Source organism: Lepisma saccharinum, chromosome 13, assembly GCF_977018435.1.
Source record: "Lepisma saccharinum chromosome 13, izLepSacc3.1, whole genome shotgun sequence".
Lineage (NCBI taxonomy): Eukaryota > Metazoa > Arthropoda > Insecta > Zygentoma > Lepismatidae > Lepisma > Lepisma saccharinum.
Window position 1 is genome coordinate 16424389 of NC_139241.1, and position 144179 is coordinate 16568567.

At 38.7% G+C, this 144179-nt stretch overlaps 1 protein-coding gene and 10 non-coding genes across 11 annotated transcripts; 8 read left to right on the forward strand and 3 right to left on the reverse strand.

The window, feature by feature from the left end:
* Nucleotides 1-25144: 25144 nt before the first annotated feature.
* TRNAK-UUU (transfer RNA lysine (anticodon UUU)) lies at nucleotides 25145-25217 on the reverse strand. The gene has a single exon. It is a non-coding gene; the product is annotated as a tRNA-Lys (tRNA).
* Nucleotides 25218-29785: 4568 nt separating this feature from the next.
* Nucleotides 29786-33652, forward strand: LOC145996705 (uncharacterized). The gene has a single exon (XM_083133225.1). It carries the CDS (start codon nucleotides 29786-29788, stop codon nucleotides 33650-33652), a length of 3867 nt encoding a protein of 1288 aa, XP_082989351.1.
* Nucleotides 33653-55078: 21426 nt separating this feature from the next.
* On the forward strand, nucleotides 55079-55193 carry TRNAL-CAA (transfer RNA leucine (anticodon CAA)). Its single transcript has 2 exons — nucleotides 55079-55116; nucleotides 55148-55193. It is a non-coding gene; the product is annotated as a tRNA-Leu (tRNA).
* Nucleotides 55194-56602: 1409 nt separating this feature from the next.
* Nucleotides 56603-56717, forward strand: TRNAL-CAA (transfer RNA leucine (anticodon CAA)). Its single transcript has 2 exons — nucleotides 56603-56640; nucleotides 56672-56717. It is a non-coding gene; the product is annotated as a tRNA-Leu (tRNA).
* Nucleotides 56718-58128: 1411 nt separating this feature from the next.
* Nucleotides 58129-58243, forward strand: TRNAL-CAA (transfer RNA leucine (anticodon CAA)). The gene is made up of 2 exons: nucleotides 58129-58166; nucleotides 58198-58243. It is a non-coding gene; the product is annotated as a tRNA-Leu (tRNA).
* A 1410-nt stretch (nucleotides 58244-59653) lies between these two features.
* TRNAL-CAA (transfer RNA leucine (anticodon CAA)) lies at nucleotides 59654-59768 on the forward strand. Its single transcript has 2 exons — nucleotides 59654-59691; nucleotides 59723-59768. It is a non-coding gene; the product is annotated as a tRNA-Leu (tRNA).
* Nucleotides 59769-61165: 1397 nt separating this feature from the next.
* On the forward strand, nucleotides 61166-61280 carry TRNAL-CAA (transfer RNA leucine (anticodon CAA)). Its single transcript has 2 exons — nucleotides 61166-61203; nucleotides 61235-61280. It is a non-coding gene; the product is annotated as a tRNA-Leu (tRNA).
* A 1410-nt stretch (nucleotides 61281-62690) lies between these two features.
* Nucleotides 62691-62805, forward strand: TRNAL-CAA (transfer RNA leucine (anticodon CAA)). Its single transcript has 2 exons — nucleotides 62691-62728; nucleotides 62760-62805. It is a non-coding gene; the product is annotated as a tRNA-Leu (tRNA).
* Nucleotides 62806-64202: 1397 nt separating this feature from the next.
* TRNAL-CAA (transfer RNA leucine (anticodon CAA)) lies at nucleotides 64203-64317 on the forward strand. The gene is made up of 2 exons: nucleotides 64203-64240; nucleotides 64272-64317. It is a non-coding gene; the product is annotated as a tRNA-Leu (tRNA).
* An 8379-nt stretch (nucleotides 64318-72696) lies between these two features.
* Nucleotides 72697-72769, reverse strand: TRNAF-GAA (transfer RNA phenylalanine (anticodon GAA)). The gene has a single exon. It is a non-coding gene; the product is annotated as a tRNA-Phe (tRNA).
* A 39992-nt stretch (nucleotides 72770-112761) lies between these two features.
* Nucleotides 112762-112834, reverse strand: TRNAT-CGU (transfer RNA threonine (anticodon CGU)). Its single transcript has one exon. It is a non-coding gene; the product is annotated as a tRNA-Thr (tRNA).
* Nucleotides 112835-144179: the final 31345 nt, after the last annotated feature.

The window sequence follows — 144179 nt, forward strand, 5'->3', positions numbered from 1 at the left end:
CTAGCAGGGTAGGCACAAAAGTGCGATAATTTCCATTAGTTGCTTAAATCTGTAAAAGGAAAGGGGGGGCATGTCATGGAGAGTGGTTCGATGTCTCTCCAGGCCGCTTCTTTACTTGCCAGTGGCGTGACGTTTTCAAAAGCGTTGTTACCGGCCATCAGTACGATAATTATGTCTTAGACGTTCTCCTCCCGTCCAAAAAATGTCATGCATGGATCTAGATTTTTTATTTTTGTTCATTTCGGGTTTTTTATTTGTTTGTATTTTTTCAACCCCTGATTTATGCACACCCCTCCAGAAAGAACTACCAATCATGAGACATCGCGAAAATCCAACGAAGAGTGCTCGAGCTCTGTTGTCAATTCTTCATCACTTTTTACTAAATTTATTTATTTATTTTGCAATTGAGGTGAAAAGGGCTAGAAGAACCTCATAAATTTCGGGTCAGTCTGACGTTTGTGCCGTGAGCAGGCGACAGAATTCCGCACTTTCAGCGACTGTCAGTTTGATACGTTCTACTGCTGCAAACATAGTTTTTTTTAGCAATACTTCCTCGCACCGAGAAAATCACCATTGTTATCTGTTGTTTAACTAAAGGAATGGTTGTAGTTAATTCCAGTCTTGCCTTCATAGATAAATGAATTTCTGACACCTGTATGTGCAAGTAAACATAATTAAAATTTTGAATATTTTCGTCTCATTTGTTCTACTCTATGCTAATCGTGACGATGAGAATGTATGGAGAATGAGTTAAAAGATGTTCAGGGAAACATTTACATGACCACAATTAGGTCACCTGGCTTTGTAACGTGTTAGGATGAACACTACGGGGCTTTCAAAAACCAGTAGCAAAGCGTCCTATGAGGCTAGGAGGCCGGGCTTACCCACGCCATTGCTCTTCTAAAGGTGTATTTACTTATTTCGTCAAAACATATGTATTGTAATGGAAAAGTTTGGAATTTTCATTTATGATAATTACAAAAAAATTCTAACCCTGTCCAGTATACGAATTTTCCACGGAGTGAGGCACATTTGCTGGGGACTCTTCTCTTCACATTCCGTCGTACGGTCGTATATGCGGGAATCCTAATCTTACGAGTACCGCACGTATGCTTATAACGTGCTCGTAAGGCCGGCCTCGAGGTGTTACCCACTAGGACGAACAGAATACGAGCAACACTGCATTTCCGCCAGGGTTGGAAGTTTGTGGTGTACCAGCATTTTTTATAAACATTAGTCTGTGTTCGTGCAGAGAGATTTCTATTTCATTGTACATTCTCCATATTTTGTACGAAACTTAGGTTTTCCTTCCTTTCATCGACAAGTGTAAGTGAAATTGAAAATTTCGGAGTACTGTAGTTCTGACTTCGTTTTCTGGTCAGAGTGCTGATGGTCTTGTCGATTCACCCAACACCGTAACGTAAACAGAAAGTCTAAAGAACTTATATTTGTAAAGTTAGTCTTCATACCAAATTATGTAAATTAAAATGCTAGTTACGCCTTATATTTACAAAGTAGTTTTACTTTAACTGGAAATAGAATAATTTATTTTTATCGTTAACGGGGATTCCCTCGCTTGTTCCCTCTCTGTGAAAACTTGCCTCCTGTTCAGGACGCTAGAGTCCAGCGCAGACATTTCTGCCGTGCGATGCGCGATAGAACTAAAGAAGCAGTGTTGCTAATGGAGCAGATAGAAAAATCGCTGCAGTTCGCCGATGCACAGCTGTTACGTACAACAAGGAAATTATAGAATTTAGGTCTATCTAACGTTGAGTTTTAAACCCCATGCATTATACCAGGACTAGGATTAATATGTACTAACAAGTGGCTTTGTATGTAGCTACATACATATGGACTAAAAATTCGAAAAATATGAACTAACACATACGTAAAATTACCAAAAATGCTGCAAAGAAGACTTCTTCACACGATTCCTTATTTGAGTGATTTCAATCAAAATAAAAAAAATATTATTTTTCATTGCATCAATGCACTGGTGGCGTTCTAGCTGTTCACTCCCAAAACCTGTATACACTGGTACGGAACTGCAACGGCAGATAACAACATGCCAACGTGTTAAACCGCGACAATTGGACCACAACACTCCTCCTCAAGCAGTATTATTATTTCCTCTCTGTGATCGGCGAAAGTCGGTTGCCTTTGTTCTACATTTACAAACGATGCCGGTTTCCACAACAATATCAAGTACATATACTGCCACTAGACGATAAGCTGTGCGGCTTTTTTTTTTTTTTTTTTTTGCTATGAACCAGGGCTGGCGCTAGTCATTTTGCCTCCCTGGGCGGAGGCGGCAGATGCCGCTCCATTTCGACCCCCCCCCCCCGCCATTACGCAGCAACGGGAAATTAAAAATCAATATATTTCTAAGTAAAACATCAAAATATAAAATAAATAATCAGACTTCTTATGCTATTTTAATACTATTAAGCGCAAAAGAATATCTCGCTCGACCACAGTTTTCAATATTCTTATTTTCTTCTTCTCTTCAAATTTTGCCGCCCTGGCCGGTGGCACGGTTCGCCCTCCCCTTCCGCCGGCCCTGCTATGAACTTGGTCACCCATCAAAGAATGGTAATTTTAACACAGAAAACAATATGCATCGCATTAAGCAGCACAAATGACAGCCTCGTCTTCCTTCACCTAAATCCCATCTTTCGCAGCAAACGTCGCAAACTCTCTTTACTTCCCGCAAAATGTATGTCCGCCTGTAATTTGACATGCAATTTTTTCAATGTCGGCACTTCATTTTCACGCAGAGCGTAGTCGTATATGCGCCTACGGATATCGTTTTCATCGAAAGCGTCCACTGACGATTTGGTCGCTGGTCTTTGTCGTTCTTTCCCGGGAGTGTGGAATGATGTGGAGGGGCCTTCTGACATCTCAAGAGATTGTGTTTCGTTCATGATAGCCCTGATTGTTCGTTAAGGAACTCCAGTCGCAGCCGCTGCTCTCTTGCCAAAATGCTGTATTGGGATGCTAACACCTTCACTGGCTTCCTCCTTCATGAACTCGTGCACGTTGCTTAGAATTTCCCGAGCTTGGCTATGTAAGGTTTTTTATTTCAACTTTGACAGAACTGGAGGTATTATGGAATTTAACCTTCATTAACAAACACAAACTTTCACATACACACGCAATACACGCACACAACGTCAAACCGGTAAAATACTTAGTATGAAATAAAAATATGGTGCTTCCAATCCAACAAAACTCACCGTCATTTTACCTGCCTCTCCCCTTCCGTGACAGAAATAGTGCTTCATTATTCCAGTTGGCAACACTAGTTACTAGCTAGCCAATGAACATGCACTGCCTAAAAAAAGCAACCACTACGCCGTGCTATATTGCCACATTACCGTCCCTGCCGAACGGTGTGAACCGCGAGCTGGAGCGCTATTCGATTGTTTTCAATTATGTTTGCTCGAGTGCGTCCAGGAATGGAATGACAATATGGCAACAATAGCGAAGGTTTTCCAGCAGGGTAGAACACGTGATACTAAGAGAGAGGGAGACGAAACGAAAATTGGTATCTACGCAACGGCAAATTTATGTGTGTTGTACTCTACAAGGAAGCGTGGCTCGGAGCGCGAGGTTCGTGATGGTAGAGCTTTTTTGTTTGTGATTCGTGTCATGTGCAGCGATCAGATTTATGCAAGAAGTGCTGGACTGAGATGCAAAAACAACAAGAACAATCGAGTTCTTAATTGAGTGTAGATGTAATCATCGGTAAGGTAGGACCCAGTTTTAGTCTTTCATGTTTTCTTCTTATAACAATCATTTCTAAAATGTATTCAACTATATTTTCCTGCAATATTTAAACAAAAAAGTTGTTGAAACGTTATTTAATGCGTTAACACTGTCGTCGAATAGATATTACAAGCAGACATTTTTTATGCAGCCGACACAAGCCAAGAGGTTATGGGGTTATTGAGCGGGCCATGTCTGTTTCAGGTCTGGCGGAACAGGCCAGTGTTGTCACATTAGTTTGGCAGAAAAGAGCTAAATTGCGCCTAAAAATTTAGATTCTATTCTCTCAAGCAACTACATTTACTATAACCTGTTTAAATGTTACATAGTAACCTGTCGTGTTGCCGGATCCCAAACAAGAATCCTATGTTCTATTATCACGTAAAGGTGTCTACTAACACAAGGAGTAGAACAAACTAGGATGCGAAGTATACACACTGAATGAAAGAGGTCACTTTTAATTATGTTTTTTTCTTGAAAGTCCTGTAGTGGTCATCCTAACACGTGTGAAAGCGTCGGCCCCCCTATCCTTCGTTTCTATCGGGCCCTCTGGATTACTTTCTGTCTTAATCCCTCAATCTCTCATTTCACCTCACCCTGGGTGCCAATTAAGCAGATTATATTTGCTCCGGAATTACAAAAGGGGGTTTCACATAACAATTTATATTTTTATGTCCCTGGTTCGTTTACACATATACAGCAAGTGAATATACAACTGGTTAAATGGACAGTACCGTTGTTCTTGAAATCATAACATTCTCGTAGGATATATTGGTTTATTATACGTAGTTATATATATACATATTTTACAGAGCGTTTCCATGAGTGTCTTGCATAGACCAAATTACCAAATCTCTAAATCAATATAATTGCGCACCTATGCCATAACCATCGGCACTTCCCTTACCACCGAGTTAGCATAACTATCTCGGTGGGCCTATCCTCAGTTTAAATGATATTCCGTTCATTTCAAATGCGTTTCCTTACGCCTTCACTCCTTCCTTTGGGCATCAATTATTCAATACGGAAATATCCACATAATTAAAGATTTTTCTAAAAGGGGACTTGGGACAGCAACAGGGGCTGGCATAACCAGATGCTACAGTATTATATCCAGTCTAGCCACCATAAGTGGACTCAACTTGAGGAGACGTTCCTCTTTCGTCGATCAATGGGGAAACACTGATTTGTTAAAGCCCACTGGCTCTTTTTATAGTCGGAGTAAACGTCCTTGGACGTGGACCCCGTAGCGTTGGAAAATTCCACTGCCAACGGTCTTTTGTAAGACAGCTAGCTCCCCCAACCGGGGAGGTAAAAAACAGGGGAATCTAACATCCAGCAAAGCACAATCCAATAAGCATATACACTTATATGCAATAATAACATAAAAGTACACTCATGGAAACATATTACTTAACCCTACACCTTGTAGCTGCAAGCAATTAATTATTACAATATACCAAAACCAGTAATGGTCAATCCGACCGTTACATAGTTCCCCCCTTCACGAGGAACAAGAAAAAACAATACACTCAAAGCAAGGTTACCATATTTACAAAGTCGTCCAACACAATTACACAACACACACTAAAGATATTCAACTGTTCTCAGAGTATCTGAAAAATGAAATAGTCACTAGTTCATTCACCAAATCACATTGTCCACAATGTTCACAGATTCACCAAAGTAGTATAAAATACAATATTATAAACTCAAGAAAGTATGAACCCCCCTCAAGCAGAATTGTCTATACTTAAAACTAGCTCAACATGCCCATATGAGTTTTTTGCTCAAGTGTGGAACCCTGTCTAATCCAAGATTTTTGTAAAAAAGCCCTCATGGATTCCATGAGAAAGTATGAACCCCCTCAGATTGATGTGCCTATACTTACAAAAGGCACTTCTGTGAGATTGCTGTCCATAAACTTGTCAAAAATATGCCCCTCTTGATGGCCACACTTAAAACTAGGCCAAAACACACACACACACACACACCAAATTAGAATAAACAAAATTTAACAAGACAGGACACAATATTACAGGTTAGGACCAGTCCAAACAAAATTCAACAAGACAGGACAGGAATAAACAAGATTCAACAAGACAGGACAAGAATAAACAAAATTCAACAAGACAGGACACAATATTACAGGTTAGAACCAGTCCAAACAAAATTCAACAAGACAGGACAAGAATAAACAAAATTCAACAAGACAGGACACAATATTACAGGTTAGAACTAGTCCAAACAAAATTCAACAAGACAGGACAAGAATAAACAAAATTTAACAAGACAGGACACAATATTACAGGCTAGAACCAGTCCAAACAAAATTCAACAAGACAGGACAAGAATAAACAAAATTCAACAAGACAGGACACAATATTACAGGTTAGAACCAGTCCAAACAAAATTCAACAAGACAGGACACAATATTACAGGTTAGAACTAGTCCAAAACAAAATTCAACAAGACAGGACAAGAATAGACAAGATTCAACAAGACAGGACAAGAGTAAACAAAATTCAACAAGACAGGACACAATATTATAGGTTAGAACCAGTCCAAACAAAATTCAACAAGACAGGACAAGAATAAACAAGATTGGACAATTAATAAACAGAAATTTTGAAAGCAAGGTTTTGATTGGTCCGACAAAACTATAAAAGCCAGGGCACAGTGCAGATTCTTCACCATTGCTGGATCGGCAGTGGAACCCACAAGTGGGGGGCAGAACCTGAACAGACTCCATCAAAGTATAGGAGACTTGAAGCATATAATTTGGCGGAATAACCCAAGTAAGGTCATAGAAACAATATACACTAATACAATAAAAGCCAATTTTTGGCAAAAAGGGGGAAAAGGGGGAAAAAAGAGCCTGTGGCACGGCCAGTTCCTCTGCACGGATCAATACTCGGGGCAGTTTCTCAGATTCTCGCACCGAGGAGCTGCGGCACGGACAGTTCCTCTGCACGGATCAATACTCGGTGCAGTTTCTCAGATTCCTGCGCCGTGGAGTTGTGGGATCAATATTCCCCGCCCGGGCAGTTCTATTCTCGCGTCGCGGAGTTGTGGGATCAATATTCGGGGCAGTTTCTCAGATTCTTGCCCCGCAGAGCTGTGGGATTAATATTCCTCGCCCGGGAATCAAGAACTAATTGACATAGAGCTATGCAGTTTTTTTGTCTGTACTGAACCCAACTGATATTTTTTATCCAGTATAGTGATTTGATTTGAACCCCAAGAAATTGTATATAAATACCAAAGCCAAAAATATTAACACACATATACACATACACATACACACATACACACACACAAAGCACAGTGCTGAACCCAACTGATATTTTTATCCAGCATAGAATTTTGAATTGAAGCCCAGGAAATTGTATATAATAAACAAGAACAAAAATGCCGAATCAAAAATATTGTAATCAATGCAATAAGAATATATCAAGCCCCAATTGGGCCAAGCACCAAAAGATTTGTGACCCAGACAAATACAGAACTCCCACAAAAATATGCCCCAAATGCAATAGAAAATATAACATGCAATACTTCACATATATACATAAAGATACTTGTTCTGCACAGTCATCAATATTGCCCCCACAACCATCCACATCTGGTCTGAAAAGGAAGCATGAAGCACCTCTTAATGCCAGAGCAGCAAAGCAGCCATGCTATGCACCCATCCATAGCAGTTTTAATGCCCAACTTAGGGATTATCGGTTTGTATCAGAGCCAAGATGTGGTATTCAGAATTTTTTGAGCAGTGTAAATCCTGATCTGCAGGCAATTCTAAATGCACAAAATGGCTCTTACAAGCTCTCCCTGAAATTGTTTACACAATATAAGAAGCCAAACGGCACAAAATTTACACAGCCCCACAAAACAGAAACTGTACCGGTATATTCAAATACAAATTCAGACAGAATAATAAGCAGGTTGATAGATCAATTGAATATTAAACACTCTGAATTTGCGGCAAAAGAGTCTGGATGGAGCCTATGCGGTTCTCCACACAAGTTATATGTTCATATTTCTGAATTCTGCCCATTACAAGGATCTACATATCTGCCATTACCTGACAATATTAAAAACAAAAGAGCCGTGGTTAATATTGAAAATACCGACCAGAAATGCTTTTTGTGGTGTATATTAGCTGTTTTGTATCCAGTTTCAAGGAATCCTCAGAGAATAAGTTATTACAAACAACATGAACATATTTTTAATGAAGCAATGAAGGGTTTAGAATATCCAATGTCTGTTCAGAATATTGATAAATTTGAAAAAAAGGCCAGGCATATCAATGGCAAACAATTATCTATTAATGTATTTATTTGTTCCACTGGCAATTGCCCGATAGAACCTCTCAGAATCAGTACATTTGATGATGATTCTGCTATTCCGATTGATCTGCTCTTAATTGAAGGGGATGGTACATATCATTACACTCTGATACATAATCTTGAAGCTTTAGTGAGAACACAACTAGACAAATCCAATACAATATTCAAGTTGTGCAGAAGATGCTTAACTGTATTTGATGGTCAAAAAATAGTGAAGGGGGTTCGGGAAGTAAATGCAGAAATTGCAAAAAACAAGTTAATTGAGCATCTGAAATATTGTGGCAATCATAAACCTGTTCATATGGTGATGCCAATGCCAAGTGAGAATTGCAAATTCAAAAAGTTTGAAGCCTTGTTGGAACACCCAGCATATATTGTCTGTGATTTTGAATCAATCCTGAAATCTCTTGCATCCTGCAATCCAGATCCTGAAGAATCTTCAATTACACCATACCAGCTACATGAACCTTCCAGCTTTTGTTATGTGGTTGTACAGGATGGTGTTGTTAGTAAAGAATATTCATACATGGGGCCAGATGCCATCAAAATATTTGCACATAGAATAGAAAATGAGTGCCGTGACATAGCATCTAATATATTATTAAAATCAAAACCCATGTTGCCTTTAACAGAGAAACAGATTGAAGATTTCAACAATGCAGAAAAATGCCCGGTATGTGATTCTGAATTTTCAGATACAAATATCAAAGTGAAACACCATTCTCATACAGATGGTAAATTCTTAATGGCCCTGTGTAATAGCTGTAATATTCAGATCAAGAGACCAAGATTTGTCCCCATATTTTGCCATGGAGCATCCAATTATGATTTTCATAATTTGATCAGATATGAGGGGTTTGAGAAGCAGAATTTAAATATTTTAGCTGAAAATGATGAGAAATATATATCTATTAGCAAAATAATTAAAGTTAATGGTGTTCCTATTCACATAAGATTTCTTGATTCTTACAGAATTTTATCTGCTAGCCTGGCTACACTGGCCACTCAATTATCTGATGATCAATTCAAAATCACATGTACCATGTTTCCAAATCAGGACCTGAAATTAATTAGGCGGAAGGGTATATATCCATATGATTATGTTACAGATTTTTCTAAATTTGATGAGTGTTCTCTGCCTCCACAACATGAGTTTTACAGCAAAATCAGAGGATCTGGAATCACTGATGATGATTATCACCATGCCCAATTGATGTGGAACAATTTAAAATGCCAGACATTTGGTGATTATCACATGGCATATTTAAAACTTGATGTGACCCTCTTAGCTGATATAATGCAGGCATTCAGAAAATCTTCCATGAAAAATTATGAACTGGATCCAATATATTTTTACAGTGCCCCGGGCCTAGCATGGTCTTCAATGTTTTTCAACACCAAAAAGCAATTGGATCTGATCCAAGATCAAAATATGTATCTGTTTATGGAGGAAGATATAAGAGGAGGCATGGTGCAATGCTCTCAGAGATATGCCAGAGCAAATAACAAGCATATTCCCAATTATGATCCAGCACGGCCATCAAATTATATACAGTATGTAGATGCAAACAGCCTGTATGGTCATGCCATGATGCAAAAACTGCCATATGCAGGGCTTGAATGGGTCGAAGATTTCAATATTGAAGATCTTCAGGACTTTGATGACAGTGACTATGGCCTCTTCTTAGAGGTTGATCTGACAATTCCTGATGATTTACACAACAAATTTTCTGATCTGCCCCCAATTCCCGAGGTTCAGTGCTCACTTGGCTCTAAACAGAAGAAGCTCATGATGACACTGGAGACAAAACAGGGTTATGTCATATATTATAAAAACCTCCAGTTCTTGATGAAACATGGTGTCCAAGTGACCAAACTTGGCAAAGTTTTGAGGTTCAGGCACTCAGAATGGTTGAAATCATATATTAATACAAATACAGAGCTTCGAACATCTGCAAAAAGCCAATTTGATAAATTTTTGTTTAAATTGATGGTTAATTCTGTGTATGGCAAAACAATTGAAAATGTCAGAAAACATACCGATGTTAAAATAATTACTGACCCCAGCCTGAGCAAAAAATTGGTTGCAAAGCCTAATTTTAATTATAGAAGAATTTATGATGAAAATATGGCACTTTTCAACATGAAAAAAACAAAGATTAAGTTTGATAAACCTATTTATGTAGGGGCTGCAATATTGGAATTGGCCAAATCACATATGTTAACATTGTATTATGATGTGTTGAAACCTTTTTATGGTGATAATATAAAATTGATGTACATGGACACGGATAGTTTTGTTCTTGATATTAAAACAGAAGATGTTTATCAAGATATGGCACAGGCTGAATTGTTTCAATACTTTGATACCAGTGAACATAAAGAGATTCAACAACACCACAACAAAAAAGTGCCTGGCAAGTTAAAAGATGAGACACTTGGTGATGTTATTGTGGAATTTGCTGGGTTAAGTGCCAAGATGTACAGTTTTAAAACATGTAGTGCTGTTGTCAAAAAAGCCAAGGGTATTGGCAGAGTAACTGTGGAAAAAGAGCTTGAATTTGAAGATTATAAAAATTGTCTCAAATCCCAGAGTTTAATCAGAACATCAGAATCCAGAATTCAGAGTGTGGATCACTTATTGACTTCAAATGTTGTAAGAAAAGTGGCTCTGGACCTACATGATGATAAGAGATGCATTTTATCATGTGGCATACATACTTTACCATGGGGTCATTGTGATTTGAAAAATGGCAATCAATGCCCAATTACAGAGCATGATTTGAAATAAATAAACATGCCTATGAACTTATTTGGGTTCAAAAAACAAGGTATTATGGAGCTGCCAACACCACAACCCTCTTCTGATATGATATCTAAACTGAGTGGCTTGTTAATTATTCACCTGAACAGCATATTTACAGATGTTGATGATGAAACAGGCAAAATATTGTACATATTTAACAATAATTTAAATCATTACCAATTACCTGTAGGTGGGCAATTGCAATTTATTACAACCCCTGAGGGTGATGTCAAAATTTCAATAGGGAGAAATATTTACAGAATTAAGCACTCAAACATGATTTCCGGCACTGTTTATACCGTTTCTGCTGGTGACTGCTTATATATTGAGGTCCCTGGATCTTATGACAAGCTTATACCCTTTTTTATAGAATTAAGAATCAGATACTCTATAATAAATAACCACTAAACAAAATGCCTAATGATATTTTTGGCCATACAAGACATGAAGATCACAGTGATGAGATTTTGATGCTTGATGTCAGAGTCAAGAAATTAAGAAGTGATTTACAAGCTTTACAAACCACACTCAATGCCAGTCTTCAATTAGAAATTACAAATTTGCAATCACAATGCATGGACCCTCTTCTTAAAATTGATTCTGAACTCAAATTATTGCTTCAGAAATATACTGATTTGGCCACATTGGATAATTTTCAAAGTTTAGAAGAAGCTGTAGCAGCTCTTCAAGCCAAATTTAAGACCCAGGCCACCAATTCTGAGCAATTGAAACAGCAATTGGAAGAGCAGATAAATAATGTCCAGGCACAGCTCCAAACAATTGTCAAAAGCATAAAATCACAAGAAGATTTTGATCTAGTGATTTCCACTCTAAAATAACAGATTCAGTCACTCCAAATACCTAATCTGGACCCTCTGAACAATGCCATAGCCGAGGTTAAAGAAAAAATTGAGACACTTGAAAATTTTATGAACAATTTGCCATCTTCTGATGCTTTGAATGCAATAACTCGGAGTGTAGCAAATATTAAGCTGCAACTTGAAACATATGAAGATTTTGGAAAAATTCAAAGTTCCATAACCCATCTTGAAGGTACAATAGCAGCAGTGCAAAGTGATTTGGCAAATGTACTAGAATCCAGATTGCCTGGGATTGTAGATACACTTGTCAGTGTCCAGCAACAAATCACAAAGCTTGAAAACCTCAATACTGAATCTGAACTATCTCATTTTCATTATTTGATTGATGATATTCAAACAAAACTTGAAATTTTACAACATTCAACACCCTCTCAGGCAGATATAGCCCTGCTCCAAAATGCTATGCAAAATGTGGCTGATGCTTCTGAATTAAACAATGTGAAATTGGCACTTGAATTTTTACAAAATACAGTGTCAAATCTGCCTACATCACAGGAACTTAAAAATATTAAGAGGGCAGTGAATAGGATATTGAAATCAGAAGATATCAAGAATATCCAAGCAGAGATCAAACATCTCACACAGACAGTGGCCACTCTTCCAACCAATCAACATATTAATGAATTGCATGCCCTGTTTGAGGATATCAGAAGACAGGTCCATGATCTTACAGCTCAAAATTCAAAATTGGCAATTGTTGAAAATTTGCAACAAATTGTAGCTAATATCAAGCAACAGCTAGGAACCATGGAATCCAATCAAGCAAATGCTCTGTCTGTTTTTGCCACCCAGCTCCAAGAAATTGTGCCACAATACAAAAAACTTGCTGTTGACATAAGAATCAAGCCTGTGCACGATGAGATTGTTAGGACCATCAATGAGCACCTTGAATCTGTAACAAGCAGATTGCTCACAGCAGAAAAGGAAATAACAGGCATAATTGAAAATCCTAAACATACAGTAATTCTTGAATTGTACAGCATCCCCAACAAAGAATATGATTCTTCATTTACACCAGGTGGCAAAATATATATGCTGTCCCCTGCACAATTTTATTACCAGTTTTTTGTTGGGGGCAAATTGAGACCTATCAAGATCAAATATTGGCTTCAACCACAGGCACACCACTACCCTACCTTATCAATAACAAATGCTGATAACAAAGTGAAAATCACCAGTGTAGAATTGGAGGATTTTACAGATCCCAATACATTGGAAACAGCCTATACTGAAGATGATGGCTCTTTGGAATTTAAAATACAAATAGGGGACAAATTATATTTAGAAAATCCTGCAGTCTCAGCTGCTGAACACCCCATAGTTGCAATATTCTTGTTTACATATTATGTCTAGAGAAATTATTGTTGATGAATTACACAGAAAAGCCAGACATAATTTTAAGAGACTCCCAGTAGTCACAAAGAGCATAGATGATTTATGGCAGAGCGACTTGATTGAAATAGCAAGTGGACAGTTGAAAAACTTAGACAAAATCAACAAGGGCTACAAGTATCTACTCACTGTAATAGACACATTTTCAAAATTTGCCTGGGCTGTGCCACTCAAATCCAAGACTGGAAAATGTGTTACAGAAGCTTTGAGAACAATCATCAATCAGAGTGGAAGATCACCGCGCTATTTGCAAACAGATAATGGCAAAGAATTTTATAATTCAGTGTTTCAACAATTTATTAAAAGCCAGGCAATAAAACATTACTCGAGTTACAGTGATCTCAAAGCCTCAATTGTAGAGAGATTCAACAGAACCTTAAAAAATCTTATGTATAAACAATTTACACTTCAAGGTAATTATAAATGGATTAATATTCTTCCAGAACTTCTACAAAAATATAACAACTCGGTCCATTCCACAATCAACATAAAACCCTCTGAAGTAACTTCATCTGATGAGCAAAAATTGATCAGCACTGTTTATTATCCTAGATATCAGCCAACAACAAGAAAGGCCAAATACAGGTTGGGTGAACAAGTAAGAATCAGCAAATATAAGCACTTATTCAAGAGAGGCTTTACAAGAAACTGGAGCACTGAATTATTTACAGTGGTGCAAGTTAAACCCGGGACCCTTAACACATATATAATAAAGGATCACCGAGGAGAAATTCTCAAAGGCAGGTTCTATGAACAAGAGCTCAGCAAAACTAAACAGCCTGACACATATCTCATAGAAAAAATCAACCGCAGAAAAGGCAACAAATTATTTGTCAAATGGCTAGGACTTCCAGAACACAGCTGGATCGATGCAAACAAAATAATAATATGAGCACCTGGGATGTTATAAAAAGGCTGCCAGAACCTGAACAGCAGAATAAGAGAAATGGCAACTTGCTGCCTGATAATATTAGGTGTCTTATTGTTGGGCCATCTGCTTGTGGTAAAACTACACTAATGGTTGATAATTTTTTATTGGCACCCAACTGGTTAGACTGGAAAAACAGGCACTTGTATATCTTCTCTAAGAGCTTGGAACAATTAAAATATCAGCAGCTGATAAAGCTATATGATGGATTGAATATTGCCACTTTTGAACCAGATGTTAAGCCACTTCATGAATGTCTCGATAATTCTGTTGTTGTGTTTGATGATATTATATTGGATAATCAAAACAAGGTTAGAAATTTTTTTACACAGGGCCGGCACAAAAACATTGATTGCTTCTACCTGGCACAGACTTTTTCAAAAATACCCAAGCAGCTGATCCGAGACAATAGCAATTTTATATGTGTGTTTCATCAGAATCATACCAACCTCAAACACATACATGATGAATATGTAGGTGGGGACTTGAGCTACAATGATTTTTCCAAGTTTTGCAGCAAGTGCTGGAACCAGGACAGTTATGGCTTTGTTACAATTGATATGACAAGAACACCCAACAGTGGCAAATATAGAAATAAAATTAACAATTTTCTAGACATTGAAACATAAATAAATAACCATGAAAAGGCCAATCATTGATGATCTTAAATTAAGAGATTATCTTGTAAAAAGATTTAAGGGATGGAAATCAGAGAACCGAGGAATTTATGAAAAACACAAACAAACAGAACAGCCTGTAATTGATGCTATTAATAATTTAGGTAAAAATATCAAAACTGTTACAGAGCAAAATCAAAATTTGCTCACAGAGCTTGTACCTGTAGCTGCAAGGAACATATTAGATTATCCATTCACCCCACTTTCCAGTATTCATACACCTAGTCCTATTGCTCCTAGAAGAATTGAGGCTAGTCAGGATCCTATTGAATTGGGTCTTCTTGCTCAAAAATATTTAAGCACACCTAAAGACAATAAAGATGAGGTGTTTGGCTTATATGCCGACACAGAGCTTGATGGCAGCATCATACATAGAATTGGCAATTTCAGAGTAACATTTATGGGAGATGATCTGATTGTATATTCAGAATCTCATCTTGGAGAAAAAGGTGCTTTTGTTAAGTACACCGGCACACCTGGATTATGGGAACTGATGACCAGGAAAAGGCCTGGCAGCTATACAGATCAGGATTATGAGGATTACAAGGAAATATTAATAAAATCAGATGCTCTATACCAGAACAATGATCCCACACAAAAAAGAGTCAAGTCTAGCAGTGGGGCAAAATACAACAATTTAATCAAGCCCATATGGTCACAAATCAAGACTGGCAGTGGAATCAAACAATACAACACCCTGCCTAAAGAATTTGTGTGGGTTGATGATGTCAGGAAACTTGTAGATAGGCTATTGGTGATAGCTGGGGAGGAAAATGCTGGGAACAACAATTTTTACAATGAAAAGGTTGGAATTATGGACATGATAAGCACAAAATTGTCTAATTTTATAGTGAATGACACTAAGGGGATTGGATATCTCATAAAAATTATTAATACTCTACCACCTAAATTTTGGAATGTTTCTGAGGGTCGGGGCCTTGTTAATGACATTATAAACAAGCTGCCATTTGAACTACATATTCCAGGCTATCAGTATTGTGGTCCAGGCACAAAATTGGATCATAGATTAAACAGAGGGGATCCTGGTGTTAATCCCCTAGATGCTGCTTGTAGAGACCATGACATAGCATACAACACACATTCTGATCTTGACAAGAGACATGTTGCAGACAAGAAATTAGAAGAGGCTGCATTTGGCAGATTTGTAAGCAAAGATGCTTCTTTGAGTGAAAAAATAGCAGCATTGGGAACCACCATAGCTATGAGCACCAAACAAAAATTGGGGTGGGGGTTGTGAATATGTATATAATAAACCTACAATGAAGGCCAAGGGTGTTATGTATCAAATACCTTATGCAGGTCTGAAATCTCTTAAAACTATTGACAGTCTTTTGACCAAAAAGCAGCGCAAGAAAAAAAATTCTTGTATTGCAAAGGGGCATGGTATGAAATTGTTGCTTAGTACCCCCCAATTAAAAAAATTACAACAATCAAGAAAAAAATCACATGTAGGGGGATTTATATTTACCATCCCTGCCATCTTAGCTTCTCTCGGGGCTGTTGGGAGCTTGGCCGGGGGATCAGCCGCCATAGCAAAAACAGTAATAGATGCCAAGAAGAATAGGGCAGAATTAGATGAGCAGAAGCGCCATAACCTGGCAATGGAGAAACAAGGCAAAGGTGTTAAGGGAGCCATGAATAAGTTTAAAAAAAACAAGAGCCGCTTACAAACCAAGATATTGAAGCTTTAATCAAGCCACTGGGCATCAAACATTTTAGAGGTGTGTACATGTCTGATTCTTTACCAGAACAACCACTCAACAAAGAGTGTGGCATTGTTAATTTGGATAAGTACAAAAATCAGGGCACTCACTGGATCTGTTATCTTAAATATTTAAAAAATGAGGCATTTGTGTTTGATTCATTTGGAGGTGTTCCACCTGAAAATTTAATAAAATATCTAAATTCAGCTAATCTTTATTACAATAATGCCCGTGTTCAAAACTTCAAAGATGTTAATTGTGGACATTTGTGTTTATCAGTTCTTAGATATATGTCTCAAATAAATAAACCATCAATTGAAGATTTTCAAAAAGCCTTGTGGTATCTGAAACATCATGGGGGTATTCCATCTCACCAGCCAAAATTCAATATTGAAACTCAAATTACATGATGACATTGTATATCCCAAAACAATAGCTCTCAGGGCATTTTATGGCATGTACCTAATCCCCAATATTACACACCACAACAATACAATTGCAGTAGGGGATGAAAAAATTGTCATTACTCCAGGGCAATATAATCTATCCACTCTAAATGCTCAATTACCCAGAGGTGTAGTGTTAAGTCAAAATTCTGTCACTCACAGAGTAGAAATTGTATCTGCTACAGAAACAGTGGATCTGGGTACTATAGGAGAGCTGTTAGGATTTGAGAACAACACAAAACTTGAACCAGGCATCAAACACACTGCTATGAATATGCCTAAATTCTTAGCCATAGAGACTCTGAATATTCACTGTAATGTGGCTGAGGGTATGATCACCAAATCAAATGGCATAGGAACTCACAAACAAACAGGCATTATTGCAACATTCAAACCTAATTCTGAATTCATGGAGCCCATCATCTACAATCCATCCCCAACATTATATTTTCCTGTGTGTCATAACAGAATAGATTATATTGAATTGATGGTCACTAATGAAAAAGAAGAATTAGTTGATTTTGCTGGAGCCACAACAACTGCAATCATAGAGATTAATATTTAAATAAAAATACATACAAGAAGAAAATGGAAAATATTGAGAGTTATGAGCTACAATCATTCCCTCCAAACAGGAGGACATTTGCAAATTTAAATCAACCCAACACAGAGATTGAGGTTGATCTTGATGTAGGGGATGGATTTATACACCCCCACAGAGCAGATCTATACATCAAATTTGATGTTGTAAAGCTCGATGGAACAGATTATCCGGCAAATTCAAATATAAGATTGGTAGATAATTTTGTGCCACATCTATTCTCTGAAATTGAGATCAGAAAGCATGGCGTTGTTATAAACAGAGTGGATTATCCCGGCATTACCTCCACGGCTTTGGCAACATTAAAATTATCCAAAACCGAGGCTTCATACTACAAAATCGGTGGATTTGAGGCTGGTGATAAGATATTATCTAAGAACCACACTGTGCTGTTCCCCATGCGCCTATTGCCAGGATTCTTCTCAGATTACAAAGAAATTATGTTAAAGGGTGGGTTAAGAATTACATTTAGAAGAGCTGCAAATGATAACAATGCTTTGATGAGGTACAGTGCAATAAACCCTACAGGGGAAGCTCTGCCCAATACCCTACCAGATGCAGGCAAATGCATTATTCAGACTATGGAGCTAAGAATCCCAGTTGTTGAATACGAGGCCAGTTATGCTCTTAAATACAAAGCTGATATAATAAAAAATCCACAGGTTCCTCTGCAATTTTATACATATCAATGTGTACAGAAGCCCGCAACTGGTTCTTATTATGAATTTGATGCCACAAATTCATTCTCCAGTATTCAATATGACATGCCTGATTTTGTGGTGGTATTGTTTCAGACTGGAAGACACAATAATCAGGAAAAAAATTCAAGTAAATTTGATAGCTGCAACATCAAGAACATATATCTTAAAAATGGCAGAAATGAGGTCTTTCCTAGAGAAAATTACAATTTAGACATGTCCAAGAATGATTTCCTCAAATTATATGAGGCATTTACATCCTTCAAAAGAGTCACTACAGGCAATACTGACATGTATTACACACCAGATGAATTCAAAGCACAGAGACCCATGTTTGTAATCAACACTTCAAAAAGAAAACAAGTTGTGGTGAATGACAGAACAAATATTAAAATTATCTGTGAATTCCATGAGGCATTGCCTGATGACACCATATGTAGTGTTATTCTCATAGGAGAAAAATCATATGTTTATGATGTAAGAAATGAGAGAGTCACGGAGCAATTCTAGAGGGTCTCTGCATATTGCATTGTTTTAATATACAATTTGAACCTGGTATCCAATTGAACTTAAACAAGAAGTAAATATGTGTATGTGTGGATGGGTGTATATATGTGTGTGTGTGTGTGTTTTGGCCTAGTTTTAAGTGTGGCCATCAAGAGGGGCATATTTTTGACAAGTTTATGGACAGCAATCTCACAGAAGTGCCTTTTGTAAGTATAGGCACTTCAATCTGAGGGGGGTCATACTTTCTCATGGAATCCATGAGGGCTTTTTTACAAAAATCTTGGATTAGACAGGGTTCCACACTTGAGCAAAAAGCTCATATGGGCATGTTGAGCTAGTTTTAAGTATAGCCAAATCTGCTTCAGAGGGGTTCATACTTTCTTGAGTTTATAATATTGTATTTTATACTACTCACCAAGCTTCCTCTTCCTTGTGAAGTCCGCCACTGAAGTATCCTCTCTAGTATGAAGTTTTCCTGGCAGCATCTTCCTTGAAGTTGGTTTTCTCTGGTTCCTGGTTTGACTCTCCACCGAGTCCCTGGTTCGACTCCCGATCGAGTCCTTGTTTGACTCCCATCTGAGTCCCTGGTTTGATTCTTCACCGAGTCCTTGGCTTAGACTCCTGACAGAGTTCTTGGTTCGACTCTCAACCGAGTCCACAATGTGTATTTCTGTTTACAACTTGGAGACACGCAAATAAATAAACAGTGTTGTGTGAATGAAAGAAAATAGTAGTAAGTTGTATACATATGAAAACTAAATAAAAAATAACAAATAAAAAGAAGATCGCCGGTCGGTGCCTATTATAACCTCTGCGATAGCTGTCTAGGCGGCCAGACGGTAATCTACCTAACCCTCATTATGAGTTGTCGCGTGGCTCCCCTTGGCTGTTTTCTGTCCCTCCACCTCACAGCAAAAGCTGGTGGTTTATGGCTGGACAACTGGCCTGGTTCACATTCCACAATCGGACAATCCTTCCCATTCTTTGCCCTGAAAGTATCTTCTTTAATCCTTCCAGACATTAAACATGGACCTGAGTGTTCCGTTTCAAGTTCACCATTAACGCCACGCAATCTACCAGATGTAGTGTGCTCTTTCAGCCACACCTTGTCTCCAATGCGAAATTTACATGGCTTACGTTTGATCTCGTTCTCTTCATCCTGGAACACCTGAAGTAAGGCTGGGCTCGTTTTATTGTATTTCAGGCTCACTTCTTCTATCTTCCTTTTGCTGGAAACAGTACAGGGAACGCAACTTCTGACGTGGCGAGATATATCTCGTGTCATTCCAAGCCACGAATATTTCTCCTTGATTTTCGACAAAGTTTTCAGCTTCCCATTGTGTCCTGCAAATTCAGAATCGTGATGTGACGTCAATATTTGAGATTTCAAACTCAACGGGACCCATATCTTGGCTGTTCCCTTAGAATCTTGCTTGCAGTCTATCCTCCTGCACAAAACTCCCTCCTCATCCAAAAACGACTGATTGGCCAACTTAGCAACTTTCCCCTTATACTTCCTACTCCCAGAGAAATGCTTTCCCTTCAGTTGCTTCATTATATGAGATAACGAACTGTCTCTCATTTGCTCTGAAACAATCGATGAAGTTTTTTGTAGCCTCTCAGAAACCAGTAATTCATCCTTTTCATTGTCCTCTAAAGCAAAAGGCAACAATGATAATGAATGGTTCTTCTCGTCCGAAGAAATTGAATTTTTTCGAGGAAATTTGCATTCCCTTTTTATTCCCTTCCTCCGTTTTCTCTTTACCTCTCTCGAGATTTTCAGAGAGCATAATGCACCAGCGTTTGCAGTCTTCTGAACTTCGAGTCCTTGGGAATCCACTAATTGGCCCGTATCCTCATTCGTAGACTTCCCTCTATTCTCATGTGCATGTGTGTTGCATCCATCCAGGCTCGAGGGATCTGACGAGTTATTCCTTTCCTGTACCACGTTATTTCTCTGCATAACTGTAACAGCGAATTCTCGTTTACATGCACGCTTCGAGAACGTGTAAATCACGTCGCTATCCTTGAACGACCAACCGTTCTCCTCAATGTGCAAAATTATCCCACTCTGCCTCAAAAAATCCCTTCCAACGATTATATCACGGAAACAATTCTCAAGGATGATAAATTTATGCTTAAATTTCATGTTATTAATACAAACAGTAGCAAACAGCTAATGAAATGTTCTATTTTCTCGTCTTCATGAATTTATTTCCATCCCTCTCTAACAACTTGGCTGTCTCCAAACTTAGCGTAGAAGCTGAAGCTCCCGTATCTGCAAATAATACAAAGAGTTTGTTGTTAATCTTACATTGAATGAGAGGTTCGAGGTCTTGCTGAAAACAGCATTCTCCATTCAAAAAACGGCCTTTGTTTCTGCGTTTTCTCCCGGCGGGCGACAGAAGGTTTATTTGGGGACGCTGCTGACCTCCCTTTCCAGCGGGTTGGTTCCTTTTATTGGCCTGTTGACATTCCAGAAGTTTATGGCCCTCACAACGGCAGCCCCAACAAATTAACTTTGCAGAATTTTTATTGGCCCCCGCTTGTCCAAAAGTTGCATCAAAAGAGGGTCTCTTTTGCCCTACGGTCGCGTCACCGCCAATGCCCCTTCTTAGAAACGCGGTTGTTTCACAGCCCTTGATCCTTTTTCCTAAACCTGGATTGAGAGAGCATAAGGGTAGCTGGTCACTCTCGGTTCCTCCATCGCTTGTCCTCGCGGACAAAGCTAAATGTATTACCCGTGTTCTTCGTGAGGTGTCCTCTTCAGTGTTGCAAACTTCAGAAAAAAGATAATGCCTTTCTGAATACAACCTCCTCTGAACAATGGCAGCTTCATATTCCAATTCCTTAAAAGTATGAAATTGCTTTCCATACAAATGCCTTCGGAAACTAGGGTGTGCATGAGATAGAATATGTTCGATAACTTCACATTCTTCTGTCACTTTTTGTCTCATAGAAAACAGCTTTCTCATTCGGCGAATAAACAATACAAGAGATTCTTCGCTCATTTGGAAAGGATTCTGAATCAATCTGTCGATCTCATTCTTATAATCTACAGAATAATATTCTTCTAAAAAAACATTTTCAAAGCTCTTGAAATCTTCAAACGGGCGTGAAAATCTAAACCAATCCCCTGCAGCCCTCCTTAGCGAAAACGGAAGAATCTTCCCAAACAATGACTTCTCCGAAAAGCCCATGACATCTTTATAGTTACGCAATTCCTGCAAATAATCATGCGGCGAAATCTTGTCATCGCTACCCGTGAAGACTGGAATCGGTAAATTGGACTTATCGAGAAATTTCTGAACTTTTTTCTCCTCTTCCTTAGCACTCTGCTGTTCAGTGCGCGATAAAGCAAGATTATTTAAGTCCCTAATAATTTCCTCCTGAGATTTATCGCTTATATCCTGAATACCCAATAGCAGTTCAAGCAAATCTCTATTAATTTGTACTGCCATTTTGTCTACTTTACTTTTTCCGCTATGTAATAACATTCACTTCTGTACGATCTTCGTTGTAAAAATTAAAAAATCTATCCGTCCGTCAGTCCGTCTATCTTTCAAACCTATAGATCTGACGACATTTTATACAACAAGATATATCCCGGACGAGTACCCATATGTGATAGTGTCGGCCCCCTATCCCTCGTTTCTATCCGGCCCTCTGGATTACTTCCTGTCTTAATCCCTCAATCTCTCCTTTCACCTCACCCTGGGTGCCAAGCAAGCAGATTATATTTGCTCCGGAAATACAAAAGGGGGGGGTTTCACATAACAATTTATATTTTTATGTCCCTGGTTCGTTTACACATATACAGCAAGTGAATATACAACTGGTTAAATGGACAGTACCGTTGTTCTTGAAATCGTAACATTCTCGTAGGATATATTGGTTTATTATAGTTGTTATATATATAATCTCTAAATCAATATAATTGCGCACCTATGGCATAACCATCGGCACTTCCCTTACCACCGAGTTAGCATAACTATCTCGGTGGGCCTATCCTCAGCTTAAATGATATTCCGTTCATTTCAAATGCGTTTCCTTACGCCTTCGCTCCTTCCTTTGGACATCAATTATTCAATACGGAAATATCCACATAATTAAAGATTTTTCTAAAAGGGGACTTGGGACAGCAACAGGGGCTGGCATAACCAGATGCTACAGTATTATATCCAGTCTAGCCACCATAAGTGGACTGAACTTGAGGAGACGTTCCTCTTTCGTCCATCAGTGGGGAAACACTGTTTTGCTAAAGCCCACTGGCTCTTTTTATAGTCGGGGTAAACGTCCGTGGACGTGGACCCCGTAGCGTTGGAAAATTCCACTGCCAACGGTCTTTTGTAAGATAGCTAGCTCCCCCAACCGGGGAGGTAAAAAACAGGGGAATCTAACATCCAGCAAAACACAATCCAATAAGCATATACACTTACATGCAATAATAACATAAAAGTACACTCATGGAAACATATTACTTAACCCTACACCTTGTAGCTGGCCAGCAATTACTTATTACAATATACCAAAACCAGTAATGGTCAATCCGACCGTTACACACGTTACGAAGCCATTTGACCTAATTGTGGTCATGTCAATGTTTCCCTGAACAACTTCAATTCATTCTCCATACATTCTCATCGTCACGATTAGCATAGAGTTTGAACAAATGAGACGAAAATATTCAACATTTTAATTATGTTTACTTGCACATACAGGTGTCAGAATTTAATTTATCTAGGAAGGCAAGACTGGAATTAATTACAACCATTCCTTTAGTTAGACAACAGATAACAATGGTGTAATTCTCTGTGCGAAGAAGTCTTGCTAAAAAAAACTAAGTTTGCAGCAGTAGAACGTACGAAACTGACAGTCGCTGAAAGTGCGGAATTCTGTCGTCTGCTCACTACACAAACGTTAGACTGACCCGAAATTTATGGGATTCTTCTAGCCCTTTTCACCTCAATTGCAAAATAAATAAATAAATTTAGTAAAAAGTGATGAAGAATTGACAACAGGGCTCGAGCACTATTCGTTGGATTTTCGCGAATGTCTCATGATTGGTAGTTCTTTCTGGAGGGGTGTGCATAAATCAGGGGTTGAAAAAATACAAACAAATAAAAAACCCGAAATGAACAAAAATAAAAATCTAGATCCATGCATGACATTTTTTGGACGGGAGGAGAACGTCTAAGACATAATTATCGTACTGATGGCCGGTAACAACACTTTTGAAAACGTCACGCCACTGGCAAGTAAAGAAGCGGCCTGGAGAGACATCGAACCACTCTCCATGACATGCCCCCGTTTCCTTTTACAGATTTAAGCAACTAATGGAAATTATCGCACTTTTGTGCCTACCCTGCTAGGAACTCTACGCTTCGCTACTGGTTACAAGGTAAGAGTTAGTGAGTGAGTGTGTGTGTGTGTGTGTGTGTGTGTGTGTGTGTGTGTGTGTGTGTGTGCAATTAATTACATGTATATCCAGAAAATATCTTAGTTTCAATTTAATTTCTCTCTTTCCCAGAAAATAATAATAATAATCCGTTGCGCAACAGCCCTGAAGGGCCTTGGCTTACTGTCTGTAGATTCCTTCCAGGTAACACCACGAAGGAAAACTAGTACCTCTAGGAATGACGCCATATTGAATACCTTATCATAGGGCTGGAACAACGGATACAGCAACAAATTTGCATATCATACAAGTCCTTTAATTCACTTAGCATTATACAGTAATTAAATACGTTTGCACACTGATAAGATACACAAAAGCCCACATCCGATAGGCTAGCTGAAAAATGCTCTTCCCGCTGCCGCTGTGTTAGAATATCACGCTCCCAGAATTCCGCGTTCTCGCAAGAATCTCCCAGCTGGAGTAAAATAAAAATAAATGAGGAGCGGAAAGCAATACTATTTACAATCTTCAACACTTACCCACCGACTGCCAGTCTCCCTCCCACGCTTTCCTTCGTCACCTCTAAGCGTGGAGATCTGCAACCAGTATTGGAATACTCGGGGGGTCAGCCCGGCGTATTCCCAGCCGTTATAGTAGCTTTACGCTTACTCATTCGAAGCTCCCCAATTTCCTCACGATGGTGGGTTGCCACCGGCCCTATATGTAGGCCGAATAAATTCCAACCAGAATCGGATTCGAACGTACACCGTCCCCCAGCGAACGATCTTAAGACGAGTAATATAATAGTTGTACGGTTATCCATTGAAATTTGGGCCTATGCTTTAGCCAATCTTTGCCTAGGAAGAAAGAAAATTAACTGCCGCCGAGTTGTGGCGCTAAATCGCCATTACTGTTCCATGATATTAGCTTATGCCAGCGAAAATCAAGAGGCAAAAATAGGTATATCGCCCGAACAGGGACTCGAACCCTGGACCGTTAGGTTAAAAGCCTAACGCTCTACCGACTGAGCTATCCGGGCGCTCAAGGACAAGGTCATTTGTCGGTCAAGGGAGTGTGAAACTTTATAGTGGCGCACCTTGAGAATTTTTAGATGGTCAGTAATTTAGTCAGGAGCGCCGAAACCGGTGGCCAGGGAGTGGGGGCTTAAGCCCCTATCACACGGAACTGGATTTCTAGTTTGAATGCTCTAGTTGACGCTGGACTGGCTACCCATTTGCTAGTTTTCGCCTCACACGGTACTTGTTATACCGTACTTGTCGATAGTCTTTCGTTTCCATAATGGCGGCCGCGCGAGATGTAAACATATCACTTCACACTTTTAAAATACGATAACTATTCAACCGAGAGGAATATCGCATCGCATTAAATGGTTTTAGGTAGAGAAGAACGGCGCTGATAAAATACATACTTTACAACGTTTACTATACACGTATGGAAGAATATTTTAGCTTTTTCAATTGTACACATGCCTTTCGTGTTGTATGCACTCGGAAGCCACAGACAAAAAAAGGCTACTTTACAAACTCACAGAATATCTTCACATGGCCAAACTTTGCTCTGATTGGCTGTTCCACAGAATCTAGTCGAAGAAGTTAGTAGCAATTAGAACATGTCCTATTCCTCAAAACCAGTCAAGCAGTCAGCAGGGCGGCCATGATTACTAATTAGAAAGTCAGTTCATCGCCAACTAGGGCATACCAACTAGAAATCCAGTTCCGTGTGATAGGGGCTTTATTCTTTGTTGGGCCCCCCTTCTATAAGGGGCCCAATGCATAACTTCCAACACGTATTGGTGTGATGGAAATTTCATAAATTATTTGTGAACTCGGTGGGAAATTACGCAGGATTCTAAACTGCTGTATTGTATTGTATTGTAAAGTAAACTGCTGTATTGCCGCTCTAAGTATCTTAGAATATTATTTATTATTAGGTCATTAATGATAACGTTTACACTAGAGTACTGCATTGGACAACTTTCGCTCGCTCAAACTCGATCGTATCTCCCACGCTCGAGCCATTCGTGCGATCTAGTAGACGATCGAGCAAAATATCCTCGATGCAGCACTCTAGTTTACACGTAATTTAGAAACAGTATATTTACATTCTAAATAAACCCTCATATACAAAGAGAGCTATCGAACTAGTGTCACCGAACACTTGACCACATTTCTATTGCCAAGTTCAAACTTAGTCCATCCAACCTACAAGTCTCTTGTGAACTTTTAATACATGTAAAATATCAGCACTGCCAAGTGGAAAACAGCCTGCCGATGTCTCGGCTCGGTGAGGTTGGTCAATTGCAAAATGGTATCCTTCTTTAATACACAAGACTGCAACAATCAATTGCAACTAAATGTAAAAAAAACTAAATTTGTAATGTATACCAGGAAAACACAATATACAGTCTATAATTACAAGGCAGTGGCGAAGCGTCCTATGAGGCCAGGAGGCCGGGCCTACCCACGCCGTTACTCTTCTAAAGGTATATTTACTTATTTCGTCAAAACATATGTAATTTAATGGAAAAGTTTGGAATTTTCATTTATGATAATTACAAAAAAAATCTAACCCTCTCCTCTAATTCTTTTCCTCTAATTGTGTGAGCAAGACGGAACGATGTATGTAGCCTAGACGGATCGATATCGTTTCCTACGACACCATACATCGCCTCGACGTTTCGCAGTGCTTAGCGAGAAGGTGACCGAGTGACTATATTAACAGCATTCCTGCCGTGAATTGTTAGTGACATTTTTGCTGTATTAACTCTAGTGACTGAGATCTATATGTGCTTGTGGTGCACGTTGTGTTCAATTGCATGAAAACTTTCGCAAGAAGGAGAAAGAACAGCTTTACTTCAACAGAGGTAAGTACAGCAATTATGTTTTTATAGTGGAACCACAAGGAAAGAAACTTACGCAGACCCCATCGCGCTGGCGGGTGGGGGAAAAAGACAGAAGGAAGGAGCCTTCAGAGCGGGCAACGTCAGTGTTGCCAGACCTATTGATTTCTTGGTAGGATTCCACAATAAACTATTGCTATGGTATCTCCGACGGCCTGCTCAAAAACAAGTTTCCTGGTCACCTTACTTGAACATGGAGGGGAGAGTGGAACTCCACTCAGCCATGAAAAGTGCTGTTTGAACTGTGAAATTATGCCAAACGATGTGCTAGGACATTATTATTATTTTATTACTATTACTACATTACCATGGGCATTCACATATACTTTCAATTCAGCTGCAATAATGTGTGTTAATTATTGCATGAATATGATACATTGAAATTTAAGCAATGTTTTTTGAGGGAACAACACTATTGGAGAAAATGTGCCTTCTTTTGAAGATGTGCGAACGCTTTTGAGGGAAGGTTTTTTTCCTTGTGGTCGAGCTATACTTGCTTTATTAACCCGAGTTAACTTGGAATTTACTTTTACATTGCATATTATTAACTCGAATTATCTCGTGATCACACAATATCAGTGTATTTTTGTGCTAATCAGGAAAGTCTCGTTTGAGCTTTAATAAGTTTACATAACAAAATTTTACTTGCTTCTACTGGACGTCATGTGAGAAAAGGAACACGATGACGATGGGATTTTGTGCTGGAGAGAGCGTGGGGTTCTCTACATACAGTTTATCGCCGACTTGATTGTCAATGATTTGCGAAGCATCCTCTGCATATGCAGTCTCTCCACTTTCGGGATGTGTGAAATCAACCAGCTCTACATTACGGACTTTAGGTTCGTCCCCTATATTCGTCACAGTCATAGTCGGATAGTGAAGGGCTCGCAGTAGCGACCAGTAAGTTACCTTGACAAACTGAAGTTTTCCCCTGAGGTAAAATTGATGGTATGCTTTGACAGGAGTGAGCATGTAGAGTTTGCTTCGTGGATTGAAAGGGGACGGAAATTCTCGATTTGGGATGCTGAATATCTCTAGGACGACTGTCGATTTTAAGTTGTCGAGGCTAACGTTCAGGCTGCCGACGTTGGCTCGCAGTTCCTCCTGCACGTCATCCAGTTTGTTCTGTACGGGCTCCAGGTGTTCGCTGAAGAGGTTGACGATGCTGTCGTAAGAAGGCTTGATCTTGATTTCCACGCGAAGTTGCTTGAAGTGTTCGTTCAGTTCGCGAAGCTTGTCGGCAAAATCAGCCAAAGCAGACTCTTGAACGGTCTCCACGTCGTCCATTCGAAGTTTCACGTTTGCGATGATCTGCTGCAAGCTTTCGACGAGCCTCAGTTTGGAGTTTTGTGTCGCGAGGTCGTGAACCTGATTTCTGATTTCTGCGAACAGAGTGTGCAGCTCGTTGACGTTCTGGTTGGTGGGCATCGTGGCGATGGTGTCTCGAATTTGCATGATTTCAATCTGAATGTTTTTCACGTCCTCGGATTTGAGCAAACGATTCACTGTCCTCTTCACGGCTTTCAGTTCCTGCGATGTTGGTAAGTTGGCGACTGTATTCTGCAGCGCGGTCAAAGCTTTTCTCACGGCGTCCAGCTCACTGGCGTCGGCTACCGTACCCAGCGCATCGCGGAGTCGCGTCATGTCGTCCTGTGTGGGGGTTGATTGCTGCAGTGTTTCCAACTTGCTCTGTATGTCGTCGATCAGGTGATGGAAGTGTGAAAGTTCGGTTTCGGTGTTAAGGCTTTCCAGCTTGGCAATTTGCTGTTGAACGGTGGTCAGGGTTTCCGTTATGCCTGGCAATTTCGATTCCAAAGCTTCCTGCACGGTCGATAGATCAGTTCTCATGGTCGACAAAGTGTCCTCAATGTGGCTTACGGTGCCTTGGATTTTACCGAAATCCTCGTACGTCTCGAGTTGCAGTTTGATGTTGGCCACAGACTTTCCTATAATTTTCAGTTCCTCGGACGAAGGAAAGTTGGCAATGGCTTCTTCGACGGTTTGAAGTTTCTCCCTGATGTTTTTCACCGAGTTTTCAAGTTCTGCGAAGGATATCAGAGACGGGATCTCATCCCGAAAACTACCGAGTTCGTTTCGTAGATCGGCCACTGTTCGATTGATCAGAAGTATGTCTTCGGGTGCAGGGTTGGTTTCAAGTTGGATCTTAATGTTAGAAATAACATTTTGAAGTTCGTTCAAGCTAGCTTGGATGTTTGTTTCCTGTTCCTCAAACTTAGTTTTTAGTTGAATAATGTCCCTGGATTTTTGTAGGTTAGATAATTCCTCTCGCAGGTTGTTCACTGTTTCCTGAATGCTGCTCAAATTTTCCAAAGATGCTAAATCAGCATACTTGGCGAACAGTGATTTGAATTCCGCTTCGATCTTCAGGATCGGATCCACTAATGTTTTCTGCAGACTTGTGATCTCATCTTGTAGGCTCGAGGACAGAGTGTTCTGGAGAGTCAGCAGGTCGCTGCGAAGTTTCTTTACTCGTTGGTCGAGTTTCAGAATTTCAGTGTTGTCGGGTGGCTCGGTATCCGTGCCGCCTCTGGAGTGGCCGAACATATTGTTCGGCATCTTGATGCGTCTTACTGTTTACTTACAGATTCGAATCAAAACAATGGCCCAATATGTATATAATAGCCTACTGCATACCCCTGAAAGTTGGCTTTCTCTGTTGCAGAAAAATGTCGCAGCCACAAGACACTGCAGTTCCGAAGACGAAACAACCCCAAGTTCCCTGCCCCTTCTGTAATATCCCACAAACCAAGTCCCATCTAAGTCGGCATAAACAAAGATGTATTCAACGACCTGGTTCGTCGAAAGAACCCACCAGCATCATCAAATCTTCCCCAACATCCAGGAAAGTGATAACAACAAAAAATTTGATTGTCAATCAGAAGTGTGGGGTAAAGCGAAAGCAGTCTTCAAACCAGTTGAGCCATGGAAAGAGAACGAAGATCATAGAATCGGCTGAAGCACGCGACCCAGAATGCATTAAGCCGAAGATAACGGCCTTCAGGAATATGTTGGCAAATTACAGCCTCAGCAGCGAGAATAGGGGTTTGCCCTGCAGTGCCGAAATTTTCCTGGAGGAGAAGAAAGCAGAAGTGGTTAAGATTTTGGTTTCCACTCTCGACAAGGGCCCCTTCAAATTCAACATGGTTTTGGATTCGTTGTTTCAGAAGCATTCGTCGGAACAAACTCACGTATTCTCCAGTAGAACAAAGCAACAACTTCTGCTGGAAAGTGATAGGGAAGTGATAAGCAAACTTTACGACAAGTTAATGAATGAGATCGTCCGGAAGCAGGAAGAGTTTCAAGGCAAAGGATCGGGTTGGAGTGTTTGCAACACTACACACATCATCAACATCAACATAAGCAAATACAAGCCTCTTTCAGGATCGACTTACGTGAAGCTCCCGCAGGTGATCGAAAACAAGAAAGCCGTTCTTAACATTGAAAACAACGACAACCAGTGTTTCAAATGGTGCCTCCTGGCCCATTTGCATCATAAAACAAAAAACTCTGCGCGCGTTGGAAGTTACAGCCAGTACGAGAATGAATTGGATGAATATTTCGAAGACGTTCCATTTCCTGTTCAGCTGACAAAAATCGAAAAATTCGAAAAAGCCTATCAACAAAAGAACGAGATTCCAATCGGTGTAAATGTGTATGGATATACAATCAGCTACAAAAAAGTAAATATTTTTCCGCTTCGAATCAGCAAAATTGTAGGTGATGAGGTGAATGTAGTGCACATGCTGTTGATAAAAAATGTGAAACAGCACCATTATTGCCTCATCCGTGATCTTTCGAAGCTGGTCAGAAGCGAGATAACGAAACATAAACAACAAATCGAAATCTGTTATCGATGTATGACATTTTTCAACAACCTAGGTTCAAGAACCGCCAAGGAGAGGTTGCAGGAGCACCTCAGAGAATGCCTGCAGCATCAACCATCCAGGTACGTGTTCCCTGGTGGTTCTCATTTCTTCAGAAAGTACAAGTCCCAGCTGGAGGTCCCCGTTGTCATCGTTGCGGACTTCGAGGCATTCTTGAAGCCCATGGCTATCTGCGACCCCGATCCTGCGAAATCATCAACTACTGCCTACCACGAGCACATACCTTGCAGTTTCGCATACTACGTGCACTGGATGGCAGGAGCGGACGAAGATAGCAAGGAACCGATTCTTTACCGAGGACCCGAGGCTGGAAAACGCTTCCTGGAATTCCTAGTCAAGGAAGTGGAGGAATGGGGTGATGTTTTGTTCAGGACTAAACCCATGAATGATCTTACCGAAGACGAAGAATTGAGGTTTGTTTGTGCAACACATTGTCCAAATTGCGGGTCCAAATTTGATGATTGTGTGATAAAAGTGGCACACCACAATCACGTAACGGGTCAGTACATCCGTCCGTTATGCCATGGATGCAATTTGAAGCTTCAAACTGCCAAGTTTGTACCGGTATTTTTCCACGGGCTCAGCAATTATGATCTTCACCATTTCATCAAAGAGCTGGGCTATGACAAAAAATCCATCCGTGTGATTGCCGAGACCGACGAGAAATACATTACTATCAGCAAGTGGGTGAATATTCCACCGGTCTATCATGGTAAGATGAGCAAAATGATCCCCTGCTACGATGAGTGCACGTCGTGCGCTGCTGGCAAGAAGCCAAAATACAGAAGAATTGAACTTAGATTCATCGATTCTTACCGCTTTCTCCAGGCTAGTCTCGAAAAATGCGTCGCCATGTTGGACGTGCCGAAAGTTACCAGAGATAATTTCCCAGATGTGTCCTTGGACGCTATTCGAAGGAAAGGAGTGTACCCATATGAGTACGTCGACGGGCCCGAAAAGTTCGACGAGACGGATCTTCCGTCGAAAGACGCTTTCAATTCAACCTTCAAGGATTCCGTGTGTTCCGACGAAGACTACGCGCACGCCAAACGTATGTGGAACGAGTTTCGATGCTGCTCGCTGGGTGATTTCCACGATCGATACTTGAAGCTGGACGTGCTTCTCCTATTCGACGTGCTCCAAGCGTTTCGTCAAACCGCTATTCGTGATTACAAAGTCGACCCTGCGCACTTCGTGAGTCTTCCGGGATTCACCTGGAATGCCATGTTGTATTCCAGTAGCATTCGATTGCAACTTTTCGCGGAAGATCAATGCGACATGCAGATTTTCATCGAGAAATGTATTAGGGGCGGCATCGTGCAATGTTGTTTAAGACATGCGAAAGCAAACAACAAGTACATGGGAGACGAGTACGATCCCAATCAGGAGTCCAGCTACATAATATACTTGGACGCCAACAACCTGTATGGTTATGCGATGACGCAGAAGCTGCCACAGTCTAATTTCGAGTGGTCGGACATCATCGAAGAAGGACTGAAACATCTGCTTCAAGAGGATAATTTTGAAGGATCGACAGGATACTTCGCGGAGGTAGACTTAGAGTATCCTTCAGAATTGCACCAGATCCATTCGGATTTTCCTCTGGCGCCTGAGCTAAAATGTCCTCCTCGCTCCAATCAACCAAAACTGCTTCTGACGTTGGAGAGGAAGGATCATTACGTAGTGCACTGCAAACTGCTGAAATTCTATCTCAAGCAGGGTCTTGTTTTAACTAAAGTGCACAGAATTTTGAAATTCACGCAGGGCAAATGGTTGGAACCCTACATCAACATGAACACCCAGAAGCGGCAGGTGGCGACATCTGACCTGGATAAGGATATGTATAAACTGATGAACAACGCCATCTACGGAAAAACAATGGAGAATGTAAGGAAATACAAGGACGTCAAGATAGTTTCGGACGAAAAAAAATGCATGAAATGGGTTGCCAACCCACGCTTCAAGAGCAGGAAAATTTTCAACGAGAACCTGACGTTGCTTCATCTTGACAAATCCTGCATTACGTTCAACAAACCGACGTACGTGGGGGCTGCAATTCTCGAACTGTCGAAACTACAAATGTACGAGTTCCACTACAATATCATGAAGCCACGATACAAAAATCAAATCCAGATTGCTTACATGGATACGGACAGTTTCGTTTATGTGATGAAGGAAGATCCGTACAGGGGCATGACAACCGAATTGAAGGAACATTTCGACACTTCGGGCTATCCACAACCGAACCCCTACAACATTTTGCCAGGAAACAAGAAAGTTCCCGGATTGATGAAGGACGAAATGAACGGTGAGATCATCAGAGAGTTCGTGGGACTCAAGGCTAAATCGTATTGTATCAGAACGACTGTCGCCACCATCAAGAAGTCCAAGGGAGTTGGGAAAAGCACTGTTCAGGGGAAGTTAAACGTCGAGGATTACATCGAATGCCTGAAGAAGAAACTCCCCATCCTGCGGGAAGAGAGGAGGTTCCAGAGCATAGACCATGATGTGAAGACCGTGAAACTGAACAAAGTGGCGTTGGATGCAGAGGACGACAAGAGAAAAGTTTTGAACTGCGGCATTCACACCGTTCCATGGGGCTATTCACCAATCGGAGAGAAGTCCAAATCATGCAATATCTGTAATTAGGCTAATCCTGTAACAAATCCACTTCGCACGCACACACACGCTTCTGTATTAAATTGTACGCATACACACAAAATACTTTTTCATTCACTTCATTTCCAGCATCCATCTATTTTTTTTTGCTGAAATAAATAGCAGTCTCATATCACCAAAACCTTTTCACTCCATTTATTGTTCTTTCCTACACTATCCCAATGTTGGTCTTGGGGTTGGCACAGAGAGAAAAGAAGGCAGCAGCTGAAGCAGAATGCAGTTTACGGATAGCAGTAAGTAAATAAACAGACATAATAAAATAGGAGTTCTTCGCAATGCGTCCGAAAGGAGTAGCTTATCAAATCCCTTACTCGGAACTCAAAAAGGTTTCGGGCATCGATTCTATACTCACGAAGAAGCAACGCGAGAAGAAAAACAAATGTTTAAAGAAGGGACACGGGATGAAGCTCCTTCTCAGCAGGCCACAGCTAAGCAAGTTGCAAAAGTCTAGGTCAAGAAAGCAGGGAGGTTTCATTTTCAGCATTCCCGCGATCCTCGCTGCTCTCGGAGCCGTGGGAAGTCTCGCAGGTGGCAGTGCCGCGATCGCGAAAACCGTGATCGATGCCAAGAAGAACACAAAAGAGCTCGAAGAGCAAAAAAGACACAACCTCGCCGTGGAAAGCAAGATGAACGCTACTGGTTCCGGATTGAAGAGAAGAAGAACAAAGAAACAAACCACCGCAGCGGCGTTGAAGAAATTCAACCTTAAAAAAAAGTGCCCCTTTCAAACGAAGATATTGAGTCTCTAGCTGAATTCTTCAACGTTATAAACTTTAGAGGTGTGTTCATGTCCGATACATTGCCTGCTAATGGACCCCGAAGTGGCGGCGAAAGCGGAGTGGTCAACTTGGATAATTCTCTCAACCCGGGAACCCACTGGATATGTTATTGGATTGCCGAGGACGGAAGCGCTTTCGTTTTTGATTCTTTCGGTGGCGTTCCACTTCTCGCGCTTGCGAACTACCTGAAATCGACGTCCGAAATATTTTACAACGATGAAAGGATCCAGGGCTTCGACGAAGTGGTCTGCGGTCATCTCTGCGTCGTAATGCTGGTCATTCTTTCGCAACTAACCGGCAGCGGGGACTTGACGTCGTTGGAAATGTTTCAGAGAGCAACGGATTTGATAAAACAATAGCGATAAAAGAAAAATGCTAGTCCTGCATTTGTCCAGCGAGACTTCAATCCTCAAACTGAAACTGCATTACGATGTAATCAGGAGCACTCTGCAACAAGAGTCGTTGGGGCTCGTGGCTTTCTACAGCATGTACTTGATTCGCAACGTCACCGAATACAACAACACCCTCCACGTAGGTAGCAAGAAGATCATCGTTTCGCCTGGACAATATAACCTGACTACGCTACAAGCCCAATTGCCTTCGAACGTCATCCTGTCCGAGAGTTCGGTCACTCATCGCGTGGAGATTACGTCCGCCAAAGAAGAAATAAACCTCGGATCCATCGGGGAGCTCTTGGGTTTCCCTAACAACAGCAGGTTGGCGCCGGGGATCAAGCACGTCGGGTCCTCTATTCCCAAATTCCTGTCCATAGAAACTTTGAACGTACATTGCAACCTGGCTCAGGGCATGGTTGTATCGACGGACGCAAATCGGGACCAAACACACAAGGAAACCGGTATAATTGCAACGTTCAAGCCCAATTCGGAATTCCTGGAGCCGATTCTTTACAAACCAGCCAAACCGATGTTTTTTCCCATCCAGCACGACAAGTTCAGTGAAGTAGAACTGACTATAACAAACGAGAAAGGTGAATTGGTGGATTTCGCCGGAGCCACGAGCACGGCCGTACTGGCTATCTTGTAAATAAAATAGACGGTTACGATGGATCACGTAGAAAGTTACGAACTGCAGTCCTTCCCTCCCAACAGAAGGACGTTTGGCAACCTCAACGAACCGAACAAGGACATCGAATTTGATGTAGACGTTGGTGACGGGTTTGTGCATCCTCATCGCGCTGACCTCTACATCAGATACGAAATTGTCACCAGGGACGAAAATGCAGCTTACCCCTCAGGAGCCAACATCAGGCTGATAGACAATTTCGTCCCTCACCTCTTCTCCCAGGTGGAAGTGAGAAAGCATGGCACAGTCATCGACAGGATAGATAACCCCGGACTAACTTCGACCATCGTGCGACCATGACGCTCTCGAAGCCAGAGAGTTCGTACTACAAAGCAGCGGGTTTCGAAACCGACAACAAATTACCCGGGAAACTCAGCACCGTGCTATTCCCTCTGCGACTCCTCTATGGATTCTTCTCAGACTACAAGGAAATCATGTGGAAGGGCGGTCTGAGGGTCACTTTCAAGAGAGCGTCCAACGACAACAACTTGTTACTGCGATGGAAATCCGCGACGGCTGGGGGCGCCGTGGACGAGGCGAGCCTCCCGTCCGAGGGTAAGTGCGTGATAAAATCCATGGAACTTCGCATGCCGATCATCGAATACGAAGCTAACCACGCCACGAAGATCAAAGCAGAAATCCTGAAGAACCCGAACATCCCGCTAGAGTTTCAGATGTACCAATTCTTGCAGAGGACAGTGTCCGGGCGATACTTCGAGTTCGACGTGACGACACAGTTCAACAGCATCCAGTACAACATGCCCGACTTCGTGGTGGTTGTGTTTCAAACCGGTCGCGACGGCAGTCAGAATGCGGATTCGAGTATGTTCGACTACTGCAAAGTTAGGAACATTTACCTTAAGAACGGGCGGAACGAGATTTTCCCCAGAGAGAACTACAACCTCGCGGAAGATGATTACCTGAAGCTGTACGAAGCTTACACAGCGTTCAAGAGGGTCACCATGGAAGGATCTACCGACATGTACTACACACCAGCGGAGTTTATCCAGAAACGTCCGATGTACGTGATCAACACATCGAAACGCAAGCAGGTGGTGATCAGCGACCGCACGAGCATCAAGGTTGTCGTGGATTTCCAAGAGGCGATCCCAGACAATACAGTATGCAGCGTGGTCCTGATTGCAGGGAAAAAGTTTGTTTACGATGTAAAGAACGAGAGAATCATTGAACAGTTTTGATATTTTTTATTGAAATGAAATAAATACAAATTTGTTACAAACCCCAACCGAGTTTTCTTTTCGTATGCATTGCCATTGTCGTTCCCAGAGCGGCCAGTCTTTCACCCATGCCGGCGTCTCTGCTGACTACCATCCGGAACGCCTGGTGTTCCAACTGCATGTCGGCATCGTGCCTTGCTGCGAGATCCCTGTTGTCCCGGTACGCAATATCATGGTCTTTGCAGGCAGCGTCCAAGGGATTAACCCCCGGATCACCGCGATCCAGTCGAGCGTCCAATTTAGTACCGGGACCGCAGTATTGGTAGCCGGGAATATGCATCTCGAAAGGCAATTTGTTGATGATGTCGTTGATGAGCCCCTTCCCTTCCGCCAGCTTCCAGAATCGCGGGGGCAAGATGTTGATGATGTTGATCAGATACCCGATGCCTTTCGGTTCGTTAACGATGAAACGGCTTAGTTTGGAAACGATCATGTCCACGATGCCAACCTTTTCGTTGTGAAAGTTTCGGTTTCCGGCCCTTTCTTCTCCGGCGATGACCAGCAGCCGGTCCACGAGTTTGCGAACATCGTCCAGCCACACGAATTCCACGGGCAAATTGGTGTAGCGCTTGATACCGCTGCCGGTAGGCAGGCGAGTGGGTTGCTGCTTGATTTCATTCCAAAACGGTTTGATAATGTTCCTGTACTTCTCGCTGCTACTTGACTTGACCCTGTTCTGAGATGGGTCGTTGTTCTGATACAAAGCATCGGTCATCTCGAGAATTTCCTTTTAATTGTCGTAATCCTCTTCGGAATACACGTTGGCGTCGGGGCGTTTTCTAGTGATTAGTTCCCATAGCCCCGGCGTGCCTGCGTACTTCTTGAAGAAACCTCTGCGTCCCGCTCGGCTCTCGTTGTAGATGATGATATCGTCCTTGTCGAACGTGACGTGCCAACTGCCTATCTTCCACACGACGCTCCCGGAAGGGTCGGGTGATGGATACAAACCGAAAACTTCGTCTCTGTCATCGCCTTTGGTGCTCAGATATTTGGCTGCGGTCGGTCCTAATCGTATTCCCTCGACGGAAGACGAACTGCTACTGCTGCTGGGCGACGGAAACCTAGTGGGAAGCGACGGCAGTTGGAAGTGTTGGAGAGTTGTGGTGGGTGAAGGAGGAGTGGGAGGATAGTCCGTAATGTTGCGAACTGCCACCGGCACCAACTCTGTGATCAAGTCCTTGTTATGTTCGGCAACATCTTTAATTTCTTTGCCCAGGTCACCGATCGCATCGATGAGCGGTTGCTCCTGTCGCTTCTTCTGCTCATAATATCCACGATTCTCTTCCTTCCACCCTTTGAATCGTTTAGCAAGGTACTCGGTCAACTTGATGTTTTCTTCGGCTTTCCTTTTAGACATTGCAAAATGGGCCTATCTGTTTTCTTACAATTTTGTTATTTTATTTCGACGGAAGAAACAAGACAGAGCTGTCAATGAAATGATATTGTTGACAATATTATCTTTTTTGTTGTTCATCTCGTACCATGCATCTGAAAATTTTCTAACACTCTGCTTATGGTATCCATCAAGCATGTCTTCCATTTCGGCTGTTATTGCGTGAAGATCTTCGGTATTCACGATCTTTTTCCCCGTGATTTTAAATATGTGGTCCTTCATGATCATCTGGCACGGTACGGCGAACGCTGGCAAACTATCGGCGATATCAATTATTCTGTGGATGTTATCTTCTTCTTTACCCGACACAATCTTGAAGATCTGATAGAGCAGCTCCACAGGAAGGTTAGCAGATCGTGATGTATTCATTTTTTCTTCACCTCGTACTATTATATTACATTTTTCATCACGATAAACTCATTGATCTTGTTACGATACTTCCCCTGGTTTGGTTTGCGAGTCATGTCTATCGTGGCGAAGCCGTAGTCGTTAGCATTCCAGCAATGCGCGCAGAGGTTGCGAAACGACTCGTACGTCATATCCCCTCCGACGAACTCATCGTACACGTGCTTGAGGTTGGTGGCATCCTGCCGAAACAAGCAAATGAAGTTTGCGTTGTCCCTGATCAGCTGCTTGGGGATCTTCGAGAAGGTCTGAGCCAAGTAAAAGCAGTCCATACCCTTGTGACGACCTCGAGTGAAGTAGTTGCGAACCTCTTCCTGATTCTCAAGGATGACATCGTCGAAGACAACCACAGAATTCTCACGACTCTCGTCCAAAGGTACCATCTGCGAGGCAAAGGTGGCTATTTCCAGATCGTCGTAGATTGCAATCAGCTGCCGGTATTTCAATTGCTCGAGACTCTTGGAAAAGACGTACAGGTGTCTGCTCTCCCAATCGAGCCAGTGGGGAGCCAGGATGAAATTGTCTACCATCAATGTGGTTTTGCCACAACCCGAGGGCCCCACGATGAGACATCTGATACTTTCGGGAAGCAATTCGCCATTTTTCTTTCTTCCTTTACCTTCGCCAACATCCGGGAGCCTCTTGGTCACCTCCCAACTCATACGATATCGATAGCATCAACCCAAGAATTCTGCGAAGAGGGAAGACCGAGCCACTTGACGTAAAGTTTGCCCTTGCTACGTCGGAGCACTTTCTCCACAAGGTAAGTGTCCGGGAACCTAGTGGCGGACAGTTCCTGCTCGTAGAATCGACCCTCGATGTCCTCACCGTCCGCGGTGCTCTTCAGCTTGTAGGTGGGGATGTAGGGAGGTGATGAAGGCAGGAGAACATCGGTCACGTTGAAAATTTCTGTAGACCAGTTTCGAGTGAAACCTTTGTCGAATACTCCGGGGCGCTTGAACTTGCTCACTCTTACCTTGACTCCTATTTTATACTTTGGTTTCTTAATTTTTTCACCAGTGTTTCGTTTGCAGTACACTTCGGAGAGCAGCCACCTTTCGTTTTGCTTGGTCACTTCCAAGGGTTTCATCCCGATCGTCCTGTGAATTCGGTTGTTGTATTCCTCCACCAGTTCGGGCACCAGATCCACCCACTTGTAGTTCCCGCGGAGGGTAAATCGTTTCCACATGAGTCCCTTGAGGGTCCTGTTGAATCGCTCCACAATGCTTGCTTTCAGCTCGCTGTAGGTTGAATAGTGAAGAATACCGTTCTCCTTGAGCATCCTCCCGAAGGCAGAGTTGTAGAATTCCCTGCCTCGATCGGTCTGCAGGAAACAAGGGGATCTCTCTTTGAGAACAGAAGCGAAAGCTTTGCTGACCTCAACCCCGGTCTTGTTTTTAACGGGTATCGCCCAAGCGTACTTGCTGAAAGTGTCGATCACGGTGAGAAGGTATCTGAACCCCTTGTTGATCTTGTGAAGTCCCTTGAGATTCCCCGTGCTCATCTCCACGAGGTCGGCCTGCCAGAGGTCGTCTATCCCTTTGGTGATCACGGGCAGTCGAGGATAATTCCTGCGGGCAGGTTTGTGCAGTTCGTTCACGATAGCTGCTCTCATGAGGCTTATAGACAACAAAGGCTCCGATGCAAAAATATGGATCTATTATCTTCATTGTTTTCTTGCATTTTGCTTACTTGCTTGCTTACGATAGACGACTGACACTGGCGACGGGATAGGAGAGCACCAACTCCAAAAAAAGCGGTATCGGATGCTCCATATTCGTCTCGATAGATTCGGCGTACAGACGATCTCCGACGGAAACATTGTCGTACGAGACCCCGATTTTCATGTTGTCGTGCTTGATCCTGAATAAACTCTCCCCGTGATGCAGACTTATCGCGACACCGCTCGAGGGATGCAAGTTCACAATTCGGAGACTTCCGCCACCTAGGGAGAGTTCGTAGAAGATGCTATTGTTGTTGAAGATGAAGAAGATCTTGCCAGTGTTCTCTTCGAACTGCTTCACAATACCGTTCAAGTGGATGATTGTAGCTGCCAACAGGTCGGTTCGGAAAGCAAGCAAGGCATCGTCAAGCATATCTCGAGCTTTGACGACCTCTTCGCTGGATATCTTGACGTACTTGGGAAGCGTGGCGCCAGGTTTCCTCCTGTTGTAGCCGAACACGTTGGTTGGCATGTTATAGAGCATTTCTTTCTTTCCTACTGCTCAGACTATTTCATTAATTTTTCATCTTCTTGCTTCGAGAAAAAGGTCTCGCAGATATTTTTACTGGTAAAGATTTTCTTTCGAAGCCCTTTTTTGCCTTGCGTAATTAACTAAGAACAGAGCCTCCCGAACGGCGAAAAGAGGCTCATCGGTAGAGGAAATGCTGGAATTTGTATTGTTTCTTTGTTTTCGAAAGCATACTTCATCCCCTGAAGAGCACTCGTTTTGATTTGTTAGCTAAATTTAGCTTGCGGCTCAAACAATGCATGATAGAATAAATGTTGCCAACTCACTAGGTTAGTTTAACTCGTAAAAATATTGTGGTGAAATGTTGATGGCAGAGTTGCCAACGCTGTCAAGAGGCACCGTGAATATACAGCGTAAACGGCTACGCAGAGTTGGCAACGCTGTCAGTTACCTGCGTTAGGTTTGGAAAAAACCGTGAAAGGTAGTTGTTATTTTGGACTGTTTGGAAAATAACCGTGAAGGTACTGCTCTATAGGTGCTTTCCGGTGCAGGTACTGGGTTAACCGTGAAGGTACTGATCTATAGGTGTTTTCCGGTGAAGGTACTGGGTTAACCGTGAAAGGTAGTTGTTATTTTGGACTGTTTGGAAAATAACCGTGAAGGTACTGCTCTATAGGCGCTTTCCCGTGAAGGTACTGGTCTATAGGCGTTTTCCGTTGAAGGTACTGGGTTAACCGTGAAGGTACTGCTCTATAGGTGCTTTCCCGTGAAGGTACTGATCTATAGGCGTTTTCCGGTGAAGGTACTGGTTTAACCGTGAAGGTACTGCTCTATAGGTGCTTTCCCGTGAAGGTACTGCTCTATAGGCGTTTTCCGGTGAAGGTACTGGGTTAACCGTGAAGGTACTAGAAAGACCGTGAAAGGTAGTTGTTATTTTGGGCTGAGGTGATTTGCCGTGAAGCTTAAAATATACAGCGTAAAAGGCTACGGTTCACTACTACCCTATAGGTGCTTTCACCGTGAAGGTACTGGGTTAACCGTGAAGGTACTACCCTATAGGTGATTTGCCGTGAAGCTTAAAATATACAGCGTAAAAGGCTACGGTTCACTACTACCCTATAGGTGCTTTCACCGTGAAGGTACTGGGTTAACCGTGAAGGTACTACCCTATAGGTGATTTGCCATGAAGCTTAAAATATACAGCGTAAAAGGCTACGGTTCACTACTACCCTATAGGTGCTTTCACCGTGAAGGTACTGGGTTAACCGTGAAGGTACTACCCTATAGGTGTTTTCGGGGGTTAACCGTGAAGGTACTACCCTTTTTCGCTTTTGGGCTGTTCGCGTTTGGAAAATTTTCAGCGTTTTTCGCTTTTGGGCTGTTCGCGTTTGGAAAAATTTCAGCGTTTTTCGCTTTTGGGCTGTTCGCGTTTGGAAAAATTTCAGCGTTTTTCGCTTTTGGGCTGTTTGCGTTTGAAAAAATTCAGCGTTTTTTCGCCCGGGTGAGTCAGCTTCCCCATTTTCCTACTACTACGCCTTATATTTACAAAGTAGTTTTACTTTAACTGGAAATAGAATAATTTATTTTTATAGTGAACGGAGATTCCCTAGCTTGTTCCCTCTCTGTGAAAACTTGCTTCCTGTACAGGACGCTACAAGGGAGCGTGGCTCGGAGCGCGAGGTTCGTGATGGTAGAGCTTTTTTTGTTTGTGATTCGTGTCATATGCAGCGATCAGATTTATGCAAGAAGTGCTGGACTGAAATGCAAGAACAACAAGAACAATCGAGTTCTTAATTGAGTGTAGATGTAATCATCGGTAAGGTAGGACCCAGTTTTAGTCTTTCATGTTTGCTTCTTATAACAATCATTTCTAAAATGTATTCAACTATATTTTCCTGCAACATTAAAAAAAATAAAAGTTGCTGAAACGTTATTTAATGCGTTAACACTGTCGTCGAATAGATATTACAAGCAGACATTTTTTTATGCAGCCGACACAAGCGAAGAGGTTATGGGGTTATTGCGCGGGCCATGTCTGTTTCAGGTCTGGCGGAACAGGCCTGTGTTGTCAGATTGGTTTGGCAGAAAAGAGCTAAATTGCGCCTAAAAATAATTTGTATTCTATTCTCTCAAGCAACTACATTTATTATAACCTGTTTATATGGTACATAGTAACCTATCGTGTTGCCGGATCCCAAACAAGAATCCTATGTTCTATTATCACGTAAAGGTGTCTACTAACACAAGGGGTAGAACAAACTAGGATGCGAAGTATACACACAGAATAAAAGAGGTCACTTTTACTTATGTTTTTTTTCTTGAAAGCCCCGTAGTGGTCATCCTAACACGTTACGAAGCCATTTGACCTAATTGTGGTCATGTCAATGTTTCCCTGAACATCTTTAATTCATTCTCCATACATTCTCATCGTCACGATTAGCATAGAGTTTAGAACAAATGAGACGAAAATATTCAACATTTTAATTATGTTTACTTGCACATACAGGTGTCAGAATTTAATTTATCTAGGAAGGCAAGACTGGAATTAACTACAACCATTCCTTTAGTTAAACAACAGATAACAATGGTGTAATTCTCTGTGCGAAGAAGTGTTGCTAAAAAAAAACTAAGTTTGCAGCAGTAGAACGTACGAAACTGACAGTCGCTGAAAGTGCGGAATTCTGTCGTCTGCTCACGGCACAAACGTTAGACTGACCCGAAATTTATGGGATTATTCTAGCCCTTTTCACCTCAATTGCAAAATAAATAAATAAATTTAGTAAAAAGTGATGAAGAATTGACAACAGGGCTCGAGCACTATTCGTTGGATTTTCGCGAATGTCTCATGATTGGTAGTTTTTTTCTGGAGGGGTGTGCATAAATCAGGGGTTGAAAAAATACAAACAAATAAAAAACCCGAAATGAACAAAAATAAAAAATCTAGATCCATGCATGACATTTTTTGGACGGGAGGAGAACGTCTAAGACATAATTATCGTACTGATGGCCAGTAACAACACTTTTGAAAACGTCACGCCACTGGCAAGTAAAGAAGCGGCCTGGAGAGACATCGAACCACTCTCCATGACATGCCCCCGTTTCCTTTTACAGATTTAAGCAACTAATGGAAATTATCGCACTTTTGTGCCTACCCTGGTAGGAACTCTACGCTTCGCTACTGGTTACAAGGTAAGAGTTAGTGAGTGAGTGTGTGTGTGTGTGTGTGTGTGTGCAATTACATGTATATCCAGAAAATATCTTAGTTTCAATTTAATTTCTCTCTTTCCCAGAAAATAGAAATAATAATCCGTTGCGCAACAGCCCTGAAGGGCCTTGGCTTACTGTCTGTAGATTCCTTCCAGGTAACACCACGAAGGAAAACTAGTACCTCTAGGGATGACGCCATATTGAATACCTTATCATAGGGCTGGAACAACGGATACAGCAACAAATTTGCATATCATACAAGTCCTTTAATTCACTTAGCATTATACAGTAATTAAATACGTTTGCACACTGATAAGATACACAAAAGCCCACATCCGATAGGCTAGCTGAAAAATGTTCTTCCCGCTGCCGCGAGCCAACATGCACCATGCCGCTGTGTTAGAATATCACGCTCCCAGAATTCCGCGTTCTTGCAAGAAGCTCCCAGCGGGAGTAAAATAAAAATAAATGAGGAGCGGAAAGCAATACTATTTACAATCTTCAACACTTACCCACCGACTGTCGGTCTCCCTCCCACGCTTTCCTTCGTCACCCCTAAGCGTGGAGATCAGCAACCAGTATTGGAATACTCGGGGGGTCAGCGTATTCCCAGCCGTTATAGTAGCTTTACGCTTACTCATTCGAAGCTCCCCAATTTCCTCACGATGGTGGGTTGACACCGGCCCTATACGTAGGCCGAATAAATTCCAACCAGAGCCGGATTCGAACCTACGCCGTCCCGCAGCGAACGATCTTAAGAGAAGTAATATAATAGTTGTACGGTTATCCATTGAAATTTGGGCCTATGCTTTAGCATGGCTTATAACCTCCCTTAATGCCAATCTTTGCCTAGGAAGAAAGAAAATTAACTGCCGCCGAGTTGTGGCGCCAAATCGCTATTACTGTTCCATGATATTAGCTTATGTCAGCGAAAATCAAGAGGCAAAAAAATATATATCGCCCGAACAGGGACTCGAACCCTGGACCGTTAGGTTAAAAGCCTAACGCTCTACCGACTTTTTTTTTTTTTTTTTTTTATTTGAAACTATTACATGTTCTTGTGCATGTTATACACTTTAGGTCATTATAAAGTTAACATTACATTTAGGAAATTTGCATATAACATATCTCTTTTACAACGAGGGATCATTTGGTATTCCTGGTGCAGGTGATTGATAAATTGGGTGTGAAAATCTTGTTGCCTATATATGGATACAAAAAGGGCATATTGGCCTAAGAGCCATTGTACACTGTGGCGTTTTGTTCTTGGATAATATGCAAAGGATGGATACAAAAGAATATCTACTGAAATGTTACGTTCTGATGTACGACAAATTGTACTCACAAGTTTTTTGATATATAACCATGATTTTTGGATTATTTGACATTCACTAAGCTTATGCACTAAATTATCTTGTACATTACATGTAGCACATATTGGAGTATTTACTAATTTTATATCATAAAGTTTAGCTCCAGTAATGAATATTTGGTGTACAATTATATACCACGCTGATCTGACTCTTAACGTAAGGTGGCGGGCCTGTATATTATTCCATACTTCCCGCCAATTGACTCTTGGATTCCGATCTACAATTTTACACTGTTTTTGTGATAGTGAACACATTCTTCTATATATTTTTGACGTCTCTTGCGTTGGAAGGATAGGAGATTGTATTAAAGCGTAACTGATATCCACTATTGTATTCTTAAAATACCATAATCTGTCTGGAAGTTTTGTAACATCAATGGGGGCCTCCAATTGAATGTTGTCCAAGGCGTGTCTCAGAACTTTACTAGTGAGGCTGTTAGGGTGTTGAATCAGTGTCGTTACATCAGCTTGAATACGTAGAGCCTGGCTTTTATATTCCACGTTTACAAGGTTCATTCCCCCTTCTGCATAGGGTAAACAAAGCGTTGCGTGATTTACACGCAAGATTTGACCGTTCCAGACAAACCAGCTCACAGCACTCTTGAGCTTAAAAATATCCAGTTGCCGCAACGGGAGGATTTTTGCTACATACCACACCTTGGAGAGAGCGTACACCTGTACAAACGTCACTCTTGACTGTATACTAAGTATTCGAAATTTATTCATTTGTAGAACTGCTTTAACCCCATTTATCACTCTGTCATAGTTTAACTGGATCATTCGTTGAAGGGAGCGCGCGAAAATGATTCCAAGTATTTTTATCGATGGAACAACATGAAATTCTCCGCTCTGAGGGTAAGTTATATCCGGGTTTAAATACATAAGAGTTGATTTTTTCTGATTTACTGTGAGCCCTGAAAGGGGACCAAATTCCTGTAATACTTTAGACGTTGCAGCAATATCAGACTGCGTATTTATTAATACATTAACATCATCAGCATAGGCCAACACCTTTGTGTTTATAGATTGTATGGTGATGCCTTGTACTTGCTTTTCTAATGCAGAAAGAAGAGGTCTCAATGAGATACAGAAAGCTATCATCGATAATGGGTCACCTTGTCTTACTCCCTTGTGAATAGGAAGTTCTCTTGTCATAAATCCATTTATTTGTATTTTGGATGTTGCGTTACTATAAAGGCTTTTAAATGCTGACAAAAAATGTCCACGTATACCGTATTTTTGAAGCACATTAAATATGTAATCATGGTGTACCGAGTCAAATGCTCGTTCAAAATCTATTGCTAATATAGCATTATCATGGTTATTTCTATTGACTCTATAACAGGTAAGCACTTCACGAAGCGTTTGTAAGACATTTGTAATTTTCTTGTTCATACCAAAAACATATTGTGTATCTCCAACTAGTTTTTCTACATAGGGCATAAGTCTGCATAGCATACAGCGAGAGAATATTTTATAATCAGTACATAAGAGGGTAATGGGTCTATATTGACCAACTTCAATGGGTTTCACACATTTTGGTATTAAAACTATAATCCCAGTAGTTGAGGATTTTCCCATTTTATACCTTCGGAACACTGCATTTTTCCATTCAGTTAGTGTTTTTCCCATCAACGTCCAAAATGTTTGGTAGAGTTTGTTTGGTATCCCATCCAGACCAGGTGCAGAAAACGGCTGCCCCGACTTAACCGCACGGAATACTTCTTCGCTTGTGTAGTCGTTATTTAATTGCTCACTTTCCTCATCGTCAAGGACCTCGGACAAGGATTCCAAGTTATACGTCAAATCTACATTTTGTGTTATTGGTTGGGAAAATTGATTCTCAAAATAGTTGTAAAATCTGTTACGTATTTCCGGGGCTGTTTTTATTTTAATTCCAGAATTATCGTTTATTTCGCTAATAAATTGTCTTTTTGCATTGTGTCTTTCTTGCAGTACATGGCTTATCGATGCAACCTCTTCTTTATCAAAGTGTGGGAGTCTGCTGCGAATTTTTACACCTTGTCGTCTTTCAGCTGTCATCCTCAGCAGTACAGCTTGTACACGTTTTACCTCTGTTTGCACTTGTTTCCCTTCAGTGGCTTCATGTATAAGTTCACGCAGCACACGGTAATAAAAATTATATTTATTATGCCAGTCACTAGAACGTTCCTTACAATAACTAAGACAAAACCGTTTTATGCCCGGTTTAAGAATTTCATCCCACCAGCGAATTATATCACTTTGTCTGGTACGGTGTGCTTCCCATACATTCCATTGGTCCTGAAAGGCTCGTTGGAAATTTGCATCTGTAAGGATAGAAGCATTTAATTTCCAGTAGCCATACCCTCTAGGTACTATTGGTATATCCACATTTATCGCCATGATTACGGCACTGTGGTCTGAAAAACAGGTGGGTGTTATACTAAGTGACTTGATTTGTTGGCGTAAATGTGGTGTTACATAAAATCGATCTAAACGGGAAGCACAATTATTTCGAATGTACGTGTACCCTTTCTGTCCAAAATATTTGTCATTCCATACATCTGTAAAATTAAACCCATTTACTAATTTTTGCAAAGTATTGGAGGTATTAAAGCCAGGTCTTTGGTCCTGCGGATGCAGGACACAATTGAAATCGCCCGCGCAAATTATATGTTCTCTTGTACCCTGCATTTCAGTAGCGACATCCGTCGCAAAAAACGCATCCCTCTGTTTCCTAAATTGTGTCCCTGAAGGTGCATATAAATTATATACCCAAACATTAGCTATTTTTGCTGAGATAATTCTACCATTGGGATGGCACATCACATTTGTAATCGGTACGGTGTTACGTACTAACAGGGCTGTTCCTGTCGCTTGGAAGGTCGCATTATTATAGACTAATATGTTTGGGGGGAGGTTAAATGCTGTTATTCCACATTCTTGAAGAAGTGCTATATCTAAAGATGATTGTAGGAAAAAATCTCCTAGCGCCTCCTGTTTAGTAAAAGATCGCATTTTGTTAACATTGATCGTAGCTAAACGGAGAGTAGTCATCATATATACAATTAACAGAAATTTAAGAACTAGGGTTACCCAACACTTCGAATTATACATTTTGCCCAGTGGACACTAATATTCGTACACTGTTTTTCCACTCCCTGCCATGCCACGAAACGTAAACCTTGCATATGTGCACGGTACCTCGTGCAAACACGTGACCAAGTCACATATACCTGTACTCATTTGACACATGCTATTTCTGACTTTCATTTTTACTTGCACCCACACATTCACTAGACACACATGGGGAAACACTGAATTTGGATCCGATCACAGGTTGAAAATCAACACTCGGGGCCAAATTTGTCACACTTTGGGATCTGGTTATACGCACTGGGGAGGGGGCTATTGCCTGCTGCTTCACGTTCTTCTTGTGGTGGGGGTTAGGTGCCACATTTTGTTGTACTTTTTTCTTCTTCAACTGCTTCTGTTCCTGGAGTCTCTTCACATTTGATTTTCTTTTGGCATTGTCCTTAGTTCCTGTTGCTGTTTCACCAAGCTGAACCTTGTTTTGTTGATCTTCCAGTGTATGGGATCCTCCTGCTTCGTCCATGTCAGTCTCCATTTGAAGATTACTCGTAGTGTCAGACTCGCGCATCGCTTGATCAGTTGTTTCCAGACTGTCAGTCACCAACACGTTATCCCGTACGTCACTGTGGAGGTTGTCTAAAGATGCCACCTCTTCCGCCCACGATGTGCTGTGGATAGACGCAGGTAGAGGTGTTTCCTTGGTAGGGTCTAGTTGGTGTTCTGAAACATCAGCAGTTTTCGGCTCTATTTGCAGATTTTTATCGCGTTCATTGTTCACAGCTTTTTCTTGCAACTGCATTGGAATTGGCAACACTGTAAATTGCGTGTCAGCCTTTATCTCCGTCTCATGCGCTGAACGTTGGCTAGGTGGTCTATGTACCTTTGCTGCATATGACTGCTTAGGCTGGATTTCTACAGGAGTAGCACATGCTCCAATATTGTCTTGTATCACTCGCTCCCCCATAGCACCACGTCGTTGTGGACAAAACCGTGCTGTGTGTTGAGTGTCTTCACATATTTTACAGGTAGGTTTCTGTCCATAATATGTTACCCAATATTGCATACCCTGTATTGATACATAGGACGGGATTGGCTTATTCAGAACCATTCTCACCAACTTAATGCCTGTACGAGTTTTATAAATATGCTCATCCGAATATCGCTCGTCCACCGGAGGGGTCTTAATTTCACCATACTGCGCAAGCACTGTACGGATATGGCTATCGGTTATTTCCATTGGTATAACATGTAGTCGCACTAGTGTAGTTGTCCTATCAGCCCAGTCTAATCTAATTTCATGTTCATCATCCTCATCACAATACACTAACTTCCCTTCAAATTTATTAATTAACTGTTCGCCTAATAGACGCGTCACTAACTTAATATATACACACTTACGGTATTGGTCCAGTTCAATACTTAATACCTGGTCTTCAGTCAATGCAAGAGTATCCCGTATCCAACGATGTAGCATCAGCGATGATGGGCACTTCTTCACACTTGAAAACCATAACTTTAGCGTATTTACGCGACGAATTTCCATTTTCCTTTCAATTCAACAACTTTACGTAACTTGAAAATTTACGCGTTTCGCGTCGTCTAGCACGCCAGAGTCCCGATGACTCACCGGTTCACGAGCAGAGGCACGGCGATGTTGCTCGCGCGGGCACTTCCGCTGAACTGACCGACTGAGCTATCCGGGCGCTCAAGGACAAGGTCATTTGTCGGTCAAGGGAGTGTGAAACTTTATAGTGGCGCACCTTGAGAATTTTTAGATGATCAGTAATTTAGTCAGGAGCGCCGAAACCGGTGGCCAGGGGGGGCTTATTCTTCGTTGGGCCCCCCTTCTATAAGGGGCCCAATGCATAACTTCCAACACGTATTGGTGTGATGGAAATTTCATATATTATTTGTGAACTCGGTGGGAAATTACGCAGGATTCTAAACTGCTGTATTGTATTGTATTGTAAAGTAAACTGCTGTATTGCCGCTCTAAGTATCTTAGAATATTATTTATTATTAGGTCATTAATGATAACGTTTACACTAGAGTACTGCATTGGACCACTTTCGCTCGCTCAAACTCGATCGTATCTCCCACGCTCGAGCCATTCCGTAAGCCATCTAGCGTCATTCGTGCGATCTAGTAGACGATCGAGCAAAATAGCCTCGATGCAGCACTCTAGTTTACATAATTTAGAAACAGTATATTTACATTCTAAAAAAACAAACCTCATATACAAAGAGAGCTATCGAACTAGTGTCACCGAACACTTGACCACATTTCTATTGCCAAGTTCAAACTTAGTCCATCCAACCTACAAGTCTCTTGTGAACTTTTAATGCATGTAAAATATCAGCACTGCCAAGTGGAAAACAGCCTGCTGATGTCCCGGCTCGGTGAGGTTGATCAATTGCAAAATGGTATCCTTCTTTAATACACAAGACTGGAACAATCAATTTCAACTCAGTGGCGATGTGTAAGTCGTGTGTCAACGGCCAAAGGAAAATGAAATAAAGAAGAAAGTATCTGTACTTTTATAAATTACGATTTTGAGCGTTTTTCTTCAATTGTCAGTCACGAGCGCCCGGTAGTTTTCGAACGCGGCGCAGCGCTCAGTGGTTGTCAGGCAGGCAGATCGGTCCGTGACGGGCAGGGCGTTGCGAGGAAATCCAACGTCTTACCACTTCCAAAACATAGCATGACCGCGCATGCGCACCCTGCCACCCAACAGCATGGTTACCTTCTCAAGGCGTTGTATTTGTTCCCAACGATTTGGCTTTCATTCGCGCCGCGTTCCGCGTTGTTTTGCTCCTGATTGTTGTGCATTATTTTTTAAACGTGTGGTGTGAAGTGACGTGATTATTTTAAGATGGAGAATAGTGAAAGTGTTGTGCAAAAGTATTTAAATAATTCCTTTTCTTCGCTTTCGTATTCAGAGGAGAAACAAGTGATTGACAATAGTCGACCATGTTCGAATCTCACGATGTCAACATGTGTTAAAGGAAAAAGTTGTGCTGGAAAAGGTTTTGAGAGACATTTTCGAAAAGAACTCTATGAAATTTCAGACTGGCTTTGCGGGTGTGATGTGGTGAATAAATTTTACTGTTGGACATGTTTATTATTCTAGACTAAAAAAGGTGTTGGGAATTATCAAGGGTATGCGGATTTGAATCATCTCAATACTGCAGTGAGAAAACACAGCGAGTCTGAATTGCATCTTTATAATAAAGTTTCTTTAAATTTAGTAGTTTTGTTGCCACCCCTACTAGAATTGACGTTCTTTTGGATACTCAACGAAAATCTGAAATAGAGCTACACAATGAAAAAGTAAAAGAGAACAGGGAAATATTAAAGAGGTTGATTAACGCCGTCTGCTATTTAGCAAAGCAAGAACTGCCATTCCGAGGCCATGAGGAAAATGTAGCATCTCTAAATAAGGGCAATTACATGGAATTCCTTATTGCAAGTGCCGAGTTTGATCCCTCATTAAAATAACATTTATTAAATTCTACAGTTTTTCGCGGTACTTCGGCGGGCATTCAAAATGATTTAATAAATTCAGTTTCGGATGTTCTGAGAGATGAAATCTACAATGAAATTCAAAACACAGACTTTGTGGCTATCATGGTCGATGAAACATCAGACATTAGCAAAAAATCTCAGGTGTCAACAGTGTTACGTTTTTTCTCGGACTCACAGAAAAAAGTCATTGAAAGATTTCTTGCATTTCATGACATGAGCGCCGACAAAACTGTAGGAGCTCTTTTTAGTCACGTGACTGAAATAATGGATAAATATAAGTGTGGGGATAAATTAATTGCCCAGACATACGATGGATATTCTGTAATGAGTGGTCATTTGAATGGCCTTTAAAGTAAAGTTTTGGAAAATTATCCGAAAGCTTTTTATACTCATTGTTATGTTCATGTAATGAACTTTGTGCTGCAACAATCGTTAGAATGTAACAAAGAGCTTAAGGTGTTATTTTGTGGTCTTAAATAACTTAAATCTCATTCTCCAAAGAGGTTACACGAACTTTCTGCTTTCATGTCCAGAAAGCTCCCGTCATTAGCTCCTACCAGATGGAATTTTACTTCTAGGCTAGTGTGGACAGTCAATGACAACAGAGAAGCACTGCTTATGTTTTTTGAACATGTTAGAGAAAGTGGAGACTTCGACCATTTGACTGCAATGACTCCAGAGGATTTTCTAGCTTCTTGAAGGACTTCGAAAATATATTTTTAAAAGAGGCTTTATCCAACTTGCTTGCCTTTTCAGACGTATTATTCAGTATATTGCAGTCTAAAAATGTTGATATTTTGTATTGCAGTAATAACTGAATTTCAACAACAGCTGAAAAAGGAAAGTGAGAATTTCGAAACACTATGGAATTCTATAACTGGTGCAGTAGAAGAGGAAGAGATTGTTCAAATGAAAAGGAGGCGACTGAACAACGAATCACAGAAAGACCACTGCCGGAGGCTTTACTTTGAAATCATTGATAATATCAGCAACCAGATAACAATTAGATTCGCATCATTTGAATAATTGCAATATTTTGATTTACTAAATCCCACAAAACTTGAATAAAAGAGAAAACTTTCCTCACCATCTCGTACATAAATTGTAGGAAATTTATGGCAGTGTGTTTAATTTAACCAAACTGCATAAGAACGAACTTTATGTTTGGTATGCTTCCACTGAAGGATCAGAGAAAACACCAATTGAGATTGTAAATTATCACGAATCTAGTGGGTGAGTTTACATAAATATATAAATTAGCAGTGTTGATCGCAACAATTCCTTCCACGACGTCATCTCTCGAGAGATCGTTCTCATCACTGAAGAGGATCCACACATTCTGCCGATATACTCAACCTCAGAAGCGGATGACGAATTTAGTCTTATCTCCATCCAGAAAGAATTACTTTCTAAGCTGCGAGAAGGGGATAAATCCAAATTTTATGAGGCGGTGATCAGCGCATTTCTCTCTAAAGAAAGAAGAATAGACTGGAATTCAAGTAACTAAGTAATGAGCAGTTGATTGTTCAAATTTTACTTTTTGGAAGGATAAATGACGGGTAAGGGGAAAAACCGGTAATGTGCACTTTAGCGATTTTTCAATGAACGGGTCATTCTTATGTCCACGGTGTTTTTTATGGGTGATAGGTAGGAGTTGCACCAACCCCTCTGGTTGCAAACTCGTGCTTTAAAAATTAATTGTTTGGCGAAGTATTGAACATATTAATTTTCTCCTTACCCTTCAAATATATTAATACTTTAAATGAAGTATTTACTTCATTTAAAATAATTTATGTAATTTAATGTTTTTTCTAAATATTTATAAATTTACACCAAAAAGGTACGGAGAAAATTTGTAATATTGGTTCACAGAAATGAGAGGGGGAGGGGTTAACATTCCTTCTTTGCCAACGCCTGAAGTTCAGGGTCAGGAGACGCCACTGTTTCAACTAAATGTAAATAAAACTAAATTTGTAATGTATACCAGGAAAACACAATATACAGTCTATAATTACAAGGTTAACAATGTACCAGTACAGAATGTAGACAATATCAAAAACCTTGGTGTTATATGTGATACTAAGCTTACATTTAAGCCACACATAAATATGATTGTGAAAAAAGCAAGCTCTATTATGGGAAACCTGATACGAAAGTGGAAAGCAAGCGGTAATTTGGAACTTTTCATCTTCATGTATTCCATCATGGTTAGGACGTCCTTAGAATATGCTTGTCAAATATGGCATCCGTTAAATTTCAAAAGTGATACATCGCTAATTGAAAATGTTCAACGCACGTCTTGTAGTTTTAAGTATAATAATTTTAAAATGTATCATGTCTATTATGAATACAGTAATCTAAGTAAAAAAAACTTAAATTACGTAACCTTGAAAGTAGAAGGAATATATTCTGTCATCAGTTTTTAGACAATATTTTAGCAGTTGTAATGATAGTTAAACAAATCTGGAAAAATTATGCGTGAAAGTGCCTAATTATAACATCAGAAGACATCATAATGTAATTGCAACTACAGTTTTTAAATCCAACACTTGGATGGACAAATTAGTATGGTTAGCACAGGTGAATGTCCCAATCTATGGAAATTAAATTCGACAAAAATGTAAGCTATTTTAAGAATAATTGTGTCTCTTATATACTATATTATTTTTAAATTCTGATGTATGTATTGAATGTATATTATTGCAACCCTCTTTTATGTATTCTAACCTTATTTTGTAAAATAGTTTTATGCATGTGTGTTAAACCACAGTGTTGCATAAAGGCTAAACTGTTAACAACACTTAAATAAATACATTTCAATTCAATTCAAATCAGTACTTAAGAAATCTCTGACGACTGGACACGAAAGATTTCTTAAAAAAATTGTGTGTGTTCCATACTTAAGATATGGTATTCTAATAATGTTTTTAATTTCATTTACTATAAGGGGTATAAAAACATCCCTGGCAGGGATAAAAATAAATATGTTATGACAGGAATAAGATAATTTGTGAGGAGGAAATCTCCTGCATCCCTCCCGTTAATTCACACACACTGCTCCAAGGACATGATGTGGGAATGATATCGTAGCGAACAATTCATGCTATGATGAACTCTCCTTCCGGTGGTCAGGATGGCCGAGCGGTCTAAGGCGCCAGACTCAAGCGAGAGCTTCCACGCTTGTGTGGTTGAGGAATTCTGGTCCTCGAATGAGGGCGTGGGTTCGAATCCCACTCCTGACAGAATGTTTTCTTCCAGTTTTTCAGGAGGGATCCTTTGTTCGAGCCTAGTTTGAAGGACATTACATAGGAACTCGAGTCCCCTTTGAAATTGAAGGTACTGTAGGATTAAGTAAGCTTAAAAGTGTGATTTTTTTAAAGACAACAACCCTGTTGGTTTTCAGTTGCTCCAAATGAAGGAAGCGCGTCAAGAGGGGGGGGGTCGTCGAACCAGTCCGTTAGCCCCTCCTCCCCCTGTCCTGGAAATTGGCATCGTTCATTTCAAGTTACAAGAGAGCAGAAATCTTGTTACTTTTATTGTTAATTTCAGTTAGTTAGCATTCGAACAGAATAATTATAGTAAAAAGGCTGCGTTAGAGTGGAAAAAATAGTGTAAAATGTAGGAACCATTTTTTTTCATGTTCTAATTCTACAATTTACTCAGTTCTCAAAAATTGCAAAAAATAGGGTTTTATGTGAGCTCACACAACATAAAATGTATGAGCAAATTTTTCCCTTAACTTTTCAAACATTTTCTTGAATGAGGCGTGCAAAATTGGTTATACATTTTAGTATACTATGAAATGTAAAAAATAAGAAAAAAATATTGTGCAGAATATTCACTCATCTGGTGAATCAAGTAGCAAAGTCTCTTCAGGGATATAATAATAATAAAAGTAAATTTGTAATAAGAATAATCATAACGAAGATATTCTGTCATCAGTTTATAGACAATATCTTAGCACGTGTAATAGATAGTTAAACAAATCTGGAAAAATTATGCGTGAAAGTGCCTAATTATAACATCAGAAGACATCATAATGTAATTGCAACTACAGTTTTTAAATCCAACACTTGGATGGACAAATTAGTATGGTTAGCACAGGTGAATGTCCCAATCTATGGAAATTAAATTCGACAAAAATGTAAGCTATTTTAAGAATAATTGTGTCTCTTATATACTATATTATTTTTAAATTCTGATGTATGTATTGAATGTATATTATTGCAACCCTCTTTTATGTATTCTAACCTTATTTTGTAAAATAGTTTTATGCATGTGTGTTAAACCACAGTGTTGCATAAAGGCTAAACTGTTAACAACACTTAAATAAATACATTTCAATTCAATTCAAATCAGTACTTAAGAAATCTCTGACGACTGGACACGAAAGATTTCTTAAAAAAATTGTGTGTGTTCCATACTTAAGATATGGTATTCTAATAATGTTTTTAATTTCATTTACTATAAGGGGTATAAAAACATCCCTGGCAGGGATAAAAATAAATATGTTATGACAGGAATAAGATAATTTGTGAGGAGGAAATCTCCTGCATCCCTCCCGTTAATTCACACACACTGCTCCAAGGACATGATGTGGGAATGATATCGTAGCGAACAATTCATGCTATGATGAACTCTCCTTCCGGTGGTCAGGATGGCCGAGCGGTCTAAGGCGCCAGACTCAAGCGAGAGCTTCCACGCTTGTGTGGTTGAGGAATTCTGGTCCTCGAATGAGGGCGTGGGTTCGAATCCCACTCCTGACAGAATGTTTTCTTCCAGTTTTTCAGGAGGGATCCTTTGTTCGAGCCTAGTTTGAAGGACATTACATAGGAACTCGAGTCCCCTTTGAAATTGAAGGTACTGTAGGATTAAGTAAGCTTAAAAGTGTGATTTTTTTAAAGACAACAACCCTGTTGGTTTTCAGTTGCTCCAAATGAAGGAAGCGCGTCAAGAGGGGGGGGGGGTCGTCGAACCGGTCCGTTAGCCCCTCCTCCCCCTGTCCTGGAAATTGGCATCGTTCATTTCAAGTTACAAGAGAGCAGAAATCTTGTTACTTTTATTGTTAATTTCAGTTAGTTAGCATTCGAACAGAATAATTATAGTAAAAAGGCTGCGTTAGAGTGGAAAAAATAGTGTAAAATGTAGGAACCATTTTTTTTCATGTTCTAATTCTACAATTTACTCAGTTCTCAAAAATTGCAAAAAATAGGGTTTTATGTGAGCTCACACAACATAAAATGTATGAGCAAATTTTTCCCTTAACTTTTCAAACATTTTCTTGAATGAGGCGTGCAAAATTGGTTATACATTTTAGTATACTATGAAATGTAAAAAATAAGAAAAAAATATTGTGCAGAATATTCACTCATCTGGTGAATCAAGTAGCAAAGTCTCTTCAGGTATATAATAATAATAAAAGTAAATTTGTAATAAGAATAATCATAACGAAGATATTCTGTCATCAGTTTATAGACAATATCTTAGCACGTGTAATAGATAGTTAAACAAATCTGGAAAAATTATGCGTGAAAGTGCCTAATTATAACATCAGAAGACATCATAATGTAATTGCAACTACAGTTTTTAAATCCAACACTTGGATGGACAAATTAGTATGGTTAGCACAGGTGAATGTCCCAATCTATGGAAATTAAATTCGACAAAAATGTAAGCTATTTTAAGAATAATTGTGTCTCTTATATACTATATTATTTTTAAATTCTGATGTATGTATTGAATGTATATTATTGCAACCCTCTTTTATGTATTCTAACCTTATTTTGTAAAATAGTTTTATGCATGTGTGTTAAACCACAGTGTTGCATAAAGGCTAAACTGTTAACAACACTTAAATAAATACATTTCAATTCAATTCAAATCAGTACTTAAGAAATCTCTGACGACTGGACACGAAAGATTTCTTAAAAAAATTGTGTGTGTTCCATACTTAAGATATGGTATTCTAATAATGTTTTTAATTTCATTTACTATAAGGGGTATAAAAACATCCCTGGCAGGGATAAAAATAAATATGTTATGACAGGAATAAGATAATTTGTGAGGAGGAAATCTCCTGCATCCCTCCCGTTAATTCACACACACTGCTCCAAGGACATGATGTGGGAATGATATCGTAGCGAACAATTCATGCTATGATGAACTCTCCTTCCGGTGGTCAGGATGGCCGAGCGGTCTAAGGCGCCAGACTCAAGCGAGAGCTTCCACGCTTGTGTGGTTGAGGAATTCTGGTCCTCGAATGAGGGCGTGGGTTCGAATCCCACTCCTGACAGAATGTTTTCTTCCAGTTTTTCAGGAGGGATCCTTTGTTCGAGCCTAGTTTGAAGGACATTACATAGGAACTCGAGTCCCCTTTGAAATTGAAGGTACTGTAGGATTAAGTAAGCTTAAAAGTGTGATTTTTTTAAAGACAACAACCCTGTTGGTTTTCAGTTGCTCCAAATGAAGGAAGCGCGTCAAGAGGGGGGGGGGTCGTCGAACCGGTCCGTTAGCCCCTCCTCCCCCTGTCCTGGAAATTGGCATCGTTCATTTCAAGTTACAAGAGAGCAGAAATCTTGTTACTTTTATTGTTAATTTCAGTTAGTTAGCATTCGAACAGAATAATTATAGTAAAAAGGCTGCGTTAGAGTGGAAAAAATAGTGTAAAATGTAGGAACCATTTTTTTTCATGTTCTAATTCTACAATTTACTCAGTTCTCAAAAATTGCAAAAAATAGGGTTTTATGTGAGCTCACACAACATAAAATGTATGAGCAAATTTTTCCCTTAACTTTTCAAACATTTTCTTGAATGAGGCGTGCAAAATTGGTTATACATTTTAGTATACTATGAAATGTAAAAAATAAGAAAAAAATATTGTGCAGAATATTCACTCATCTGGTGAATCAAGTAGCAAAGTCTCTTCAGGTATATAATAATAATAAAAGTAAATTTGTAATAAGAATAATCATAACGAAGATATTCTGTCATCAGTTTATAGACAATATCTTAGCACGTGTAATAGATAGTTAAACAAATCTGGAAAAATTATGCGTGAAAGTGCCTAATTATAACATCAGAAGACATCATAATGTAATTGCAACTACAGTTTTTAAATCCAACACTTGGATGGACAAATTAGTATGGTTAGCACAGGTGAATGTCCCAATCTATGGAAATTAAATTCGACAAAAATGTAAGCTATTTTAAGAATAATTGTGTCTCTTATATACTATATTATTTTTAAATTCTGATGTATGTATTGAATGTATATTATTGCAACCCTCTTTTATGTATTCTAACCTTATTTTGTAAAATAGTTTTATGCATGTGTGTTAAACCACAGTGTTGCATAAAGGCTAAACTGTTAACAACACTTAAATAAATACATTTCAATTCAATTCAAATCAGTACTTAAGAAATCTCTGACGACTGGACACGAAAGATTTCTTAAAAAAATTGTGTGTGTTCCATACTTAAGATATGGTATTCTAATAATGTTTTTAATTTCATTTACTATAAGGGGTATAAAAACATCCCTGGCAGGGATAAAAATAAATATGTTATGACAGGAATAAGATAATTTGTGAGGAGGAAATCTCCTGCATCCCTCCCGTTAATTCACACACACTGCTCCAAGGACATGATGTGGGAATGATATCGTAGCGAACAATTCATGCTATGATGAACTCTCCTTCCGGTGGTCAGGATGGCCGAGCGGTCTAAGGCGCCAGACTCAAGCGAGAGCTTCCACGCTTGTGTGGTTGAGGAATTCTGGTCCTCGAATGAGGGCGTGGGTTCGAATCCCACTCCTGACAGAATGTTTTCTTCCAGTTTTTCAGGAGGGATCCTTTGTTCGAGCCTAGTTTGAAGGACATTACATAGGAACTCGAGTCCCCTTTGAAATTGAAGGTACTGTAGGATTAAGTAAGCTTAAAAGTGTGATTTTTTTAAAGACAACAACCCTGTTGGTTTTCAGGAAGCGCGTCAAGAGGGGGGGGGGGGTCGTCGAACCGGTCCGTTAGCCCCTCCTCCCCCTGTCCTGGAAATTGGCATCGTTCATTTCAAGTTACAAGAGAGCAGAAATCTTGTTACTTTTATTGTTAATTTCAGTTAGTTAGCATTCGAACAGAATAATTATAGTAAAAAGGCTGCGTTAGAGTGGAAAAAATAGTGTAAAATGTAGGAACCATTTTTTTTCATGTTCTAATTCTACAATTTACTCAGTTCTCAAAAATTGCAAAAAATAGGGTTTTATGTGAGCTCACACAACATAAAATGTATGAGCAAATTTTTCCCTTAACTTTTCAAACATTTTCTTGAATGAGGCGTGCAAAATTGGTTATACATTTTAGTATACTATGAAATGTAAAAAATAAGAAAAAAATATTGTGCAGAATATTCACTCATCTGGTGAATCAAGTAGCAAAGTCTCTTCAGGGATATAATAATAATAAAAGTAAATTTGTAATAAGAATAATCATAACGAAGATATTCTGTCATCAGTTTATAGACAATATCTTAGCACGTGTAATAGATAGTTAAACAAATCTGGAAAAATTATGCGTGAAAGTGCCTAATTATAACATCAGAAGACATCATAATGTAATTACAACTACAGTTTTTAAATCCAACACTTGGATGGACAAATTAGTATGGTTAGCACAGGTGAATGTCCCAATCTATGGAAATTAAATTCGACAAAAATGTAAGCTATTTTAAGAATAATTGTGTCTCTTATATACTATATTATTTTTAAATTCTGATGTATGTATTGAATGTATATTATTGCAACCCTCTTTTATGTATTCTAACCTTATTTTGTAAAATAGTTTTATGCATGTGTGTTAAACCACAGTGTTGCATAAAGGCTAAACTGTTAACAACACTTAAATAAATACATTTCAATTCAATTCAAATCAGTACTTAAGAAATCTCTGACGACTGGACACGAAAGATTTCTTAAAAAAATTGTGTGTGTTCCATACTTAAGATATGGTATTCTAATAATGTTTTTAATTTCATTTACTATAAGGGGTATAAAAACATCCCTGGCAGGGATAAAAATAAATATGTTATGACAGGAATAAGATAATTTGTGAGGAGGAAATCTCCTGCATCCCTCCCGTTAATTCACACACACTGCTCCAAGGACATGATGTGGGAATGATATCGTAGCGAACAATTCATGCTATGATGAACTCTCCTTCCGGTGGTCAGGATGGCCGAGCGGTCTAAGGCGCCAGACTCAAGCGAGAGCTTCCACGCTTGTGTGGTTGAGGAATTCTGGTCCTCGAATGAGGGCGTGGGTTCGAATCCCACTCCTGACAGAATGTTTTCTTCCAGTTTTTCAGGAGGGATCCTTTGTTCGAGCCTAGTTTGAAGGACATTACATAGGAACTCGAGTCCCCTTTGAAATTGAAGGTACTGTAGGATTAAGTAAGCTTAAAAGTGTGATTTTTTTAAAGACAACAACCCTGTTGGTTTTCAGTTGCTCCAAATGAAGGAAGCGCGTCAAGAGGGGGGGGTCGTCGAACCAGTCCGTTAGCCCCTCCTCCCCCTGTCCTGGAAATTGGCATCGTTCATTTCAAGTTACAAGAGAGCAGAAATCTTGTTACTTTTATTGTTAATTTCAGTTAGTTAGCATTCGAACAGAATAATTATAGTAAAAAGGCTGCGTTAGAGTGGAAAAAATAGTGTAAAATGTAGGAACCATTTTTTTTCATGTTCTAATTCTACAATTTACTCAGTTCTCAAAAATTGCAAAAAATAGGGTTTTATGTGAGCTCACACAACATAAAATGTATGAGCAAATTTTTCCCTTAACTTTTCAAACATTTTCTTGAATGAGGCGTGCAAAATTGGTTATACATTTTAGTATACTATGAAATGTAAAAAATAAGAAAAAAATATTGTGCAGAATATTCACTCATCTGGTGAATCAAGTAGCAAAGTCTCTTCAGGGATATAATAATAATAAAAGTAAATTTGTAATAAGAATAATCATAACGAAGATATTCTGTCATCAGTTTATAGACAATATCTTAGCACGTGTAATAGATAGTAAAACAAATCTGGAAAAATTATGCGTGAATGTGCCTAATTATAACAACAGAAATCATCATAATGTAATTGCAACTACAGTTTTGAAATCCAACACTAGGATGGACAAATTAGTATGGTTAGCACAGGTGAATGTCCCAATCTATGGAAATTGAATTCGACAAAAATGTAAGCTATTTTAAGAACAATTGTGTCTTGACTTTTATATATATTCTTTTTAAATTCTGATGTATGTATTGAATGTATATTATTGCAACCCTCTTTTATGTATTCTAACCTTATTTTGTAAAATAGTTTTATGCATGTGTGTTAAACCACAGTGTTGCATAAAGGCTAAACTGTTAACAACACTTAAATAAATACATTTCAATTCAATTCAAATCAGTACTTAAGAAATCTCTGACGACTGGACACGAAAGATTTCTTAAAAAAATTGTGTGTGTTCCATACTTAAGATATGGTATTCTAATAATGTTTTTAATTTCATTTACTATAAGGGGTATAAAAACATCCCTGGCAGGGATAAAAATAAATATGTTATGACAGGAATAAGATAATTTGTGAGGAGGAAATCTCCTGCATCCCTCCCGTTAATTCACACACACTGCTCCAAGGACATGATGTGGGAATGATATCGTAGCGAACAATTCATGCTATGATGAACTCTCCTTCCGGTGGTCAGGATGGCCGAGCGGTCTAAGGCGCCAGACTCAAGCGAGAGCTTCCACGCTTGTGTGGTTGAGGAATTCTGGTCCTCGAATGAGGGCGTGGGTTCGAATCCCACTCCTGACAGAATGTTTTCTTCCAGTTTTTCAGGAGGGATCCTTTGTTCGAGCCTAGTTTGAAGGACATTACATAGGAACTCGAGTCCCCTTTGAAATTGAAGGTACTGTAGGATTAAGTAAGCTTAAAAGTGTGATTTTTTTAAAGACAACAACCCTGTTGGTTTTCAGGAAGCGCGTCAAGAGGGGGGGGGGGGTCGTCGAACCGGTCCGTTAGCCCCTCCTCCCCCTGTCCTGGAAATTGGCATCGTTCATTTCAAGTTACAAGAGAGCAGAAATCTTGTTACTTTTATTGTTAATTTCAGTTAGTTAGCATTCGAACAGAATAATTATAGTAAAAAGGCTGCGTTAGAGTGGAAAAAATAGTGTAAAATGTAGGAACCATTTTTTTTCATGTTCTAATTCTACAATTTACTCAGTTCTCAAAAATTGCAAAAAATAGGGTTTTATGTGAGCTCACACAACATAAAATGTATGAGCAAATTTTTCCCTTAACTTTTCAAACATTTTCTTGAATGAGGCGTGCAAAATTGGTTATACATTTTAGTATACTATGAAATGTAAAAAATAAGAAAAAAATATTGTGCAGAATATTCACTCATCTGGTGAATCAAGTAGCAAAGTCTCTTCAGGGATATAATAATAATAAAAGTAAATTTGTAATAAGAATAATCATAACGAAGATATTCTGTCATCAGTTTATAGACAATATCTTAGCACGTGTAATAGATAGTTAAACAAATCTGGAAAAATTATGCGTGAAAGTGCCTAATTATAACATCAGAAGACATCATAATGTAATTACAACTACAGTTTTTAAATCCAACACTTGGATGGACAAATTAGTATGGTTAGCACAGGTGAATGTCCCAATCTATGGAAATTAAATTCGACAAAAATGTAAGCTATTTTAAGAATAATTGTGTCTCTTATATACTATATTATTTTTAAATTCTGATGTATGTATTGAATGTATATTATTGCAACCCTCTTTTATGTATTCTAACCTTATTTTGTAAAATAGTTTTATGCATGTGTGTTAAACCACAGTGTTGCATAAAGGCTAAACTGTTAACAACACTTAAATAAATACATTTCAATTCAATTCAAATCAGTACTTAAGAAATCTCTGACGACTGGACACGAAAGATTTCTTAAAAAAATTGTGTGTGTTCCATACTTAAGATATGGTATTCTAATAATGTTTTTAATTTCATTTACTATAAGGGGTATAAAAACATCCCTGGCAGGGATAAAAATAAATATGTTATGACAGGAATAAGATAATTTGTGAGGAGGAAATCTCCTGCATCCCTCCCGTTAATTCACACACACTGCTCCAAGGACATGATGTGGGAATGATATCGTAGCGAACAATTCATGCTATGATGAACTCTCCTTCCGGTGGTCAGGATGGCCGAGCGGTCTAAGGCGCCAGACTCAAGCGAGAGCTTCCACGCTTGTGTGGTTGAGGAATTCTGGTCCTCGAATGAGGGCGTGGGTTCGAATCCCACTCCTGACAGAATGTTTTCTTCCAGTTTTTCAGGAGGGATCCTTTGTTCGAGCCTAGTTTGAAGGACATTACATAGGAACTCGAGTCCCCTTTGAAATTGAAGGTACTGTAGGATTAAGTAAGCTTAAAAGTGTGATTTTTTTAAAGACAACAACCCTGTTGGTTTTCAGTTGCTCCAAATGAAGGAAGCGCGTCAAGAGGGGGGGGTCGTCGAACCAGTCCGTTAGCCCCTCCTCCCCCTGTCCTGGAAATTGGCATCGTTCATTTCAAGTTACAAGAGAGCAGAAATCTTGTTACTTTTATTGTTAATTTCAGTTAGTTAGCATTCGAACAGAATAATTATAGTAAAAAGGCTGCGTTAGAGTGGAAAAAATAGTGTAAAATGTAGGAACCATTTTTTTTCATGTTCTAATTCTACAATTTACTCAGTTCTCAAAAATTGCAAAAAATAGGGTTTTATGTGAGCTCACACAACATAAAATGTATGAGCAAATTTTTCCCTTAACTTTTCAAACATTTTCTTGAATGAGGCGTGCAAAATTGGTTATACATTTTAGTATACTATGAAATGTAAAAAATAAGAAAAAAATATTGTGCAGAATATTCACTCATCTGGTGAATCAAGTAGCAAAGTCTCTTCAGGGATATAATAATAATAAAAGTAAATTTGTAATAAGAATAATCATAACGAAGATATTCTGTCATCAGTTTATAGACAATATCTTAGCACGTGTAATAGATAGTAAAACAAATCTGGAAAAATTATGCGTGAATGTGCCTAATTATAACAACAGAAATCATCATAATGTAATTGCAACTACAGTTTTGAAATCCAACACTAGGATGGACAAATTAGTATGGTTAGCACAGGTGAATGTCCCAATCTATGGAAATTGAATTCGACAAAAATGTAAGCTATTTTAAGAACAATTGTGTCTTGACTTTTATATATATTCTTTTTAAATTCTGATGTATGTATTGAATGTATATTATTGCAACCCTCTTTTATGTATTCTAACCTTATTTTGTAAAATAGTTTTATGCATGTGTGTTAAACCACAGTGTTGCATAAAGGCTAAACTGTTAACAACACTTAAATAAATACATTTCAATTCAATTCAATTCAGTACTTAAGAAATCTCTGACGACTGGACACGAAAGATTTCTTAAAAAATTGTGTGCGTTCCATAGTTAACATATGGTATTCTAATAATGTTTTTAATTCCATTTACTCTAAGGGGTATAAAAACATCCCTGGCAGGGATAAAAATAAATATGTTATGACAGGAGTAAGATATTTTGTGAGGAGGAAATATCCTGCATCCCTCCCGTTAATTCACACACTGCTCCAAGGACATGACGTGGGAATGTTATGCGCAGTTCATACGATTTGGTCTTGTAATAATTCATATTTCAATTTTGGCTCGCAACGACATAATCACCCGAGCATGGGAAGCAAGCACATCACGAACCATATCGTAGCTAACAATTCATGCTATGATGAACTCTTCTTCCGGTGGTCAGGATGGCCGAGCGGTGTAAGGCGCCAGACTCAAGCGAAAACTTCCACGGTTGTGTGGCTGAGGAATTCTGGTCCTCGAATGAGGGTGTAGGTTTGAATCCCACTCCTGGCAGAATGTTTTCTGCCAGTTTTTCACGAGGGATCCTTTGTTCGAACCTAGTTTGAAGGACATTACATAGGAACTCGAGTCCCATTTGAAATTGAAGGTCCTGTAGGATAAAGTAAGCTTAAAAGTAAGATTTTTTAAAGACAACAACCCTGTTGGTTTACAGTGGCTCAAAATCAAGGAAGCGCGTCAAGGGGGGGGGGAGTTGTCGAACCGGTCCGTTAGCCCCTCCTCCGCCTGTCCTGGAAATTGGCATCGTTCATTTCAAGTTACAGAGAGCAGAAATCTTGTTACTTTTATTGTTAATTTCAGTTAGTTAGCATTCGAACAGAATAATTATAGCAAAAAGGCTGCGTTAGATTGAAAAAAAATGTGTAAAATGTAGGAACCAGGTTTTTTCATGTTCTAATTCTACAATTTAATCAGTTCTCAAAAATTGCAAAAAATAGGGTTTTATGTGAGCCCACACAACATAAAATTTATGAGCAAATTTTCCCCTTAAGTTTTCAAACATTTTCTTGAATGAGGCGTGCAAAATTGGTTATACATTTTAGTATACTATGAAATGTAAAAAATAAGAAAAAAATATTGTGCTGAATATTCACTCATCTGGTGAATCAAGTAGCAAAGTCTCTTCAGGGATATAATAATAATAATAATAATAATAATAGTAAATTTGTAATAAGAATAATCATAACGAAGATATTAATTATTATTGTTATTATTTCTACTTTTCAAGTGTTTTCAATGGCCTGATCCCCCTCTATAAACATTTCTGGCCACGTCCATGCTCTCCACATTGTAGTTTATGTGGCGTTATATGTAATGTGTACGGGTCATCAATGTATATGCGAGTAGCCTAGGTCATAAAATCTTATAATTAGATTTACACGTAATTTAGAAACAATATATTTTTATTTTAAGAAGACCGAAACTCATACACAAAAAGAGTTATCGAACTGGCAACACCGAAAAGTTGACCAAATTTATTTTGCCAAGTTGAAATTTTATGTCCGATCTAACCTGCCTACAGGTTTCTTATGAACACTTTAATAGCCGTAAAATATCAGCACTATACCATGAAGACTTAAGTGGAAAACAGTCCCCTATTGTCTCGGCTCAGTTGAGGTTGCTCAGTTGCAGAATGGTGTTCTTCTTTAATCCATAAGGCCGGTTTTAGACGAAAGCATCTCCTTTAGCATTTTTGCTAGCATAAATCTTATAGCACGGAAGTATTTCATGTAACTTCTCGCCTAGCTTTTGTGATTACAATGTATGATTTACAGCAAGAAAGGCACGTCGAGTTACACATCGATGATGGGTGCACGGTGTTTACATTTGAAACATTAAAATATCCTTCCATACGTGTACAGTAAACGTTGTAAAGTATGTAATTCAACAGCGCCATTGTTTTGTACCTAATAACGTTTTACACGAAACGTTATTCCTCTCGGTTGAATAAATGCTTTCGCCTAAACCGGGCTTCGGGCTACGTCTTTTTCGGCAGATAAATCTTTGATGATGACTGAACCATCAATGATTTTTTAATTGTGTTTATTTTTAAGATATCGTATACTATATATATACTTTTAACTCTGTTTTCTTTGGGAGGGGGATAGAAAAATTCCTGGCAGGGATAAAAATAATTTTCCTTTTCCTTTTCCTTATTATTATTATTATTTTGGTGGAGGGGAAATCCTCGACTTCACCACCGTTAATTCGCACACTGGTTTTACCTTTCTGACTTTGTACACCATTAGAAACAATCGCACATCTGAAGTAGGTCATATTTGGTTCAGGTACCTAAGTTACTTAGTACTTGTAGTAACCAAGTTATTCTTAAAAAGTGGCTTTCAGAACACGGGTACTCACATAGTTAAATGACAAACATGTTTATATTTAAATTAGACGATTACACTAATTTGTTGGTCACGTTTCTTTTAACCTGCACACCCAAGTTACAACACTAGAAAGTACTTCATTTTGTTTGGCATTATTTCTAAAAGGAATAGTCTTGTATAATTCATACTGGAATAAGTAGCTTCCAACGCGAGAAGCAATTTGCAGGCTGTTTAGTTGAAATGGGCAATACAAGCACGTTCATTAATTTGGCATCCACACTTTTTAGAACAGAACTTTAGTTCGGAGATTAACACTTAGAAAGTCCTATAAGAAATCCAGGAGTCACGGTGAGTAGTGTTGCCCACGACACGAGACGAGACGGGACAGGCTTTTCAAAATTCGAGACGAGACGAACGAGACCGACCACCTGTCTCGTCTCGTCTCGAAAAAAATATAAACAAAATAACTAACCAATTGCAAATATTTGGGCCTCCCCCGTGGCGCAGTGGTAGCGTCGTCGCCTTGTAATCAAGGGGTCCCGTGTTCGATACGCGGTGGAGGCACGTAGTGGTTCGAATCCCACTTTAAACTGTAGGTCTAGTCCCGATTAGCTTTACTGTGCATAAATTGGACTTAATACAGTAAATCAGCAGCAAATATTTATTTATTCTGAATAAAGCATTCCCTTTGAAAACCCGAATCAGCTACTATTACATGATAAAAGATCTGTAAGATTCCCCCTCGAAAAATTCTAATTCGTCACACGTTGTCCGTAACTAATTTGCCAGACTTTAGCCTCGTATCCCAGCTATCTCAACTTGCAAAATTCATACCCTAAGAGTTCTCTTCCATTCATCCTTGCGCAAAACGATCCGGAAGTAGTCACTGCCATTGTTTACTACGGCCCTGTTCCAGCCATACTGGTGACAATCGTCATAAAATTTTTCGCCCAAACATACCCTTCTTTCATTTGCGAGCCTCTTCTCAAAATCCACAGCAGCCTTAGGTACTGGTTGCAAACTCCTAAGATTTCGTACTAAAAACCTAGGTAAATGTAAATTTCCAAGTGCATAGAGCCCAGTGCGATTTACTGGATGTGGGGGAAAAGTCATTTTGGAGACTAAGTGATCAGCACCACACTCCGGCCATTGACCACCCGTCCCCCTAGTCTGGCTGCAGATCTCCACGCCCCCTTGGTGGCTCGCGTGGGAGGGAGGACAGCAGTCGATAGGTAAGCCTTGACCCGATATTGGGCTGTTGCGCTATTGGATTATTATTTAATAAGTCACCTGAAGAGATATTTGAATTAGACCATGCCGAAGGCGACGACATTTTGATTCGCCCTCACAGAGCACAAAGCTGTTTCTCTTGTCTTCCTGACCTGTGGTAATTTTTGCTCCATGTGTGCTACAATTACTAATTTCGGAGGAGAGAGGACCATATTTATTTGAATTCTGCACTGGTATGTTTGATACGGTTTCGAGCACTTTCTTGATGTTCTTTTGTTTCCGATTGACCCGGACGACAACTGTCCTGGCAAGGAAACTAATGTGAAATCGATAAAGAATTGAATAATTATTAAATATCAAAAAACGATGCGAAATCCAGTTGACGAGAAGGAAAGATTTTGATTAATATTTTAAGAATATTATCATAATTAGCAGAGTAGAGGCGGCAAATGTGGAATACCGTTTTTGTTTTGAACTATAATTACTTTATTTGTGCATATTTTCATATGAAAATTCAACAAAAAAATACTGTACACATTCCTTTTTCAAAAAAACACTCCTGAATATTTTAAATAATTAATGTGCTTTTGAAGAAAAAACATTAGTGAATAAAGTACGAAATGTCAACAAAATGAAAGTGGGGGGTAATGTGGAATATAGTATTCCACATTACCCTCATAATTAGAGATTACACAACTTTGACACTTAGCCTTATTGTTCTGTTCATTTATGTTAATTCGACATTCGTTTTGCAGTTAAATGAAAAACTACAAATTTACTTGCAAAAATCGCAAATAAACACATCTCCCTCTGTTGCACTACAGAGCTCATGGGCGCACAATAAACAATAGATCCACTTACTGCCTGGAACATCAGTCGACCAATTTTCTCCACAGAACAAGCACTCAGTGTCTGGGTTCCTCGGACCTACACATTCACCAATCACACTACAATGATCAGAGGTGATTCCATCACTTTCAATGGTCGATTCACTTGTTGTACTTGCAATGTCGTCCTGCTTCTTGCCACACTGCGTTCTGGATTTTGCCATTTCATCTTTTCCTTTCCCTCCACACTGATTTGATTCTTTGAAGATACATCTCTTGCACGAGTTGCTTTTCTTTGACTTCTTCTTTCTGATTCATGAAGAGAGTGTTGTAGAGAATGTTTATAAGGTGTTCCTGTGAGTACAGTTGACGAAGTGGTTCTGCTTTCCCTCTTGGATTGTGCATTACTTGTAGTTGGAACTGGAGATATATCCCATGGTGTTACTGCATGGTTGGGTTGAGTTGATCGGCGAGTGCAGACAGCATTTGTAGACTTTTGACTTAGTGAAGTTGTTTCCTGTACAGGCGGTGTGGGATTTTCAGTTGGCGAAGATGTGGATGGTTGTGGATTAACACTATCAGGAGGTAGAGAGGCGTCATTACTGGCTGTGTTGGTAGCTCCAATGAAATCACTATCCCTAAAAACGTTTGGATTCAGGGGATGAATCCCTGTGCATTTGAATCCATTAACAGCAATCTCGCCCGACTGAGCACGTAGGTAAGCTCTGGAAAAGAGTTCTCCTACGTCAAAATGAGTTGCTTTTCTCCCATGGTTACGGGGAAAAAAAATATCAACTCCTCGTTGTAATATCTCTTCAGAGGGCCCAAGAATGTTTGTCCACTGTGGTGGCAAAGAAATTATAACAACAGATTCTTCCCGAGCTAGGTCAATAACCTCAATATTCCTGGTGTGGCTGTAGTGGCCATCAAGTATGAGGAGTACTGGGTCAACTTTGCTTGGCTTCACTTTACTGATGAAGTGACGAAAACAAGTTAGTGAATATTGAGAGTTGAATCCAGCCTGAGGGATGGTACGCTGGGATGGAATCTGGAGGTGCTTATTTCATCAGTTGAACATTTTCATTTTTCCTTGGGAAAATTAACATGGGTAGGACAAATGAACCACCCGCACTCATACATGTTACTACAGTTATTAGTGATCTTCGCTCAGCGGATGTCAGAGTACCCACCTGTCTTTTCCCCCTTTAATGCAATGGTTTTGTCCTGTTTGGTTTGCACCACAGTAAGTCCACTCTCATCTACATTATACACACGGTCAGGGGGGAAATTGAACTTCTTGTAGGCATTTTCCAAGTTGTTGAAAAATTTAGCCACGTTTTCGCGACTGAAGCCATTTACTCTCGCAAATGAGGTTCCAGTGGGATTTCGAAGACTCACTACATCTTTACGTCTTTGCATAAACAATCTAAACCAGTCTTTACCAGCACATTCTCTTACCACAGAGAACGGGTGCTTCACATTATTTCGAACAGCCAATTGATAAGCAACTGAACAAATGTCACGTTTTGTGAGTACATAGTAACGAGATTCCATTTCTAAGACATAACTGAAAAGATCATTTTCCATGGCTGGAGAGAAGATTGGCTTTCGACCTACCCGTATTCTTGCAGCGTCATCTGCAGATTTGTCAGAATGTTCTCTAACTAATCGAAATACTGTGGTCCGTGGAACTTCATATGTTTTGCTGGCACGCAGAAATCCCATTTTTGTTTGCCTGACTGCTGTCACTGCCTGCGTCATTTCCTCTGGGTCCCACTTCTTCTTCTGTACTCCTCCTTTCGGCATTCTGGGAGGGTCTGTGAATCTGCAAAATATAAAGAGACCATTTTGAGCATATGCAGATTAAATATAAGTTTTTTTCTCATAATACATTAACATGGGCACAATTTCATTTTCTTTTCTGCAAGGGTTTAGGAAAATCTAATTTCGTAATAAGAACAGTAATAAGGGCTGAAGAAGGAATGGCTGCCGCATAATAAGATCAATGTCGAGGGAATATTTGCCACAAATGTTCTCATTAACAAGTTGCAGAAACTTTGAGGGTGTCTTGAACCCTCCACAACATGATAAACATTCTCTGCCATTTAGCTGTACCTTATAATTGCATGCAGGAAGTCATAAAACTATAAAAATGTGATTTTAACAAATTGTATCAAGGCCTGAAAAAGATAGGGTAATGTGGAATAGTATTCCAAATTAACTACCCTCACCTATGCCACATTACCCGCTAACTACTTTTCTTTTTTAATCTTAAATTAGATAATAACGGAATCTTCCAGGACACCTAATTGACAATGCTTATTTAGATACGACATTGGTGAACAATGTCACATAGAACACTTGCAGAAATCTTACCTTGTGTTTGCTTTGTGTGTACAATACGACGGTAAGGAAAAAAAAGTCCGCAAACATTCACAGTGGATGGCAGGGGTTGCTTCAGTTCTGCCATCTGTACATACCGTCTGATGGTTCTAAACTACCCCGATAGATGGTAGACGTATGTAGTTGTAAATATCATGGTATTCCACTTTTGCCGACCATTCCACATTCGCCGCCTCTACTATATATTCACAATAATTGGGAGATGTTTCCTGTGCTGAACAAATAAATAATAATAATAATTTCTTCCATGAGAAAACTATTAAACCCAAGTGACAGGCGACACAAGCCTCTTTAGTCTGTAGCCTAACAGAGAGCTTTCAGACCGAAGCGAACTCTCATTCCCATCTTCGCAAATTAGTTAAAAGTGGCATAAAAGCGAAGTAAAATAAATCAAATCAAATCAATTTATGCTCGAAGAATGATTAACAAACGTAAAGGTAAGAAAGGAAAAAAACTAGTTGCCGAAACCCGGGATCGAACCAGGGACCTTTAGATCTTCAGTCTAACGCTCTCCCAGCTGAGCTATTTCGGCTGATGCACATGTTCCTGCAGCGAAGTCACGTGGCGCGAGAGGAAGCGTACATAAAAGATGATGTGAATGGACTTCGCTCGAACGGAAGTGTGAACTTTAAGATTGCCACAATGCAGTGTTGCCACACGAAGTGGAAATTTCCCTCATTGCAAGGACATGTAAGTAAAATTTTAGGTGACAAGGGAAAAGTGAGATTCCATGAAACATATAAATATTGCAGAAAAATTTGAAGATATTGGGCTCGCGTATTTCGTCGGGTAAATTGTTCCCTTAAAAAAAAAAATAATTTGGTAATATTTTCTACTAATAATAATATTAATGATGTTTTCTAGCGGCATGTTTCAATTCTTCTAATATAAAGGGAAAATTATTGAAAAGGGAAATTTTGTAGCCGAGGAGGGAAATTTTGTCATAATGTGGTTTGTAGTAAGATTATTACTTTCTATATCGTTTTTTCAATAGTAAAATAATCGTTAAAATACATTAACTTATGGTTACAATGGCGGCACTTAAATATCCAGTGTGTTAAGTTACAGAATATCAGAAATGGTGTTATTCTTGTTGCTAATAACAGAAGGAAAGTTCAATTAGTATTCTAAGTAAAATCGAAAAAAAATTGAGTGCACATTTCAGAAACCACTATATGTTTTCATTCTTTATTTATCATTTAACCAAAAAATAAAACATTTCACCATTTCCAGTATTTCAAGAATTCGAGTTGTAAGTGAGAGATAGATCACTCAGCATAAACACTATGATAAAATTTTACCCTAACTTTTTAAGTTTTCCTTGACGAAGGCGTGTAAAAGTTAATAATACATTAAATGTAAGAAATGTAAAAAAAGAAATATAAAAGAAAGTTGTACAGTGTCTCTCAAAAGTTTTAGGACAACGACATTTTAAACTAGGCAACAAAATTTACACAAGGCGTTGGTGGGTTGCATGTAGAGTTAGGCTCAATTTCAGGGTTGCCACATGCATATTAGGTATTTACAAAATACGCGAAAGAAAGATATCCAAATATTATTGCATAAAACTAGAAAAAAATCAGTATTACATTTGTTGCAATACTCTCAGAAAGAAACAACGTCGATTTTATAGTATTTCATTGTAGATGAGTCAACACAAAGGAAAAGTGGAGAGAGGAAACGAAAGGGAACAAAGGAGAGGAGAAAAGAGAAAGCAAAAGGAGAAGAGGAAAAGTAGAGAAGGGAAGAAAATAAAGGACAGAGGAAGTGGATAGGAGAAGTAATGAGGAGAATGGAAAAAGATGCGAGGAGAGATGAGGAAAATGGAGCAAAGAGGAGAGAAGAGAGGAAGGAAAGCGAGGTGATAGAAGAGGAGGAAAGGAGTTTGGAGAGGAGAGGAGTAGACGATAAGAGGGGAGTGGAGAGTAGAGTAAAAGAGAGAAAGAGAGAAGAACGAAAAGATGAGGAGAACAGTGCCGTGGAGTCGGAAATATAAGACAAGAGAGGAGATAAGAGGAGTGGAGAAGAGTGGGATGGAGACAAGAGGCGAGAAAAGTAGGGAAGGCGGTATGAGATAAAAATAGAGGAGAAGGACGGGAGAGAAGAAGAAGAAGGAGAAGTTAAGAACAGAAGGGACTGGAGACGAGAGGAGAGAAGGGGTAGTTGCAGAAAATACGTCTCGGCGTCAAGAACTGATGCATTGATAAAATTATCGACATGAAACATTCATTAACATTTTATAATGTATTGGAGAATGTATTAGATCGGTGCGAAATTCCTTTTGGCCGAGTTCAGAGCAAGATAAAATCTTCCACGTAAGATCTTTGATTTTACCTGCGATTATACCACTAAAAACATGAATGTAATTTTCATATTTATCCAATTTTTCTCCTCTTCTCGGTTCGTTGAAATTTTGTTATTTAACATTTCCCCTCCCCCCATCGTTAATTCCAATCTGAATCATCCCGTTTCATACGGCGTGGACAATGAACGCAATGGAATATGTCTAAAACGTACGAAAAGTTTCTGCCACCGGAGGGATTTGAACCTACGACCATCAGATTAAATGTAATTTTCATATTTATCCAATTTTTCTCTTCTTCTCGGTTCGTTGAAATTTTGTTATTTAACATTTCCCCTCCCCCCATCGTTAATTCCAATCTGAATCATCCCGTTTCATACAGCGTGGACAATGAACGCAATGGGATATGTCTAAAACGTACGAAAAGTTTCTGCCACCGGAGGGATTTGAACCTACGACCATCAGATTATCAATCCTTAACGGTAACCACTACCTCACAAGCTTTCGCTCCTGAACACGGGTAGATGGAGCTGACCAATGTGAAATGCAGATGCAACCCTCCTCCTACATGTCATGTGCAAAGAATACTTGTTTGTAACAAAGAAAACGAACGTAATACGACTGGGCGAAAACATTTAATGGAGAATTGCACATGATGAAAACTTTTCAGTCGATATTTGTGAAGGTATCTTTGCATTGAGTCCTCCTCCGTAGTCGAGCGGGTTAAGGCGTTCACTCGTCTTGAGATCGTTCGCTGCGGGACGGCGTAGGTTCGAATCCGGTTATGGTCGGAATTTATTCGGCCTACGTATAGGGCCGGTGGCAACCCACCATCGTGAGGAAATTGGGAAGCTCCGAGTGAGTGAGCGTAACCCGGTCGAGAAGACCTACAGTAAACGGCTGGGGGTTCGTCGGGCTGATCACCCGTCCCCCTTTACTGGTCTAAGAACTCCACGCTCCAACAAGGTGACGGCGGAACAGTGTGGGAGGGAGACCAGCAGTCGGTAGGTAAGCCAAGGCCCTTCAAGGTGCTGTAGAGCTGTGGGTTATTATTATCTTTGCATTGAACTCGAGTGGAAAAAGGGGTAATATTAGTGTGTCCTGAATTGCCACAAATATAAATGCTTATTTCATTAATATTTGTCAATATCTTTGAAGCAGAACACAATTATCCTTAGAGTATCATAATTCAAGATCTGATACGTGAAAATATCCCTTTGAACGTGTGTCAATTCATTTATTTGTTTATTTTTTTTTTAGTAAATTCCAGTTTTAGGACAATCTAGCCACTATACACTATTATTACAAATAATGTTGCCATGCTCTTGTTTAATAGAAGGAAAAATATTTTTAAAAAGAAAAGAAAGAACACCTCGTAAGGAGGATGAAACCTCGGACCGCTTATAATGCTCTCAAGAACTCTAACCAATACACTACGTCCTTAATTATTCTTTCGCCTCAATATTGTAAACGTTATCCTGCAAAAAAAAAAAAGTTCAATACTCTCATATTGCTCTGTACTTCTATAATAACTATATAGACATGCATTTGAAATCTTACTCTGAATTTCTTTCTTCGTATTAGTATATCTAAGGTTGTGAATATATTTTATTTGTAATTTTATAACGGTTACATGAACATCTACGAAAAAGTTCCTTATAACTTGGTATCTGTAAAGAGATACATTCAAGTTTTCAAATGATTTTAGAGCACTAGATCCGTGTCCAGTCATCATTGCTGAAACAAACGTTTGAAAACTCTGTGGAATTTTCATTCTGAGATAAGTTGCCTTACTTGCTACATGTATGCGAACTACACTCTGTCCCACTTATCTCTGGAGCAGGTGAACAATAAAAGTATCTCAGCAGCGATGAACACATGAGAGGAACGGAATTGCGTGGAGGGAGGAAATCCACTGCAGTTGCCAGCCTTTCCAGCAGCGTGTACTGCCTCGCTCTTTCCACTCGATCCCCCTTCCCCTCTTTCCCCTTCTCTTCCGCTTTGCTGGGACAGGGTACAGTTAAATGTTTTCGCAAGAAGTATCTCTGTGTGCCACACATTTAATTCTTACTCACATGAAGAAAGAAATTTGTTGTCAATTTGCATTCAGAGGGTAGTTTCACAATTACAAACTATTTTGGCCTTGATAATAAGTTTAGTGTAAATAGTAATTTTGTTTATATTTTTTTTTTAAAAAAATTGAGGTCTATGGTTGAAATCCTCATATTTAGGGCTTGAACTCGTCACCTAAGAGGTTGAAGACCCGTCCTGTTCTTTGTGCGTGACCTTCTTTTTATTTTTCTATTCATTATTCATCCTCATCATCGCGATTAGCCAAAAGTAAAATAAGAAAAGTCCTCCTCCGTGATCGTGCGGTCTAAGGCGCTGTGCTTTGGACTCCGACTGCGGGACGGCCTGGGTTCAGTCTCTGGGTTCTCGGTCTGTATAGCCTATAGGACCGGTGACAACCCACTATCGTGAGGAAATTGGGGAGCTACGAGTGAGTAGCGTAACTCGGTCTCGTAAATCTCCTATGGGGGATGTTCCTGGGTAAACAAAAAATAGTCAACCAGACAATTCGATTATCGAAGGCGATAAAATAACTTCCGGTTTGACCAAGTTTCCAATATAAGCTAGTGGAATACAGATTGTCTTCGAGCTTACTTTGTTAAAAAGGAGCGGATACAAAATGGATCACTTGAAATTTTTAAGTGACAGAGAATTAAAGATACCTCGAAGAAATTGACCAGTTCCCGGAGTCATTTGATGTTGATTTATGGAACAATATAAATCTTTACTGAGACAATGTTGATCATCTATACCAATGGTTTCGTTTTTTTTGTTTTTTTTGGGTTGATGTTTTAAGTTCACTTTGTGCACAGTAAGGCTAATCGAACCACTGCCAAAACATAGCATGACCGCGCATGCGCACCCTGCCACCCAACAGCATGGTTACCTTCTCAAGGCGTTGTATTTGTTCCCAACGATTTGGCTTTCATTCGCGCCGCGTTCCGCGTTGTTTTGCTCCTGATTGTTGTGCATTATTTTTTAAACGTGTGGTGTGAAGTGACGTGATTATTTTAAGATGGAGAATAGTGAAAGTGTTGTGCAAAAGTATTTAAATACAGTTTAAAGTGGAATCCGAACCACTATGTGCCTCCACCGGGTATCGAACCCAATGGTTTCGTTGGTATATACATTAAACAAGAAAGTTCATTCGCTTATAAATTAAAGAAGTAAATAATAATAAATTCTTAAAGGTAAAAGGAAGATTAAATACACCGATTAAATACTTAGCCTCATAGTTATAAAGTGCACATTTTATTTCTCATTAATAAAACCACAGATCAATTTTTACATAAACGTGTATTTTAAGTTGGTTCTAATTTATGTTTGGCCACTTCTCATTCTTTATAATTATCATTCTAATTAATCATTAACATACATAGCTATGCCAGTTGATTTTTAATTCCACGAAAACGAAAAAAAAACAGGCAATTCCACATATGATACGAATATGCAGGAAGTTGGAGGATTCGGCAGGTTGAAATAAAGCTTACATTATTTATAAACATTCAAATACTTCGAAGCCTCCCGATGGCGTAGCTGTAACGTCGCTGCCTTGTAATCAAGGTGTCTCAGGATTAGATACCTGGTGGAAGCACAATGTGGCCACTTTAAACTATAGGTTGAGTCCCGAATAGCCTTACTGTGCATAAAGTGTACTTAAAACAAAAAAAACAACTTAAATGTACTCTGATTATATCAGAATGGATAATTTTTCGACATTGTGTATCTACTAGAACACAGCTCTCTTAATTGTTCTTTCTTCCACAGATAATAACATGCATGCTTGTAAAAATTTACGTTTTAAATTTGTTATGCCAACATATGTGCGTTAGAAAATTATAATTTAAAAACACTTAAGTATTTCATTGGGTTTATTTAACGGCGATGAAGTGACGTGTCTAGGGCCTAGTTTCTCATGTCGTGGTTTGTAGTCTTTTTGAATTACTGCTTGAATCCACTGAGTTTTCGTATCTGGTGTGTCGAAAAAAGATTAACAGATACTTGAGAAACATTATTCGTTCTGGACCTCATATTGCAACCAACAGCCACGCAATGATCGTCGTCTTTTCTGCAAGATATTACACTTACATCTTTATAATCCATGTTACTCTTTCAAAACCAGAAGTAGGGTCCCGACCGTGCCGAACAGGAACGAAAATTTAAACATCAGGTGAATAACCACCGTAATGGTTGAGGGTTCGACGTGCTGATCCCACGTCACCCCATCTGGTTGAAGATCACTAGGAAGGATTGTGGGAGGGAGACTGGCAGTCGGGAGATAGGCCAAGGCCCTCCGAGAGCTGTTGAGCCATGCGTTATTGTTATTATTACAATAAGAAAAACAAGGGAATGAAGAAAAATTAATAAAAAAAAAGATTTATCTATATTAAACCAACCATTCAATTTTATTTTGTTTTTCATGGATCGGTTGCCCTACTACGCGGTAATCTCAATAAGTATCTTACATGTTACACGATAAAGCACATATTACTATCCGAATACTCATTCAATAAGCAATTTTGTTTGCCAGGAATCATTACTTATTGCATGTTGAGCTAGTGCCCACCTAGCCGCCTCTCATGAAATCTATTATTCTTCAGATTTTCTTTAAAATTCGACTGTAATTCACTTGTAATTTTCTGGGTGTAGACGCTGTGCCTCGACGCACAATGTTTTGCGATAAGAAGCGGCCTTGTGAAGCGTGACTCATGAACGCGAACAAGCTAGGTTACCAAGCTTATCTGCCTTTGAATACCAAGTCATTTTTTTAACCTTTCCCGAACGCGATTGCTACTGTAGAAGTATATATATATTATCTCAAAAGAGCAAGAAAGGAAATTCAACCAATGTTCTCCCGTCGTATAAAACCAAATATTATCTATTAAACAAAAAGTTCACGATTGTCAATAAACGGTTTAACCTATCTGAGCTTTCAGGAACTTTGCAGGCATAATTCCACTGTCTAGGCCAATGACAGAAAAGCAAGCAATACTTTTATCTATTTTTTAAATCAATTAAAGGAATGTGTAAGAATTTATAAGAAATAAAGAGCGGAACAAGAACGACTGTTGTTCTACCTTAAAAATTGTTTAAAAAAGGTAAAGTGTTCCCCTGGGCATAGCACCACGCCTTAAAAATTGTTGTTCTTCGAAATAGAAAAATAAGAAGGATTTAATCCAACACCTTAACACACTGTTCCACGACTCTCTATTGACTAACACTCTCAAATGTGATGTGATTTTATGAATACAATTTTCCGCCTGTTTACGTAAAACGTCTTCCACATTTGGCAGTTCGCAAAGGTTTTTGCAAACGCTGTAATTATTTCGTGTTACCATACGTAACAGCAAATACATTTCATAAGACTGTTCTGGACACGAGACTTGCGTCAGAAAACAAGCATTTTGTATGTTGCAGTATCACAAGAAGAGAACATCGCCCTGCAATGTTCAAGACTCAAGATATTTTTCATTAATAATGTCTAATCAACATAATAAGTTAGAAGAAGTAACTAGCATTTTCACAACAACTACCAATATTCTTGTTTTTCTTCATCACTTCCAAAATATATTCTCGAAGATAGCTGCTATACCACAAGAAACAATTCAAAATTAAAGTAAAATTCAACTACATGTATATCCAAGGACATTTACAATATTGGAGGAATAGAATACTTAAACATTGTTAATTCAACGGAAGGTAAGGGCGTGGTGTAGTGGTGTCGGTCCCCGTGGTGGAGTGGTTAGCATATCGCGCTACGACGCCGGGGGCCCCGGGTTCGAACCCCGGCTCGAGCATAGATGTTTGTGATTGTTTGTCCTGAAATTGAGAATTGAATGAAATGATATGGGCTGCTAGCGGTCCCAGGTTCGATCCTCCTTACGAGGTGTTCTCTTTTATTTAATTCCCCTTCTATTAAACAAGAGCATGGCAACATTATTTCCAATAATAGTGTATAGTGGCTCGATTGTCCTAAAACTGGAATTTACTAAAAAAAATAAACAAATAAATGAATTGACACACATTCAAAGGGATATTTTCACGTATCAGATCTTGAATTATGATACTCTAAGGATAATTGTGTTCTGCTTCAAAGATATTGACAAATATTAATGAAATAAGCATTTATATTTGTGGCAATTCAGGACACACTAATATTACCCCTTTTTCCACTCGAGTTCAATGCAAAGATACCTTCACAAATATCGACTGAAAAGTTTTCATCATGTGCAATTCTCCATTAAATGTTTTCGCCCAGTCGTATTACGTTCGTTTTCTTTGTTACAAACAAGTATTCTTTGCACATGACATGTAGGAGGAGGGTTGGATCTGCATTTCACGTTGGTCAGCTCCTTCTGCCTGTGTTCAGGCGCGAAAGCTTGTAGGGTCGTGTTTACCGTTAAGGATTGATAATCTGATGGTCGTAGGTTCAAATCCCCCCGGTGGCAGAAACTTTTCGTACGTTTTAGACATATCCCATTGCGTTCATTGTCCACGTCGTATGAAACGGGATGATTCAGATTGGAATTAAGGATGGGGGGAGGGGAAATGTTAAATAACAAAATTTCAACGAACCGAGAAGAGGAGAAAAATTGGATAAATATGAAAATTACATTCATGTTTTTAGTGGTATCGTAGCGTTCCAACCTGAACGCGGGGATCTTAAATAGAAATGTAACTTGCCCCTCCCGATTAATACTTGTTGATGGTAGAGACAGCCCTGAACGGGCAGGTACAAATATTTAATTTATCATTAAAATAGACTCATGATTCGTTTTAGACTGAAGTGAGCAATGCGAATGGCAGATAAGGGTGTAGACTAGCTTACCCTGTTCGGTTTAGAAATGAGACCAGTAGCTCCTGCTTCTCCGATGATTCCAGATTAAAAGACCTCGTGTCGCTCTCATGCGCACCTATTTAAACCCTCGCTTTGCCTCTAGTCACCTCTTGCCAAAGGCCAGTGTTCTTACCATTTCCTGTGAAAGGCTTACCCAACACATTTCTGAGCAGGAGCTGACAAGGTCTGCCAGGGTCAATATTTCTTAATCGAACAGGGTATGGTACGACACTCCCTCTTGCGAGACAATTTCTAAAATTGAAATTGTAATCATTAAAAGTTTAAATTGAACCTTCTGCCATTCACCAAAATTTAAAAGGTTTTTGTTTATTACATGAAAAAAAAAGGTTACATAAAATAAAATAATAAAAAAAAATGTCGGAGACCCTTCATCGAAAATTAAATGGAACAGAATTAAGCTCAAGCTTGACTGCTGAAATAAAGTATTTTGTTTTCATTAGCCACACGCTGGAAGAGTCTTTCGTAATCAACAATGCTGACGTTTGGTCAACATGCGATAGCAAGTGTTGTTCGCAGGTCCGTGGAGTCAGCGGAAAGTTCAACACACTGCATCGTAACGCGAGACATGCGAATGGCTTCTGAACAAGTGCTAACTAAGCACCGAACGTAATCCGTGAGAAACCTTAAGGCCGCATGCTCGCAGTCTTCCGCCTCATCAGGATGACAGTTCGAGGCGAGAGCAAAAAGACCGTGGTAAACACAAATCTCCACTGGACTGCGCACAACCACAAGAAGATGAAAAAAATAGTTGAAGATGATGTTTTCGCTTGCCACTGACGTTCGTAGCACACTATGTGTGCACACTATGACCTGAGAAATCAGAAGGCAGGGCAATCCAAATGCACTCAAACCCCGGAGTCCTGGGGTACGAAGCACTGTTCCGGGACATACACGGTCCTTGACCGATCACAATTGCACTGGGGGACCGGATTCGAATCCCGGTGTGGAAAGTTCAGGAATACTGTTCAGCAAAGGTCAGATGAAAAGACGTTGGCCGTGGGGCGGGCGAACACAGGGTAGTCCATGGGAAGCCACTCCAAGTAGCGTTTCCAAGCCCCAAAATATGCGTTGTCCAATGGCGAACACTGGGGGGGGGGTATTTATGATAGGCCCCCGAAAGTTCACAGCAGACGCCATTGCATATTTCCGGCACACATCGAATGGCGACACATTTCGTACGCTGGTTCCATGCGAAAACGGAAGATGTACCGTGCTGCGATCACTCCAAGAAGGGGAACAGTAAATATGGCCACTGGTAGGATGAAACTGTTCACAGGTGGCCTGGCAGGTTGCTGATCCACAGGGGTGGGTCTCAACACATTTGGGTCGTTGACTGTACCCGGAAAGTTCCAATATGTGTTTCCGAACAGGGTAGGAAAGAGGTAGGACACTGTACAGTGTCTCTCAATAGTTTTAGGACAACGACATTTTAAACTAGGCAACCCAATTTACGCAAGGCGTTGGTGGGTTGCGTGTACAGTTAGGCTCAATTTCAGGGTTGCCACATGCACAATAGATATTTATAAAATACGCGAAAGAAATAAAAACAAGTATTATCGTATGAAATTATTAAAAATATCACTATTATATCGCAAGTGACAAAATTCTTTCTCAAAGAAAAAAAAAATAGGTTTTGTAGTATTTCATTGATGATGAGTCTACAGAAAGGAAAAGAGGTGATAGAAAACGAAAGGTGACAAAGAAGAGGAGAAAGAGAAAGCGAAAGGAGAAGAGGAAAAGTAGAGGAGAGAAGAAAGAAAGGATAGACGAGGAGAGGAAATGTCGTAAGGAGAATGGAAGAAGATTCTAGGAGAGATGAGGAAAATGGAGCAAAGAAGAGAAAAGAGAAGGAAAACGAGATGAGAGAAGAGGAGACGAGAAGAGGGGAGTGGAGAGTAGAGTAAAGTAGAGAAAAGAGAAGAAGGAAAAGACGATTGCAGTGGAGTCGGAAATCTAAGACAGGAAAGGAGATACGAGGAGTGGAGATGAGTGGGATAGAGATAAGATGCGAGTAAAGTAGGGAAGGCGATATGAGATAAAAGCAGAGCAGAAGGAGGGAAGAAGAAGGAGAAGGAGAAGAGAAGAACAGTAGCGAGTGAAGAGAAGAGGTAGTTGCAGAAAATATCGTCTCAGCGTCAAGAATTGATGCATTGGTCAAATTATCGACATGAAACATTCATTAACATTTTATAATGTATTGGAGAATGTATTAGATCGGTGCGAAATACCTTTTGGCTTAGTTCAGAGCAAGATAAAATCTTCCATGTAAGATCTTTGATTTTACCTGCGATTATACCACTAAAAACATGAATGTAATTTTAATATTTATCTCATTTTTGTCCACTTCTCGGTTCGTTGAAATGGAGATTTTGTAATTTAATATTTCCCGTCCCCCCATCCTTAATTTCAAACTGAATCATTCCGTTTCACATGGCGTGGACAATGAACACAATGGGATAGGTCTAAAACTTACGAAAATTTTCTGCCACCGGAAGGGTTTGAACCTACGATCATGAGATTGACAGTCCTGAACGGTAAACACTACCCTACAAGCTTTCGCTCCTGAAAGTAAGTAGGAGCTGACCAATGTGAAATGTAGATGCAACTCTCCTCCTACATATAATGTGCAAACAATACTTGTTTGTAACAAAGAAATCGAAGGTAGTACGACTCGGCGAAAACGTTTAATGGAGAATTGCACATGATGAAAACTTTTCATTCTATATTTGCGGAGGTTTCCTTGCATTGAACTCGAGTGGGAAAAGGGGTAAAATTAGTATGTCCTGAATTTCCACAAATATAAATAGTTATTTCATTAATATTTGTCAATGTCTTTGAAGCAGTACACAATTATCGTTAGAGTATCATAATTCACGATCGTACACATGAAAATATTACTTTGAACGTGTGTCAATTCATTTATTTGTTTATCTTTTTTATAAATTCCATATGCAGAACAATGTAGCCACTATACACTGCTATTACAAATAATGTTACCATACTCTTGTTTAATAGAATTGAATTAAAAATAGAAAAAAAAACACCTAGTATGGACGATCGAACCTGGGACCGTTAGCTGTCCAACCGAGTACTGTAACCACTACACCACGCCCTTACCTTCGATTGAAGAAACAATTTTCAAGTATTCTGTCCCTCCAATATTGTAAATGTCGTAGGGTATACATGTAGTTGAACTTTTACTTTAATTTTGAATTGCTTTCTTGTAGTATAGCAGATATCTTCGAGATATAATTTTCTAAGTGATGAAGAAAAACGAGAGTATTAGTAGTTGTGAAAATGCGAGTTATTTCTTGTAACTTATTATTGTGATTAGACATTATTAATGGAAAATATCTAGAGGCTTGAACATTGCAGGACGATATTCTTTTCCTGCGATACTGGAACAGACTAAATGCTTGTTTCCTGACGTAAGTCTCGTGTTCAGAAATGTATTTGCTGTTGCGTAAGGTAACATGAAACAATTACACCGTTTGCGAAGTACCAAATCTGCGCAACGTTAGACGTAAACAGGCGGAAAATTTTATTCATAAAATCACTTCACATTTGACAGTATTAGTCAAGAGAGAATCGTGGGACACTGTGTTAAGGTGCTGGAGTAAATCCTTCTTATTTTTCTTCCTCGAAGAACAACAATTTTTAAAGTAGAGCAACAGTCGTTCCGCTCTTTCTTATTTCTTTTAAATTCCTCCACATTCCTTTAATTGGGTTAAAAATAAATAAAAATATTGCTTGCATTTGTGACATTGACGTAGACAAGGCCCGTACGCAGGATTTCTTTGAGGGAGGGGCCAGACCCAAATTTATATATATTTTATTACATATTATATATATATATGAGAGAGAGAGAGACACAGATATTACAAAATAGTTCAAATAGTGCGAGCGCCATTGAAAAGTCATGATAATTCTATGTTTAGAAAAAATATATATATAAATTAAATGTTGCGTACTAGGAATTATTATTACAATAAAGAACATGTCTAATTGTGAGTTAAGGAAAATAAATAATAAAGAGATATTCTCAAATCACGATTGCAGTTCGAAAAAGTCGATACAGGGATTGAAAGTAACGCACTGTCCTGACTAAATCGGTGAATCGGACGTCTGCTAGCCTTGCATTATGAAACTAAAACCATGCAATATTGCAGCCTGAAGACTTTTGCGCAAGAAACAGAATAATTAATGCAAAAACAAAATTGAAATGTTTACACATTTCTAAAATCGACGATGATATTTACGTAGTTATTGATAGGTTCACATTTAAATATTTCAGGGTTCGAGGGGGCATGGGCCCCATGCCCCCCCTCCCCCTGGGTACTGGCTTGACGTAGACAGTGGGAGAGAAATTTGGAGAATCATTCTATTAAATTTATTATTTACATCCACCTTATGCTCAGATAGGTTTATTGACAATCGTGAACTTTTCGTTTAATAGATAATATTTGGTTTTAAACGACGGGAAAACATTGGTCTAATTTCCTTTCTTGCTCTTTTTAGAGAATATATACTTCTACAATAGCAATCGCGTTCGGAAACGGTGAAAAAAAGTGACTTGGTTTTCAAAGGCAGACAAGCTTGGTAGGGCAGCTTGTTCGCGTTCAAAGTGACTCACTCACGCTATTCAAGGCCGCTTTTATCGCAAAACAGTGTGCGTCCATGCACAGTGTCTGCACCCAGCAAGTTACAAGTGACCAGAGTCGAATTTTAAAGAAAATCTGAAGAATGATATATTTCATCAGAGGCAGCTAGGTGGGCACTAGCTCAACATCCAATATTTTAAGTGATAATTTCTGACAAACAAGAAACCTTATTGAATAAGTATTGGGATAATAATACGTGTATCCGCTCCTTCTTAACAATGTAAGCTCAAAGACAATCTGTATTCCATTTGTTTATATTGGCAACTTGGTCAACCGGAGGTAATTATAAGGAACTATTTCATAGATGTTCATGTAACCGTTATAAAATTACAAATAAAATATATATTCACAAGCTTAGATATACTAACAACGAAGAAATAAATTCAGAGTTAAATTACAAATGCATTTGTATAGAGTAATTCTAGAAGTACAGAGCTATATCAGAGTATTGAACTTCTTTTTGCAGGATAACGTTTACAATATTGACGCGACAGAAGAATTACGAACTGTTGGTCCAAGGAAAACAAAGGGCGTAGTGTATTGGTTAGAGTTCTTGAAAGCATTGATTGCGGTCTCAGGTTCGATCCTCCATACTAGGTGTTTTTTTTTCTATTTTTAATTCAATTCTATTAAACAAGAGTATGGTAACATTATTTGTAATAGCAGTGTATAGTGGCAACATTGTTCTCCATATGGAATTTATAAAAAAAGATAAACAAATAAATGAATTGACACACGTTCAAAGGGATATTTTCATGTATACGATCGTGAATTATGATACTCTAACGATAATTGTGTACTGCTTCAAAGACATTGACAAATATTAATGAAATAACTATTTATATTTGTGGAAATTCAGGACATACTAATTTTACCCCTTTTCCCACTCGAGTTCAATGCAAGGAAACCTCCGCAAATATAGAATGAAAAGTTTTCATCATGTGCAATTCTCCATTAAATGTTTTCGCCGAGTCGTACTACCTTCGATTTCTTTGTTACAAACAAGTATTGTTTGCACATTATATGTAGGAGGAGAGTTGCATCTACATTTCACATTGGTCAGCTCCTACTTACTTTCAGGAGCGAAAGCTTGTAGGGTAGTGTTTACCGTTCAGGACTGTCAATCTCATGGTCGTAGGTTCAAACCCTTCCGGTGGCAGAAAATTTTCGTAAGTTTTAAACCTATCCCATTGTGTTCATTGTCCACGCCATGTGAAACGGAATGATTCAGTTTGAAATTAAGGATGGGGGGAGGGGAAATATTAAATTACAAAATCTCCATTTCAACGAACCGAGAAGTGGACAAAAATGAGATAAATATTAAAATTACATTCATGTTTTTAGTGGTATAATCGCAGGTAAAATCAAAGATCTTACATGGAAGATTTTATCTTGCTCTGAACTAAGCCAAAAGGTATTTCGCACCGATCTAATACATTCTCCAATACATTATAAAATGTTAATGAATGTTTCATGTCGATAATTTGACCAATGCATCAATTCTTGACGCTGAGACGATATTTTCTGCAACTACCTCTTCTCTTCACTCGCTACTGTTCTTCTCTTCTCCTTCTCCTTCTTCTTCCCTCCTTCTGCTCTGCTTTTATCTCATATCGCCTTCCCTACTTTACTCGCATCTTATCTCTATCCCACTCATCTCCACTCCTCGTATCTCCTTTCCTGTCTTAGATTTCCGACTCCACTGCAATCGTCTTTTCCTTCTTCTCTTTTCTCTACTTTACTCTACTCTCCACTCCCCTCTTCTCGTCTCCTCTTCTCTCATCTCGTTTTCCTTCTCTTTTCTCTTCTTTGCTCCATTTTCCTCATCTCTCCTAGAATCTTCTTCCATTCTCCTTACGACATTTCCTCTCCTCGTCTATCCTTTCTTTCTTCTCTCCTCTACTTTTCCTCTTCTCCTTTCGCTTTCTCTTTCTCCTCTTCTTTGTCACCTTTCGTTTTCTATCACCTCTTTTCCTTTCTGTAGACTCATCATCAATGAAATACTACAAAACCTATTTTTTTTCCTTTGAGAAAGAATTTTGTCACTTGCGATATAATAGTGATATTTTTAATAATTTCATACGATAATACTTGTTTTTTATTTCTTTCGCGTATTTTATAAATATCTATTGTGCATGTGGCAACCCTGAAATTGAGCCTAACTGTACACGCAACCCACCAACGTCTTGTGTAAATTGGGTTGCCTAGTTTAAAATGTCGTTGTCCTAAAACTTTTGAGAGACACTGTACAAGATATTGGATCATACTCTGGCTCGAGTAGAAAAGTCTCTTTAAGGATATAATAATAATAATAATAAATTGCAATATTATTGGATTATTATTAATAATAATATTTTATTTTTATTTTATAATATTTTTTTTCTATTATTTCTAGTATTGAAGTCTTATCAAAGGTCTGGCCCCCTTTCAAAAATTCTTGACAACACCCACGTATGGGTGGATCTTGAAAGGAAAACGCATTTGATTGTTGTCGTTGTTATTAAGTGATTAAAACAAGGAAGGCCCCCTATGTATGCACCCCTTCATTTTCATTTATTTTGATTATAGAATCAAATCTGCCTATTACATTTTCTCAGGATTGGTCGTGGCCCACTCAGGTCCACCTTTGCATTCGTTGGGAGAGGGAAAAGGAGGACCCTAGCTCCCCTGGAAAAAAAATGTCAGCCTGAAATATTTTACACATTTAATTTCATTTCAGTCCCAGTAACGTGATAATACTCGCCCAAGCAAGGATGTAGTCTAGACGGTATACGGCGGTAGCCTATACGACGCAGGATACCCTCTGGTTAACCATACTATTTAGCGTATGCGCATGGGAGTAACTTGGGACCTAATTTTGAGGGGACAGAATCAACTTGGGACCTAATTTTGATGGTGTAGAATCAAACCTGAGGCTTAAATTTGGGGGAAGAGACTCGAAAAGTTTTCCATCTCGTAATAACAGCGTCCAGGATTATTTGCTAAATAACTATGACGTTTGCAAAATCACAAATATTATTCTTTATAACTTTGCTCCTTAGGTCTCCTAGATTGTAAATTTGAATAAACCGGTGGGGCAAGTGCCCCATTGCCCCCGCCAAGTTACGCCTATGCGTATACCTTCTGCTCCAATACGTATACTTTCTACTTCCGTTTCGTTTATATTCGTTAATCATTAGTAATCAGGACCCGGATTTTGATGACCTGAAAAATATCTGAAAAATAATCTATAAAATGACCTAAAATATCAATAAGATGACCTAAAAATGACTTTAAAATTTTGTCTTTATTTCAGGGTATGACAGTTAGTACGGCATAGTTCTTATTTCTGTAACGTCAGAACTGAAATTTCAAGGTGTATGTGAACAATGGCGCCAGCAGGAGGGGCCAGGGAATGCACTTGCCCCCCCCCCCCCCCCAAGAGATTCTGGAAAGAGTTAATGTGATTCGAATGGTGGAATAGTAGTGATATTTTATAACAAAAAGTGTTCTATTCTGAAATTTAGAGGCCGTAAGTTACAACAATAATTACTATTATTATTATAAGTAGGGTTATATTCAAGCTTACACTCTATTTTACACTCGTTATCTAACATAGAAAAGAACTGTTGTCCTACATGAATTAATATGTTAAGTTAGTAAGTTATGCAAATTGTATATAGATCTACAGAATATGGATATTACAAAACCATGTAATTAGAAAAAAACATAAGTAGTAATAGTAGTACAGTAAACCCCCGTTAACACAAACTCGCTTAAGACGAACACTCGGTTAACATGAACAAAATGTTGGTCCCGGCAGGGATTGTATTATATCTTATAGAAAGATTTATCGGTTAACGCGAATTTCGGTTACTACAGTAATTACGAACTGCTTTTAGTCCGTTGCGTCAATAGTTCTAATTTAACATGAACTTTCAAGGTTTTCACATTTTTTTTCTGTTGTTTCTCTGTCGTTCCTCTTCTAGGTATGTAAGAAGTCGCTCAACAATCTCTTTCATCTTGTCAACAATCAACTTGTACAGTATTGTAACCAACAGATTCAGATCAACAATGTGTTCAAATGTGTTTTTCTATTCTTTAAAACATTGCCAGTATGAGTAACATCAAAATTAAAACTTGGGTGCAATTGCTCGACAATCGCGATCATAGCGTCAACGATGAGCATATACGTATTTAACCAACAAATTCAGTTGTGTTTTTCTATGATTTAAAACCAAGGTACATAGAGATTAGGTAAAGCCATCCGAAGATTGCCGATCTTGCACGATCTCCCCGATGGCGCAGTGGTAGCGTCGCCGCCTTGTAATCAAGGTGTCCCTGGTTCGATAACCGGTGGAGGCACAAGTGGTTCGGATCTGTAGGTCCAGTCCCGATTAGCCTTACTGTGCATAAAGTGGACTTAAAAACACCAATTCAACAATTCAACGAACGCGTGACGTCACCGGAGAAGCAGTGAGCTCTGCTGAAGCAGACGGCCCCTAGCATTTATATGGGAGATTCAGAGAGCGAAAGTATATTATTACTTTTAGGAGAGGGAAAATAATAATTGTCATCCTCCAAGATGGTATTGAGGCATCCTTTTAATGATTAGTAACATAATTGAAAACGCGCTACTTAAAAATGTATTTTGAAAATCCATATTCCTGAAACTTTCTGACCGATGCGCTACAAAGAAAGTTGCGTGTTCTCCTTTAGAATTTCGTCATTTTACAAATCGTAATATAATTTTAATAAAAACGTGGCATGCTAAAGAAGAATTAAAGAGTTTTAAAAGATAATTGATTAATAGACTTAGTTTATTTTACTTCGCTTATCTGTCACATATGGCTAATCGCAAAGATGAGGATGCGTGATGATATGATGAAATTGAAGAAAGGAAAGTAGATCCATGCCCGGGCGGGGATTCGAACCTGGGGGCCCTTGGCATCGTAAAGCGTTGTGCTAACCACTTCGCCACGGAGGTCCGCATTACAAGGAAATAAACAGAAAATGGCATAGAGTAGAGGCGGCGAATGTGGAATGGTCGGCAAAAGTGGAATACCATGATATTTACAACTACATACGTCTATCATCTATCGGGGTAGTTTAGAACCATCAGACGGTATGTACAGATGGCAGCACTGAAGCAACCCCCGCCATCAACTGTGAATGTTTGCTGACAGAGCACAAAAAGCTGTTTTGGAGGGAGCGGACTTTTTTTCGTTACCGTCGTTTTGTACACACAAAGCAAACACAAGGTAAGATTTCTGCAAGTGTTCTATGTGACATTGTTCACCAATGTCGTAGCTAAATAAGCATTGTCAATTAGGTGTCCTGGAAATTTTCATTATTATCTAATTTAAGATTAAAAAAGAAAAGTAGTTAGCGGGTAATGTGGAATAGGTGAGGGTGGTTAATGTGGAATACTATTCCACATTACCCTCTCTTTTTCAGGCCTTGATACAATTTGTTAAAATCACATTTTTATAGTTTTATGACTTCCTGCATGCAGTTATAAGGTACAGCTAAATGGCAGAGAATGTTTATCATGTTGGGGAGGGGGGGGGGGTTTCAAGACACCCTCAAAATTTCTGCAACTTGTTAATGAGAACATTTTTGGCAAATATTCCCTCGACATTGATCTTATTATGCGGCAGCCATTCCTTCTTCAGCCCTTATTACTGTTCTTATTACGAAATTAGATTTTCCTAAACCCTTGCAGAAAAAAAAATGAAATTGTGCCCATGTTAAGATAGAATAATTACTGTAAATGTATTATGACAAAAAATCCTATATTTAATCTGCATATTTAATGCTCAAGATGGTCTCTTTATATTTTGCAGATTCACAGACCCTCCCAGAATGCCTAAAGGAGGAGTACAGCAGAAGAAGTGGGACCCAGAGAAAATGACGCAGGCAGTGACAGCAGTCAGGGAAAAAGAAATGGGATTTCTGCGTGCCAGCAAAACATATGATGTTCCACGAACCACATTATTTCGATTAGTTAGAGAACATTCTGACAAATCTGCAGATGACGCTGCAAGAATATGTGTAGGTCGAAAGCCAATCTTCTCTCCAGCCATGGAAAATGATCTTGTCAGTTATGTCTTAGAAATGAAATCTCGTTACTATGGACTCACAAAACGTGACATTTGTTCAGTTGCTTATCAATTAGCTGTTCGAAATAATGTGAAACACCCATTCTCTGTGGTAAGAGAATGTGCTGGTAAAGACTGGTTTAGATTGTTTATGCAAAGACATAAAGATGTAGTGACTCTTCGAAATCCCACTGGAACCTCATTTGCGAGAGTAAATGGCTTCAGTCGTGAAAACGTGGCTAAATTTTTCAACAATTGGAAGATGCCTACAACAAGTTCAATTTCCCCCCTGACCGTGTGTATAACGTAGATGAGAGTGGACTTACTGTGGTGCAAACCCAACAGGACAAAATCATTGCATTAAAGGGGAAAAGACAGGAGGGTACTCCGACATCCGCTGAGCGAGGATCACTAATAACTGTAGTAACATGTATGAGTGCGGGTGGTTCATTTGTCCCTCCCATGTTAATTTTTCCAAGGAAAAATGAAAATGTTCAACTGATGAAATATGCACCTCCAGGTTCCATCGCAGCGTACCATCCCTCAGGCTGGATTCAACTCTCAATATTCACTAACTGGTTTTGTCACTTCATCAGTAAAGTGAAGCCAAGCAAAGATGACCCAGTACTCATCATACTTGATGGCCACTACAGCCACACCAGGAATATTGAGGTTATTGACCTAGCTCGGGAAGAATCTGTTTTGTTATAATTTCTTTGCCACCACACTCGACACTCAAGCTACAACCTCTTGATAGAACATTCTTGGGCCCTCTGAAGAGATATTACAACGAGGAGTTGAGATTGTTTCTCCGTAACCATGGGAGAAGAGCAACTCATTTTGACATAGGAGAACTCTTTTCCAGAGCTTACCTACGTGCTCAGTCGGGCGAGATTGCTGTTAATGGATTCAAATGCACAGGGATTCATCCCCTGAATTCAAACGTTTTTAGGGATAGTGATTTCATTGGAGCTACCAACACAGCCAGTAATGACGTCTGTCTACCTCCTGATAGTGTTAATCCATAACCATCCACATCTTCGCCAACTGAAAATCCCACACCGCCTGTACAGGAAACAACTTCACCAAGTGAAAAGTCTACAAATGCTGTCTACACTCGCCGATCAACTCAACCCAACCATGCAGTAACACCATGGGATATATCTCCAGTTCCAACTACAAGTAATGCACTATCCAAGAGGGGAAGCAGAACCACTTCGTCAACTGTACTCACAGGAACACCTTATAAACATTCTCTACAACACTCTCTTCATGAATCAGAAAAGAAGAAGTCAAAGAAAAGCAACTCGTGCAAGAGATGTATCTTCAAAGAATCAAATCAGTGTGAAGGGAAAGGAAAAGATGAAATGGCAAAATCCAGAACGCAGCGTGGCAAGAAGCGGGAAGAAGCAGCAAGTACAAGTGAATCGACCATTGAAAGTGATGGAATCACCTCTGATCATTGTAGTGTGATTGGTGAAAGTGTAGGTCCGAGTAACCCAGACACTGAGCGCTTGTTCTGTGGAGAGAATTGGTCGACTGATGTTCCAGGCAGTAAGTGGATCCAGTGTTTATTGTGTGAATTGTGGGCCCATGAGCTCTGTAGTGCATCAGAGGGAGATGTGTTTATTTGCGATTTTTGCAGGTAAATTTGTAGTTTTTCATTTAACTGCATAACGAATGTCGAATTAACATAAATGAACAGAACAATAAGGCTAACTGTCAAAGTTGTGTAATCTCTAATTATGAGGGTAATGTGGAATACTGTATTCCACATTACCCCCCACTTTCATTTTGTTGACATTTCGCACTTTATTCACTAATGTTTTTTTCTTCAAAAGCACATTAATTTTTTCAAATATTCTGAGTGTTTTTTTGAAAAAGGAATGTGTATTGTATTTTTTTGTTGAATTTTCATATCAAAATGTGCACAAATAAAGTAATTATAGTTCAAAACAAAAACGGTATTCCACATTTGCCGCCTCTACTCTATATGTTTTAATATGCGAGAAACATTTGCGAGGAGGTTATTGAAGTAACAAATAATTATTACAAGACGTTGTGATGAAAATTATTAATATATCTGAAATATCGAGAGTTGACCTTGCAGTCTCTAAATGTACTTTTAGGGTTACGCAAAACCTTCAGTGAAAATTGATAGTATAAATTTATAAGCTATTAAAATTTAAAACTTATTCCTGTTCGAAAAAAGAAACTGCCAAGTCAAATTAAATATTTCGTAGAAATACAAATCTTTTTCTTTCATGAGGCCAAGAAAGTTTTTGGAGGGGACGGTGGCTTGGGAAGGCTATAGCCCCGGATCTCGATCTGCAAAGGGGCTTCCAGTGGGAATAGTCCAGAAGAAGGGGCGAAATATTTTTTTTTAAAAATAATACAAAGATATAAGTGGACATTTTACAAGCTTAGTCTAAAACTTACAACTGAAAACGTACGTGTGTGTGTGGGGGGGGGGGGGGGGGTTGGCTACATGAGGTAACACAGTGGAATATGATTCACAATTAAAATAAATATGTGGGAACAATAGAAATCAAAATATGTTGTAGCTAGTGACGGCGCAATAGAAAAGATGGAGGGGTAAATCATATTTTCCCGTGGCAATCATGTATATTATTCCGTTACATACGACACAAAAATGCATATTTTGGCTAAAAGAGCATATAGGGGGGCGTTCCTGCCCCCCCCCCCCTGTAGTGTGGTCACTGCCTATAGCTATGCTGGAGAAGAATGCACCAATTAATACGTTATTAATTTGTGAACTATGATTTAAATTTAGAGAGAGCACATACCTGTTTAATTTAATTTGGATGCGTTAACTTCTGAAGCCTGCCATTTCTGAGCCTTCTTCCGGTGTAACTGCACTGCCCTTTGAGCCCTAGCTGCTGCGTTCAGGTGGCGGAACGAGCAAAATACTAATTAAAACAAATATGTGACAAATATATATAAAAAAACAACGTGTTGAAGCTATTGACGGCGCCAAAGAAAAGACAAAAGAGAAACGTGGAGAGTGAGGTGATATTTTACGGGAAGCAGCAGGCACGTATCCAGGAATTCCTTTCGGGGGGGGGGGGGGGGGGCTGAACAACATTTTTTAAAGGGGTATCACAATTGTATGTTTAAGGCCAGTGGTGGCGATTGGGTTCCAAAATGTGGGGGGGGGACAAGGGAACAAACATTAAGAGGCCATAGTGTGATAGTGTGGAGGCAAGAGAATGGGGAGCAACTATCTCCTAAATCGTCGCCACTGTTTAAGGCTGTCATTTTAATCAGAACGTGAAATCGGGACATTTTCTACCACTCAACTCCTCTGTTTCCATGCATTAACATTGTGTGACAGAACCATCTCAGTATGTGTATTTGTCCATTTATTTTCATCAGGCATCAAAACATCTATGTACCAGAAGTGTTTTTACGAAGGCGTTACACATGCACGGAATGCACAATCCACTCGACAACGCGAGATTCAAACTGTGTGCTGGGAACTGGACGCGGACAGTTCACGAATATTTCTCTCTCATTTGAACCTGAACACCACTAATGTGTCTTGTCCTCCTATGTTTGCAGCTCTTATAAAAGCCGAAACCCACCAAATTGTTCATATTCATACCTAAGCACTCGCAAGTGTTTAAATTTGTCTGTTAAGTGTGTGTCGAACCCAGTAGCCTTAAAGAAAAGTATTTTTTATGCCATGAAATTCTCGGACTGCATACACAAAATTTGGTCCTGGCACAACCAAATCATCACTCAAAACTTTGATTTTCAGTTGATCTGTGCAGCTGATTTCTTTTTTAATAAATCGCTCCAATGCCCAGCACGATACTGCCGAAATATTCACTTTAAAGAGAGAGAGACCTTCGATCTCTTCGTCTTTCGACCCGAACTACTCGTAGCACTACTCGAAGTTCCGCTGTCGTCAATGTCTTTAGCTTTGGGACCGAACTGGAACTAGTAATAGACTTCGTTACTTTACGGTATTTAGTCCTTTTCATTTTCGAATCACTAGATCTTATAAAGTAACCAATGGACACTGACTGATCACTAATCGACTGTATGAATTGTCATACTTACCTCTGAAGTCTCCACCTATTCTGTTGTACAGATCATCCGGGAAATTGAAGCCGCATATTAATATCCTCATTATATTCTAGAACGTTCCGCAGATAAAACGATTCGTTAATATTGCCAGTAGTTCGATTCCTCTCTTTTTCAAGAACGTTCCCTCTCGCGCTTTCCAGAGATTAAAAAAATACAATGAATCCGAATCGCCCTACCTGTGGCGCTACCTTTGTTGTGCAGCTTCCAAATGCTGACAAGTCTCTACATAGTGTTCAAGTTCGCTACGACAACACCGAAAGCGTAAGAAAAGTTTACGTGCAATATTATCAACAACAGGGTTATAGAACATTCTCCGTCATGCCTCGATAATTATTTATCTCCTTAAATTATCGTCACATTATTGAAGAAGACAAAAACCTAATTTTATCTCGTGTAAACTGAAAAATTTCCTGGGGGAGTGGGCTCGAGACACCTGATGCCCACCTTGGATACGCACTATTAACAATAACAGGGTTATAGAACATTCTCAGACTCGCGTCGATAACTATATATCTAAAATTATTATCACATTATTCAAGAAGCCAAAAATCTACGTAATTTTATCTAATGTAAACAAAACAATTTCCTAAAGGGGGGAGGAGGGCTCCCCGGTTAGCACGATTTTTTTTAACACGAACTCTTGATTTTTCGGTCCCTTGAGATTCGTGTAAACGAGGGTTTACTGTAGTAGTAATAGTAATATAATAGCAATAGTAATAATAACCCACAGCTCTACAGCACCTTGAAGGGCCTTGGCTTACCTACCGACTGCTGGTCTCTCTCCCACACTGTTCCGCCGTCACCTTGTTGGAGCGTGGAGTTCTTAGACCAGTAAAGGGGGACGGGTGATCAGCCCGACGAACCCCCAGCCGTTTACTGTAGGTCTTCTCGACCGGGTTACGCTCACTCACTCGGAGCTTCCCAATTTCCTCACGATGGTGGGTTGCCACCGGCCCTATACGTAGGCCGAATAAATTCCGACCAGAGCAATAGTAATAATAGTAATTAATAATAAGAAAAATAAACTAATGTTTCAATGACTCTGCACCCCTGAAAAAATCATGCGGGCACCCTTGTATATGAATTTTAAGTAAAAAAAAAATCTGTAAAAATCTTAACTTATTCAAAATTATTGCAGTAGGTATTGTTGAGGGGCATGTTGCCTTGTTCCCACAATCACGTGGCGATAGAATTCTTGTTTTCATTGTTACAGACATCAACGGCATAATGTCAGTTCCTGCTAGAAATGAGTGAGTGAAACATAATGCAATTACATTACTCTTTTTTGTGCAATTACGCCAAAACAAAAGACCAGAAAAAGAAGTAAAACGCGAGAAATGATCGAAAAATGACATAAAACTTGAGAAAATGACAGAAAAATGACTTGAAACTTGAAAAAATGACCTAAAACTTTAAAAAATGGACAATATGACGAAAAATGCACAATAAAATTTACATTTTTTTAATCAGAGGTTCATATTCAGGATTTTAATACTTAAGAGCAATGCATACTACATAAGGAAAAAAGATGACATGTCATCAAAATCCGGGCCATGTTCCTTACATTGCATTGTGCAGTTAGGTCATAACTCCAGTGAGCTTATTGAGAACTATCTTTTGTTATCAAACCCAACGTAGAAGATTGACATTACATGACTTGAGATTTCGAATTATCGAATAAGTCTGATGCAAAAGTCTCAACTATGTTCTTGTTTCTCTTTTACAGAACAATTGGCGGCAAACTATAAAAGCGGTAATCGTTATACGCGACGGAAAAAGAGAGAGATGATACTGTTTATGCTCATTTCCTCGTTTTTTTTTTAAAATTTAAGTATTTTTCCAAGTTTTTCATTTTAGTGCAATTAGTAGTATTATTACAGTTATTGAAAGAATTCAAACTGATAAAAATAAAATACAATAACATGCTATGCGTTTCATGTTTTTTTTTTTAAATTTTTAAAATGACTTCTACTATTGTAATATGCTCCTTTTATGAGTATATCCATAATAATCATCACCAGCAATGCCATTTTTGTAGACGTTAAATGTTTGCATCAAGTTATTGGTAACATGGTCTCCATTTAACGTTTCCTTTCACGAAATATTGGGACTATATCACTGCTAGAATCGTTATGGGAACGCGATAAATTTAAACTGAGGCAATGTTTTGGAGACAAAATGACTTGCTTACAGGGTGCGAAATCATTGAAAACTGGTGGGGGGAGAAATTTCTTAATCTACAAACTCCCATCCCCCACAAACATATGTGTAAATTATACGATATACATATTTGTAATGTTATTAAAAGTAAAAATAAATTACTCAATTAAAAATATATTATTATTATTATTATTATTATTATTATTACACAATTATTAATTACATAAAGGAAATTAATTTATTACTTTTATACATTTCATTTATTGCAAAGCATCTAACTAATTCCTTTAGTAACTGGTTAAAGATGTTAATAAATTATGAAATATTTGAAGTGCTTTTATTTTGTGTAAGTTGTTGTTTAGTTGGTGCTTTATGTTAATATAAATCAATCCGATTTCATAGTTATTATTGTTTTACATTCTTGCTTCACTTTTATTATGCGTATTGATGGAGATTTGTTAATGATCTCTTGAGAGAGAATGCATTCAATACTCACAACTTCACTAATTTGTGTGCGTTTTCGATATATTTCTTAGTAAAGTATATTTGAAATTAAAAGTAATTGCTTATCTTTTGTTAGTTATAACAAAAACTCTCCCCCCCAGGAATATTTTGGTGGTGGGGATTTTTGAGGCAAAAATTGTCCCCGTCCCCTCCAGGATTTTTCACCCTGCTTGCTTGTCCCCTCAATCCTTGGAAAAATTTTCGTGGACGCCCTTTTTGACGTGTATATATATATATATATATATATATATAAATTAAAAACTTTGGGTGCTTCAGCACTTAGACTATTTTGAACCCGTCACACTATACGTGGCCCAGCATCTTATCATAAAAATATAAGAGCATGTCTGAAATCTAAAATATCCTTGCCTGGGTTAAAAGCTGAGGCTGCAAAGGGACACTTAGCACAAACAAGAACAAAACACAGGACAACGCATACACAGTCCTACGAAGATTATACTGGCCTCGTTAGACTGCAGTCAAGGGTGTACTACGTGGAAGTGAGGTTGACAAATTGGGTGTACTAACGTGGAAGGTTCACAATTTGAGCGATCCTGAGCTCAATTTCTTGTGGGAGACCCAAAAATTTCGGCGTTGACCCAGCGTCGTGATGACAATGGGCGCTATTCACCGGATGTTTACATTTCTGTGCTTCCTTGGCGCTGGCGGGGACTGCATTTCCGGTTTTGAAAAGAATAACAATGAATTCAAAGGTGTAAAGGCAGTGTCTTCTGAAAAGGCGACAACATTTGTGTGGTTTTGGTTTCAACATGAGCTAGGGAACAAACAATTGTTCTCAGGTATCTATGCATCGTTTTCAGACAGACCCGATACGGAAAAATCAGTGGATTTAGCCAGTAAAGCGAAAAGATTGGACACAAAAACGAGGGAGTAGGCTCTGCAGTCGGCACTTCATCAAATCAAATGAAAATATTTTACGTGTTTCGAAAATTATAATTGTCTAACGCACATGTGTTGATTAAATTTAAAATTTGGAACTATTTATAATCATATTATAACACATTTGCCTTTTGGTTGTTGACAAGCGCTCTCTGCATGGGCGTCTGTAGGTCAGTCAACCACTCCTCCCTCCTTCTGGAAATCGGCATCCTTCATTTCAAGTTTATTTAATTAGGTATATATTATTAGTGTACAATAATAATTCTAACCGTAGTAATAATTATTATTATTTCTATTACTGTTGTGATCGAAGTATTTCAATGTTTATAATTAATGTAAGCTTCATTTCAACCTGGAGAAGTCTTTTTAAAAACAATACTGATGGTAGAAGATCAACATTGCCTTTGGAAAATATTAGTATTGTCCCTTATATCTGCATCCAAAGGATCCAGGAAATTGCCAATATTTTCTAAGTACCTTTGTTTCTCTATATCACTCAAAAATTTCAAGTGATCCATTTTGTTTCTGATCTTTTATAAGAACATAAGCTAGGTGACGATCTGTATTCCACTTGTTTACATTGGAAAATTCGCTAAACCGGAAGTTCTTTCCCCGCCATCAATAATTGAATTGTCTGATCGATCATTTTTTGTTTACTCAGGAATAAGCCCCATAGGAGCTACTTGAAAGGAAGAAGTAGCGGGCTTTGGTCTCGAAAGCCAGAAAACAGCGGCGATGGGACACGATGCGCTGACCACGCGTCACCCAATGAAAATGCCGCTCTGTCATTAGAGGGCTTTTACATCATGGAGTTTAGCTCATTTTTTTCTGTCCAGCTTACATAAAAAAGTACACATCAAGGCAGGGCTCGAAAAATCCCGGTCGCCAGTTCGCCATATCGACTACAAATTTCAGCCTGGCGACTGTGATCTTATGCTGTAATATGTACGAAATGTTGATGATTCTAAGTTCAAATTGCAGTACAGCGTAAGTTAGCAAATGATTTTTTATTAAATGAACGTTGTGAATATTCCAGAGAGTCAGTAATAATTTCTTACTCTTTGTCCCCCAACATCACATTTTATGTTTTCTCGAATGATTTAGCGATGTTTTGAATACCGTGATGCACAGCTTGTTATACAGTGTGTTTCAAAAGTTGCACAACCCAAGCTTTGAAAATGTATATCATGAAAACCATAAGGGATATTTACACCGTGTTTACTGCATTATAAAGTTTCATCCATTGAGATATTTTTCAATGCTTAAAATTATCAGTTTTCTCCATACAGAAAATTTATATAAATTAATAACTGGCGGAAGGCAGCGTTAAAATTTTTCCAGAAATCCAATTTTGAATGAGAAAAATTCGTAAGAAATTATCCAAGGGTCATAATTAGATGTCTGATGATTGATGCCATGTCAATCTGTCATTTGCGACTAATATTGGTCATGTGCAACATTTGATGGTTTTTTTTGGGCAATTTATGGGTTGGGACATATATGGCAATGCAAGCAGTTCCAAAGATTGTCAACAGACGCACGCCACACGTGCCTAAGTATTGGCTATACATTTACATGAAAAATCATAAACCAAGATTTTGTGCTGAAATTGGACTCTTGAGAGATTCCTAGTCTGCCTCAGGTTACACTGAATTCTGTTCGCTCACTTTCGACGCTACTATGCCTGTTCTTTTAATTCATTCAGCATGGCGTATTCTTTGGAGCAGCGCGTGTGCATTGCTGAAGATTATTTTACTACTCATTCTTACACTCATGTGCAAGAGTTTTTCCAAGTAAAATCCCCTGCTTCTGCTGTGCCTCACAAAGCAACTGTTTTACGACTAGTCAAACACCAACAAATGATCCCACAAATTGTTAAGAGTTGCTATTATTATTGAAGATTAGGCACACACAGGAGATGTACTACGTAGAAATTTTCAGCGAAAAATGCAGGTTCGACCAGGACTCGAACACGGGTCTCTGATATACCGTGCCATTGCTCTAACCACTGAGCTACTGAGCCGGCCTGGCTTCGCCAGATTTTTCGCTATCGCTGTTTTACCTGTGTGGAATATGCTCTGCCAGTGCTACCGCAACGGGATCTGTTGACTTTCAAACTCAGTAGACTTCTACATTGCCTGGTTCCTCCCAGGAGAAACCAGGCAACAGATCCCGTTGCAGTAGCACTAGCAGAGAAAATTCCACGCAGGCAAAAAAGCGACAGCGAAAAATCAGGCTAGGCCAGGCCGGCTCAGTAGCTCAGTGGCCAGATCAATGGAACGGTATATCAGAGACCAGTGTTCGAGTCCTGGTCGAACTTGCATTTTCCGCTGAAAATTTCTACGTTGGTATATATTGTTGAAAATCAATTCCAAGATGTTTTCAGCAAATTAACAATATTTTTTAAAATAATGTAATTGATTTTATTTGGATACATATTAACATAAATGTATTAACCCAGTGATAGCGTACATGATTAGTTTAGTGCAGAAAACCTACTGTAAATACCTCTTGCGGTTTTCATGATATACATTTTCAAAGTTTGGGTTGTGCGACTTTTGAAACACTCTGTAGTATGCACAATTGCTAGTAGGTAGTTTCCTGGCGCCTAGCTTTGAAGAAAATTTTTCGAGCACTGCGTCAAGGCTTGTCTGGGATATTTCTATTTACATTTCCTTTTTTTTTTTAATAAGGCAAGAATATAGACTGTGAAGAGAGATAATATGTATTCAACGAAAGAGATAGTAGAAGTAATTAGCAGACATGGGCGTCAGGGGGGGGGGGGGTCGAACCGGTCGGTCGACACCCTCTGGCAATTTCCATCTACTTTTTTAAAAAATTTATGGCAATTTATAAACGAAGAACTTTATTTCACCTCATTTTGCGTCATTGTTTAAAAATGATCTTGAGATATCGAATTTGGTTCGAAACTTTCATAATTTGCAACACTGAAACTCTGATAATTTGTAACTTCCACATGTTTTGAAGCTTCTTATGCTACTGCGTTTGCTGCTGCTACTGCTACTAATGTTAGAAGTAACTATTATGTAATCTTGGTTGTAACAAATCTACTATATTTATCATATAATAAACTTATTGGATGCTAAAATAAACTAAACTAAAACTGCTACTGCTACTACTGCTGCCACTACTACTACTACTACTACTACTACTAGTAGTAGTAATAAGAATGATAATAATAACATAATTTAAAATACAGATAAAGCAATAATTTTAAAAATGAACCCCTCTTTGACAAACTTCTGCATTTGCCACTGGTCTGTAACAGAATATTTTTGAGGGGAGGGGATGTCCTCGACATCCTCGATTCGACCCCCTCCCCTAGGAAAATTTCTGGCGACGCCCATGTTAGTAGAACTAATGCTTTGATGGCGAACAAAAATTTAAAAATAATCATTCCTGACTGTTTCAAAATACAGTTTGGACAGGCCTTTCTCCACCAAACCATGAGGCACATATCATTTATATAACTTTCTTGCATCATTTATCCTTATGGCTAGGGATTTTGAAAGTGTCTCTGGCTCCTTCAATGTCTTAATGTCACCCCCTTTCCCCCGCTGCCAGATTTAGGTGTAGTAGTGGCAAAAGTGCCATACCTCAATGAAAGAGCCACAGGCACTATCTCTTTAACTGTTTGTTTTCACTTATCATGAGAGAGGGGGGGATTTCTCTCTCTCTCTCTCTCTCTCTCTCTCTCTCTCTCTCTCTCTCTCTCTCTCTCTCTCTCTCTCTCTCTCTCTCTCTCTCTCTCTCTCTCTCTCTCTCTCTAGCGATTCGGACTGGGTGTGTAAGAGTTATTCTCATCAAACGATCTTCAATTAATGTGATTTCAATTGTTCGTTGCATCTTGTACGTACATGTATGCTGTGGCACAGGAAAGTTTTTGATTGGGGGCAGGGGGCGAAGTTGAAACCACACACACACATACAATATACACTGTGTCATTTTAGTGGCGCCCACGGACCACGGAACCGTATAGAGGACATCAAAACAAACAACTTTTCTCCGTAACATTTTTCTAGTTGGTGAATCGTTTCGGCACTAAAGTCGTTCAAAAAAGCCCGGTTTGCTGCCTGAATGCTGACAACCACACACAACATTTGATTGCATTTGTGACGTCATATCACGTGGTGAAGCTATGCGTTCTAGGGTTGCAAGGAACACACATATTCTATGAAAAATGACATAGTTACAATCAGCCACATTATGTACTGTAAAACAAAACGAGAAAACACGTTCTGTAACCTAACAGGATGTAAACAAACGATACGAAAAATGGTAGAAAGAAAATAGAATTCAAGTGGAAGTGGTCATATCGAATTTTGTCTCAGCTTACATGTCAAATATTTGCAAATCTAGTTACCAAGTTGGCAACTACAATTTAATCAATTCACTTCGTCTTTCTGATAGTAGTTGTCGGTGACACACTGAACAGATGACAAAATAGAAATGAAAGAACTCAAAATTCCAAAGGTAAGCAATGATTAGTATATTCAGGGCATTATGAGGCAAGTGGAAAAAAAATACAGAGATATAAGTAGTAGTAAAACAAACTCTCCGACGACTGTGTTTATCTACGCACAGGATACACATGTAATAGTTTGCAACTGTGAGCAGGGCAGTGTATTCGCTACTGATTCATCATTAGATTGTTAATGTGGTTGTACGTGTTTTAGCCGTAATGTAACAACGTGAACCTCGAATACTTCCGTTATCAGCACAAAAGTACCACAATCCATCTGGACACAAACCTGTAGATATCAACCTTGCAACGAGATTTGCAAATATAATTCACATGTAGCTGGGCGTAAACAGCCACATGTAAGCTGTAAGTCCAATAAAAATGTATTGTGGTTGATATTTGACATGTAGGCTGAGACAAAATCCGATATTGACACTTCATTTTGAATACGCTTTTTACCATTTCTCATATCGTTGGTTCACTTCCCTCTTCCGCTGAGATGACTACTGATCTTCTGGCTGGTAGGCTATGATGTTCGGTCTACTGGACGCGTTTCTCGCTTCGTTTTACAGCTAATAATGTGGTTGGTATTTTGACATTTTTCACAAAATTTGTGTGTTCCTGGCAACCCTGCTGTGCGCTGTTTCGCCGCAGGAAATGACGTCACAGATACGATCAAATGTTGTGTTGGGTTGCCAGCATTCAGGCGGCAAAACGGTCTTTTTTGAACGGCTGTAGCGTCGAATCGACGCACCAACGAGAAAAATGTTATTGAGAAAAGTTGTTTGTTTTGATGTCCTCTATACGAATCTGTGGTACGTGGGCGCCATTAAAATGACACCCTGTATATATATATATATATATATATATATATATATATATATATATATATATATATATATATATATATATATATATAATTTCTGTAATCTTGTTTTGTAGAGCTACGAGCTCACGGAAATTTATTTTTCCTGTGTGTATGCAGCCGTGTACTGCATTAAACCCTTTTCGTTGACCATTTACTTTTGTTCTGTCAGTGCCAGATAACGTACTAAATATTTTAGTACTCTACGAAGACGGGAAAATGAACGTACTAAATACATTACAACCCTACGGAAACGGGAAAATGGTCCGCGGTGGTCCCGTAGGCACAAGCACAACATTGGGAATGCATTATCTGGCCACGAGTGAAAAATCGCCGACATGGAAGAGCGGCACATTTGTTTTATTTGCGACGTCAGCGTCCAGGGACAGTCGTGGTTGGATCAGGACTCGAACCGCGAGAACATTCGGTGTCGAGACAAGTTGACTGCTGAAACATCGGCTACGGCTCACACCAAAGGCGAATAAAATATAAATGAAATTATTATGTAGGTTTTTAATAATATTCTTATTCATTGAATTTGTTTATTTTACTTCACATTTCTGCCACTTTTGGTTATTCGCGAAAATTGGGATGAGTGATGATGATATGACTAAATTGATGAAGGGACAATCACAGGGAGCACCCATGTCCAGACCGGGATTCGAACCTGGACCTTACTGTTTTTTATGTAAACGACCTCAACTGATCAAATGAAATTTAATTCTTAATTTTTTTTCTTGTGAAATACAAAAAAAAATTTTAAAAAAATGAGTTCGATCCGTGTAAGCTCTGTTATGTTGTTCATGAATCCCGCATTAACTGTGCTGTGACCAAGAAACCCGCCCGACCAAAGCTCACGCATACGCAATCCCAGCTCGAAGAGTGTAGTCGTGGACGGCACTTTCTGCCCTAGATCCGGAGACTTTCCTCTAAGCGAGTGAACCACAGAGGGCTCTGCGTGTAGCTCAGAAAGCGGGACAATACAGAACTCCATGCTTTCCTTTCGTCTCCCGCCATATAGACCGTGTTAAAAATGTAAACATAAACATTGGTGAGGTCTTGCCCGGTCCCCCCGGAACTTCCGGTTTAGGCCAGTCCCCGTTGTTGCCAGTGCAGATTCACCGGCATACGAAGTAAGAAATGAGCACTTGTTTTCATCAGTTGTGCGGCGATAGTCAAGAAAGGTATTTGTTAAAGTTCTACTATGAAGGAGTGGACGTCTAGAATCCGTCGGATGATCAACTGCAGAGCAGATTATTAAAATATGACGTGTCTTCGTGGTCGCCAGTTGTATAGCATACTACATACAAGTATCTCATGTACAAGCACGACGAACTCAAAACGTACGAAAGTTTAAATATATTCAATTATTTTGTAAATGGAAAAGTGAGGGAAAGACAATTCTATAAAACTAGTGATATTATTATATAATAAAGTATGGTTAAGTGAATCTTTCCCAACAAATCTGCAGATGTAATGAAATGACACATAACAAATGCTAGTAAATAAATATATGTGCTTTCAACGTCGCCTTTTCCCTTGAGGGATTTAGGGAAAAACCTGATATGGCATGCCACTTTTACTTGCACGAATTTACTTCAAACAAGAAAGGAGTTTTCAGACTGAAGCGACAAGCGATATCGGGATTTCGCACAGAATCATTCGATCTAAAGCAAACCATTCACCAGTCATGCTTGCGCAAATAACAGGCCGGGGCAACACAATGCACGGTATAGATAAAACGGCCCATTCCGAGCGACAAGCGACACCTGCAATTTGTCGTGTCTCTTTAATTCGGAAGGTGTTGTTTATTTTTGAATGTTGGTTTCCAAGAGACACGTATCGCTGCAGTCTGAAATCTTCCTTTGGAACCAATTTACCACGAAAAATGCACGTGTCGGTTGGACTGGACTGTTGTTTTCTCAGTACCATGCATCGTGTCGCCTCGGTCTGTTGTATTCGTATGCAAGGTGAATTGTTTCCTTTAGAGTAAAGGGGCTGTTGCTTGTCGCTTCGTTGTGTAATCTCCGTGCCACTTAAAAGTGAATCCTCAGTGATCAATATTTTTTTTGGAACCGAAGCGAAGCTGGACGTGTCGCTCAGATTTCCAATCACGTGCATTGTGTCGCCTGAGACTTGATTTCCCATGAGCGGTAAATGCTTATTTATAGACTAAATGGGCCTGTGTCGCTTGTCACTTCGGTACGAACCACTGCTGTCGCGTGTCGCTTCGGTTTGAAACCTCACTAACAGGCTTGCTTTTCACCACAACACAATACGCAGATAAACGATATACATGTTTGTAACAAAATGCAAGTCGTACAAATCCTTTCCGGGTACCAATCCTTTCGTCGTTCTGCTTGTATCAACAGGTTTCATCTCTCTACCTCCTTCGGAAACCTACGAAGTGATACTTGACTCAATAAATTTGTTCCCGATCGAACTGTACAACCATATGCTACACAGCTGACACCCTATTTCCTTGTAAAAAAATCCCCACTTTGCCCTTTCATATTAACGTTCATAGCACCGTGAGCGTAACCGGATGATCGAGGGGGACCTGACGAGTGCGCATGCTCCGCAGTAGCTCCGCCTTTAACACCGTCTATATATAGTTACGCTAGATCAACACCAAGTACTCGCGGGATTTGAATTTCGAACACGTAACACAATTTTACCGTTAGACTTCTTGCAATGTGGAAATGTTTAGCTTTCATTAAACATTATGTTCCAATTCAGTGATTTGTTGTATTTAGAATTTGCGTTATTTTTAACGAATACTAACAAATTATAATGCATTACAAACAGGCACGTATCTAGAAATATATTTCGGGGGGGGTGTCCGCCGTCCGAACCAAAAGATGACTAGTAATAAGAATAATAATGATGTTAAATTAAAATAATTATATTTAATTAAAAATTTTAAATTAATTAATATACTTTTATTCCATGAATAGGTATAACAAGACGGTATAAGGATAGTGATATAGCAGCATGTATTGGGTGTAAACCTAATGTACCAATGGAAAGTAAACTGTCCTTGCCCCCACCCACTTTTTGCATCTTGACCCCTAGATTTGGTTGGAACTAAATCGCCGCTACCGTCGGTAAAATTTTAAAAAAGCTGCTTTGGCAAGGAAATTAATGTGAAATAGATAATGAATTAAATATTGATTGGATATTAAAAAAGGATGTTAGATTCAGTCAGGGGTACCCACAGGGGGGTTTCATGAAGCACCTGCGTCATGGGAATTTTTTGGGGGACAAAATTTAATACCAATTCTATATATCTTCACAAAAATGGGGGGGATCGCATCGTTTGATTGACTTGTTACTGATTTTTAGTTTTGGTTATTTAGTTTTTCTACCTACCTGTGGGTGATCGCGGCGATAGGGTTGAAATCAACAGGCCCGTAGACAGGAATTCTTAGTGGGGGGGGGTGCGAAGTCAATCCTAGAGGGGGCAAATTTTTAATATATTGTGTTGCATTGGCAGATATAGCAAGGTACAGAGAGGCACTTCCCCCCCTCCTCCAAAAGTAATAAGCAACAGGATAGGGATGATTATCTTGAAACTCCAACAAACAATAAAAGTTCGAGCAACATCAAATCACTTTCATTCAAGTGAAATGTTTTGTCCAACACAGCGCCATCTGACGAGGTGGCCGAGTGGTTGTCGACCTCCGTGGCGAAGTGATTAGCAGAGCGCGCTACAACGCCAGGGGTTCCGGGTTCGAGTCCCGGGTAAGGCATGGGTATTTGTGATTGTCTGTCCTGAAGAGTCCTGAAATAGAAATGTAAATGATATGAGTGAATGAAGAGTGATGGGGAAAGCTTCCGCTTAGGGCTTTCCTTTAAAAAAAAAAAAAAAAAATAGTGGTTAAGGCGTTGGACTGCTAATCCAATGGGCTCTGCCCGCGTGGGTTCGAATCCCATCCTCGTCGAGTATCTTTTGCTTTCATTTTCAACTAATTTGTTGCTAGTTAAATGATAGCAGAGGTAGTAACAGTTGCGCAGATACACTTTAGATTAGGGGGTTGGTAAATAATAATGGAGAATCGACGCGTAATTGAGCTTTGAAATTTTTTTAAAATTTGCGGTATATGTGTGCTTCCACTAGCAAAATCTATGCACATTTTGAATATTGATATTTTCCAAACACCGATATAACAACCTGGGAACAAATTGAAGGTAAAATAGAAAGCATGTTCATTTGACTTTTCCATTTCTTTATCTTTTAAATGAGCTTCGCATCTAGCTTCAGCCTTTCGGAAATTAAGATTTCTTGAATCTTCTCACACAAATATCTCTACGCTGAAATAATGCCACATTTTTCTGATGGTGAATATCTGTTAGAAATTGTATGTTACCAACTCTAGTTCCACCAACTGTAACTATTTGCACTTGTCCGACACATTTTCAGTTGATATAATGTGGGTTGATGGCTTTACCGAGGGGGACTTCCCCCTCTTACAAATTGAGGGGATCCATATACCCCTGTACTCTTGTTCCTTCGCCACAAGGTAGCAGACACATATTCCCAAAATTCCAGTCTTGTGAAATTTCGCCTCATCGCCACATTATGTAGAGTCAACAATTATGCTGATAACAGTCATACATTAAACTGGTAATAGATTAGATATTGCCAAGATAGTCAGGCTGTTTCCGATGCCAAAGGTCCCTGGTGTGAATCCACGGTAAGATACGGATGTTTGTGGTTGTCTGTCCTGTTGAAGAGGAGTGAATAAATTATAACGGCATGAAAACAAAGATATGAAAAAAGAAGTTTTAAAAATTAGAAAGTCCGTTGAGTGCTCGATTCATGATCTCGCCACCAGAGGCACTGCCTGTGTGGGCATAGGTGTTTATCTATGAGTATCTCCCTTTCAGGAATTCACCGAAAGCACTATCCACTCTCATCCTCGTTAAAAGCCAAGAGTGGCATCAAAAATGTGAAAATGTATAAAGGGAAAATAATTAATTAAAACTTTTGGTTACACAGTCAAATATTTAAAATATATTTATTAAAAGAAACCCAGGCAATTTCAATTAGTACGAATAGTTATGATTAGGCTGAGGAATTGATCTAAGATGCCTTTTTTTGTTCCTTGACCATAAAGTATAAACTTTTACGTTTCAGGCCATTCCTGATAGAAATACACGAGTTGTATACATGGACGTCCGGAGGAGTGGGCAAGGGGGGGGGGGTTGCGCCCCTCCCTGTAAGATGAATGTCCACCTGAAAATTATATATTTCACACATAATTTCATTTTAGCCACAGTAATTTATGTTAATTATTTTATTAACGTTGAAGGAACATGATAATTTCAGATTGAAATAGCGTTTTTTTGAGGGGGCATCACTATTATAAGGGAAAATATGCCTCCTTTGCCCCCCCCTGGAAAAAATACCTTGCTTGCCCCTCCTTGGAAAAAATCCTGCGGACGTTCATGGTTGTATAGTGCTTGTTTATGCATATATGCCCATTTAGAAGATAACTACTCTTTTGAGTGCTTAAAATAAGAAAAATGACTAAAGCCAAGTGGATATCGATATATTCTGGTTGGTTCGAGTTTCATTTCCTTCTCAGTTTTGTCACTTGGTGCATAAATTGTGCACCTCTTAGTGATAGCCAATCAGAGTGCACCGTAGTTGGAGGAATATACGCCTGTAACAACTGATTGCATTACATAGGTCTACATATCAACTGAAGGAAAGAACGAAGCTCTGATTCCTTAGATAGTTTGTTTAAATGTCTGAAGAGAATACATGAGTTGTTTTACAGCACCTACTTTTTGCCTATTTCACTCATAAGTGCCAATTTCCAAGGTAATTTTTGAGTGCCGAATATGGAAAATGATGAAAACTCTGTTAATATCCATAAATTGTATTGTCTATTATGTATTTTGTTTCGGATCCATTTTTTTTTTGCCTGCCTATTTTCAGAGTCATTCTTGCCCCTCGATCCTCAGTCTAGTTATATATAATAATCCAGGATTTGAAAGGTGTAACATTTTATGGGATATGTCTTCAAATTGGACCCCTGAATATTTTAAGACCGAAGTGGAGAATTGAAATTCAACGCAAATATTTGAGCCTGCACCCATCCTGTTTAATCACTCAACAAAGGAAAGTAATTTTAAGTTCACCTTGAATACTTCATTCTTACTTTCTGATCTTGCTGTAATATATATATATCGAAGTCGAACAATATGAATCGACGAGGATGTGATTCGAACCCACGCGGGCAGAGGCCATTGGCTTGGAGTCCAACGACTTTTTCTAAAATAAAGGAATGTCCCTAAGCGATAGTAGCTATCCCTCGTTTTTTCTTTATTTTCTCAAATATCAATATTCTCTATATTCTCCGTATTCCCATTGGGACAAACACAAACATCCATGTCCGATTCGAACCCGAATTTCATTTGAGTGGGATCAAGGTTAAACGGAATAGTTTTCGGTTTTCGGTGGTTCTGCTTTGGTCATGGCTACCAATCTTCCTTTCCTTCTGTTTCTCTCCTTTTCCTCCATTATCTATTCGCGTGACAGCAGCTATTTGCACTTGTACACTTTCCTCCAGGAATCAGACTGATAGAAACTTATCCATTTTTGGTTCGTTTTCTTTGTTTTAAAACTTTTGATTTTTTAACCTATTCGTCTAATGTCAACAATCAACAGGTTGAGACTATGAATTTTCTCTAATGAATTGTAAAAACATGAATAAATATAGAAATTTTCAGGGAAAGAAAATGAAGGCTCGACCAGGACTCGAACCCAGGTCTCTGGTAAACCGTAGCATTGCTTTTTCTTCTTCCGGGCCTCTGGTATACCGCAGCATTGTTTTTTTTTTATTGAAGATTGCTCCATCTTCAGAAACCCGGGTTCTAGACCTGGTCAAGCCTGCATTTTTCGCTGAAAATTTCTACTTAGTACATCCCCTGTGTGTGCCTAATCTTCAATGAATAAATATGTTTTCTTGAGAACAAGCAACTTTTGTAAGCATTGGGACACCTTTGGGACCCCTGTTCCCAATATGTAACGGTTTTATAATTCTTTTTTTAAATTCTTTTTTTAAAGTTGCAAGCAATTTTACAAAATATCCACTTGTAGTACATATTGTTAATTAGTTACAAGTTGCTTTTTCATTCAGAAATTTATGTGATATTAGAGGTTTGTGAATTACCATAGAAGATTAACTATGACCACCTTTGGTTCACCTACATTTATAATATTATTTATTAATACATGTAAACAAAATTGCACACTAATTGTGCCCCACCCCACCCCCAAAAAAGCCTAGTTACATCTCTTAATAAATGTATTAGAATTCATGAAATCTTTACTAAAAATGTTGAAATGGGAACTCCTCAAACAACACGGAGTTCAGAATTGAAAAAAAAAGGTCTAATTTTCTCATTTGAAAGTTATAAAGAAAGTTGACTACTCTATTCTTCCCTGTTTTTTCCACCCAGTCGCTGGACAAAGAACAAGAAAGTTCGATAATAAGGATAATAATAAAACTTAGTATGCCTCCTGTGTGATTCGAACTCACGACCCCTGGTTTACGAGACCAGTGCTCTAACCACTGAGCCAAGGAGGCTACGAGACAAGCAACCAGCGTTGCTACATGTTGCGAACTAAGCGGTCATTCAAAGTGACGAGAAAGTTTATCTCAGTTGCCCAACTGGGCTTTAGAGAATTCGCCAGCGTGCATCAGACTGGTGAACCAAAAATGAGGTGAAATTCGGTGAAATCCGGAAAGCTTCATACAGAAACAAATGAAGACTAGATTCGAAAAGCGGACGTATATTCGCGTTTATTTGGAAAAACTCACTGATAGTGACTATATCACAGAAGATATTTTATGAACATTATACTATATTTTCACTTAAAAACATAGCATCTCATTATGCATGTGCATTATGTAAATAAAATCTGTGTGTGTCAATATACTTATCTACCTATAAAAGGAACATTGTTGTATTTTCTTTCCAATTTCTGTACATTTCTTGGTTCGAAAGATCAAAATATATCATTAGGCCATTTGGGGTATATGTGTACCAGTGGCGGCGATTGGGTTCCAAAACCGGGGAGCTCTAATCACCGCCACTGTGTGTACTACATATAGACTAAACGTTCCTTTTTAACAAAATCTTCTCTGCATCCATGTTATTATTTCGAACTGGCTCCAATTTTCAGTAAATGTCCAGAAATGCTCATTCTTGTAAATCTTGCTATATTAGTTTTACGAAGGTAAAATATAAAATGTGACGTGCAACGGTAAGATCGTGAATTCGTTTCAACTTTATGCAAAAGCTTTTACAAACCATATAAGATATCTTGAGTGTTTCATCACTCGCGAATGTAGTCCTCTTTCTGTTTCTCTTTCAAATGTGCAGTGCTCGATTTTAAAATTGCTATGACATTTTACTTTCCGCCGCCTGCAGAAAAGCTTTGGGCCACACACATCTCATCTGCGGAAAGACAATACATGATTCTCTAAGGCACTGTATGAATTAAGCTTCTTTTTTTGTGGAGGGGGGTAAATCAGTGGCGTATTTGTGATTTCGTCTCGGAAAATATTTTTTGGGGGCATTACAAATTTTTATATGTTACCACTTACCAGTCAGTAAAGTAAACTGCTGTATTTCCGCTCTAAGTATCTTAGAATATTATTTATTATTAGGTCATTAATGATAACGTTTACACTAGAGTACTGCATTGGACCACTTTCGCTCGCTCAAACTCGATCGAATCTCCCACGTTCGAGCGTGATTTGCTCGAGCCATTCCGTAAGCCATCTAGCGTCATTCGTGCGATCTAGTAGACGATCGAGCAAAATAGCCTCGATGCAGAACTCTAGTTTACATAATTTAGAAACAGTATATTTACATTCTAAAAAAACCCTCATATATAAAGAGAGCTATCGAACTAGTGTCACCGAACACTTGACCACATTTCTATTGCCAAGTTCAAACTTAGTCCATCCAACCTAATTACAAGTCTCTTGTGAACTTTTAATACATGTAAAATATCAGCACTGCCAAGTGGAAAACAGCCTGCTGATGTCTCGGCTCGGTGAGGTTGATCCATTGCAAAATGGTATCCTTCTTTAATACACAAGACTGCAACAATCAATTCCAACTAAATGTAAATAAAACTAAATTTGTAATGTATACCAGGAAAACGCAATATACAGTCTATAATTACAAGGTTAACAATGTACCAGTACAGAATGTAGGCAATATCAAAAACCTAAGTGTTATATATCATACTAAGCTTACATTTAAGCCACACATAAATATGATTGTGAACAAAGCAAGATCTATTATGGGAAACCTGATACGAAAGTGGAAAGCAAGCGGTAATTTGGAACTTTTCATCTTCATGTATTCCATCATGGTTAGGCCGTCCTTAGAATATGCTTGTCAAATATGTCATCCGTTAAATTTCAAAAGTGATACATCGCTAATTGAAAATGTTCAACGCACGTTTTGTAGTTTTATGTATAATAATTTTAAAATGTATCATGTCTATTATGAATACAGTAATCTAAGTAAAAAAAACTTAAATTACGTAACCTTGAAAGTAGAAGAAATATGTTCTGTCATCAGTTTATAGACAATATCTTAGCAGGTGTAATAGATAGTTAAACAAATCTGGAAAAAGTATGCGTGAAAGTGCCTAATTATAACATCAGAAGACATCATAATGTAATTGCAACTACAGTTTTTAAATCCAACACTTGGATGGACAAATTAGTATGGTTAGCACAGGTGAATGTCCCAAACTATCGAAATTCGACAAAAATGTAAGCTATTTTAAGAACAATTGTGTCTTGACTTTTATATACTACCTAGTATTACCATAAATACTGTCCCAAAGTTTTAAGTAGATTGACACAAAATGCTGAGAGATATTGTAATATCCTAATAACATTACTGAAATGGATGCATGACAAATCAAAATCACAAGTCATTATTCAAAATGGCCACGCTTAGCACACACACATTCCATAAGTCTTTGTGGCCATGCATCAATTGAATTACGCAACACATCGACTGGAATATGAGCAACTGCCTTCAGAAGAGACCGCTTTAAACTTTCAATATTGGGATGCAAGCCATCTCTTGAAAATTGGACCACAATTTGTAGTCCAAAGGGTATAGGTCCGGACTTGGAGAAGCGCAATCCGAAGTGAAAATTAAGTCTGGTACATTTGCCTCCAGCCACTGCTGTGTTGTTCGGGCCCCATATGTTGGGGCTGAATCCTGCTAGAAGCTCCAGTTCTGACCATGGAAGAGAGTGTTGTTGACATTCTTGACTAGTCTCTCAAGCACTGTCTGCTGGTACACTTTGGCTGATGTTTTTACCCCTTTTTCACAGAAATGGAGCGTGCCCTCATAGAAAATGTTCCAGACTTCATTTCCACTTCAGATTGGCCTTCTGCAAGTCCGGACCTATACCCTTTGGACTACAAATTGTGGTCCAAGCTTCAGGAGATGGCTTGGAGGAAGAGACATCCCAATATTGAAAGTTTAAAGCGGTCGGTCTCTTCTCAAGGCAGTTGCTCATTTTCCAGTCGATGTGTTGCGTAATTCAATTGATGCATGGCCACAAAGACTTATGGAATGTGTGCGTGCTAAGGGCGGCCATTATGAATATTGATTTGTAATTTTGATTTGTCATGCATCCATTTCAGTAATGTTATTAGGATATTACAATATCTCTCAGCATTTTGTGTCAATTTACTTAAAGCTTTGGGACAGTATTTATGGTAAGACTAGGTATATTCTTTTTAAATTCTGATGTATGTATTGAGTGTATATTATTGCAACCCTGTTTTATGTATTCTAACCTTATTTTGTAAAATAGTTTTATGCATGTGTGTTAAACCACAGTGTTGCATAAAGGCTAAACTGTTAACAACACTTAAATAAATACATTTCAATTCAATTCAATTCAGTACTTAAGAAATCTCTGACGACTGGACACGAAAGATTTTTTTGAAAAATTGTGTGTGTTCCATAGTTAAGATATGGTATTCTCATAATGTTTTAAATTCCATTTACTCTAAGGGGTTTTCTTTCTTGGCGCACTCCGCTCGCACCTCATTGGCCAGTTCCAGGTAAGGCCTCTTCTGGCGCTCGTTCATTTTCTTCCAGCGACGGCTGGCCGCCTTCGAGGTGACCTTCGCAGATATCCCGGGCATCTCCTTCCTCACCTCCGCGAGAGAGATGAAGAAGGGGTTGGCGTAGCGGGGTTTCGTGTCTTCACTCTTGACCCTCGGGGAGGGTGTTGCAAGGTTGCTCTTGATTGTCGTTTGCAGCCATCGTGCTTGTTTTCCGTATCCAGTGCGAGCAGTTGATTGGCAATCGCAACAACGGGCACTGTCAACAATGCGGCACGTTACGCAACAATAGAATAGCTGTCATCCTGGCTGAACCTACGGTTTCTTCAAACGCTGTTTGTTTATGTTTTCTAAGTCCACTTTATGCACAGAATGGCTAATCGGGACTGTACCTATAGTTTAAAGTGGAATCCGAATCACTATGAACTCTCAGCGGGTTTCGAAACCGAAAGCGACGACGTTATTACTACGTCATCGGAGAGATAAGGGAAAGAAACAGATAGACGGAGATAGAGAGAGGGGAAGAGAGAGAGAGATAAAAAGAGGAAGAGAATGAGAGATGAGGGAAAGAGTGCCGTCGTTCAACTTCCCCCACTCTCAGTCTTGCCCTGAGCCTCACCCTCAAACGTCTTCAGAGCGTGAGGATGAGGTCTGCGAGGGTCGCCCTCCGGAGGGTAACCAACTCTGGAAGAACAGAAGAAATAGTTAGAGAAAAGAGACAGAGATGGAAATAGGAAGAAAGGGACACAAGAAAGAGATAAGCAGAGAGAGAGAGTAGAGGGAGACAGGATAAAGTTATAAAAGAGAGAGGAAGATTGAGAAAAAGTCACAGGCAAAAGAGAAAGAGGGGGGAAAGAGAATGGGCAAAGAGAAAGAGAAAAAACTAGTGGCGAAGCAGCCCCTCGCACAAGACCTGGGGGTTTTGAAATCTTCTTTTATATTCAAATAACAGCTAAGATATATTTCCCACATTGTACACACCTGTCATGTGTTAATGTTATTCTCGATTTTTAGCTACAGGATAACAAGATAGTTTATTTCTCTTTTAACTGTTATGCATTTCGAAGGGGCCCCAAAATGCGGTAGCAGGTGGGGCCCAGGAGTCAAGTTTTCCCGTGCACTAAGTTCCTGATAATAAATCGTGTACTCTACATGCATCTTCTGTCGCATACGGTACCTACCCTATATGAATTATGTGTGACCAGTATTATTTTCTGTGTTGAAGCTTTCTTTCGGGGAGGGGGCGGCTGTGCTAGTCAACTATAGTAGTCTCATAATTTCTTTCAGTAAGGAGCCCCCAAAATTTTACTTGTGGGGGGAGGGGGATGCTACTGCATAGAACGAGAAGGGAAAAGAGACAGAGAGATAAGAGAGAAAGAAACGTTATGGATATTGTATTTTCCGGGGATTTCTCTTTATCTGTGTCAACAATGGTAGGACTCTGCAAATGGTGAGTGGTGACAGAAGTTACAACAGCAAGTTTTCAACTTAACTCACGAGATGTAAGGAATAACCCTTTCTGAAGACACCTGTACGTCAACTTCTCTTCCACGTAATACAGGGTTATTCAAAATGATGGATACAATTTCATTCATGTATATTTCCTTGAATATACATTATATATTAATAATATACATACAAGAGAGAGAGGAAAGTCTAAAGTTTACCATCTTACAATAGAGGTTACAGATGTTCAAAATGGCCGCCGCCTGCTGCTCGACAAACATCTAAGCGGTAGCCGAACTCATTCCACACACGAAGAAGCATCTCTTGTGTAACTGAGTCACTGCAGCTGTGATACGGTTCTGCAGGTCGCCCAGAGTTTGTGGTAGAGGTGGTACGTACACGGCTTGTTTGACATACCTCCACAGGCAAAAGTCACATGGTGTGAGATCAGGAGATCTCAGGGGCCACAACAGAAGAGCCAGGTCTTCATTTCCTATGCGACCTATCCATCGGTGAGGGAGGGCTTCATTGAGAAACGGCGTATCAAAACTCGCCATACAGTTGCTTGAGGTATTCCAAGTTCTCTGCTAGCTGCATTAGTTGACTTTCTGTGCACAAAACTGCCTTCAATTCGTCTCACATCCTCCTCTGACACACGCGGTCGGCCCGTGCTTTTTCCTTTGCAGACACATCCAGTTTGCCGAAATTGGTTAAACCAACGGTATATGCTCCTCCAAATTGGTGGTTCTATGCCTAATCGAAGACGAAATGCTCGCTGCACTGCTGTTGCCGATTCAGTTTTGCCGAACTCAAGAATGCAGAAAAACTTCTGCTGCACGGTGGCCATCTTACTCGGAACTGAACTGAAGGGTTCTTGATGGCACGGGCATGCGCATTCGAGTGGTTGGTTACGCAACTGCGCTCTAGCGGTAGTATTCGAAACTTTAGACCTTCCCCTCTCTCTTGTATGTATATTATTCATATTCAATGTATATTCAAGGAAATATACATGAATGAAAGTGTATCCATCATTTTGAATAACCCTGTACACCCTGGACTCCATTGAAGTTGAAGGGACGTTAAAGAACCTAATGCAATCAATCAATCTGAGTTCCGTAAACAGTGATAGTTAATCATTTCTATTGATTAGCAACTTTTTTGAAGAAAATATTGTTGATGTTTTAAAACTTTTGAAATAAAAAAATTGTGTGCGAAATCATTGAAAACTGGTGGTTAGGAGAAAGTTCTTCATCTACAAACTCCCTCCCCCACAAACATATGTGTACATAATACAATATACATATTTGTAGTGTTATTAATAGTAAAAATAAATTACTCAATGAAAATATGTAATTATTATTATTATTAATTAAATAAAGTAAATTAATTTGTTACTTTTATACATATCAGATATTGCAAAGCAAGTATCTAATGCCTTTACTAACTGGTAAAGATGTTAATAAGTTATGAAATTGTTCAAGTGGTTTCATTATGTTAAGTTTTTACTTAATTTTTGCTTTATGTTAATATAAATCAATTAGATTTCATAGTTATTATTTTCTTCATTCTTGTTTCACTTTATTGTGCGTATTGTTGGAGATTTGTTAATGATCTCTTGAGAGAGAATGAATTCAATTCTCACAACTACACTAATTTGTGTGCGTTTTCGATATTATTCTTAGTAAAGTATATTTAAAATTAAAAGTAATTGCTTATCTTTTGTTTGTTATAACAAAAACTCTCCTCCCCCTTAAATTTTTGAGGCCAAGACTGTTGGTGGTGGGGGGAATCCCGCAGGTTTTCGCACCCTGATTATATTTCGTTGAAGTATTGGATTAGAACAGTCATCATAACACTTTAAAAAAGAGTCGTGCAGGCATATGTAAAAAAGGATTATTTGTTAAGGTGAGGAGGTACAGTTAGGCACCAATTATGCATTTATTTCAATATCGCCCGAATGGACACTGCTACTAAAAAAACCCTGGGTGTGTCCAAGACAGTGGCGTGCCCAGGATTTTCGAAAAGGAGAGGTTACGTACACTTTTTGTGGTAGTCAGCCCTTATTTTGACTACTTTTCCTACCTTTGACGTTCTTTTTTTTTAGGAATACTGGGCCAAAGGGAGGGGGGTCATAACCCCCAGCAACCCTCCTTCCCTTGAGCACGCCACTGATCCAAGAGTATGAATTTCTCTCCATGTTGCAAGTGGAAGCGTTTTTTTTTTATGTTGGTTATTAAGCTGGACACGATGTTTGAAAAATATGATGAATAAGAATCTTCGGAATCCCGTGTATTCCTTATGGGGAATCAACTTAAACATAAAGTTAGGGCTAATCAAATGGAAGTTTCGACTTTTCCGCTGTTGAAATGCATCTTCAAACTGTCCTCTTCCCGTTGATATCTTTTTCTATTCCATAGAAAGTTTATTTGCCCAAGAGAACGAATCAAATCACACTCCAATGACAAATGCTTTTCTCCTTGCCTCCTGGTAGTGTTGCCAAACCTGATGTGTATAAAAGAACTAAAATTCACCTTAAATGGAGTTAAAACTGACTTTTATGGAGCTAGATTTACGAAGGCTGGATAAAGTGCCTCCTAGAGTAATGTTAGTTGTCAAAGGGGTGGGGGCACTGCTATTATCGTTAACTATAAATTGATGACAATTTATTCTTAGTTTTCAACATCTGGATCCGGCGGCATCGCCCATCTGAATAATCCACCGATGGTCGTATGAAATCGAAATAAAGAATTCCCTGCTAACAATATTATGTCAATTTCACATTAAATACAGCGCTATAAAGAAGTAGCTGGGGAGATAAGAGGGAGTGGGGTGACGCAGCCAATATAACAATATCACGTCACGTGCAAAATGTATAATTATGACAAAAGTTGGTCTATGTGTGCCGGAACCAGTGATGGCATCATACTTGGGCATGGGGGTGAGTGTCCCAGTTCACAGCCGAACGAGTGCACAAAATAGCCACATCTGGCTCCAAGAGAGCTAAGTAGGCACACTGCCAAGGACGGAAGAGCTTGGGAAGAGTCCCGTGGAGACTGTATCGCATGCCCTTAAAGTTCTTCCTTCAATCTAGACTTTTCCTTATTTCAGCAATATTTGAGACATCTGAGGATGGTAAGGAAATGTTAAGACAGGTACAAGTACAATTCTTTCCATAAAAACACATAGAATAAAGCAAAAAATAGGAAGGTGAAGGTAAATGTACAGTGTACCTCTGTACATGCGCACTGATGCCATGAAGGCATATAGGGTGGTGTAGAGGTATTAACCTCCACATATTATTGATCTCGGGCATAGTTGGGATAATGTAATCAGCATCATGCCCAACAGTCTTTACGCCCTTGGGTTGCCCCCAGGTACCCATTTACACGAGGCTGGATGGGCCTCAAAGCCATTCAGAAACTGGGATATGACTGGAAAACTTCTTGGTCCAAATTACGTGCCTGGGATTCAAACCTGGGTCTTCTGCATGGTAGCCAGATGCTCAACCAACTGTGTACATGTAACAACAAAAGAAACAGTACGCGGATTGTCATCATTTGAAGGGATGTACAAGTATTGATGGAAAATTGTCATGACCATTTTAATTCCTTTCTCTCTTGCATCTTGAGCATTTTTAAAGAATGGATTTTTACCTACACTGGTGCAGATGTTGCTATCACCTTTTTTCCAATTTCCTTTAATTCTTGAAGCTTCCATTGCATAAAACAAAGAGAAGAAACATGGTAATGGCTTTGTAATACTTATCTCATACATCCTACTCAAAGATGGGCGTGACTCATCGCACTAAACTCAAACACCTTCTTGGTCAAGGGCCATGTTTACGTGCAGAATTGGCCAGAGTAGGAGTGGTGGTAGTGGTCACCCCATCTGAAAATCATTACTTTGGATGCCTAACATACAGACTCGTCAAATTCCTGACAGCCCAGTTGCAACCACTTATAGGGAAATGTGAACACCATCTGAAAAAACTCCACAGAATTCAAGAAGGTGCAGCACATCAGAATATCACCAGGGAGCCCTCTTCACCAAAGCGCCACTTCAAGATTTCCTGGAATTATTAGAATGCCACTTCACATTGGAAATCATCAGTCTATTCAAACATAGACCAACGTTGACGTACTTCAGCTAAGGGAGCAATACTATAAACAGGCAATGGGTTCCTCTCTCGACTGTCATATCCAATTTCTTCATGGAAAACTTTGAGCACGAACCACTGCTCCATTGAAACCTGCCACTTTCTACAGATACATCAACGAGACCTTCATCATCTGGCCGCATGGTAAAGAAACTCTTCAGTCGTTCCTGGATCACCTTGTAACGCTATACTGGGGTCGGTTGCGGTTGCCAACAATATTTAAATTGGAAGCATGCTACTGGCAACTGCAACTAGAAGTAAATAAGAACCCGTCTAGAGATTACAAATTATTATTAATTTGCGTCGTACTTCTCTCTTATTAGAGCGGGAGTTTACGGGCAAAGTCAGCGAGAAGCACGAGGCAAAGGCCCTGTAAAATAATCACACTTTCATATGTATATCAAAGGGTGCGGCAATGAATGGCACTTTTATGCTTTCTCCATCGCCATCATTGTTTAGCTAGTTAAATTAACGTTTTTCCTCTGTAGAAGCACCGCTGCAATATACAACGACAACTTTAGATTTAAACTTGCTGCCCACTGTGTATAATTTTTTTAAAAAAACTTAAAAATTAATCACACTAGTTTTTGCACTGTTTTAGGTCATCATCCACCGTCAAACCGTCACGATTAACCCAAGTGGTCGTCCACGTGACATTTAGGTTGTCACCCTTTTAGTTCAAGAAACACAAGCTGTTCACTATTCAGTGTATGTTTCTTACAATCTACATATGGTTGACAAGGCAAGGATTGCAAAAAGATGTTACTTCAAAAATGTCAATTTTATCAATCAACGTGCAATTTATTGCATAATCATCAACAGAATATATCGTAAGACATGCGAAGATTAACAATTAAGTCTATGTATACAGAATGCGGCAAACGCTCCATGCGTCAAACAAGCCCTTTAATTAGCCACACGTCCAGCGTGTATTCATACGCAAACATTCATAAATAAATTGTACCAAAATCCCAGATCAGAAAAAAATATATATTTAACAACGACGTTAACTGTTACTACTACGTAAACCATGAAAACTTTCTATGCTCTTCACTATACGACACATCTACATACCGTCTGCCTTTTGTTTGGCAAGAAACATTTAAATGTACAATAATTCTTTATACTGATTCTAGCGTTTGTAATGCTACTGTTAGGGGGTAACAGGGGGGTCAACGATTCTACAAAAATTCTAGTCAAAGATTTCCTCAAAAATTATCAGTTATTTTCAAGTTGCCCGATTTGTCACAAAGTAAGGGTTCAATTATCGCGCAATCGCGGCACTATTTGATTCTTGAACACGACCAGCGTGTCCGTTAATTTCACCTCCTCGTGCTAGCAATTGTTTAACCACGTGCATCTAGCTTCTAACGAGAATATGTATTGCATAAAGGATCATAAACGTGATTTAGATGTTAGTTCACTTTGTACTATTTACGCGATTTGATTTAGGCAGAAACTATTATTGATTCAATTTGTTCGTTAGGCAAAGGATAGCCAAAAATGGACAGCCACGTTAATGCAGCGAGAACAGGATATATGTGCAGCAATTGCCCGACACTCAATTTATTTGCATTCCTAATGCCATAGCAGAGAATTACGTACCTCGTGTAAAGTTTTATGTTATAAACCAAAACACTATGCTCGACTTTATGGTCCCTTCCCATTCAGCAATGTCCCATTGCACGTGGAAGGCAAATGGCCGCCTTCTTTTTGTTTAAGTCGTCCGGACAATGGCAAGGCACGTCACTCCGCTGAACGAGGAAGAGTTGGAGAAGCTGCAAACGTGTCGTATACTCCTCGATTCCTGCCGATGAAGTGTGGCAGAATGTTTGCCGGTTTTACTGCAAGCCGACTAGTACGAAAGGTTGCTACTAGAGGCAGCACAAAGAGAGCTATCAGGTGGGGACGCCATCTGATGGCCGAAAATTGACCTTCTTGAAACATTATTAGAGTTCGATTTTTCCTTGTGTAAAGTTTGCGAATATGTAATATTCTGAAACGTTACAACCTAAACAAGCAGCACCCAAACATCAAGTTCACCATGGAGACCAAGAAGAATAACAGCCTTCCATTGTTGGACATTCTCATCAAACACAAGCCAGACAGATCTTTGGGACATAGTGTATACTGGAAACTGACTCTCAACGACCTATCTCATTTTCACCACCCGTTTTAACAAGCTACAGTACTCTCTCCACCTTGTTCCACCAGGCCATCTCCATCAGAGACGCAGAGCATCCATTGGAACAGAAACAGCATGTTTGCATGTGTTTCAGGTAGAACGGATACTAGGAACACACCAACAAAACATTAAAACGAGTACTGTCCAAGAAGACAGCACAGCAGAAAACACGGATGCATCAGGAAATCTGGACACACCAGGGAATGCAGGCACTCCAAGAAACCCAGACAAAGCAGAGGACCAGAAGATACCCATCCTACCATATACTGGAAACCTCTCCAGAATTATCAGTCGCATTATTGCTAAACATGACATAAAAAACATTTACAAACCACAGCCAAAGATCAGCAGCCTACTTTCAACCCCAAGGAAAGTTTAGGTCTTAAAACGCCTGGTGTTTACCATATTGTCTGCAAATGTGGTAAAGCATACATCAGACAAATGGGCAGGAAAATTGAACACTGCTGCAGAGAACACCAAAGTAGATCAAGAATTTCCATCCGGAGAAGTTGGGACTAGTCAAACATTCCATCAACGAGGGCCATAGAATAGATTTCAGTAACACTAAAATTATAGTTCAATAATAATAATACAGTAATAATAAATAATCATGGGACAAGAAACAGGTGGTGGTTTCATGAAAAAGAGAGCACTTTTCCCCACAGTATTTTTTTTTTACCTCTCAACACAAGCGGCTTTCACACTCCTGCTTTGCTGCTTGCTTGCCCTTGGGTGCCAGTGGAGGGTGAGAAATCCTCTTCACATGGGAGTGTTTGTTAGCCTCCTCAAGAGCACATGAGATGTTCAAGCCTCCTGCTAAATCTATGGTAGTATTATAAAAGGTACTCACGGTACGAATAGGCGAGTGTCTTTTACAATATTATGATGTTGGCATATGATGTGAGCCAAGATTTAATTCCATTAGTTATTCTCAAGATCGTTACAAAATATTATGGATACATATGTATGCAACCTGCAAGTGTGTTACACACAAACATATACAAAAGTTTGTGTAATATTTTTATCTTTGGTTCTTTTCTTGTGGCTCTGCCTACTGCTGCAAATATACTTTTTAGATATTTATCTTTCAGGAATATAACCTACTAATTCAGGGTTCCCACTAATTTTTTTGGAAACAAGAAAAGCCCCATTTTTCCAGGTTTTCGAGGAAATTTTAAAAATAAATTTCATAAACATTTGGTGATGCTTAAACATGTTAATAACCAAATTTTAAGTTTCAAACTCCAATTCAATTTCAAGAAAATAAAGTTTATTTCAACATAGTTCAATGTAAACGGAGAATTGAAAACAATATGAGTACTATTGTGTAAGTATTTAAGTAACATTTAAGATGATTTTTTATGCAGTTAGAACAGGTCTTTAATAAATTTTCTCAGTATGATATGAAAATTCAGTTAGGTGACTGTAATGCACAGATTGGTAAGGAAGAGACATTTAAACCCACAATTGGTAAAGAAAGTCTTCATGCATTAAGTAATGATAATGGTATAAGATTAATTACTTTTGCAACCTCAAATAATTTAATTGTGAAAAGTACCACTTTTAAACATAAAGATATCTATAAATATACCTGGTCTTCTCCAGATGGTAAAACTCATAACCAGATAGATCATATTTTCATTGATAAGTGAAGGCATACTAGTATAATTGACGTTAGTTCACACAGAGGTGCTGACTGTGGCAGTGACCATTATTTAGTAATTGCTAAATTAAGAAAAAGACTCGCAGTGATAAATCATAAGCAACAAAATCTAAAAGTTATAACATTTAATACAGGAAAATTTGCTGATGAAAGAATTAAGAAAGATTACCAAATTAAACTGTCAAATAGATTTGATGTTTTGCAGGATTTAAATGATGATCAAAATATAAATGAAACAAATGTAAATAAGAATTGGGAGCACATACGTAATGCAATGGAAGCAGCAGCTAAAGAAAGTATAGGATACGATAAACCAAGAAAAAGTAAGCCATGGTTTGATAACGAATGTCATAATCTAATAGAAATAAGAAATCAGGCTAGTCTTAGGTGGTTAAATAACTCTGATGATACAAATCTAAGCAATTATAATAGAATAAAGCAAGAAGTTAACCGCACGTTTTGAAGAAAAAAAAAAGGTATTACTTGAAAAGCAAAATTAGTGAAATAGAAACAAACAGCAAAAAATATATATATCAGAGATTTATATAAAGGTGTAAATTAATTTAGAAAGGGGTGGCAACCTAAAGTAAACTTGATAAAAGATGAAGACGGTGATTTCTTGGCTGAACCAAGTGATATTTTAAATAGATGGAAGAACTACTTTAATGACCTCTTAAATGTTGATGTAGGAGATAAATCAGAAGTAAATGAAGTTCACACAGCAGAACCTTTAGTCCCAGAACCTAACTTGACTGAAGTTAAAGATGCTATTAAAAGGCTAAAGAATAACAAAGCACCTGGCATTGATTTAATACCAGCTGAGTTAATTAAATATGGTGGGAATTCATTAATATGTCAAATTCATAAATTAATTTGTTTAATATGGAATGAAGAAGAAATCCCTCAACAGTGGAAAGAAACCATAATTGTTCCTGTGTTTAAAAAAGGTGATAAAATGAACTGCAGTAATTACCGTGGAATTTCTCTACTCTCAACAACATACAAAATATTGTCTAACATTCTTTTAACAAGACTAACCCCATATGCTAATGAAATTATAGGTGATTATCAATGTGGATTTAAACGTAACAGATCAACTACAAATCAATTTTTATACATCAGACAGACACTTGAGAAAAAGTGGGAATATAATCAAAGTGTCCATCAGCTATTCATTGATTTCAAAAAAGCGTATGATTCGGTCAAAAAAGATAAATTATATAATATATTAGTAGAGTTTGGAATACCTAAGAAGCTTGTTGGTATGATAAAAATATGCACCAGTGAAACAGAAAGTAAAATTCGTGTGTGTATTAATGTGTCTGACAAATTTACAATTCATGATGGGTTAAAACAAGGAGATGCAGTATCTCCATTGCTTTTAATTTTGCCTTAGAATATGCTGTTAGGAAGGTAAAAGAAACTAACGAAGGACTAAAATTAAGCGGTGTGACTCAGTTGTTAGCATATGCAGATGATGTAGACCTATTAGGGGATGATAATAAATACAAATAAGAATAATGCTAAAATATTTTTTAAATCTGCTAAAGAGATAGGTTTGGAAGTTAGCAAAAAGAAAACTAAATATATGCTTACAGGACGAAACCAAGAGTTAGGTAATAATCAAAATCTAATTATTGATAACAACTCGTTTGAACCAGTTTCAAAATTCAAGTACTTAGGAATAATACTAACAAATGAAAATTATATTATAGAAGAAATAAAATGCAGGCTTAATTCAGGTAATGCATGTCACTTTTCTCTTCATAAACTTTTGTCTTCTCGTTTAATATCTAAGATACAAAGTTAAAATATACAAAACAGTAATTTTGCCTGTATTTTTATATGGATGCGAAACTTGGTCCCTTACATTGAAAGAAAAACATAAATTGAGAGTATTTGAAAATAAGATCCTTAGGAAAATCTTTGGACCTAAAAGGGATGAGGAGACAGGTGAGTGGAGAAGGTTACATAATTTAGAATTACATAATTTGTATTCATGTCCAGATATTATTACAATGATTAAATCAAGAAGACTTAGGTGGGCAGGCCATGTGGCACGAATGGGAGAGGAAAGAATAGTTTACAAGATTCTTGTCGGGAAAGCTGATGGTAAAAGACCTGTAGGAATTAAATTAAAATTAAGTCAGAATTTTAGATAAGGGGACAATTCCCCGTATACACAGAAGGGTGCGAAATGGCCTTAAGTGCCGACGCACCCAGAAATTTTAATTCATTCATTCATTCACCTGTAGGAAGGCCAAGACGAAGATGGAGGGTTAATGTTGAGATGGACCTAAGGGAAATCGGTATGGAAAAGAGTATATAGATCTTGCTCAGGATAGGGACAGATGGAAGGCCTGTGTTGCTGCAGCCATGAGGTTTAAGAAGGCTAGAGAGTTAGTTAGTTAGTACTATTGTGTAGAACAGTGGTTCCCAAAGTGTGCACTGCAGCACCCTGCCGAACCTTGGCTGGCTTGCAGGGGCATCGCAAAATGTTCCAATATCTTCACTGAAATGACACTTATTCCAAATATTTGCTCATTTAGGACTTTTTACATGTAAAATGATTCTGAATTTGGAATACGAGGAGACAATAAAGTTTCCGGATTAATTTTCAAATTCATTTCAGGTCACGTCCATAACAAACAGCTGGTTAGGATACTGACCTGTGGACTATCCCCTGCCAGCACACAAACTTTTACGCATATGCGTGGAGCACTCTGGTTGTAGCATTTGATAGAAGCGGACCGTGCATCTGAGCACCGTCGGAATCATGTTAAGGTCGAAAGTGGAACAACGTGTTAATGCTACAAAACTTAGGAAATCCACCACAGAAACTTACAATTAGTTGAAAGAAATTTGTGGCCATCAGTGTTTATTTCGCACACGAGTTTTCGAGTAGTTTAAAGAGAATAGAGAAGGCGTTGCGGACGATAAACGATCAAGTCATCCTTGCTGTTCGAAAACTCAAGTCAGTATCGAGAAGGTTGCTAAAATTAGCCGTTGATTGGGTGCCTGAAGGTCAAACTGTCAATCAGTTGTATTTTAATAATCTTTCCCATACAGCACACCAAGTTTCAGACATATTTCAGAAATATTACAATCTCTCATTTATGTTTCTAACATTCTGGTTTCGCGTTGACGTTACAGAAAGCATCACATGAAGTCCCAGTTTTGTTTCTGAAACATTGCAATGTTATAGTTTCATTGTCTAGTTTCTGCAACGTCTCATTTTTCTTACATCTCTGAGAAATGTTTCAGAGACATTTCCGCAACGTTGGATTCAGTCATCATGCATGCGTGGCGGCCATCCAGGACATTTTCTGCGGCGGCCATCTTGTTACCTTCAACGCTGACCGGGAGTCGTGCACATCTTATGGAGAATAATGTTGTTTATTGAGTGGTAAGTTGAATATTATTAATGCCAAAGTGTGTGAAAAAGTGAGTGGAAACAAGGCAGTTCAAGCCAGTGTTTAAAGAAGTATTTTGTTTTGTTTGTTTAATTAAAATATGTGGACGTAAAGAAGCACTGAACTTCTCCACCTCATGAAACATTAATCGCGAGAAATAAGTTGCCTGCGTTGTGTGTAGTGAAAAAGTGAATGGTCGAGACGCAAAGTATTTCCCTGTATGTTTTTACTGTTAAAAATAGCTATATAGTTTTCGTTTACGGTATATGACCCCTCCCCCTAAATTTTGCACAAAATTTGTCCTCTTCTTTTTAAAAAATGTTTCTCACTTCCCTGTGCGTAGTGAAGAGGCGTAGAATACCACGTAACTTGTTACGTTCAGAGCCTCTATCTAATACAAATTACGAATCAACTAATTTGTTCTGTGACATCGTTACGTAATGTAAATCTACCGCAGCACCACAGCCACGGTCATATTTTTTTGTGTGACAAAACTAAATTCCTAATTATATTTCTCTCTTAAGGCGAGGAGGGACAATTTCCCCTAGGTCTTTCTCGATGGGGCAGCTGCTGATCACTGTTGCCAACTTCGCTCTTTTGGAGCCAGATCTGGCTCTTTCGTGCACTCGTTTGACTGTGAACTGTGGCACCCGCCCTCTGCCCCGCCATGATGCCACCATTGGCTCAGGCCCATAAATACCAACTTTTGCCATGAGTGTACATTTTGCACGTGACGTGATATTCGTATAGCTATAGGCTGCGTCACCCACCTCTTCTTTCCTCCCCACGTATTTTTATATATAGCGCTGTGGCTAAGATGAAGGTGACAATTTTGTTATCCGGGAACCCTTTATTTTCGATTTTATATTAACATCATTGGATTATTGAGATGGGTGATGCCGCCAAATCTAGGCAGTGAAAACTAAGAATAAATTGCCATCACTTTAAAGCTAACGGTAATAGCAGCACCCCCACCCCTCTGACAACTAAAAATACCCTAGTAGGCACTTTATGCAGCCTTCGTTAATCTAGCTCCTTGAAAGTCCTCTTTAGCTATATTAATGGTGAAATTTAGCTCATCAGGTTTGGCAACACTGCCAGGATGGCCGTAGGAGGCAAGGAGAAATGCACTAGGCTTATGGGACCATTATTTTATTCGTTCTTTCGGGAATATCAAACATCCGATGACGTAGAAAAGTACATGGACGGAAAAAGGACACGTAGAACTATGTCATAGCAGTAGGAAAAGTCGAAACTCCCATTTGATGAGCCGTAACTTGAAGTTGAAGTTGATGTCCCATAAGGAATACATGGGATTCGGTAAATACTAATTCATCATATTTTTCAAAAATCGTACAAGGCTTAATAATCAACTTAGGAAACCGCTTCCACTTGCCACATGGGGAGAAATTCATACTCTTCATTTCTGGCGGAGATCTTTTTAGTAGCATTGCTCATTCCGACGATATTGGAATAAATGCATGCCTGGTGCGTAATTGTCCCTCTTCGCCTTAATCACTTGTTAGGTTACTCACTTATGTTAATCATCTCTCTCTTTCTCTCTCATGTAGTCTTGTATAGTTTTGTTTCTCATGAGGCTTGTGATGCCCTCCATATTCTATATTCATAATTTTTTCGTAATTAGGTAGGTAGAATTATAGATTATTGACAAAAATGATATAAAAGGTTAAAATGTAATTATGATGCTGCATGATTGCACAAGTTGCAGATGTTGTATTTAACTTGACATGCTAAAAGAAAGATGAAACATGTAATTTTTTCTGCAGAATGCCGAGGAATTTTCTAAAAAAGTAGATGGAAACACTGATTTTCCCTAATGTTAACGACTTGGATGTTACATAACATATTGAGCATTCACAAAAATCTTTATGCTAGTTCTGAGCAAATAATATGAAGTAAAAGCAATTTTTATTGCCAAAATTGAATTGGTTTTACAGGGTTCTCCGAGGTTAGCTTTATAAAAAAACTGAATTGTGCTGACATGAAGAATGTAAATTCTTGATGTTGCTTTGCAATTTTCTTCAATGCTAAGATGTTTATGACTCCAACAGTTAGTTTTTATGCAGATTTAGCAGTAATTAAGTATTCTATGGCTGATTTAAGATTAGTTTCTTTCGCAAGAATGATCATTTTTGGGCAAAATTTGGATTTCAAGTTACAATAATTCAAAACTATGAAACAATACCAGTTTAATATACTACATTTAGGTCATTTGTTGTTCCATTGTTATTATTATGTTTCAAGAGGTAAAAAATTGGTAATATTTAGTTGTTTTTATGCTAAAAATCCATTCAATCATCGTTTCTTCGTAATTAGGTAGGTAGAATTATGGATTATTGACAAAAATAAAATAAAAGGTTAAAATCTAATTATGATACTGCACGATTGCACAAGTTGTAGATGTTGTATTTAACTTGGCATGTTAAAAGAAAGATGAAACATGAATTTTTTTTCTGCGGAATGCCGAGGAATTTTCTAAAAAAGTAGATGGAAACACTGATTTTCCCTAATGTTAACGACTTGGATGTTACATAACATATTGAGCATTCACAAAAATCTTTATGCTAGTTCTGAGCAAATAATATGAAGTAAAAGCAATTTTTATTGCCAAAATTGAATTGGTTTTACAGGGTTCTCCGAGGTTAGCTTTATAAAAAAACTGAATTGTGCTGACATGAAGAATGTAAATTCTTGATGTTGCTTTGCAATTTTCTTCAATGCTAAGATGTTTATGACTCCAACAGTTAGTTTTTATGCAGATTTAGCAGTAATTAAGTATTCTATGGCTGATTTAAGATTAGTTTCTTTCGCAAGAATGATCATTTTTGGGCAAAATTTGGATTTCAAGTTACAATAATTCAAAACTATGAAACAATACCAGTTTAATATACTACATTTAGGTCATTTGTTGTTCCATTGTTATTATTATGTTTCAAGAGGTAAAAAATTGGTAATATTTAGTTGTTTTTATGCTAAAAATCCATTCAATCATCGTTTCTTCGTAATTAGGTAGGTAGAATTATGGATTATTGACAAAAATAAAATAAAAGGTTAAAATCTAATTATGATACTGCACGATTGCACAAGTTGTAGATGTTGTATTTAACTTGGCATGTTAAAAGAAAGATGAAACATGAATTTTTTTTCTGCGGAATGCCGAGGAATTTTCTAAAAAAGTAGATGGAAACACTGATTTTCCCTAATGTTAACGACTTGGATGTTACATAACATATTGAGCATTCACAAAAATCTTTATGCTAGTTCTGAGCAAATAATATGAAGTAAAAGCAATTTTTCTTGCCAAATATGAATTGGTTTTACGGGGTTCTCCGAGGTTAGCTTTATAAAAAAACTGAATTGTGCTGACATGAAGAATGTAAATTCTTGATGTTGCTTTGCAATTTTCTTCAATGCTAAGATGTTTATGACTCCAACAGTTAGTTTTTATGCAGATTTAGCAGTAATTAAGTATTCTATGGCTGATTTAAGATTAGTTTCTTTCGCAAGAATGATCATTTTTGGGCAAAATTTGGATTTCAAGTTACAATAATTCAAAACTATGAAACAATACCAGTTTCATATACTACATTTAGGTCATTTGTTGTTCCATTGTTATTATTATGTTTCAAGAGGTAAAAAATTGGTAATATTTAGTTGTTTTTATGCTAAAAATCCATTCAATCATCGTTTCTTCGTAATTAGGTAGGTAGAATTATGGATTATTGACAAAAATAAAATAAAAGGTTAAAATCTAATTATGATACTGCACGATTGCACAAGTTGTAGATGTTGTATTTAACTTGGCATGTTAAAAGAAAGATGAAACATGAATTTTTTTTCTGCGGAATGCCGAGGAATTTTCTAAAAAAGTAGATGGAAACACTGATTTTCCCTAATGTTAACGACTTGGATGTTACATAACATATTGAGCATTCACAAAAATCTTTATGCTAGTTCTGAGCAAATAATATGAAGTAAAAGCAATTTTTCTTGCCAAATATGAATTGGTTTTACGGGGTTCTCCGAGGTTAGCTTTATAAAAAAACTGAATTGTGCTGACATGAAGAATGTAAATTCTTGATGTTGCTTTGCAATTTTCTTCAATGCTAAGATGTTTATGACTCCAACAGTTAGTTTTTATGCAGATTTAGCAGTAATTAAGTATTCTATGGCTGATTTAAGATTAGTTTCTTTCGCAAGAATAATCATTTTTGGGCAAAATTTGGATTTCAAGTTACAATAATTCAAAACTATGAAACAATACCAGTTTAATATACTACATTTAGGTCATTTGTGGTTCCATTGTTATTTTTATGTTTCAAGAGGTAAAAAATTGGTAATATTTAGTTGTTTTTATGTTAAAAATCCATTCAATCATCGTTTCTTCATAATTAGGTAGGTAGAATTATGGATTATTGACAATAATAAAATAAATGGTTAAAATCTAATTATGATACTGCACGATTGCACAAGTTGTAGATGTTGTATTTAACTTGGCATGTTAAAAGAAAGATGAAACATGAATTTTTTTTCTGCGGAATGCCGAGGAATTTTCTAAAAAAGTAGATGGAAACACTGATTTTCCCTAATGTTAACGACTTGGATGTTACATAACATATTGAGCATTCACAAATTCTTTATGCTAGTTCTGAGCAAATAATATGAAGTAAAAGCAATTTTTCTTGCCAAATATGAATTGGTTTTACGGGGTTCTCCGAGGTTAGCTTTATAAAAAAACTGAATTGTGCTGACATGAAGAATGTAAATTCTTGATGTTGCTTTGCAATTTTCTTCAATGCTAAGATGTTTATGACTCCAACAGTTAGTTTTTATGCAGATTTAGCAGTAATTAAGTATTCTATGGCTGATTTAAGATTAGTTTCTTTCGCAAGAATAATCATTTTTGGGCAAAATTTGGATTTCAAGTTACAATAATTCAAAACTATGAAACAATACCAGTTTAATATACTACATTTAGGTCATTTGTGGTTCCATTGTTATTATTATGCTTCAAGAGGTAAAAAATTGGTAATATTTAGTTGTTTTTATGCTAAAAATCCATTCAATCATCGTTTCTTCGTAATTAGGTAGGTAGAATTATGGATTATTGACAATAATAAAATAAATGGTTAAAATATAATTATGATACTGCACGATTGCACAAGTTGTAGATGTTGTATTTAACTTGGCATGTTAAAAGAAAGATGAAACGAATTTTTTTTCTGCGGAATGCCGAGGAATTTTCTAAAAAAGTAGATGGAAACACTGATTTTCCCTAATGTTAAGGCGATCTCCTACCCCGGCGAAGGTCTGAGCATTTTCTATGTAAGCTTATGGGATGTTTTCGGTATTTTGGTCACGATTATCTCGAGAACCAGTCGACAAAAATTTTCCAAATTTTGATTGAACACTGAGAAAGAATGTTTCTAGAGACCCACTGATTAATATTTTCATTTTTTGCATCAACGTCCCGAAAATTAATTAATTCATTTTACTCTATTTTCACTTTTCTTGACACAGCAACCCTGCAGAGCCCAGTCGCCTGGCTCTTCACGGACCCTCGTTCACGACTAATGAGCCTCGAGGAGAAGGGAGGGGGGCCCGAGGATAACTCACCAGATGTTTTCGAGCTGTAGAAATCTGCTTCAGGTATAAATATCCGGGGAAGAAAGCTCTCGGAAGATTTAACTGAGTATTTTTGAAATTATAGGGCTAACTTGAAAATGGACAAAAGAAAGTGTTCAGGAATGCGAATAGAATCAGCACAGATATATATTCACTTAGTCTGGAGTATGAAATTTCTCGAAGTACCGGGATGGCGAAAGTATGCAGTAAAGCATTGCTGTTCTCAAGGAGGGGTTGAGGGCAGCATATTCCCCAGTATCTCAGATGTCAAGAAGAGAAATAAATTACACAATGTCCATTTCAAGAATATTTCGGCAAAAATAAAGCGCAGGTTAAGTAGTTCATGAATATCTGGATAATGAACTTCTAACAATTGTATAGATCAGTCTCCCACCCCCTCCATGACCAATAGCGCGTCCCCCCCTTAGATCATGCCATAATTCCCATAAAGTATTTTATTGCGACACTCTCCTATTACTGAAAGTCATTTTTTAAGATTTACTGAATAATTTACTTGATCTGCCCCTTCTCCAAATTATTCCTTTTCTTCATCTTGGAACCAATTATAGTGAGTTGAATTAATTACTAATCAAGTATGTTCCTCTCCGCCTCATCGCACACATTGCACAACGATGTCCTTTTTATACATATATTTTAGAAAAATATATTGAATTTTATGATAGTGAAAGGAAAAATATTCCTCACCAAGAATTTAGATGGGGCGGTCTGCGTCATTATCCCCTCACGCGCGAAGCGCCTAATAATCCGGGAGGAGGGGGAGACCCAAGAGAATAAAACCCAGATGCACTCGACCTGCATGCAACCGGTTTCGGGTATATGTAACAGGGGAAAGACCCCTCAAGATCAATCTTGGTATTTCTTTTTCTAAATTGTGGACGGGAAGTTTCGGAGCAAACGTTTGATGAATAGAAACAGAATAATCGCAGATAGTGTATATTCGTTTAGTGTGGAATATGAAATTACTGTGCTGCAAACAGTGCTTCCGGCAAGGAGGGGCTGCGGGCGGCGGCATATTCCCCAAAATCTCAGATGCCAAGAATACAGATCAATTGCGCTAAATCAATTTCAAAAATATTTCAACAACGACCAATATATTGTTTTGTTCCGTGGTGGAGGGTTCTCCCCGATGGCACATTGTTAGCTTCATCGCCTTGTAATCAAGGCGTCCCTGGTTTAATAACCGGTGGAGACACATAGTAGTTCGGATCCCACTTTAAGCTGTAGGCCCAGTCCCGATTAGCTTTACTATGCATAAAATGCAATTAAATCAATGTTTCATGGTCGCAAGAGTGTAAAACATCTGAGTCACATAAAATATAACGTTTAGCTTGAATTAACAGTGTTACCTTCTCAAAGCATTTAAATAGAAATGGCATATGCATGGTTTCGTTACACATTCCAACTTTAGGCCAAAACCTAAATAGTTTTACTAAATTAAAAAAAATTACTCTCAAAAGAGGAACACTGAAAAATTTGTTTAAAAGCAGATTTTCATGCCCCAAATATCGTACTAACAATAATATTACATACGCGTGTATGCATAATCACACAATAGCAGTAAAGTGGAAAATAAAATACGAAAATTGTATTTATTTTAACTCCACATACATACATGCACCTCCATAAGTGTGTTATCTGTATGTCTGTGTTAACTTATATTTCTGTTATTGGCCTGCAACCGTGGCGGAGTGGTTGGCACAGCGCTCTACGACGCCATGGGTCCTGGGTTCGAATCCCGGCCTGAGCATGGATGTTCTTTGTGATTGTGCCTTCATCAATTTCACAATATCATCACTCATCCTCATTTTCGCGATTAGCCAAAACTGGATTAAAAGCGACGCGAAATAACAAGAAATCAAAATGATCCGTAAATATGTTTCATGCTTCAGGACGTACTGGTAACCTTCATTTTTCACCCCCTGGAAGTTTTTTTTGCCCTAGTCCATGTCTATGCAAGAATACGTTTATCTACGAATACGACAATTCTATTTATTACGTAAGGCATTATACAATATACCCCGAGGAAATATCATTATTTACGAGATTTTCTTCTCTCAGAAGATGTAAAATTGGGTTTTCATGTTGTTGTTTTTCCGTGAAGCACTGTTCTTCCGTCGAGTAGCTAATCTGGAGTACGTACATTTAAATCTTCTTACACATCTCAGTATGTCCGAACAAACTGTCGTACAACATGATTTTTACTCGCCAAAAGTCGTACCATTTGTTTTTATTGCGCTTTCTGTCCTGCCAAGACAAGCAGAATGTCCTATTGCGCATGAAATACATATATAACAGCGATGTACGTAACGTATCTAACCGTTATGGCCAGGGTTATGTCTGTCCGGTTGTCCCTATGCTAAAACATAGCACCAGCTATCGTAAGGCACAACCAACACCCCCCAGCTATCAATTTTCTCTTGGAACCTTGAATATATGTGTACGACAGAAACACACTATTAGATTGTAGTAGAAAAGGTCATATGGTTCAAGAATAGTAGAATTTGATTACAAGTAGCAAGAATGATTTCGAAGGATTTAAATTTGAAACCGATTTTCGTAGTGATTAATTCTGCATAGGTATAATAGTTCTGCAGTTGTGATGAAAATATCTAGTATTGAAATGCAAATTGGAAGCCCTTTTAATACTAATCTTTTCCCTCTTTTGATCGGTCATCGGTCTGATTTTCCGTGTGACTATGATATGTACCGAGATTCCATGTAACACTTTCCTTGTCTTCCACGTTCATGACAAACATGCCGCTCTCAATATAACAACTGCTACCGATATTTTAATTTGATACTACAAAATTTATGAGGATAATCCGAGCTTTTTCTCTTGGAAAGATCGACATCTACCATTTATTCCCGGCCGGTCATTCAAAAATAGTTTAGGCCTAGAGGCCATACCAGATGCGCTGTCCTGTTGAGCGATCATATTTCACGGCATGGTCCACTGCGTTCTTTCACCTCGTGTCAGTTCAAATGTGTGTGATCTTCCTTTGAGACAAGTGTTTCGGAAAGCAGTGTCTGTCGAAGATTTGTAAAATGAAAAGTGGCGACGTTATCAGCAGAAAGAGGAAACGGTGCTACTCTCGGCTCCCGAGAAAGAAATCCCGACAAGCTTCTGTATTTTCTCTCGTTTCCACTTTTCCTGTTTAGTCGATAGATGATCTACCTGAAAATAACGATCGTCAGTAACATAGTACAGTAGAAATTATATGTGTGTGTGTGTGAGAGAGAGAGAATTTCTGTGCCTGGTTGATGGTGCTTCATTCTTGAGATGTCCTGTGACCAGTGGCGTACGCAAGGGGGGTTACGGGGTTTAAACCCCCTCCTTGAGCTTGTGAATTTTTTTGAAATATGCTGTGGAAAAATGTAAATGATCCCAGTCAAAGATCTGGGACAATAATATTACTACTACTAATAATAATAATAATAATTATAATAATAATAATAATAATAATAATAATAATAATAATTGTAATTATTATTTCCATGTAGCATTGAGAAAAGAACAGCATTCCAAACACATGCGTATTTCAGAGTGAATGCCTTGAAAATTAACACAAATTCTTGAAAATAAAATGAGGGCAACTATGATTTAAAAGAGAGAAACGTTGTTTTGTATCTCAGTTGCAACAATGTTTAATGCACTGGCGTACGCAGGATTTTTTTCGGGATGGGCTGGAATAGTAAATGTGGATAGCACATGACTTCATTTTGAAGGACAAGATGCATAATAAAATATTTCGTATTTTCGGAGCTTTTGCGTCGATTAAAATTGTATTCAAAGACAAAAATGGTAATCGGGACTCACTTTAAAAGAGGTTTCGCATTTACACATTTTGATTTTTTAAAGTTATTAACGGATTTTTATTTGAAAATTGATTCTCTCAAAATTTCGGTAAGGGCTGTAACCTCATCAGCCAACCCTCTACGTACGCCAGTGTTCAATGGACATGTATCTTTTTGTGTGAACAATGACAATTAACTAAAGAAAGTCCTTGGTTCGTTGTAAGCGGCTAATGTATAGACAAAGGCTAGGTGGACAAGAAATAATACAGTCACCAGTCAGCCTTCCCATTGTTTACCGGGGCATGTTTGAATGTCTCACCTTGTTGACTAAACAATTATTCAAACGACAATAAGCTTAATTATTGCAAAATGTCTTGTTGGTAAGAACAGAGAGACAATTCAGATTTGAATTATTGGGGACATTTATGCGGGGAAGAAGCCGGAAAAATTCCAACCAATTCCGGTAATATTAGTAGTGGTATCAGTAGTATTATTAGTAGTAATTAAGCTAAGTAATTAATGAAAGGTATTATTAATTAATTATGAGCATTATTATTTAATTAAGGTATAATAAAACAATGATAATATGAATTTGGATAAAGTCTTAGAAATAACCCCCCCCCCCTTGATAAAATCCTGCGTACGCTACTGCCTGTGACTAACGTCATAGGCGTAACTTGTCGGGGACAAGGACTAATCAGGTTTGTTAAAATTTACAAGTCAAGGATACTTTTGCTAAAGTAGGAGGAGCTATGACATAAATAACAATATTTATGGTTTCGCAAATGTAACAGTTATTCAGCAAATAATCCTGGACACTATTTTCATGGGATGAAAAACTTTTCGACCCTGCAACATCAAGTTCATACCTGCCACCCCTTCCCCTCAAAGTTAAGTCCCAAGTTACGGCCATGTCTAATGTCATCCGTCAAGGTTTACGAATGGTGACGAATTTCTCCGAAGCCTAGACTGCAACTCCCTGCGACAAACCAGCTAAAATCTTCCAAACCTTTGGAAAGCACTCGGCGGGAGAAACATGATACTTCGGTGGTGATTCTCGGAATTTGACCCCAGCTGGCAGGCCCTTCCAGTTTCTCCACCGCTGGAAACCGGCGATCTGGTGGTAGGAGGGAAAATGCCAGAAGTAAACAATAATAGCTGCAGAAAACAGATCGAGGTTGAGAAAAAGGATTTCTGATGTTTTACAGTCTTGCAAGAGCCGAAGTGGTCTATTTTGTCTACCCCCGTCGCGAACCTGTGAATGCAGCGCGGGGTGACGCCAGAGTCCCGGGTTCAAATCCCAGTTCGGACATGGATGTTTGTGATTGTTTGTCCTCAATGAACAAGTCGAGATTTGACATCAGTTGGGATGAGTTTTGTGTGAGGAAAGCTGCCCCTTAGGGGCTTCACTTTAATAAAAAGAAAATAAAAAGGATCTGACTGCCATGCGAAAGACCCGGGTTTGATTTCCGGGTAGGTGATCTAAGGTTGGAGTTTTTCCGGCCTTGTACCCGTATAAAGCGGCTCTGGGGCTGCCCCAGCCTCAAATCAATGGGTACCTGGGGGGGGGGGGGGCTAAAAGCTGCAGTAGTATGGGGCTGATCACCACCTCCAAAATGGTCCAGTTCGAGAATGTGTGGGGCCCTATCCCCACATCCTCTAAATGTGCCTTCATGCCACAGTGGTACGCACAGGTAACTTTATCTTTTTATAGTGTTTGCAATGGAATTGAAATATTAAAATATTATACTGGCATAAATAGGCTACTTGTATTTTGTGCATGAAATATTTCATTGCATTAGTGATAAGAGCCTTCGAAATGATTGATTTAATAGTTAATTGGTTCTAATGTAGCCATTATGTAAAATTCATACACCCACAACCCGAAATCCGGACAGTCGGGCCGACCTGCGTGCGAAGTGATTAGCATAGCGTGCTAAAACGCCGGGTGTCCTGGGTTCGAATCCCGGCCACGGCGTAGAAGTTTTTTTTTTGTGCGTTGTCGTTCAACAATTTCATCTAATACGCATTCTTCATTATTGTTGCAATTATCCAAGTATCAGAAAGCAACGAATAATAACAAAATTAATCAGTCAATCAACGGACACTCGGTTCTAGGATCAGATCCAGGTACCCGGTTCCGGTTAATCCGAACTTTATATTGTTTGCCATCTCTAGTATATACGTATGTAATCATGTATTATTTATACGCGGATCTTCCCGTAGTGGTTACGTCGTCGTCTTGTAATCAAGGAATCCTGAGGTCGATACCCGGTGCAGGCACATTGTGGTTCGGACTCCACTGTAAACTGTAGGTCCAGCCCTGGCTAGCCTTTCTGTGCATAAAACAAATTTAAAAACAAACTCTACATTTATTTATGCATATATAGTATGGTCCGTTATCTACATTTATAATGGAAGAATAGTGTGTTTTACAATAATAAAAATAATGTAGTAACCAGCCCTGTTACGGAAACGCCACTGCTTTAGAAACATATTTGTCTCTCAGACTCAACTCTCGGACCAAATTCCAACTTCATATTTTTCTTGGTCCGGAACACACTTCACCAATTTCATGCCACCACTTCCAGTCCATAATTTAAAAGCTACCCAGTTAAAAGCCAAAAGACATGTTGCTTTCTTTTCATCTTCTAAACCTATGGTGTGTTGGGGCGAAACCACCCGCCGTGTTCCAAACCCTCTTTCTACAAGGTCATTAGGCGACCGCGAGCAGCTGCTGTGAACCTGCCGGCCAGCAACAGGGTTGCCCTGTCAAGAAAAGTGAAAAAAAGTCTGATATTTCACAAATAAAATGAATTAATTAATTATGGGGACGTTGATGCAGAAAATGAAAATATCGATCAGTGGTTCTCTAGAAACATCCTTTCTCAGTGTTCAGTTAAAATTTGAAAATTATCTGTCTACTGGTTCTCGAGATAATCGTGACTAAAGTTACGCCCATAAGCTTACATGGAAAATTGCTCAAACCTTCGCCGGGGTAGGAGATCGCCTTAACGACTTGGATGTTACATAACATATTGAGCATTCACAAAAATCTTTATGTTAGTTCTGAGCAAATAATATGAAGTAAAAGCAATTTTTCTTGCCAAAATTGAATTGGTTTTACGGGGTTCTCCGAGGTTAGCTTTATAAAAAAACTGAATTGTGCTGACATGAAGAATGTAAATTCTTGATGTTGCTTTGCAATTTTCTTCAATGCTAAGATGTTTATGACTCCAACAGTTAGTTTTTATGCAGATTTAGCAGTAATTAAGTATTCTATGGCTGATTTAAGATTAGTTTCTTTCGCAAGAATAATCATTTTTGGGCAAAATTTGGATTTCAAGTTACAATAATTCAAAACTATGAAACAATACCAGTTTAATGTACTACATTTAGGTCATTTGTGGTTCCATTGTTATTATTAAGTTTCAAGAGGTAAAAAATTGGTAATATTTAGTTGTTTTTATGCTAAAAATCCATACAATCATCATTTCTTCGTAATTAGGTAGGTAGAAATATGGATTATTGACAAAAAATAAAATAAATGGTTAAAATCTAATTATGATACTGCACGATTGCACAAGTTGCAGATGTTGTATTTAATTTGGCATGTTAAAAGAAAGATGAAATATGACATTTTTTCTGCGGAATGCTGAGAAATTTTCTAAAAGAGTAGATGGAAACATTGATTTTCACTAATGTTAAAGATTTGGATGTTACATAACATATTGAGCATTCACTAAAAATCTTTTTGCTAGTTCTGAGCAAATAATATGAAGTAAAAGCAATTTTTTTTGCCAAAATTCAATCGGTGTTATGGTTAATTTTATATAAAAAAAAAATAAAAAAACTGAATGGTGCTGACATCAAGAATTTAAATTCTTGATGTTGCTTTGCAATTTTCTTCAAGGCTAAGATGTTTATTTTACCTGTGCAAAATATTGTTTTTTGAAATGGAAATTCTGACCAGAATTGATATTATGACATTTTTTTCCTTTCAGGAAAAAATGAATGTTACTGCACTCCAACAAGAGGTTATAGCGGAGAACCTGCAATGAAATACTTCTTAACAGAACAGAAGCAATTGTATTTTGACAGATTTAGACAAATAAAGAATATATTTTATGAAAAAATATTTTTACGTATAATAATTTTTCTTTGAAGTGATGCATGTCCAATTTTTAGAGTTCAATGGTGACATGGATACTGTCTGATCACTCGCTGTTGTAAAAAAATGTATCAAAGTATGCTTATTTATATTTATTTGGTTCTTTGAATTGATGTTTTAAGTCCACTTTATGCACAAATAGGCTAATCGGGACTGGACCTACAAATCAAAATGGGATTCGTATCACTGGAATGTGCCTCTACCAGAGTTTCGAACCAAAAATCCCTTCATTACAAGAAACTTAATTCAATTTCTCAGTGTATTCTGAAACTGACCAACCCATCCTAACCACCATAACAACGTTGAAAGTCAAACATGATTAAAAAATAATAGAAATGAGAAAATATAATTATACCTTTGAAGTAATAATTCAATGGAAATTGCTCACAAGTAACATTCAGAGAATTAACTAGTAACCACAACCTCTGATACACACTGCACATTTAATATTATAGAGAATGTCAAAAATTTTCATTGATTTATAAATTTTTAGTTATTATTCAATGATATTATTCGTATTGTTACTGCCTAAAAATTGCTAAAGTTTAGCTTGTCTCCACTTTGCACTTGTGAATTGATATTTATTTCCCAGTTGTGGTTACTGGTTCATTTACTGAATTTGTTTTGTGGTCAAAGTGTATCTACTTTCTCCAATTATGTAAGTATATAGGATATTATTACATTCATTTTGAATTTTTATTTGAGATACGTAAAAGGTGAGAATGTCAGATAGTAAATTTTAGTATCCGAAAGTTATACTATTTGAAGACATGTGCTCAATTTGTGATGTTAATTAATTTGGAATATTGCTGTGTAATTCTGAAAGTTCGAACACCATATAGGTTGAAAACCATACATGTGGAACATGTATTCTGTCCAGGAAAAATGTTTTCATTCATACAGAGACATTAGAGTAGAATTTTCAGATGACCGTGACTCATAGAATCATGAATGAATTTCATACAACACTAAAATGCTTCCAGCCTCTCATCTATTAGTAGAGGGGACGGGAGGATTATGCTGATCACATCACTCAAATCCCACTTTCTTTGTGACAGGGTGCAACAAACCACGGAGAGCTTATTATTGCATGTAAAACTTTACACACATTTGAAGGTAGTTTAGGATTTGGTGGCATATACGAGTATTTTTCTTTTTTTAGTTGTAACTGTTGTCTAGTGTGAATGAATGTGTATTTTGTACTTTTATGCACTTCCCCCCCCCCTCGAGAATAATTGTAGCAATTGAGATACGTGGTCATTTGAGGAGAGGTAAAATAAATATAATTAAATATCATTCCTAATTAGGTATCAAACAT

Excerpts from the sequence above, each read along its gene's own strand:
- LOC145996705 (XM_083133225.1), top strand. The coding sequence starts at position 29,786 with ATGTCGCAGCCACAAGACACTGCAGTTCCGAAGACGAAACAACCCCAA.